This window comes from Schistocerca cancellata, chromosome 2 (genome assembly GCF_023864275.1).
Source record: "Schistocerca cancellata isolate TAMUIC-IGC-003103 chromosome 2, iqSchCanc2.1, whole genome shotgun sequence".
Classification (NCBI taxonomy): domain Eukaryota; kingdom Metazoa; phylum Arthropoda; class Insecta; order Orthoptera; family Acrididae; genus Schistocerca; species Schistocerca cancellata.
In genome coordinates, this window is record NC_064627.1 from 869,237,817 (window position 1) to 869,381,995 (window position 144,179).

Here is a 144,179-nt window from a genome sequence, read left to right on the forward strand (position 1 = left end):
TACGCAAATTCATTCCCAGCGTCCATGGCGAGGTCCATCTTTGCAAACATGACACTATGCAGTGCGGTACACATGGGCCCAACAACATACCGAATGGACCGCTCAGAATTGGCATCACGTTCTCTTCACTAATGAGTATTGCATATGCCTTCAACCAGAAAATCGTCAGAGACGTGTTTGGAGGCAACCTGGTCAGGCTGAACGCCTTAGATGCACTGTCCAGTGAGTTCAGCAAGTTGGAGGTTCCCTGCTGTTTTGGGGTGGCATTATGTGGGGCCAATGTACGCCATTGGTGGTCATGGAAGGCGCCATAATGGCAGCACAATAGGTGAACGCCATCCTCCAAACGATAGTTCAACCATATCGGCGGCATATTGGTGAGGCATTCGTCTTCATGGACGACAAAACCCTGTCGAACATGCCTGAGATAGAGTGAAAAGGGTTGTTTATGGACAACATGACCCACCAACTGCTCTGAGGTATCTACGCCGAATCGCTGTTGAGGAGAGGGACAATCTGGACCAACAGTGCCTTGATGAACTTGTGGATAGTATGCCATGAGGAATACAGGCTTGCATCAATTCAAGAGGATGTGCTACTGGGTATTAGCGGTACCGGTGTGTACAGCAATCTGGAGCACCACCTCTGAAGTCTCGCTGTATGGTGGTACAACATGCAATGTGTGGTTTTCATGAGCAATAAAAAGATCAGAAATGATGTTTGTGTTGATCTCTGTTCCAATTTTCTGTACAGGTTCCGGAAATCTCGGAACTGATGTGATGCAAATTTTTTTTGATGTGTATATATTAACATAGAATCCCTCGGGACAGCATCTTAGGTCCTATGTTGTTTATGATGTACATAAATGACTTTGCAGATAATGTTAGACGTAAGGAAAAAATTCTTTTAGCTGATGTCAGAAACATTGGAATTACAGACAAAAAAACTTGAATTCCTAGTAAGGAAGGCAAATGAAATCCTAAAGGCTATTTATAAGTGGTCGTTGTACAACAAATCTATACTGAACATAAAGAAAACAAACGACATGAATTCCTGCTGAAAGAAAGAAAATAATTCTGTAAAATTAAATGTACATGAAAACTACATAGGTTGTATAAAAAACACAAAATTGCTAGGGACCAATATTGATTGTAACCTGAAGTGGAATGAACTCAAAAGTATGCTAACAATGAAAGTATTATCTGCCCTTAGAGTCATGGCATCAGTGTGTAACAGACGCTGCATTATTGCTACATACTATTCTTATATGGAACTACAAGCTGGATTTAGACACTGAAGAAGCTGCTGCGAGCAAGTGCTCACACAGAAACTGATTACCAGAAAAAAACAAGTTTTGGGTAGTTTTCGTTGACCTGTCAGTAATATCTGACATTATGTGGTGTGAGGGCTTTATACTCAAGTTTTTCAAAGCAGTACCTTGTAAGACTATACGTAAACTCTCAAGCAGCTCATAGAGCAATCGGTGATTTAAAGTGCACCATGGTGAAAAGAAGAGCAGATGGCATGCACTCGGTGTGGCTTTCCTCAAGGCTCCATTCTTTCTCTGGTGATGTTTAGTCTCTGTCACATCAGCCCTGCTGAACTTGACCAGGCAGAAATTTCAGTGTACAAATGACAAAGTAATGTCATGTCCAAGTGAAGATCTATGTGAATGTCAAGAACACCTAAACTCTATGGATATTTTAAGATTGGCACTTTATATATGATGTTTCTACATAAGAAGTACGTCTGTTCCACCTTTCTAATAGTATAGAATTAGCAAAGATCAACGCATGATAAGCCAAAATGTTTTGGTGTGACATCAGACAGTATACCGACACAGCAAAAATACCTTTCCAACACAGTTAAGGTTCAACTGTGAGTAAGCTTAGTGAGGAAGCTAGCAGGTAGTACCTGGTTAGGAAATACATCACTTTGTGAAGAATCCCTTCTGTTGGAGTACTCTGCATCCGGATATTTGCACACCTGTTTGGCTCTGCAGCTCTCATGTGAAGAGACCTGGTGTTCATTCAAATCTAGCTATGATAACTATTAGTGGCAGCATCAGAACCACACATACATGCTGGCTGCCAATAGTATGAAACATATATCCAGCTCACATTGGTCGAAATTTAGTCTTGTTGCCTAAGAAACTTTCTAAATCCATAATACCAGTGTGTGAAGAAGGAGTCCATATGCCCTCCAGTAGATTCAATTGGGATGCTGAATAGAAATGTGAGTGGCAAGCCACGAAAAACCAGAGCAACAAATTTATTGGCAGCCCAACTGTTGTATACTAGGGAGGTACAGGTACTGCTTAACAGATGATCGACTAAAGAATGTGTGTGCAAATACAATACTGACAAGTGGGGCTTTACATTTATAGTACCTGTGGCTGTTGTGATATTCAGACAATGAGCCACAATGAGCCCTGGTGATATTAAGAGTCTATATCAAGTATCCAGCAATGTACTCCATTGGTTCTTCCAGCAATTGTGTGTAGTTTCAGCCATTGAATGTTTATACAATGAAAATAGGTGCACATATTTATTTGTTATTGGTCTAATACACATGGAATTTGTTGTTGTAATTGATGTGTACTGTAACAATAATAGTTCTTGTGTGCACTCTATCGTTAGCTCCTGTATGAAATTATTTTGGTGGTCACATACGCAGAATATGGATGCAGTCTTTAAACTACAGGAAAGGACCATTAGAATATTAACTAAAAATAAATAGTAACTATGTTCACTCTACAGATCTGTTTGAACAGTTGGGGGTTCTAACTGCGCCAATCTGTTATACACATATAGAAGAACATCACAGTTTTATAACAAACAACAGCATTCATGATGATAGTACAGTGTCAGACTAAACTTTAATTTAGCAAGAGTAAACAGACAAAAAGCGAAGCAACATTTTCTACAAAGGAAGAATAATGTACAATAAATTGCCCAAGGAGATGAAAGAGACAACAGAAATTCAAATATTTAAAAATACAGTTAAAGCTCATTTCTTAAATCATCCATACTACATAATCAAACATATGTTAGACAATACAGAGTAGAGAATGGTAAGAAATATCATTAATTAATAATAAAGAAATTGTTATTAAATGTCATCGATCAGTAGTTCTTAGTGTAAAATCATATGCCCAGGATCTGTGACAGAAACTTCTAGCTTCTTTCCATTTTCTTGAGCTCAGCATCTTGTGACAGTGATACATCTTTGTACTTGAAAAAGTCATAAGAATATCAAGATGTACATGTGAAGTCTCTGGCATGCTTAGTTTTGTTACCTTCCAGAAAATGTTGAAGTCTGGAATCATTCACCAGTCTGACAACCCTAGATTTTCGCCCTTACATGTTGTCTACAAGAAAGATGGCTTATGTGCCCATATGGCGATTACTGAGCCTTAAATGCAAGAACAATACCATACAGGTATCCGGTGCCCAATATACAGGATTGCACATGAGCAAAGGTTTTTAGCGCCCTCGTCTGTAAAAAAGCATATAAACAGATAGCAGTACCAACTAATGATATTCCGAAGATTGTGATAATCACTCCATTCGGTTTATTTGTATTTTATTCGTGTTCTTTGGCCTAAAAAGCACCACCTGGACAAATAAACTTTTGTGGATAGGATATTCAAAGGATTTTCATTTTGTTTCACTTGCTTTGACTACATCTTAATGTCCTCCTCCTGAGCTCAAATGTGTGAACACCACTTGTGCAAGATACACCAATGACTGTTTGACCACGAAATAGTGTTAAACGAAAACAAATGCGTAATTGGGAAGACTAAAGTCACCTACCTAGGCCATACTGTTTTGCCTGACGGCATTCACCAATTGGCAGAGAAGATTACAGCCTACAATATCTGCCAAAGCTAGCAGACGACAGCAACTGAGGTTATCCCTGGGTATGGTAAATGTTTACTGCCGTCACTTCCCAGCAATTGTTGCTGTATACAGAACACTCGTAGATACTCTCATTGGCCATGAGATCACTAAATACAGACCTGTTAAGTGAACACCCAAAATGAGCAAGGTATTTTCCGACCTGCTGGTGAGTTTACATGAATCAGCATTACTCACCCACCTGATATCTCACGCACACATGGCCTTAACCGTCGACACAAGTCAGTTGGAAATCATCAACAACTGTCCACCAGCTGTCAACATTGGTAGCCACACAAGTTTTGCTCTAAGAAGTTGTCGCCAGTCCAACAGAAGAGAAATGCATACAATACAGACTTGTTATTAATTAACAAGACTGTCAGATACTTCTGGCTACAAATAGAAACTCGACCAGTGACTATTTTTACAGGTCACAGACCCATTATTTTGGCATTCAAGAACATTAGTGACAAGTGCTCACATAGCTAGTTTTACATATTGAGTTTATAAGCCAGTGTATGGCAGACATTTGACATTTAAAAGGTGTTGAAAATTTAGTGGCTGACTAGATTTCTCATACACAGGGTGAAGGAAAAATGCCATACTTGGTGGCGAGCAAGCGATTAATCATCCCAATTCAAGACAAAAATATATTTAGCAAAATCTAGTCCCACCAATAAGTTTAATAGAAATTCGATCTGAAATAATGAGGCTGAGGCAATGCTGTAACTGCATACAGCATGGCCAAGAACAGGTAGCATAAACCGTGCACTATAGCCAGAGCTATCTCATTAGCTCAGTGAAACGAGGCAACACTGTGAGGTATGATATGCAGAGACTCACTGATGATCGAGTCTAGTTCGCATCAAAGATTTTTTTTTTCTCGGTTAACATATCAAATTGTATCCAAGTTACGCCTCCACAATGCAGTACCTTGTGTATTTATTTCCATTACTGTTACCTTTATTTAAATAATAAGACGTAACATAAACTTCTTAGAGATGTAAATGACCACTTTGTTTCGCCCATGAAACAAATAAAGCCAATAAAAAATAATAGTGGATTCAGTAACATGGTCTGTACCCAATGAGGTACAAAAACACAATAGGTAAGCTAAGCTAAATTGCACCTAACGCTATGCATAATAATTCCCTTCTGTATGCTTTACATCCAGGCTTATCTTCACAGAGCCTGTACATACACATACGAGCAACGTTCGCTTAAGAGAAGCTGTTGAAAGTGACCACATTGCATCTGTAAACACTTCAGCTCTCGCTGGATCATACTTTGCTGGACCCCAAGCCACACAGCTGCATCCATCATTGTTTAAGCGGCATGCACGTTAGCTATTAGGTCGTTTTCATCCATGGGTGAAGTTCTACAATCTTGTTTCTTTAATTGTTCCAAAATAAAAGTCTAATGGGTTAAGAACTGGGGAACATGGAGGCCAGAACATTGGACCTCCACAACCAATCCATTTACCTGGAAATGCTTCACTTAAATAGTTACACGCATTCATTCCAAAGTCTCGCAATGCATCATCATGCTGAAACCATAACCATCACCAAACACCAAGTGGAACGTTCCCTAGCGTTTCAAGTAAAATGTTGCAGAGAAACATACAATATAGGAGTGCATTCAATTTGTCCAGCGATAGGTAATGACCCGAAAGCACTCCTCCCACGATTCCAGCCCACAGCTCTATGCCAAAGCATCCCTGAAAGCCAAATTTACAGGTAACATGTGGATTGTGCTCAGACCAAGAACGGCTGATGTAGAGATTTAAAATATCTTCAGGAGTTAAGCTAGATTCGTCAGTACATGTCATGTTATTTACAGAATGTTTGTTATATTCCACTTGGTGCAAAAGACATTCACAAAACTGTACTTGTCAAATATGGTCCTCTGGCAGCTGGAATTGAGTTCATGTGCAATCAGATGGGTGCAGTTCTTCATCTCACAACACTTCAATAATCAGTCTCTGAGATATCTGAAACTGCCTTACAATATCAAGGGTACTTTGCCAAGGTGACTGGTGAATGGTTTCAAGAGTTGCGTCCTCTATTTGTGGAGTACATCTAGTCTTTGAGGACCTCTGTGCATTATTTGTGGACGAGGATTACTGGTTTCCCAAAGGCGTTGCTCCAGGTGGATGGGGCCTTTGAAGGTACCCTGTAGCATATGTACAAGCAGCAGCAGCAGCAGCTCGTTTATCGGATACACCAAGCACCAAAAGGACATCAACGTATTAACTGTTTATACTCCATGTAGAAGTCACCTTACATTAAGTTGACATGACCAATTATGGTCGTGCTCTGTGTGGTTAGTAGACACATGCATACAGTTTAATGGATCTAACTGACATGTGATAGGCTATTGTCATGTGACAAAATGATGTCCAGCTCATAAAAGACGAGAACTAGGGAACAGACGTCAAAAAGTAAAAATGGAACCTGAGGAGGATTTGAACAACAGCTCCATGGTGGATGTGGATTTGATGTCTCAGGCGTCAACTTATTGCGCTGCGATGGGTAGTACAACAGTGTGGGGTGATGAACGTTCCTTTGTACATTCCGATGCGCTCCACAGTGTGACAAAGTTGCCAGCTCCTCGTTTTCATATGGTTGTTTTCAAAATGCACCCAGTCTGATTTTGCTTGATAAACTTTTGTCTTGAATCTGGATGAGGAATCACATGCCAGCCTCTTCGTCCAGCATTTTTTTCTTCACCCTGTATGTGATGTGGCAGAGTTTATAGATTACAAAGGATTCACTTCAAAGCAGGCCACAGAACACTGCTATGACAGTTGTTGAACAACTGATTTATGGGGCTACACCAGACCAGACTCCTTTGCTCAACTCTAAGTTGTAACTGCTGTGTTACATCTCTCGGAATAAACCATGCCCATACATTTCACAGAACTTTTACAAATCAGCTTTCGACAGCATCAATGGCTTATCCCATCCAGTGGCCAACACTTTGGGCAGATTGCTTACAGACCATTTTGTGTGGCCTTCCATGGAGAAAGACATGCACACACGTGCACATTCTTGCAACCTGTGCCAAAAGAGTAAATTAGATTACCACATACTTGTTGACGCCAATAACTTCCAAGGCACACCAGACAGACTCGCACACATTCGCAATGACCTGGTCGTCCTCTTCCACTATCAGATAGGTACATATACATGTTCATAGCCGCAGACAGATGTACACAGTGAGCAGAGGCACCATGATCACTGAAATCTCTGCCGAAACTACCTCAAAGACTTTTATGGGTACTGTACATGGGTTGCTGCTCTCTCCATGTTATAGCTGATCAAGGCTGCCAGTTAGAATCCACCGTGTTCCAGGAATTGGTCAAACTGTGCAGCTTTAAGCCACACCACACAATCAGCTATCACCACACTAGTAATGATGTGGTAAAATCGAGGAACGGAACATTAAGGGCGTTGCTAATGTGTCACCAATAAAAATGGACAGAAGCATTTTCTTTACTCAGCTTAGACCTCTGAGTGTCATACAAACCTGGTATTGGTGCATAAATGGCTAAAATGGCGTATAGGGAGTCTCTATGCATTCCAGTGGAATACTTAGAGCTAGCATCACAATCTGACACAGCCGAACTTCCACAGTTGGTGCAGCAGTTACTAAACCCTTGCACCAATATCCACTGCCCGTACACTTCATACGACGGCAATCATTAGGTGTTTGTGTACAGACTTGCACAGCTGTTCACATCAGATTGCCACTATAGCCGCTGTACACTCACTCTTTTCCAGTGTTGGAGATCACACAGTGGATGGCCTATACAGCGGCACACGCTTGGAAGTATCCGTCGAACATGTCCTACCGATATCTATTTTACCCTTACAGCTCCTGGGTACCTCATTGACACGTCACATCACAAGCAGTTCAAATTCACCAGATCATACTTCCCAGACACCAATCAATCCTGCCTCACAAACTTGTCGACCTACATGTGAACTCTCTGTCAGGCTTAGTTTTGTTATCCTTACCACAATAATTTAAGCTCAGTACGACCCCTTTTAGTTTCTTCCGGAGATCGTTCTTGTATGCATTCATCAAGAATAAGAAGTTAATTCTGTATGTTCTAAACCTATATGCATTATTCGTCGGCGTAAACTAAGATACCACACTCAGCTTTTTCTCAAACGAACCAAGGGGACAACATAGAACTTCTATAGAACGGTGGAACTATCGTCAAGGTCCTGTAGCTAGCCGAAGGAGACAATGTGTGCGTGTGTATAAGAGAAAGATTTTGTAAAGGATCTATGGATAAATAAAGAACTAAAATATTGATCGATAATATCAAAGTTATAGTCTTACTGTTCTCCAATGGTTTTATCTACGTTTGAATATCTTTGGCAAGTTTGTGTTACTTTCGGCTTGTTTGACAGAAGAGTATGTCAGGCCAAGTAAACAAACGTCGTTGGAATATGTCACCGTAGTTTGATACATGGATATGTTAAGAAGTTTGAGGTCATACATCACACAGTACGACATAAATTCTATGTTTGTTGACCAGCAGAAATTAAATGCTATTATGATTTGAAGACCACTTGCCGAAATGATCAACGTCTACGTAGATTTTGTTGGTGAACCTCATGCCGTATAGTAATATTGTATTCACACTATTAAGAGTACCATTCAACACAGAAAACAGTTAACGCTACCAATGTCTTAATCAAATCTATATAGTTTGACAATAATTCGATCCCCGTAGCTGGTAAAATACAACGGTGCAGAATGCAAGTGAATGGTAGGAGTGATTACAACTGGAATTTGGCGAGGGAAGGAATTCAGTTGCTTCTAAATAATCGAATTACAGAAGCTGAACAGTTGTTTGGTGAAAGGAAAGACAATGTGCAGATGGCAGCGGGCTATTGTTTCGTTACTTTCATGGTGAGTACTGATCTGTAAAAGAAGCCTGCCTCTGGCCGGAATTTTTTTTTGATGTCATAGCAGCAGCGTTCCGTAGCGTAGTCGATGTTCATCGAATAATTAATAAACATCTGCTTTGGTGACACAGCCCATCCAGTCGTGACTGGCCAGTGACGTATCATTTGCCATAAACAGTAGCAATAGAGTTCAGGTACATGCATATACGTAGACTTTGATATTGTGACACTAGGGCAGTTACTTAAGTTATCACGTTTACAGTTGATTCATGATTGTCTTGGTTTCATTGGAAGAATTTTTGATAAGAAGAGGTTGAAATCTTAATCGAAGTTCATTCGAGCCATGAATATTAAGTCCCCACGCCAGTGCGAATTAAATAAGAGGTTGTGATAATAGAATGACAGAGATAAATATGCATTTAGGACGATTAAATGAACATTTGCATTATGTTGCTGTGGTGGATGATTTAGAAAAAAACAGACCTATAGAAACAATTAAAATAAATTACGTATATGTATTACGGTATATTGATAATTTTTACTTACGGGCCGTCTGACGGCAACTGAATAAAACACAATTTTAGTGCCATACACGTTTCGCCTTTATTTTCTGCAAGGCATCATCAGTGGCAGGTTGCGTTGTCAATTTTTTACATATTACGCTCCTGTTGCATTTTAGGTGTTGTTCTTCTTCTTATGGACGGCAATTTGCGGTTTTTTCCCCACATTCCACAGCACTGTGAACTGAACGCTTGCTTTAATGCAATGTCTTGGTTTTTGTTGCTGACTCGGCAACTGTAGATAAAAACTGAAGAAACTGCAAAAAGGTGGGAATTTAAGGAGATGGGACCTGGATAAACTGAAAGAACCAGAGGTTGTACAGAGTTTCAGGGAGAGCATAAGGGAACAATTGACAGGAATGGGGGAAAGAAGTACAGTAGAAGAAGAATGGGTAGCTCTGAGGGATGAAGTAGTGAAGGCAGCAGAGGATCAAGTAGGTAAAAAGACGAGGGCTAGTAGAACTCCTTGGGTAACAGAAGAAATACTGAATTTAATTGGTGAAAGGAGAAAATATAAAAATGCAGTAAATGAAGCAGGCAAAAAGGATTACAGACGTCTCAAAAATGAGATAGACAGGAAGTGCAAAATGGCTAAACAGGGATGGCTAGAGGACAAATGTAAGGATGTAGAGGCTTATCTCACTAGGGGTAAGATAGATACTGCCTACAGGAAAATTAAAGAGACCTTTGGAGAAAAGAGAACCACTTGTATGAATATCAGGAGCTCAGATGGAAACCCAGTTCTAAGCAAAGAAGGGGAAGCAGAAAGGTGGAAGGAGTATATAGAGGGTCTATACAAGAGCAATGTACTTGAGGACAATGTTATGGAAACGAAAGAGGATGTAGATGAAGATGAAATGGGAGATACGATACTGCGTGAAGAGTTTGACAGAGCACTGAAAGACTTGAGTCGAAACAAGGCCTCGGGAGTAGACAACATTCCATTAGAACTACTGACGGCCTTGGGAGAGCCAGTCCTGACAAAACTCTACCAACTGCTGAGCAAGATGTATGAGACAGGCGAAATACTCTCAGACTTCAAGAAGAATATAATAATTCCAACCCAAAGAAAGCAGGTGTTGACAGATGTGAAAATTACCGAACTATCAGTTTAATAAGCCACAGCTGCAAAATACTTACACGAATTCTTTACAGACGAATGGAAAAACTGGTGGAAGCCGACCTCGGGGAAGATCAGTTTGGATTCCACAGAAATGTTGGAATACGTGAGGAAATACTGACCTTACGACTTATCTTAGAAGAAAGATTAAGGAAAGGCAAACCTATGTTTCTAGCATTTGTAGACTTAGAGAAAACTTTTGACAATGTTGACTGGGGCTACTCTGGGAAGAAGGTAGAGCTGGCAGAGGCTGCAAATAAGATGGGGCTGGACGTTTTAGCTGTTAGTGACATTCGGGGGAGGGGTGAGAAAGAAGAGGAAGTGGGAGAATACAAGGTCTACCTGTCAGGAGTCAAAGCAGGAATAGCACAATGGGGTGGAGGGCTTTACATCAGGAAAGATATGGAACCCAGCGTAGTTGCAATAAGGTATGTAAACAACGACTGATGTGGATAGATTTGACAGTGTCTAGCAAGAAAATTAGGATTGTGTCAGTATATTCGCATTGTGAAGGGACAGATCAAGATAAGATGGATAGTTTTTATGAGGCACTCAGTGATGTAGTTGTTAGAGTAAAGGACAAGGACAGTGTTCTACTCATGGGTGATTTTAACGCCAGGATTGGAAATCGAACAGAAGGGTATGAAAAGGTTATGGGTAAATTTGGAGAGGATATGGAGGCCAACAGGAACGGGAAACAACTCTTGGATTTCTGTGCCAGTATGGGCTTAGTAACCACAAACTCCTTTTTTAAATATAAGAACATTCACCGGTATACTTGGGAAGGCAGGGGAACCAGATCTGTCATTGACTATATAACAACAGATCAGGAATTCAGGAAGGCTGTGAGGGACACACATGTATTCAGGGGATTCTTTGATGACACTGATCATTATTTAATCTGCAGTGAAATTGGGATTGTGAGGCCGAAAGTGCAGGAGGTCAGGTCCATATGTAGGAGGATAAGAGTGGAGAAACTTCAGGATAAGGAAATCAGGCACAAGTACATAACAGCGATCTCAGAAAGGTACCGTTTAGTTGAATGTAGTCAATTACAGTCATTGGAAAAGGAATGCACAAGGTACAGGGACACAGTACTAGAAGTGGCTAAAGAATGTCTTGGAACAGTAGTGTGTAAAAGTATGATGAAGCAAACAGCTTGGTGGAATGATACAGTCAAGGCAGCCTGTAAAAGGAAAAAGAAGACGTATCAAAAATGGCTACATACCAGAACCCAGGTACACAGAGAAAGTTATGTTGAAGAAAGAAACAAAACCAAACAGATAATTGCAGCATTCAAGAAGAAATCGTGGGAAGACTTTGGAAACAGGTTGGAGACTATGGGTCAAGCTGCTGGAAAACCATTCTGGAGTGTAATTAGCAGTCTTCGAAAGGGAGGTAAGAAGGAAATGACAAGTATTTTGGACAGGTCAGGAAAACTGCTGGTGAATCCTGTGGATGCCTTGGGCAGATGGAGGGAATATTTTGAAGAGTTGCTCAATGTGATCAGTAATGTTTCAGATTTCGAGGTAGAATGGGATAGGAATGATGATGGAAATACGATCACATTTGAGGAAGTGGAAAAAATGGTCAATAGATTGCAGTGCAATAAAGCGGCTGGGGTGGATGAAAAAAAGTCGGAACTCATCAAATACAGTGGAATGTCAGGTCTTAAATGGCTACACAGGATAATTGAAATGGCCTGGGAGTTGGGACAGGTTCCATCACACTGGACAAAAGCAGTAATCACACCAGTCTTTAAACATGGAAACAGAAAAGATTGTAACAACTACAGAGGTATCTCTTTAATCAGCGTTGTGGGTAAAATCTTCTCAGGTATTGTTGAAAGGAAAGTACGAGTATTAGTTGAGGACCAATTGGATGAAAATAAGTGTGGGTTTAGGCCTCTTAGAGGTTGTCAGGACCAGATCCTTAGCTTGCGGCAAATAATGGAGAAGTGTTATGAGTGGAACAGGGAATTGTATCTATGCTTTATAGATCTAGAAAAGGCATATGACCGGGTTCCTAGGAGGAAGTTATTGTCTGTTCTACAAGATTATGGAATAGGAGGCAAACTTTTGCAAGCAATTAAAGGTCTTTACATGGATAGTCAGGCAGCAGTTAGAGTTGACGGTAATTTGAGTTCATGGTTCAGAGTAGTTTCAGGGGTAAGACAAGGCTGCAACCTGTCTCCACTGTTGTTCATATTATTTATGGATCATATGTTGAAAACAATAGACTGGCTGGGTGAGATTAAGATATGTGAACACAAAATAAGCAGTCTTGCATATGCGGATGACTTAGTTGTGATGGCAGATTCGATTGAAAGTTTGCAAAGTAATATTTCAGAGCTAGATCAGAAATGTAAGGACTATGGTATGAAGATTAGCATCTCCAAAACGAAAGTAATGTCAGTGGGAAAGAAATATAAACAGATTGAGTGCCAAATAGGAGGAACAAAGTTAGAACAGGTGGACGGTTTCAAGTACTTAGGATGCATATTCTCACAGGATGGCAACATAGTGAAAGAACTGGAAGCGAGGTGTATCAAAGCTAATGCAGTGAGCACTCAGCTACGATCTACTCTCTTCTGCAAGAAGGAAGTCAGTACCAAGGCTAAGTTATCTGTGCACCATTCAATCTTTCAACCAACTTTGTTGTATGGGAGCGAAAGCTGGGTGGATTCAGGTTACCTTATCAGCAAGGTTGAGGTTACGGATATGAAAGTAGCTAGGATGATTGCAGGTTCTAGTAGATGGGAACAATGGCAGGAGGGTGTCCACAATGAGGAAATCAAAGAAAAACTGGGAGTGAACTCTATAGATGTAGCAGTCAGGGCGAACAGGCTTAGATGGTGGGGTCATGTTACACGCATGGGAGAAGCAAGGTTACCCAAGAGACTCATGGATTCAGCAGTAGAGGGTAGGAGGAGTCGGGGCAGACCGAGGAGAAGGTACCTGGATTCGGTTAAGAATGATTTTGAAGTAATAGGTTTAACATCGGAAGAGGCACCAATGTTAGCACTGAATAGGAGATCATGGAGGAACTGTATAAGGGGGGCTATGCTCCAGACTGAACGCTGAAAGGCATAATCAGTCTTAAATGATGATGATGATGATGATGATGATGATGATGATGATGATGATGATGATGACTGGAATACTCTCTTTCAAATTCTAAAGGTGGCAGGGGTAAAATACAGAGAGCGAAAGGCTATTTACAATTTGTACAGAAACCAGATGGCAGTTATAAGAGTCGAGGGACATGAAAGGGAAGCAGTGGTTGGGAAGGGAGTAAGACAGGGTTGTAGCATCTCCCTGATGTTATTCAATCTGTATATTGAGGAAGCAGTAAAGGAAACAAAAGAGAAATTCAGAGTAGGTATTAAAATCCATGGAGAAGAAATAAAAACTTTTAGGTTCGCCGATGACATTGTATTCTATCAGAGACAGCAAAGGACTTGGAAGAGCAGTTGAACGGAATGGACAGTGTCTTGAAAGGAGGATATAAGATGAACATCAACAAAAGCAAAATGAGGAGACTGGAATGTGGTCGAATTAAGTCGGGTGATGCTGAGGGAATTAGATTAGGAAATGAGACACTTAAAGTAGTAAAGGAGTTTTGCTATTTGGGGAGCAAAATAACTGATGATGGTCAAAGTAGAGAAGATATAAAATGTAGACTGGCAATGGCAAGGAAAGTGTTTCTGAAGAAAAGAAATTTGTTAACATCGAGTATAGATTTAAGTGTCGGGAAGTCGTTTCTGAAAGTATTTGTATGGAGTGTAGCCATGTATGGAAGTGAAACATGGACAATAAATAGTTTGGACAAGAAGAGAATAGAAGCTTTCGAAATGTGGTGCTACAGAAGAGTGCTGAAGATTAGATGGGTAGATCACATAACTAATGATGAAGTATTGAATAGAATTGGGGAGAAGAGGAGTATGTGGCACAACTTGACAAAAAGAAGGGACCGGTTGGTAGGACATGTTCTGAGGCATCAAGGGATCACAAATTTAGCATTGGAGGGCAGGGTGGAGGGTAAAAATCGTAGAGGGAGACCAAGAGATGAATACACTAAGCAGATTCAGAACGATGTGGGTTGCAGTAAGTACTGGGAGATGAAGAAGCTTGCACAGGGTAGGGTAGCATGGAGAGCTGCATCAAACCAGTCTCAGGACTGAAGACCACAACAACAACAAGAAGACACTTTTGCAGCCATCATCAGAGCTCTTTGGCGTTTTTCTGGATAATTTTGTTCCAATCCATGAATAGGAGATCATTATGACTGAATAACTACAATGAAAGCTGCTTAGAATAACACAATAGGAGATATATCAAAGTGTTAAATTGTGCCACGCTGTAAACCTATAACGTATTTAATTTAACTGCATACAAGGACACTTTTATATTATGAGGCAGTGTGGATAAAATTACGAAAACAGCACTGGGAAGATTTTATCAAATAGATGAAAAATAAAATTAGCATGGTAATTCCAACTTATAGATCCTGTAGGAAAGAATTTTAATTCCTGTAGCATTTTGAAAGAAAGATTTGCCTTAAGACAATTGAGTTTGTTTAAATATATGATGGGGATGGGTAGAAATGCAGGAAGCTTGTCACACATGATTACAATAGTGAATGGCAGGAGAAGAGAGACTGTGTTTAATAAAGATTAAGTTCTAAATTGTGTAATTAGACACAGACCAACATTATAAATAGCAGTGTAAAATCATAAATCTCTTTAGTTGAAGGGAAATAACACTTTCTTTTGATCTCATGTAAATACATCTAAATTTTATTTTTTCTCCTTGCATCAGTTACAGACATTACTGGTATTGTTAGGAAAGAAATAAAGGGTATGGATATTAATTTGGAAGGTAAGACAGTTTTCTTATTCAATTTTTGTTTTGTGCCACACTTAACAAAATGCAATGAAAGGTTTTATTATGAAGCCATTATTGATCACCAAGTTTCTCAAGTCTAAATATTCTTAGTTAATACCTGACCAAACTGTATTATAGGGAGAACTTTGCTAAGGTTCCTGTTGTTTATAAATTAAGATGTTTCAAAAATGTGTGGCAACCATAACACAGCAAATGACAGTGACTAATAATCCACAAAAATTACTTTATCATCATTGTGTTTGGTTTCTTCTTTGCTAAAATCAAATATATAACAATTCATTTTGATAATATTGGTAATAGATATTAATAAAATAATAATCTTTTCAAATTTAAAGATGAGTTCATCATCACATGTGGCTGCATACCAACCAACTGAAACAGATCCTGGGAGGTATCAAGAGTATCTAAAAAATGAAAAAGAGAGACATGCCGAAAAAAGACAACAATGAAAAATTAATCTTGGAAAGAATACCCCATAAAGCAAACAGCAAAAAGAAAAATTAAAATTGTGTGAAAGGAAAAAAAAAAAACGTAAATATCGGGAGAGGAAGAAACAATCCATGATTAAAGTCAATGGTAATGAATCTCCTAACAAAGCTTACCCATGTTGACAATCATTAGACAAACAGTGAAAAAAGCCAAGAAAGCATTACCTAAGAGCCTTAGTAAATGGGGAGCTGTGGCCAGACAGTTCAATTTAGAAATGGTATGAGATGCAAAGAAATTTTTAAAGAAAAAAGTAAATGTGACATCAAGTTGCAAAGAAATAGATGAGAAAATGATAATTTTGTATCAGAGAGATGACATTAGTCGTCAAGAACCAGTGAAACATGGTTTGTGTTCAGTCAAGGCTTCTGGATTCACATCAGTGAAGAAGCATTCTCCTTATGCCTATCTCAGAAGCACTCTCTCTTTTCATTGAAGATATCCCTGGAGTTACAAAGTGAAGAAATCCACATTCTTTACATGAAGTTCTAAGCATGTTTTACCATATTCAAAAATGCCTCACAGTGTCTCTGAAAATATCATCCAAACATGGAATTTTTGCTTTCAAGCATTTATGGTGCATTAACAGAAAAACATATTCCAAGAAGTTGCAATGAACTTATTAGTGCTGGAACATGTGATCCAGTGAATAAAGATTTTATTAATGATCATTGTGAATATTGTGATACACGTGTATTTCAAACAATTTTTGAAGAAAGCAACTTGGAAAAGCCTGCAACTTTATGCCAGTGGGAAGCAAATGACACAGGTTACCTGAAAAATCCTCAAATGTGAGGCAGCCAGTGCTAGAAGTCTCGAAACAACTTCCCTTCTTTAAAAGACATGTTATAAAAAGATAAATTAAATTTGATGAATAATTAAGTAGTTTTGCAAGTGGACTTTGCAGAAAATTATTAATTGATTTCTCAAGATGATATCCAGACTGCTCACTGGTCCCACAACCAACTTGCTGTTTTCACTGCAGTTGCTTGGCATAAGAAATTATCCTGTTGTATCTGATGATTTGGAACATGGTAAAGTAGCAATTTGGGTATATCTGCAAGTAATTCTTTCTTCCTTAAAAGAAGAGTATCCTTGTCTCAGAACAGTGAAAATTTTTTGAAGCAGTGCAGCTGTAGGGAAAGTGGTACCAGTGTCAGTGAATATGTTATAAATGGTACACAGAGCATGAAAGACAAACCCTTACTTTATTTGCTGGACAGAATTACATTGTGATCTACACCGGTCAGAGGTTTGATGATACTAAAAGGTCACAGATATTATAATTCACTCTACTGCACAGGGCAGCGATGTCTTTTTCTTCAATCAGAGATGACGTATAGTCACCACATTGCCATAGAGCCCCCCTTTGACCATAGTGCAGAGCACAGGAGAGGTGAGGTGTCGGTGTTGATCTGTTGTGGGGCAATGACTGCAATGATGCCAGAGACCTTGTAATCTCTGAGGCAGACAGGAGGCCTCCTGGGGAAGGGATCATCAGACAGGTTGTGCAAAATGTTAGCCAGGGGGCAATGATCCATGTAAATAGTAAGGGGTGTATGCACTGTACTCATCTTGAAATTAGTGGACGAACTCGTACATGGCAAGTAGCTCACAATCAAAGGTTGATCACTTATCCTGTGTGTCTGAAAGTTTACAAGAGAAAACCGCAGACGTTGAGAAATGCTGGTTATTTCCTGTTGTAATGTGGCACTGATAGTGAGGTCACTCGCATCCACTGTTACAGCAAGGTGGGCATTGGGGGACAGATGAGTCAGTGTAATAGTGTGTAGTAAGTCATCCTTGATTTTCTCAAAGGTGGATTGCATAGGAAATGTTTACTCGAGGCGGAGTCTGGCATTGAGGGGTTCATCCTTGTGTGATAGTAATATGGTCTGGGCGTATGTGGGAAGTTTCAATGGCCACAGTGTCCAGAATATGCAGTCAGGCATCAGCGTAGGATCAATCTGTATTTGTAGGCATCACCAGAGTGAGGCTGGCGGGTTTTCTCTGAAGGTTTCTTAGTGCATAATTACATGTTGCTGCTGTTCTGGGGAGCATGAGAGGCACTGGAGCAGCAAAGCCTTAGTCATCTCGTATTTGTTGTGAATGGGCGCTGCCAGGAATAGGTCGCTGTTGAGGTGGCCAAGTAAGGTCATAAATCTTACATCATTGCCATCAATCCCATGGGCAGACATCAAGCACTTGCGTAGAGCAAACCATACTGCCTGACAGTTGGTATAGAACGGGAGCAATTAAAAATGAGGCAATGAGGCTGAATGGTGTGGAGATTGTCCGTGGGCTGTACAAGCAGGACTGGCCAGAGCATGGTGCTGATTAACACGGCCAGCCTAGGAGTGATAGAGCATCTAATATGCGGTTGCTGCATCTTGTTGAAGTGCCTGTTTGGTGGCGACGTGGATGGCACGGACGTCACATCATATGGAGCGTAGACCTTGGGCAATGTGCCATACTGATGAATCGGTCGTTGAAGCACTGCTTCCATTTCATGCATGCCCCTCAACTATGTATGTAACTATGAATACAGAGAGAGAGAGAGAGAGAGAGAGAGAGAGAGAGAGAGAGAGAGATTCGGATGGCACATTTTTTGCATTGGAACTCCAACCAAAACTATCAACTTCCAATCTAACCCAGGCAGTAGCTTATGCTACAGGACAGTATGCCAATAAAAATATTTTTTAACAACAAAAGCTTTTTGCTGTGATAAATGTGATGGTTTTACCAACCATCAAACTTAGTTTTAGCTTACATTGTTTCTCTCAATGACCACTATCTCCACAAAACCTCTTTAGGTGTAATAAACAATGACACCATTTTGCCAACTCACAACCAAATTGTCACCTTTAAACCTTAATTAGTTCTCGGTTACAATACAGATTAGTACAGTGTGACAACAGAGATTATGTATTCACATTCTTTGGTGATTTTCTAATCGAATTCATTGGCTTTGTACTAATGAATTCATTGGCTTCACCAAATTGTAGCCTATCAACCTAACTTAGATCTTGGGCTACAGACTGCTAGATTGCTCTGTTACCCCAACCAACTGTTCTGTTCTTTACCTGTGTGCACTTTTATGATGTCACACACCACATCATCATTATGTCACAGAATGAAGCCAACACCCACTATTGGTAGTTTCAGTTCACCCAATATTTTTGTGAGTAAATAGACACTGTAGTGACCTTACATATAATATACATATAATAAAATATATTGTACATAGAGAGTTTAACTATTAATATTAGTCTTACCTGATGTGAGGATAAAATCAGCTTGAGGCATGTTGAAATATGTATTCTATCATCATGCTTATGAGTGTATAGAGAAGTCTCCCCCCCCCCTCCCCCACTCCTCCCTGTCCCCACTTATGAAGCAAAACTGAAAATGATTGCCATTGCAAAAGCATGCAGTGCTACCACTTACATCTATGACTTTCATTAACTTGTAAATTAATGTGTAGTGCAAAGAAATAATTTAGTTTGTTGTGTTTCTTCCTGGTTTCTCATGTGATTATTGTTATTTGTGGGAGATTTTAGTTAAATGCATACAACTTGTTAGAAATACAAAAATGTCTGATACTAGCCATCAGCTTTGATTTTTGGTCTAGCCATCAGCTTTGATTTTTGGTCTATCAAGATGGTGGATACAGCCATATCACCTCTATCCAATTAGGCACCCATAATGTCACAAATTCATTGCAATTAACAAAAGAGAAACAAATTCAAAATTTAATCATAATAATTTCAAGACAAGCATGAGACTAACAGGACATTCACAGAAATTGGGAGGGCGGGAAATTGGATGGGGAGAAACAAAACAAATGACATTACATAACCTGGCAAAAAGAAATCATTAATGCCAATATTACGTAAAGGTCGCATAAAAACCTCACAATTCAGTATTGTCACCTTCAATTAATCTGATTATGTGAACTGAACTATACTCAACTGGATAACCACAATAGGCATCGAAAAAATGTCCCACCTAAATAGCCACAGATGTTAGCGTGCCACTTCTGCAATTCAGGTGGTGCACCAGCTCAAGGTCAAATCAGCCCACCAAAAAAAAATTCCATTCCGGGGGGGGGGGGGGGGGGGGGGTTACAGGGATGGTGACAGGAAGGGCATCCAGTCCCCCAATAAAATTAAGAACATCAAATCTGATAATAACCCTGCTGACCCCATGTGGGTATGGAATAAAGGCAAATAAAGAATTAGGAGGGAAATTGAACTTTACAGTCCCAGTGAACAAGTGAATCTGCAAAAGTGGTATTGAAAAAGTTGGTAGAGAAATAGCCAGACCTTGCTGTAAATGCTGGTATCAAAATCTTCACTTGACCTATATAGCTGGAACAAATTTCACAATACCCTTATTCCTAAGTAAATATTATTGACTGCCACACCCAAGCCACAAATTCATATGTTGATTCATTAATGTTAATTACATATAAAACCAAATCACAAGCTGCTACACCAAATAAAAGTATGTGAAACACTTTGAAACAAACCAAAAAAATCAAAAATATGTACTTGCCAACCAAAATCTGCCATCACACACAAAAAATCCAGACTATCGAGAAAAAAAAACTTAAGAAAACATCTGGACCCTGTTAAGGGATTGACATATACTACAATCATTTGTAAGGTAGTGAAATGTGGGTAAGAAATACATCTACTGGTATAAATCATAAAAATTGCTATACAGTGTGCTTAAAATTATATTTCAAGAGAAACATACAAAATATGTAATAGTTGTTGGCAATGGAGGTGTTGACTGATGAGACATCATTGCAGAACAAAAGAGAAAATAGCATTTGATTAACATTGTCATGACAAGAAAGTAAATAAATGCAGTGGCAAAATGAAATATAGTTAAGAATTCTGTAATATAAAATGGGATGTTCTGTGAAATGTAAGTTGTACTCTTAGTTCTTGGCTAACCACCACCTCTGAAATCTGATCATTCTATAGCGCCCCACCAAATATTGTGATTCCTGCTTGTGAACCACCAAACTGTCACATCTGAACCTTATAGTTAGACTTTGCGCTATGTTACAGACCGATCCATCGCCACTCTGTTTTCTTCCATTCACATTGATTGGCTTCACCACCTCAGCTAGGCTATAGGGTGTGCTACAGATCAACCGGGCACCATGTCCAATTTTTTTCTATGCTAGTTCATGCATTACTGAAAGAGGCACCACTTCCATCAGTTTGTGACACTAGTTCTTACGTAATCTGCAAGAATTGCTTCTACAGTCCCCATTCAGCATTGGCAAATTTTCTTTGACCCTGATTTATACTTAAGTTTAGCCAAAAAGCCACTACTCATTAATGAACAGAACACTGAAACACAAAACAAAAAGACCCTCTATCCTAACCTCTCTGTATCACAATCTGCCCATCAAAAAATCACTCACCCATCAATGCCCAACATAAAATACAAATAAAAAATAAAATTAACATAAATTAAATCATACACTCCTTCAAAATAAGCAAGAATAAAACAAAATCAAGCAGCAACTTTTGTCAGCTTCATGTATTTACCACATTTGTGGCACTATACAAATTCATCCACAAGCCATATAGTTGCAGAATGTCAATGGTACTGGTCATATCTTCACCCATAGCAACATTCAGTGAATTTATTTGTCATATCCATGACAGCTACTAACAGTTCCAAACCACAAAACAAAGTATTCACCACTATCTAGCTTCAATTGCAATCAGTCACTAATAACAACACGATGAACAAGTTTTGAAAGATCGTAGTTGTGATTGGTCTTTTCATTTCAAGTGACCAATCACAATTACAATCTTCCAAAATTATAATGTCATTCTCAGTGAGTGGCAATGATAAAATATAAGTGATTCCTCACAGCTAAAGCACACCGTTATACCTAGAAGGAGGCCATTGTTAACAGTGGCCGAAATGTTGCTTTCTCCATTTTTATACATTATGATGTGGTACAATACTCAGAAAACATTTATGGCAACCAATTCTGAGTGCAGAAGTACACATAATTATGTCTATATATTTTGAAACATTGAAATTCAATAGTAGAGTGCCATGATGTACTACCAGATGCCATCTTCATGTACACACCCTATCCATAATGTCACAGAACACAACATTGTTACATCATGAGTCAAAGTTGATGCCTGTATTGTATGTATCTGTTGAACCATGTTTGTAAACATATTTAGGTAACTAATTTGTTATGTTCTTTTATCTCTTGGTGTAGAATGCACTGATGACATTTGAAGAGGAAAAACTGCAAGAGTCCTTACAAACTTTGCGTGATATGGAGAAACGCTGTGCTCAGGACATTGGGTGGCTGAAGACTGTAAAGAATAAAGTTTTTGGCAGTGATACAGGAATGGTAAGCTTATGTAATATCCCTTTACAATTTTGAGCCTTGGAAACAAGTACAATGCTGGGTGAATGTAACATAAATTAAACTCTATCAATTTACTTAGATGGACACTGCTATGTACACAGCAAATGTATTGCAAACATTTGATGACACGATTGAGGAATAAGATGTATGTACATTATTATTTAATTACAAAGAGTGCATAAGAATCTAAATGCTATTTGTTAGTGCTGTTGTTTTGTTAATACAGGCACACTTATTCAATTTAAATATGTGAATCGGCAAATTATCCTAATTATGTCAAGGGAAGTCTTTGTAGATAGAAGTGAAACAAAATAAAAATTGAAATAATTAAGAGCGTCAAAACTGTATGAAAGTTAACAGTGATTATTACATAGTTACACGTGGTGTTCCACAGGGAATGGTCAGTATTCAAGAATACGACAGGAATCGTCATTCAAACTGAAAAAGCCTAGAAAACATGGGCTGTAAAGTGCATAACTTAGAGCTATGAGCTCTTGTTCGTTTTTGCTACTGTGAAAAACATTTCTTCTACTAAACAAGTGCTTGTAGCTCTTAAGGTATGCATTTTAGAGACCATGTTCACTAGACTGTTTTGTTTCAAATTATAATTCCAGTCATATCCCTGAATATTGACCATTTCTCCTGGTACAGCCTCTATATTTCAGTGGTGAATTTTGAAAATGTTTACTACTTCAGCAGTGTCTGGTCATTGAGAACAGAACAGCACTAGGCAGAAGTTACTTACAGAATGGAAGAGTGAAGAGGCCATTGTGAATCTGAGCCTGAGAAAGTGTTGGAGGATGTAATGTAGAATCATAATTTTATTGTCTCATAACATACATAATTGACTTAGTGTACAGGAGACTCACCAGCTTATAATCATAATACACTACTGGCCATTAAAATTACTACACCAAGAAGAAATGAAGATGATAAACGGGTATTCATTGGACAAATATATTATACTAGAACTGACAGCTGTGTGTTTGTAATATTGGGTTGGTGCATAAGTTCTTAGTGTTTTTCTGCAAGATTAATAAACACAGCAGATACACATAACAGAGTCTTTAGTCACCAATAATATATTCTCCTTCACTCTTTACAGCCATCTGCTAATACTGGGGCACCTTCTTGTGATTTTGGCTTAGAGCATGTAGTACCTATATATCCAATTATTGAACCTCCCCCATTGCATGCAAATGTTGCACGATGGTGGAATGATCACAGTGTGTCACATTTGTGAATACTGATGTAGATTGTGGATTAATGTCTTTAAAAAATCTTAAAGAAACCCTGAAGGTCTTCGTGAATGTGATGAGTCACTAATGTCAAAACACCTCTGTACAATGAGCAAATCATTTCTTTTAATGCTATGTACTGTGGTATTAACCTCATACACAGCACAAAAGTTTCTGGCTGCCTCTGCTGCTTTTACCCCTGTATTGAACTCAAACAGGAGAATATGTTGGAAATGTTTTGATTTCTCCAATTGGCACTCAGTTTTCTAGCAACCACAGCTCCACTGTCTCCAAATGACAATATGTAAACTCAAATAGTAACAGTGAACTACAAATTAAACAATGACAATCAGTAAATGAACCCATAGCAAGCAGAATACCAATGTGCAAAACAAAAATGCTACAAACTTATGCACCAACTTGATATTTAGCTTTATACCATTTAGATGGAACCAGGCAGATAGGTTTTGTAGAGTGTTAATGACATTTTCAGGCATTTCTTCTGTGTTTTTATTTTCTGTCAGTACTGATGTATCATCAGCAAATAATACTTAATGATAATGTATGTTTGTGGGTAAGTCACTTATGTAAAAACAGAAAAGGGATTGGGCCTAAGTTTGAACCTTATAGTAACCCTTTTGAAATACTTCTCCATTTCAAGAAGTACTTTCCTTTGCTGGATATTGTGATAATCCTTTGCTTTCTCTTTGTCAGAAATGACTTACACTGCTGCAAGGAACTATGCGTAATTCTGTATTTTCATTTTATGTAATAGTAAAGACTGGTTGATACAGTTGAACACTTTGGATAACTCAGATGATTCCCACTGGCTTTTTTTTTAGTTGTCTAAAGTGAAATTAATCTTATTCATGAATTAATTGATTGCATAAATTATACTTTTGGCATTTTGGGAGATAAATTGAATTTTTGAGATCACACTAAAATATCTTAGCACTCAAAAAGCATTGTCAAACAATGGAAAGTCCAGGGTGGAATGATGATGACACTGAAGGGATAAATTGCTACTCGTGCTGCAGTTCCCTCTTCTAACCTGCAATATATGATCAAAAGTATCTGGAAACCTGGCTGAATATGACTTTAAAAGTTCGTGGTGCCCTCCATCGGTAATGCTCGATTTCAGTATGGTGTTGACCCACCCTTAGCCTTGATGACATCTTCCACTCTTGCAGGCATATGTTCAATCAGGTGCTGGAAGGTTTCTTGGGGAATGGCAACCCATTCTTCACAGAGTGCTGCACTTAGGAGAGGCATCAATGTATGTCAGTGAGGCCCGGCACGAAGTCGGCATTCCAAAACATCCCAAAGGTGTTCTATAGGATTCAGATCAGGACTCGGTGCAGGTCAGTCCATTACAGGGATGTTACTGTCGTGTAAACATTCTGCCACAGGCAGTGCATTATGAACAGGTGCTTGATTGTGTCGAAAGGTGCAATCGCCATCGAAGTATTTAGTGGATTGTGAAGTACATTTGTGATGTGAGTAGTTTTTCTCAGAATTTGCTTGGATTACAAGTGATTCATAAAGGATTTCTGCACCAAGGCATATCCCTTACAAGATCGAATCTAGGGAGACACCAAATTATCCTTTACTGAGGCACAAGAGAGATCTTCCATTGTCCTTAAAGAGACACTAATATCACCTTCAGTTCTAGCATTGTACAGCGATAATGCTGAAACAGAACTTCACACCAACAGTAGCGGTTTTGGGATGAGGCCTTTTAGAACATATTAAGGACCGTGTCGAAAAGATGATAGATTATGCTTCCAGAGAACTCTCCAAGTCCAAAATGAACTCCTATACAATCGAGAAAGAGTGGCATGCTGTTTTTTGAGTCCTCAACAAAATTCCAGCCATATTTATTCAGCAAATCATTCATTGTTGTGACGGATTGCCATCCTATACACTGGCTGACTAGCCTCAGTTGTACACAAAAGCAGACCTGAACCCAAGAGTGTTGACTACCTTTCAAGGTATTCTTTGGCAGAACACAGCACCATGGATGAAATCTCTGTCATTGCTGCATTAAATGACATTGCTGCTGAATAGAGGGTAGGTGTAGCAATGCTGAAAACCATACAAGCCTTGAAGAATGAGAAACCAACCAGAGGAGGATTTGAGCTAATAAATAGACCATTGTGTAAGAGTAACTATGATCCAGTGGGCTGGACACAGGTGCTCCTCATGCCGGCTCATTTGTAGCCAGTGCCAGCTCATCTGTAGCCAGCTGTCTTGAAGCATTTCCATGACACTCCAACAACTGGTCACCTGGTATTTGTGAAAACTATACAGAATCAGATGCAGGTCACTAGCCAGATCTCTGTTTATCATTAGACTTTATGTAAGTCATTGTAAGGAATCCCAAAGACAGAAGCACGTGCTTTGGACTTAATTCTAGCATCTGTTACTAATGTTGCTTGTCGCATCATCATCTCTGCATCAAATCAGAATCAACCGCTTGAGAAAGTTTCTGAACTCAACAAACAGGCATTAGTGGATAATAATCTGCACTGACTACTTCTCCTCTACAGTGTTACCTAAGCTGTGCTGACTGGTGAAGCTCCAGAAATTGCGAAGTTCCTTTGTAGAAAACATCATTTTGAAGCATGGCGCAGTCAGTGTGCTGATCTCTTACCGTGGAAAAATTTTTCAGACGAGAATAGTACCAGATATAATTTCGTGTTGCGACATCATATACAGGATGATGACTACCTACAATCTGCAGATGAAAGGTCTTGCAGAACACGCCAGTAAAACATTTGCAGATATGCTCTGTCATATTGATCTTGAACAGAGAGATTGGGATATAATACAAGCTGTTGTGACATTCGCATACAAGACAGAGAAGCCAGGCTCTATAGACTTCACACTGCGCGATGGTCACGAGGCTGAAATGACAATGGATGTACTGTTCCAGTTTCAACCAGATGATGTTCAGGATGACTACATGAAACACCTCATCACCAAGACCAAAGAAGCGATGCAGCTGGCTTTGTATACAGATCCTGGATACCCAGGACAAAGACTCAGAGTGCTGTAATGGCAAACACCATCCAGTGAGATGGAGCCAAGGGGACTTGGTATGGACTTTTATGCCTGTGCATAAGTTATTAAAGCACTACTTTGAGCCTGATCATGCACTTCATTGCTTTTGGGTGTCACATATAAAGTTAAGGATTATGACCCTTCATCAAGAAGCCAAAAGCACAGAGACATCATCAATACAATCCATACGAAGCCCTACTACAGCCCAGATCAATGATGTGAGGTTCATGGAAACTTAAGACCTGCTCAACAAATGCGAAACTTTGACGAAGGGGCTACATTTGATGATCATCATAGTGAAAAGCATGTAACAACACAACCAGAGCAAGAGGATCCACCAGTAGTGCCATACAGAGGGCCATTGTAAAATCTAGATCCAGGGTGCTGTAGTTGGGTCCAGTGAGAAGAGGACTACTGAAACAGTGGGTTGCTGCTACTCCAGGACCAGGAGCAATGCTGCAAGCTGTGATGCATGTAGTGCGATGCGGTGTAGCATAGTGTAGTGGTTAGCATTGCCGCCTAGCGCACTAAGGCGTGTCGGCAGTTCAAACCTGACCACCAGCAATTATTTATTATTAAGTATTTATCACATCTGGAAGATTCATTAAATATCTTACGTTTGTAATGTTCTTATATTCCGTAATGTTTTATGTTGGTATAAATACCAGCATTCTGGGGTATTCGATGTTTGTATAAACAGTTGCATTCTCTGTCCAGGGGGTCAGTTCTATTCTGGCTGTGCATTAGTGTTCATAATAAATGTGCTTTCAGTGTTAAGTGTTGTACTTCATTGACAAACCTGCTTTCAGATATTGACTTGATTCTGGTTATAATGTGACAATATCAGTAAATTGCTGTCTCAGATTTATAAGATTTGTGTGCAGGAATGGGGAAAATTTCGCAATATTTTGTAAAAATGATTGACTTTCCATTGATAGCAAAAATCACTGAGTTCACATTATTTGGCACATTATAATTTACACAAAACTTGCCTGTCCCTAGCTGAAGAGCTATGGAGATAGTGTGTTTGTTGAATAGAGCAGAAACTCATAGTCCTCTGAGATTGAAACTGATGGTGCATGTGAGATTGTTTGGACAAGACTCAGTATCAACAGTAGACATAAACATTTGGATCTTTCTAATGGCGATCAGGCTTGCCCCAGATCTAACGGAAAACTTGAGATGAAACCTCAATTTTCTCGTATGTGTGTTCCCCAATCATACTGTCGACACTGGAGAAGACATCCTGTGAATGATACTAAATGCTTTCTCTGAAAACAATGTGAAACAGATAGTACAGAGGTCTGTATCCTGTGGCAATTAATAGACCAAATGTCATTGATGATCTTGTACATTGAACTGGAATCAGTGGCAGTCATAGTAACAATGATAATTAAAATAGTAGTTTTGCTCAACCATGTTGTAATTAGGCTTGTTGAAGTAAGATTAAACTGTATTGAGCCCACATAAACTGACATGCTTCATTCCCACTGAATTGTGACCTGTTTTTCTCCTCTCTTTTTGACTCATATCCTTAAACTATTGTCATTGCTGAGCTTCACAATGAAGACTTATTAAGACTTTCAAAAATATTCTGCAAGGTAAAATAAAATTACAGTTAGTGTTTTCTATGGTCAGATCTAGCTACAAGTGCTGTTATGTTTAAAATAGCAGTCTGTTTTAATAGTTACACCTCAAAAAGTCCCTTGTGAATTATGTAGTAGCCTACAGGTGTCATTAGTGTGAAACAGCCGAAAAATAAACTCTGAGGAAATCACACCAACTGCAAGATACTGCTTAGAAATTCCATTCCATTCTCACCTAGAGTAACCTCTTCTTGTTACTTTGATTTCTTTCTTACTTACATTGTCTGAAAACTGCGAAGCTCATTCATCACGCGCTTTTTGCTATTATTGATGAAGCATCACCAGCAGTTACATTGTAATCATTATGAGTAGATGATACTTTTCATCTCTCTGGTTTTTATAGAATGAATGGCAGAAAGTGCAGCTTATTTTACCATTTACATTGTAAAATCTCTTTCTTAGCCATCATTGGGACAAGCGAGCACTATTTGATGCAGTTTTATGCTACCTTAGTATTACAGTGTGTACCGATGCCTCTTCTTGTAGTCGTCTTCTTTTTTGTCCCGGCTTTTTGAGATCTGTTGATGAAGAGACACAATATAAAAAGTTCCTTAGTGATACAATGAAGTTACACAACAGTTGATGATTTAACTTTTGAAACTGCCAGTTTATTGGCATTTACGGAAAGAAAAACACTTTCATGCTCTCATGCGGTCATGTGTAACATTTTGTGTGTGAAGTGGGACTTATTAATTAAGCTACATTCAAGTGTTGCTAGGCAACGTAATCAACACAGTGATATGTGTCTCAATTTAAACTGAAGCTCAATATTTTAAATAAACTTTCAGTTCATTTTTGTCAAAATCAGTACTTGTCTCAAAAAAACTTCGAACTTAATGCATTAAGTCCGCGCATTGGAAAATATTGTATGCGATTTACAGGACAGCTCGATTACGCACTGGCATGTAACATATTTGAAATCGAGCATGCAAGTTTGTTTTTCCTATTGGCCCTGCGGGTCCAGGAGTTATAATAGGCCCAAGGTATTCTTGCCTGTCGTACAAGGTGACTAAAAAGAGTTTCACGCATTTTGGCCTTTATGTGATGGTCTCCTGTAGGGTTTGACCCCCATTCTTCAAAATTTTTCCCGAAGAGCTTGCCAATTGGGGAAGGGTGCCTTACAAGGTGCATTGTGTCCATCGTGCATTGAGATCTTTAGCCCAGTTTCTCATTGTCGCATTGCAGTCCTACCCATTCTTCATCTCTTGGGCAAGGACACCTTCCTGGGTACGTTTTCCACCATGCACTATGTATGCAGTGTCGATTTCTGCATCGACGATGGCCATGGACTTCTTTGCACCTGATACCCAGCATGGTAGCCAGTCCGTTGTGATAGGGCCACCATGTACCCTTTTGGTTGTAGCCCCCTAACCACGCAGGGATCACTCTGCTTATGCCTGCACTGTTAATTCCCCATGTATGCCAAGGGCAGATGCCCATCCCCCTGGGGCATCGGGGCTCATGGGAATGGCCATCCTGGCAGGTGGCCTTTGCTGCAGCTGGGTGGTGCCCGTGTGGAGGGCCCCTGGTCGAAGTGGGTGGCATCAGGGTGGATGACACGCGATGAAGCATAGTCTATCATCTCTTGCTGGTGGTGAAACACCAGCAGTCTCTAAGCGATCACGAGCTCAATTCAACGCACAGAAGTATGACTCCAAATCGTTCCCCTCCCTGGCCACACCATGGAAGGAATGTGAGGCTAAGAATGGCAGCGGATCTTATTCACCCTAGCACCTTGTATGTTCGAGAGCTGATGGGGAATCATTCATGATGATGAAGCCTCAGTTTTTTGTTGAGCACTTAGAGGACAAGTTTGGGGAGGTGGAGCGCTTGTCCAAAATGAAATCCGGGTCAGTCTTGATCAATACGGCATCCTCTGCCCAGTCATGGGAGTTACTCTCTTTTAACAAGCTGGGGATGTTTCTGTAACCATCGCGCCCCATAAGAGCGTGAATATGGTCCAGGGTATCACATTTCACAGAGACCTTCTTTTGCAGTCCGACGATGAGCTGCGTGCCAATTTAGAGCAGTGAGGTGTACATTTCATCCAGCATGTCCACCTGGGTCCGAAGGATAAACAGGTTGCCGCCGGTGCCTTCACCTTGGCCTTTGAGGGTGATACATTGCCCAAGAAGGTCAAGGTGATGGTCTACCGGTGTGATGTAAAGCCCTATATCCCTCCCCCAATGCGGTGCTGTAAGTGCTGGTAGTTTGGCCATATGTCTTCCTGCTGTACTTCCAGCATCACATGCCGAGATTGCGGATGCCCATCACATCCCAGTACTCCATGTGGCTTGCCTCCTATCTGTGTCAGCTGTGGTGAGTATCATTTGCCATGCTCGCCTGACAGCAGGATTCTCCAGAAAGAAAGGAAAATCGTGGAGTACACGACCCTGGATAGACTGACCTACACTGAGGCTAAGAGAAAGTTTGAACGCCTGCATCCTGTGCATATGACATAGTCTTATCCCACCGCTACAACAGTTCTGGCACCATCAGCTCCGCCAACCCAGATCACCTCTCAGAGCCGGAAGGCTGCACCTGCCCTCTTGATGGTGGGGGGCATTTCCCTCCCTGTTGCTCCTACACCATCCACTTCAGGAGCAAACCCCCCCAACCATCAGGGATATCTGTCCCCACTTCTAAGCCAGAGAAGCGTAAGTCTTCTTCGGCTTCTCTTGCTAGGAAGGGGTCCCTTGGGTCACTCCCTTCCCAGGTTTCTGCTAGTGGGAAAGATGACACCCGCCAGTGGCTGAAGAGCCCAAAAGCAGCTGGTCATAGGGCTTCACGCTCATCCTCAGTCCTGGAGACTGAGCCATTGAAGTCCTCCCAGCCAGGGAAACCCAAGGAGCAGCGAGAGAAATCCATAAAGAAAACCCCTAAGACCACGGAAATTGCGGTGGCACCCACACCACCGCTACCTACAAGCTCTGCAGCTGAGGATGGGGTGGAGATTTTGGCATCTGCTGAGGGCCTAGATCTTGCCGGCCCCTCAGACACAATGGATATAGACTGCTCAGGCAATAAATCAGTGACAGCAGGTGACTCTGAAGCATAAACTGCCTCATTGAATGTTCCATGCCTTCCCAGTCTCACGATGTCATCCTCCAGTGGAACTGCGGCAGTTTTCTCCACTGCCTGGCAGAACTACGGCAACTGTTAAGCTTTACATCTGCTATCTGCATTGCCCTCCAGGAAACCTGGTTCCCAGCAATGCAGACCCCTGCCATCCATGGCTGTAAGGGATATTACAGGAACCGTAGTGACTATAATCGAGTGTCAGGTGTAGTTTGCGTTTATGTCCTAAACTTGGTCTGTAGTGAAACTGTGCAACTTCAAATCCCTCTTGAATCTGTGGCTGTCAGAATAGGGACGACGCAGGAAATAACTGTCTGCAGTTTGTATCTTCCATCAGATGGTGTAGTACCCCTGAATGTATTAGCTGCACTGATTGATCAACTCCCTAAATCTTTCCTACTTTTGGGAGATTTTAATTCCCATAACTCCTTGTGGGGTGGCGCTGTGCTTACTGGCCAAGGTAGAGATGTCAAAACTTTACTGGCCCAATTCGACCTGTGCCTCTCAAATACTGGAGCCACCACACAATCCAGTGTGGCTCATGGTAGTTACTTGGCCATTGATTTATCAATTTGCAGCCCAGGACTTCTCCCATCTATCCACTAGAGAGCACATGACGACCTGTGTGGTAGTGACCACTTCCCCATCTTCCTGTCACTGCCCCAGCATCAGACCCATGGACGCCTGCCCAGATGGGCTTTGAACAAGGTGGACTGGGGAACTCCTCTGCTGTCACCGCTGAATCTCCCTTACATGGTAACATCGATGTGATGGTTGAGCAGGTGACTAGCACAATTGTTTCCGTGGCAGAAAACACGATCCTTCACTCTTTAGGGTGCCCAAGGTGTAAGGCAGTCCCTTGGTGGTCACCGAAAGTTGCTGAAGTAATTAAGGAATGTCGGCGAGCTCTACAGCGGCACTCTTCCCTGGAGCACCTCATAGCCTTTAAACAGCTCTGTGCCCGTGTTCGCCACCTTATCAAACAAGAGAAGGAGTGTTGGGAGAGATACGTCTCCACCGTTGGGTGCCACACGTCACCTTCCCAAGTCTGGGCAAAGATCGTCTTTTTGGATACCAGGCCCCAACAGCTGTCCCCATTACCATAAAGGCGAGTTATGTACCGACGCAAACACAATTGCCGAGCACTTTGCTCGAGCCTCTGCATCAGAGTATTACCCCCCAGCCTTTTGCACACTCAAACGGCAGCTGAAAGGGAATGTCCTCTCATTCACTACACGCTGCAGTGAATCCTATAACGCCCCATTTACATAGTGGGAGCTCCTCAGTGCCCTTGCACACTGCCCTGACACAGTTCCTGGGGCTGATCACATTCACAGCCAAATGATTAAACATCTCTCATCTGACTACGAGCGACATTTTCTCGTCATCTTCAACCGGATCTGGTGCGATGGCATCTTTCCATCCCAGTGGCGGAGAGCACCATCATTCCAGTGCTCAAACCCAGTAAAAACCCGCTTGATGTGGATAGCTATTGGCCCATCAGCCTTACCAATGTTCTTTGTAAACTGCTTGAACGTATGGCATGTCAGCGGTTGGGTTGGGTCACATGGCTTGCTGGCTCCATGTAAGGGCGGCTTCCACCAGGGTTGCTCTACCACTGATAATCTTGTGTCCATCGAGTCTGCCATCCAAACAGCCTTTTCCAGAGCAACACCAGGTTGCCGTCTTTTTTGACTTACGTAAAGCATGCGACATGACTTAACGACCTCATATCCTTGCCACATTGTATGAGTGGTGTCCCCGGGGACCACACCTGATTTTTATCCAAAACTTCCTGTTGCTCCATACTTTCCATGTCCAAGTTGGTGACTCCCTTAGTTCCATTCATATCCAGGAGAATGGAGTCCCGCAGGGCTCTGTATTGAATCTCTCTCTCTTTTTAGTGGCCATTAACGGTCTAGCAGCAGCTGTCGGGTCCTCTGTCTCACCTTCTCTGTATGCAGACGACTTGTGCATTTTGTACTGCCGTTCCAGCACTGTTGTTGCTGAGTGGCACCTCCAGGGGGCCATCCACAAGGTGCAGTCATGGGCTCTGGCCCACAGCTTCCAGTTTTCAGCCGCAAAATCGTGTGTCGTGCACTTCTGTCGGCGTCGTAACGTTCATCCGTAACCCGCACTTTACCTTAATGACGATCCACTCACTGTAGTCGAGACATATCAGTTCGTAGGACTGGTATTCGATGCTCGAATGACTTGGCTCCCTGATCTTAGTTAGCTTAAGCAAAAGTGCTGGCAGCACCTCAATGCCCTCCGTTGCCTGAGCAACACCAAATGGGGTGCAGATCACTGTAAGCTGCTGCAGCTCTACAGAGTCCTTGTCCAATTCCGAACTGACTATGGGAGTGTGGTTTATGGTTCGACAGTGCCTTCAGAATTGCATTTACTCGACCCTGTGCACCACTGTGGGGTTCGATTAGTGACAGGAGCTTCTAGGACGAGTCTGGTGACCAGCGTACTGGTGGAGGCTGGTGTCCCTCTGCTGCAGATCAGATGTGTGCAACTGCTTGCCACTTATGCAGCACACATTCATAGTTCCCCTGAGCATCCGAATTACTGTCTCCTTTTCTCACCTGTGGCAGTCCATCTCCTGCATCGGTGGCCCAGATCGGGGCTAACGATTGCGGTTCGCATGATTGCGGTTTGCATGCAGTCCCTTCTCTCCGAACTGGAGTCCTTCCCTTTACTACCTCTATTTGTGGTCCGTTCACTTATGCCTCCATGGTGTACGCCTTGGCTGCAGCTTCGTCTGGACCTTTTGCATGGCCCTAAGGACTCCGTTAACCCCGCCGCTCTCCGCTGTTACTTCCTCTCGATTCTTGACGTGTTCCGGGGCTCTGAAGTGGTTTACACCAACAGCTCAGTGGCTGATGGTCATGTAAGCTTAGCATATGTACACGGAGGACATATTGAGCAGTACTTTTTGCCAGTTGATTGCAGTGTTTTCACTGCAGAGCTGGCGGCCATATCTCGTGCTCTTGAGTACATCTGCTCATGCCCTGGCGTGTCATTTCTCCTGTGTACTGACTCATTGAGCAGCCTATGAGCTATCGACCAGTGCTACCCTCGCCACCCTCTGGTAGTGTCCATTCAGAAGTCCATATATGCCCTGGAACAGTCCCACCATTCCGTGGTGTTTGTGTGGACCCCAGGACACATTGGAGTCCCTGGTAATGAACTTGCCGACAGGCTGACCAAACAGGCGACGCGGAAACCACTTTTCCGGAGATAGGCATCTCCAAAGCTGACCTGCGTTCTGTCTTATGCCGCAGGGTTTTCCGGCTTTGAGAGACAGAATGGCATAACAGCATGCACAACAAACTGTGTATCATTAAGGAGACTATGAATGTGTGGAAGTCTCCATGCAGGCCTCACACAGGGAATCAGTTGTCCTCTGCCGGCTCCACATTGGCCATATGTGGCTAACGCATGGTTACCTACTCCATCGCGAGGACCCACCTTGGTGTCACTGTGGCTCCCAAATGACAGTCGTCCACCTCTTGCTGGACTGCCCACTTTTAGCCGCTCTGCGGCAGACTTTTAACTTTCCCAGCACCCTGCCTTTGGTGTTGGGCAACAATTCCTCCACAGCAGGTTTGGTTTTACGTTTTATCTGTGAGAGTGGGTTTTATACTTCTACGTAGGTTTTAGTGCATGTCCTTTGTCCCTCTGTGTCCTCTACCCTAGTGCTTTGAGGATGGAGGTTTTAATGTATTGCGGAGTGGCTGGCTTTCCCTTTTTGTTCTCGTGGGTGGCCAGCCACTGTGATCTGCTTTTATGTTTTACTCTCTTCTGTTTCTAGTGTCTCTCTGTTGTTTTCTTGTCCGCTTTTGTTCCCTTTAGTGTTCATTGCCTTCCCTTCATTCTTGTGGCTTTTCCTTTCTTTCCATTTTATGTTATATGTTTTGTCTGTTTTATTCTCAAACTTGTGGCATTGTTTCATTAGGAACAAGGGATCCATGACCTCATAGTCTGGTCCCTTCTCCCACCTTTAAACGAACCAACCAATGTAACTGGAACTGGATTTGTGTCCATCCAAGTCAAAATTAAAAAAAAAAATAAAATTCACATAGGTCAACGAACTGCACACATGCACTTTTTCACTCTAAGTGATAAATCGCCTCAGAGTAAAAGCCACACATAAATTCACACTTTTTTTATGAATACAAAAATCAAAACACTTTTATCTTAAATAGATAAATTATGGCATGCAATTACTAATTAAACATTTCCAATTCTGAATAAACTCCAAGAACTTTTATTTCATAATCAATAAAATTTATCTCGAGATAAACTATTAGTCTGCTAGAACGGATTCGGATTACAGTCAACTTGTGTCTGGATGACGATGTCACGAATTGACACTTGTTTGGAATAAACGAAATACCTGTACTGAAAAATACTGTCCGTTGAGTGATTTACTGACTTTTATAAAAAAAAATTGGGTATCCCTTGCATTGCTACATGTGTTCACCCTTCAAGTGAATAGTGTGGTAGTTTTCGGTTCTAATCAAGCTGGAGACAAGACTTTCGCCCATTCTGAGAAAGGGCCACTAGCGGGCAGATCAACAAACAGTTAAGAAATTCTAAGACAATTTCTCTTCCGTAAGTTTTGTTGCTACCTTTTTTCTGTACTCTGTTGATCTAAAGGCGAAAAAGTTTGTGAATTACACACTTGTTAGCACCTGCTTTCTATGTTTCTGTTATTTGTATTGACTTAATGTGGCACTGAATGATTTGTTATGACTTTCTTATGTGTCTACCCCTAACACTGCATTTGCATACTTTCATGGTAGTCCTTCCTGTAATGCTGTTTCATAAAGACTGTGGATTTCATCTGTACACAAACCATTTTGAAGCCAAAAGTGCATATTATCCTGCTAAATTATAACAATTTGGAATACTTTGTTTTATTAAAAAAACTGTTTTGTAACATTATGAAAAGTTGTAATTCATTTGTATTAGTAAGGTGCATACTAAATAGAGTTTTCTCATTAGTTTATTGAACATAGCATAGATAAGGTAGAAACCAGTGCCCCACATGATCTAAAACAGTTTCACAATTTTCAGATAGTTTTTTGATACCACACCTATAGTAAATATGTTGGTAGGACTCTGTTGCCTTGTCTGTTATGCTGTATTAACAGACAGTAAAGCTGTGCAATTCGGAATAACAATGAGGTGAAGGGCCTAACGAATACTGTCACCCACTGACATAAAAAAGTAAAAGTGACACACAACCTAGCTTTTGGAACTGACAGTTCCTTCCTTGGGGAGGAGAGAGAAATAGCTTGATGCTGGCCCCCCCCCCTTTTTTAATTATGACCAGCATTTTTGCTTAAGGTGCTTCTGGTGAAACTCTAGAGGTATCTGCTAATAGCTGTCTTGGTGTAAGATCGATTATCACCATATTTTCTGTATTGCTTTCTGATGGGATATATTAAAAATATCTCAAATTGATTAGTTTCAACTGCACTTGATGATGTGTCCTAAAAGTAAATTGAAAGTAGGCCTGTGATAGACATTGTTTTATTTCCAGCAGTATGGAAGGGAAAAATCAACCATAAAATCATGGTGTACTACTGCTCTCGCCTTATAATTTTAATCTTCAGTTACATTTAAAATAATTGTTGAAATGGTGGCATGAGTTTCGAATCTCAGGCAGTTCATTTGCAATGATGAATAGTTACTTTTTGTATTGAAATCAATTATTATTATTATTGTTATTATTAATAATAATAATGTTAAATTTTTGCATTGCAGGAAAATACAGCTGACAAGCTGGAAGAACAAATTATTCTCGCAGACTCTCAAGTGTGTGTGGCTTTACTGACATTCTTACAGCAAGATATTACAGGTTATGTGAAAGGAGGCTGGGTATTGCGCAAAGCCTGGAAGGTATATCAGCATACATACAGTCAAATTTTGCAACTGTATCGAAGAACATTTGGTAATGATGATGTACCAGGTAAGAAATTTTTTACAAACTTTTTGTTCTGTTAATGTGTAGAATTGTTTTGTGCTTGGTAGATATAAGTGTGTACCAATCCACAACTATTGTAGGTGTAACAAGTTTAAGGTTAAAGCAAAGAACAGATTGCATGTTTTTTTAGATATAAAGGTGAAATAGTTATTAACATAAAAACTTTTATTCGTTTACCTGCTTTAGTATGGAAACACACACAAACATTTCGCTTAGCTTTGTGTTCAATATTATTATAGGTTCGCAGTTTCCTTCGTGGAAAGTTATTACACGTGGATGCAGCAATCCAAACTTGCAAAGTCCCGGGTCAGAATGGTCCGTGCCATCATACAGCAGCTCCTCCTGTTCACCAAATGGTCGCAATGGCTTTAGAAATTCATTTCTTGCTCTTTCTTCAGTTGCATCACATGCTAATTGTAAACCTACGTAAGTTGTTACATTTATGATAAATTTAGAAAAAAATGTATTTTTTAATTAGTATTGTAAATGAGACTGATTTTACTGTAAGCAATTTGTTGTATTACTAAATTTGAGGTGGTATGAGAAGACATAATTAAATGCAGAAATGGAATAAAATCCGTGTATTGTTTATGCCATGACAAGCTGTGTAGCAGGATTGTAACATATTTTAACATAAATGTTTTTGTTCCAGAAATATTGTTCCTCCAGATGTAGTATCTCGTTTGATGTCTGCAGTAAGCTTTGGCTATGGAATATTTCAGTTATGTATTTCATTGCTCCCTCCTTCATTGTTGAAGCTGATACATTTTTTGGGATTTGAAGGTGATCGTCAAGTGGGCATCTCTGCACTTATGTTTGCTAGACAAGGCCATGACATGAGGGCTCCACTTGCATCGTAAGTCTAAGCACTGTAAAATTTGTACTTGATATTACTTTATTGCGAAGTTGGGTTATTAAATATGTAATGATCTGCATTCAGCTGTGTCTTTATTTGTAACTTCTAACAACTTCTCTAACCCAGAATTGCAAGGGAATTTTGTGACAGATGTGAAGTAGATGTCTGTCTGGACTGAACAGCATAGCTGGTGGAGCCACTGTCATATCTGTTAGTTCGTATCCATGCTGTATTATTTTTTATCTGTCTATTCTTCTTCACACTTCTAACCACAAAACTACTTGTAATGTGATGGGTTATTCCAGTCTCCATACTTTATGGGAGAGATATTAATTAATAATACTGGAGACAGGTCAACAATCTAGAGTTATTCACTGAGAGAGTGCTGTGAACAAATACGCTCATGAATGTGCTGATATATGCTACTCGCAGAATCAGTGTTATCATTTTCTGAATCATACATAAATTTTTCCTTTCTATTAAAATGTCTGTTTCCTATGTACAGGGCTATTACAAATGATTGAAGCGATTTCATAAATTCACTGTAGCTCCATTCATTGACATATGGTCACGATACAGTACAGATACGTAGAAAAACTCATAAAGTTTTGTTTGGCTGAAGCCGCACTTCAGGTTTCTGCCGTCAGAGCGCTCGAGAGCGCAGTGAGACAAAATGGCGACAGGAGCCGAGAAAGCGTATGTTGTGCTTGAAATGCACTCACATCAGTCAGTCATAACAGTGCAACGACACTTCAGGACGAAGTTCAACAAAGATCCACCAACTGCTAACTCCATTCGGCGATGGTATGCGCAGTTTAAAGCTTCTGGATGCCTCTGTAAGGGGAAATCAATGGGTCGGCCTGCAGTAAGCGAAGAAACGGTTGAACGCGTGCGGGCAAGTTTCACGGGTAGCGCGCGGAAAATTGGCTCATGCCACAACTGGAGACCGACAGTGCCGACTTCATCTTTCAACAGGATGGTGCTCCACCGCACTTCCATCATGATGTTCGGCATTTCTTAAACAGGAGATTGGAAAACCGATGGATCGGTCGTGGTGGAGATCATGATCAGCAATTCATGTCATGGCCTCCACGCTCTCCCGACTTAACCCCATGCGATTTCTTTCTGTTGGGTTATGTGAAAAATTCAGTGTTTAAACCTCCTCTACCAAGAAACGTGCCAGAACTGCGAGCTCGCATCAACGATGCTTTCGAACTCATTGATGGGGACATGCTGCGCCGAGTTTGGGAGGAAGTTGATTATCAGCTTGATGTCTGCCGAATCACTAAAGGGGCACATATCGAACATTTGTGAATGGCTAAAAAAACTTTTTGAGTTTTTGTATGTGTGTGCAAAGCATTGTGAAAATATCTCAAATAATAAAGTTATTGTAGAGCTGTGAAATCGCTTCAATCATTTGTAATAACCCTGTAGTATGATGCTCCATAAACATGCATGACTACAGATGCTCCATAAACATGCGTGACTACATACACTACTTTACCTGCTATGTTACAGACTTGCTCTTCTCTGGTATCACACAATAGTCCGTCCATTTTTCGCACTTGATGGCTCAAATGTACAAGCTGGTGTAGAAGCTGCTCAGTGTTTAATCATGGAGTCACAGGATGACTACGGAGAATCTGCATTATTTCTTTTTTTCAAAGGGAGAGTAGAGAGGCTAAAGGTAAAATTAACTATCTTCTCCACAGTATTGAATTGTTTCAGCGCTTGCTGTTACATTTTGTATTTCTTTATTAATTTTTTTAGTTATGATGTTTGCATATGTCTTATTCAGTGTTAAAGTCCTATTTATGTGCACAGCCTCTGATTGGCACTTCATTTACTTTTGCAAATGCTCTGATTAAGTCTGAGAAGCAGGCTGATACTCTTTCACAGTGTAATTGTATTCTAACTGAGGGATAATGGAACCACCTTTATAATGTATCTTACACTGTCAATATTTTTCATAGTGTCCTTCATACCTACAGATGAAGAATGTCACAGGTGAAAAATGTATGAATGGCATATAATACACTGACGGAAAAAAATTGCAACACGAAGAAAGAGTTCTGTGGCACAAGCAAAAGTTGGTAGGTGTGTTTCTACATCTGAAAGATGATGTCTGGTTAAATTTCACACAGGTCGCATATGAGTGGTGTTAGTACACTGTAATAGTCGTGAACATTAGTTACCTTTGAGACTGGACACAGTGAATTGAAATTAGTCAAGAATGCCTTTAAGGTGACAAAGATGCCATTATCAGCACCTCACTGAGTTTGAATGAAGTCGTGTGAATAGGCTACAAAAAGCTGGATGTTCCTTCGGTGATACTGCAGAAAGACTTGGCAGAAATGTAGCAACTGTACATGATTGGTGGCAGTGATGGTCATGAGAATGTATGGTCACAAGATGACTGGGCTCTGGATGGCCATGTGGCATTACTGAGAGGAAAGACCATCGTGTTTGACTCACAGCTCTGGTGCATTGTACTGCATCTGCAGCAGCAATTTGAGCAGCAGTTGCCACCACAGTGACACAACAATCTGTTACAAATCAGTTACTTCAAGGAGAGCTCCAAGCCAGACTCTGTAGGGTGCATTGCAATGATGCCAAACGACTGCCATTTGCAACTTCAATGCCAGCTGCAGTGGCCTAGCAGTTCTAGGTGCTTCAGTCTGGAACTGTGCGACCGCTATGGTGCAGGTCTGAATCCTGCCTTGGCATGGGTGTGTGTGATGTCCTTAGGTTAGTTAGGTTTAAGTAGTTATAAGTTCTAGGGGACTGATGACCTCAGAATGAAAGTTGTTTCTGCCTTGGTGCCAGCGATGGCAGTTAGGGGGAGGCCAGTTGAGGACCTGCAACCAGCCTGTCTGTGTGCTAGACACACTGGACCTACATCTGGAGTTATGGTCTGGGATGCAATTTTGTATGATGAGGAGTGCTCTCATGGTTATCCCATGCACCTTGGCTGCAAATCTATATGTCAGTCTGGTGATTCGACCTGTTTCGCCTGCCATTCATGAACAGCATTCGAGAGGCTGTTTTCTAATAGGGTAACACTCATCCACATCCACTGTTGTAAACCAATGTGCTCTATAGAGTGTTGACATGTTGCCTTGGCCTGCTTGATCACCAGCTCTGTCTGCAATTGACCACACGCGAGGACATCATAAGGTGATAACTCCAGTGTCCACAACCAGCATTAACTGTCCCTGTATTGATCGACCAAGTGCAACAGGCATGGAACTCTGCCCCACAAAGTGACATCTGGCACCTGTACAATGAGAGGCAAAAAGATTGCTCAGCCCGAATAATTTAGACTCTAAGAACAGAGCACTGTGCATGCCCAAGTTCAGAAGATCCACTTTTCATGGCTCTTGGGATCTGTGGAGCTTTTGCTTAGTGTTACATCATCAGATAGAAGCAATATAATAGTCTAAATACAGTATGTGTCAAGGTTCATTGCAATTTAACTCGTCACATCATTTCTTTTGAAAATCATTATTTGAGCATTTAGAAACGGTAGAAATATAAGAACTCAACATTGGTAGAATTACTACAACGATGAGTGTTTGACATCTGTGTCAATGGCTGAGTAGATAGGCTGATGTTTTGCAAATGTAAAGGAGTTTTGCAGTTTTCTAGGTTCCACATTCTTTCAAAAGATTACATTTTATAGTTGTCTAATCTTTAAACAAACAGACAAATAGTCATAGTAAAAATGTTAAAATGGATGTATTTATTTTTAAATGCTTCGACTGCCAACTGGTGTGTGTATAGTTTTCAGCTAAGAGCAACATATCAGCTGTTTGGCATATGTTATAGGTCTGCTTCAAAATTGCTGATGTGTGTTCATGAGCGAATAATTGCTCTCTTTGAAAATATCAGAAAATGGTGTTAGTGCATCTGAGGCAGGATATTGTTATGGTGTTGACTGTCAATTCTATGCCCCGAAGGACTCCAAGCTATTCTTGCTGATGGCATGTGGGCAAAATACTGAAGCTATACGTAGCCTACTCTTCATTTTAGTTTATTTCATTTTTCTGTGAAAGGCATGCATAATTATTAGGCCAACAATATTAATTTCGAAACACAAATCTACTTGCTACTATATTATTTGTACATTTTATGGGATGTCAAACGAATATCTTCCTCCAAAGAAGATTACTTTTATAGTTATGGGAGGTCAGATAAATATTACCTTCCAAGGATGATTATTTTTAGACATCAAGTTCATAAACCATAATTAGTTATTTACTGAAGAGAATACTGAAAAAAGTAAAAAAAGAAAATATAATTTAATAACAAAACAAATAAAGCATGAAACATTTGGGATGCAATAAAAAGGGCTGTGGTGTGATTCAATCTGACATGTTCTACAGGTACCAGTACAGCTACCAGTACAGGAAGCTGACACACTTAATCATGAAATAACCCTACCATAGTTGAAGAGCTAGTATTAAACTGCAAACAACAGATACTGGAAGGCAAATCCACTTGCTTGTGTAAACCGCATTTAAGGACTTAGAAAAATATACCAGTAAGCTGATACATTACTCTTAGCTGAAAACTGTACACACACCAGGTGGCAGTCAAAGTAATTAGAAATAAATACATTCATTTTCAATATTTTTACTATGACCACTTATCTGTTTGTTAAAAGAATAGACAATTGACCCCAGTTAGATTCGAACGCTCGTCCTTGATGTTCATAACTGTCACACTATCCACTCAGCCATTGAAACAGATGTTAACAAATTGTGATGAATCTTGACATATAATGTGTCCTAACTATTGTATTGCTTCTATTTGATGATGTAAACACCAAGCTGAAGTCCACAGACAGCTGGAGTTGTGAATACTGACCCTTCTGAACTTGGTTATGTGCAATGCTCTGTTCTTAGAGTCTAAATTATTTGGGCTGGGCAGTCTTTTTGCATCTCAGTCTAAAAACAATGCATGCACATTTGCATGCTTGCATTCAACCTTCTGGCAGTTACACTGGTTATTAATGTACCAGCATTTCACATATGCAATGGCTTATCTCATGATTGCATTAACCTGTGATCTTGCATTAGTCACTTAAATATGTTCCCATAATGTCATTATTCTACATTAATAATATTTGGTGTTGCGATTTTTGTCTGGCCGTGTATTAATAGGACAAAGATTTTCAGATCTGCATCATTCTTGATATGAAAACAGGAGCACACCAGAAACTTAATAATCATTTACATTGCTACTCCAAGAATATCTGTTACTGTGATGACTGACTCAGCAGCTAACTAGTGCTGTCTTTGGAACAAACTGAAGAAAAACTCGTGTTCTTGATTAATTATTGATAAAAATTGTCATAATGGCAGATTAAATTACATTTCAAGAGAATTTTCACTGTTTTCTTTACCACTGAGACTTAGAAGGACGTCACTGATTCTTGAATTTTCATGATGGGAAGGTTCAAAAGGAAGTACAGGTCATGCAGACTCCAGGATGAGAGGGACCTACCTGCTTTAGAGGGACCCATCTGCTTTATGCAGAAAGGATGTGTTATTTTTAACAGACATGAAGTGGTTGTTAAATATACTGTATAGATTGATGTAAAACAAATACGATAGCAATGAAATGGGGGAACTTTTTTTTGTGCCAGATACAGAAATGCAATAGCCAAATAGGAAAAATGATCGTGAACCAAAGAAGGGAGGTCCCGAACAGTGAGGTGAGGTTGGCAAACAGAGAAAGTGTAATGTTCACCTACTTTATTTCCTCGTTGATTGTCCTCGGTGTTGACATACTGCATTCCTATACTGGCTGAAAAATGATGGTGGTGAGAGTTAGACCAAATTATTTGTTTAAATGATGAAATTAGCAGATATTATGCAAACAATACTATTGACAAAACTGTTAATTACGTTGCAATTAATTGAGAGCTGGCTTTGCTAACATGTTTTTGAATAGAGCCAAATAGATCCTTTAAGAATGCTATTAGTTGTTCCTCCAAATGTTCATAATTAGTACAGAATTTATATTTGTTTATAAGTCAACAATAAAATTTAAGTTACGAAACAATTACTGATTTCACACTATAATGAAAGATATTAACTATGAATAGTGAAAATAAATTAGAAAATCCATTATTTACATAAAACTAAGCACAGAATTAGATCTGGTGTTATATTCTTTAAAACTGAGGGCCAACCTTTCTCTTTTATGAAAATGCAGATTTATACTCACATATGTTAATGATAAATAGTTAAGATTGAAAAAAAAAAAAAAAAAAACGAATTTAAGGAGGCAGATGGCAAAACAAGAGGGGAAGTAAAAATATCCCACCTTGGTTCATCACATCACCCCCTCATTTGATTGACCAGATATATATTGCAAGTAGGTAACTGGTCAGTTCAGTGACTACAAGTGACTCCAGAAAGTGGGTTCAAATTCTACACACAAAAGAATATTACATAAGAAATCTTATCAAAACTACAGTACATTTATTTTTTCAAATTTATACTCTTATGAACTGGCCATATTAAAATCCCCATACAAAATATTTACATACAGTGTATTGTACAATTGCACAAAATATCTACAATTGGGCATCTTCATCATAATTGATCTCCTTTTTAGGTAAACAGAGACTACATTTTAAAATACATATCACTTTATAGAAGTCCTCTCTTGCTTAAAAGAATAAATCCTACATGGGTTGCAAAAAGTTAAATTACACTGCACATTGCAGTTCACTTTTTAGACAGAAAATTTCACTTGCTCAATGTTTAGTATTTTTCACAAGCACTTTCACCCTTTTTCAATGAGCTTTTACACATTTTCTCACCAAGTTGTCCATGCCTTCAACAGGTCCAAGTGTCAATTAGTAAGGAAATGCACTGCTATCAGTTCCCTTGGAGGTGGTTCTCCTGCACCACAGAACATGAAAAAATTAGACAAAATATCGTAGTTTAGTACACTTACTTTTTCTTCTAACTTAACTCTAAGAAAAAATGTTTCACATTAAAAATGATAGTCATTACTTCATAAATATATATATAGCTTACATAGTCCTCATAACATTGCAATAATTAGCACTGAAATTGACTATAGTACAAAAAGTATGGACTAGTAAAAGTTTAAAATCAAGTGCACATTACACTACCAAACATTACTCTAAGTCATAACTCTCTCCAAAACTGGTTAAACTTGAAAGACTTTTGTTTCTTTACCATTTACAAAATATCACCTTAGTGTCTAAAATATGTACATTACCTCTAGTAATAAATCAAGATGTGTAGTAGCATAGATTTACTAATCATTACATTATTTTTTAAAAATTAGTCACCATCACATAACTTAATTACTACTTAAATCAAAATTGAGGGGCTGGAAGTTGTACCAAATCATTGCCCCACTTCTCTATTCAACTCTGAGCACTACTCTCATTCAACCAGAAAATTAAATACTCACAAAATGTTACCAAATAGTTGACTTGTCATAATATTCACACCAGTCTAGCACCACAGTTGTCAATCAGCAAAATTATTGTTCATCATCCCAGTATTACAACATCAAGCTCATAATTCCTCGGAACACAAATAGAAATTTACAGCCATCCAATAATGCAGCATTATGTGACTTGTACCTCACTAAAGTATTGCTCTTTCTGTTAAGCTATCCCAGCTGCAGTGTCATGAATTGCACAACATACACAGTACCGAATTTTGCCTAGTTCAAAATTAGATCAGCAATACAGTTGCACCACATTTGTTTGTATACAGTTATCTTTTTCCTTAATCATGTCTATCAGCTCCATTATTTTACTTACATTTCTTACCTTGTTAGCTAGTGGAGTGCAATCTCAAAAAATATCCCTACTGCAGAGACAGGCTCCCTAACCATTAACACCCTAAACATTATTCATTGTTTTATTATTTCATTATTACTTCATTAATTAATAAACATCTGCTCTGCTTATCCAGTGCAAAATTGATTCTACTGAAAAACATCCACAATAACAGATCCTTACGCTAAGGCAAATTTAACCCTAATTACTGACCAGACAAAATTTTCACTTAGAAATACTATTATTTAACTGTAGTCCATCAAATTTCTTAATATTCTAGCCTGAAGGGTGATACACATACAAATCTTGCCTATTCTTTCCACACATTACTCCAGGCAACTATGTCTAAAGTTTGAATTCCTTAATGTTAGAAAAGACTGTACCATGACACACTTCTAAAGGTAGATAGTTATCTTCATATATTGACTACACTGAACAGAAACACTTCTATTAAACCACAATTAATATTAAGACATAATATCGAAGATGGTTTTTACTGCATATTGCCTTTTCCGCTGCACCAAATTCTACTAATTTCACACATGAGCTGATTACTTCACATATTAATTATAGTTTTCAGATAATCTCCAACTTCTCCTCCACACATGCTGACACCTTTCATTTTCTGTTTACCTTACCTCATTGTCTGATATAAATTCTTTAACCATGGTACCACATTACTTTCTTCCGTCCTCTTACTCCCTTACTTATCACTAACATAACATAACATAATATAATATATACAACACTGGAGAAACATTTTCTAACATATCCCTATACTAAAGTATCCTACTGTACAAAATCACATGAAAGTAGAAGATAGAATATTTGTGATTCACTTATAAACTACAGATAGGATAGGGTAAGAGTTTGACTGCCTCAGGAAACACGAAAAATGAGACAGACAGCTGGGGTAAGCATTATCACCACATAATGAATCCTACAAAGAATGTTGAACCCCCTACTTGCTATGTAAACATGAAATTAGTCCCAAATATTACGTCAATGCTGAGATTTTGAATAACCAAGAAATCACCCTCCAACAGCTGTCCTGCCAATTTCACAGTTAATAGTACCTCTCGTTTCACACTCTGTGATAGCATACCAGTAGCATCAATATTTTTTATTCCAGTAATGAGCATCACCACTATACCCTCTGTGTTCTTAATTGATTCAAAAAATGCCTATGAAATGCCATTCAAATCACTACCACTGTCCAGTAAACACTTAACATGTATACCTTGTACATTTGCTGTTATTACAGGGTGCCACACTTCCGTTTTACTTACCACATTGCCATTATTATCGATAATAAATTCAAATACCCCATCCTCATCACTACTGGGTTCGTTGTTGGTATCATCATTGCAACTACTGTCAGAATCAGACCCACTGTCACTAACCTTAAGGATTTCACCCATTTCAGTACTGTTTTCATTCATTTTGCTCACATCACCACACAATGTAGATGATACTTTTATCATTTCATCTAATAGGACTTTCGTTCTCTTCCTTCAAAGTTACATTCATGTGTGATTTATAACACCGTCCACAGAACCAATCCCACTTGGTCTTTCTGCTCACTTAAAAACTTTACCTTTACAGCTTGGTTCTCAGTCACACTGTTTTGTTCATTAAGGCCACTCATTATGTATCACTTAAAATGGCTTTTGCTGTGAAATTACCTTACTCTTATTCACCATCCTCCTGCTGCTCTGCTGCTGTATTCATCATCTCAATTTGTCGTCTGCTGCAAGTTGTAATTCTCTCGGCGAGGCATCTTGCTTATCCAGGTCAGATGTGTCCACCTGCGTGCTGATTGGCTGTCCGTGTACTTCCATAGAACTCACTCGCTGATTGAATGCTGACCTACTGTGACCACGGAACCCATGTGCTGATTAGCTGTTGCGTCGTCTTTATTAAAACTGTACTGTAAACCACTCGAGTTCACTGTACAAAGTTCATGAGTCCTAGTTTATTGTGCCCAATTACAATAGTCCTCACCCAGGGCACCATATGTGACGTACACCTGCTTTATTTCCTAGTTGATTGTCCTCGGTGTTGACATACTGCGTTGCTATAGTGGCTGAAAACTGGAAGTTCAACATTGACTAATTTAAATGATGTAGCCAAGAGGTGCACATTTGCGTTTCACAGTTCTTTACTTTCACTGTTCACAACCCCCCCCCCCCCCCTCCCCTCCCCCAATATACACATTTAATATGGCCAGTTAACTGCTGTTTAACTTTCGATAAGCCTCATTAATAGGTTGCAGGAAAACATCCACATACTGCTACAATAGTTTACTGTTGAACATCTGCGAGCAGTAAAAACCTAACTCACATTTCACAGTCTTTCAAATAAATTGAATTGAACAGACACTGTCATTGCTTTAACACACGGCATACTTAACAGTTAAGTTGATGCATTTTTGTTGTTCTAACCAATATGGGTTCCACGTCTGAAACTCAGCCATGAACTGACTGTGTCAGACCAAAAATCAGGCCCCAATACATCCTCACAATAATAGGCACTGAAACTGTTGTTGTTGTTGTTGTCTTCAGTCCTGAGACTGGTTTGATGCAGCTCTCCGTGCTAATCGATCCTGTGCAAGCTCCTTCATCTCCCAGTACCTACTGCAACCTACATCCTTCTGAATCTGCTTAGTGTATTCATCTCTTGGTCTCCCTTGATGCCTCAGGACATGGTCCTACCAACCAATCCCTTCTTCTAGTCAGGTTGTGCCACAAACTTCTCTTCTCCCCAATCCTATTCAATACCTCCTCATTAGTTACGTGATCTACCCACCTAATCTTCAACGTTCTTCTGTAGCACCACATTTCGAAAGCTTCTATTCTCTTCTCATCCAAACTATTTATTGTCCATGTTTCACTTCCATACATGGCTACACTCCATACAAATACTTTCAGAAACAACTTCCTGACACTTAAATCTATACTCGATGTTAACAAATTTCTCTTCTTCAGAAACGCTTTCCTTGCCGTTGCCAGTCTACACTTTATATCCTTTCTACTTCGACCATCATCAGTTATTTTGCTCCCCAAATAGCAAAGCCCCTTTACTACTTTAAGTGTCTCATTTCCTAATCTAATTCCCTCAGCATCACCCATCTTAATTCGACTACATTTCATTATCCTCATTTTGCTTTTGTTGATGTTCATCTTATACCCTCCTTTCAAGACACTGTCCATTCCGTTCAACTGCTCTTCCAAGTCCTTTGCTGTCTCTGACAGAATTACAATGTCATCGGTGAACCTCAAAGTTGTTATTTCTTCTCCCTAGATTTTAATACCTACTCCAAATTTTTCCTTTGTTTCATTTACTGCTTGCTCAATATACAGATTGAATAACATCAGGGAGAGGCAACAACCCTGTCTTACTCCCTTCCCAACCACTGCTTCCCTTTCATGTCCCTCGACTTTTATAACTGCCATCTGGTTTCTGTACAAATTGTAAATAGCCTTTCGCTCCCTGCATTTTACCCCTGCCACCTTCAGAATTTGAAAGAGAGTATTCCAGTCAATATTGTCAAAAGCTTTCTCTAAGTCTACAAATGCTGGAAACGTAGGTTTGCCTTTCCTTAATTTTTCTTCTAAGATAAGCCGTAAGGTCAGTATTGCCTCACGTGTTCCAACATTTCTACGGAATCCAAACTGATCTTCCCCGAGGTCGGCTTCTACCAGTTTTTCCATTCTGCTAGTATTTTGCATCTGTGACTTATTTTTTTGCATTTCCTGTTGATCTCATTTTTGAGACGTTTGTATTCCTTTTTCCCTGCTTCATTTACTGCATTTTTATATTTACTCCTTTCATCAATTAAATTCAATATTTCTTCTGTTACCTAAGGATTTCTACTAGCCCTCGTCATTTTACCTACTTGATCCTCTGCTGCCTTCACTACTTCATCCCTCAGAGCTACCCATTCGTCTTCTACTGTATTTCTTTCCTCCATTCCTGTCAATTGTTCCCTTATGCTGTCCCTGAAACTCTTTACAACCTCTGGTTTACTCAGTTTATCCAGGTCCCATCTCCTTAAATTCCTACCTTTTTGCAATTTCTTCAGTTTTAATCTACAGTTCATAACCGACAGATTGTGGTCAGAGTCCACATCTGCCCCTGAAAATGTCCTACAATTTAAAGCCTGGTTCCTAAATCTCTGTCTTACCATTATATAATCTATCTGATACCTTTTAGTATCTCCCGGATCCTTCCATGTATACGACCTTCTTTTATGATTCTTGAACCAAGTGTTAGCTATGATTAAGTTATCCTCTGTGCAAAATTCTGCCAGGCGACTTCCTCTTTCATTTCTTACCCAATCCATATTCACCTACTATGTTTCCTTCTCTCCCTTTTCCTACTGTCAAATTCCAGTCACCCATGACTGTTAAATTTTCGTCTCCCTTCACTACCTGAATCATTTCTTTTATCTCATCATAAATTTCTTCGTCATCTGCAGAGCTAGTTGGCATATAAACTTGTACTACTGTAGTAGGCATGGGCTTCGTGTCTATCTTGGCCACTATAATACATTCACTATGCTGTTTGTAGTAGCTTACCCGCACTCCTATTTTTTTTATTCATTATTAAACCTACTCCTGCATTACCCCTATTTGTGTATTTATAACCCTGTATTCACCTGACCAGAAGTCTTGTTCCTCCTGCCACCAAACTTCACTAATTCCCACTATATCTAACTTTAACCTATCCCTATTAAGGGATCTGACATTCCACGCTCTGATCCGTAGAATGACAGTTTTCTTTCTCCTGATTACGACGTCCTCTTGAGTTGTCCCCGCCCGGAGATCCAAATGGGGGGACTATTTTACCTCCGGAATAATTTACCCAAGAGGATGCCGTCATCATTTAACCATGCAGTAAAGCTGCATGCCCTCGGGAAAAATTACGGCTTTAGTTTCCCCTTGCTTTCAGCCGTTCGCAGTACCACAACAGCAAGGCTGTTTTGGTTAGTGTTACAAGGCCAGATCAGTCAATCATCCAGACTGTTGCCCCTGCAACTACTGAAAAGGCTGCTGCCCCTCTTCAGGAACCACACGTTTGTCTGGCCTCTCAACAGATACCCCTCCGTTGTGGTTGCACCTACGGTACGGCTATTTGTATCGTTGAGGCACACAAGCCTCCCCACCAACGGCAAGGTCCATGGTTCATGAGGCGAGGGAACTGAAACTACACATTGCAATTAAAACTTAACTTATGTAATTAACTGAATACATTGAAAAACTGTGTCTTTTTAACACTTTCTTCTACTGCAAGAGTTAGGCCGAATTATTTGTTTAAATGATGAAATTAACAGATATTGTTAAGCAAACAACACTTTTGACAAAACTGTTAATTACTTCGGAATTAATTAAGGGCTGGCTTTGCTAACATGTTTTCAAATAGATCCTTTAAAAACACTATTAGTTGTTCCTCCAAATGTTTATAATTAATACAGAATTTATATTTGTTTATAAGTCAACAATAGAGTTTAACTTACAAAACAGTTACTGATTTCACCCTATAATGAAAAACATTAACTATGAATAGTGAAAATAAATTAGAAAATCAATTATAACTAAGCACAATATTAGATATGGTCTTATATTCTTTAATACTGAGAGCCAACCTTTCTCTTTTATGAAAATGCGCATTATACTCATGTATGTTAATGGTAATTAGATGAAACTGAAAAAAAAACGAATTTAAGGAGGCAGATGGCAAAACAAGAGGGGAAGTAAAAACATCTCAGCTTGCTTAGTCATAAAGGGAGGTCCCCGAACTGATTGAGAAGCTTGCCAGACACAAAAATGTCACCAAACAACCAAGAAAGTTTGTCAAAGAAAGAAGTTTTCTGAATGTAGAGGATGCCTAATTAAAGAATGAGGATGACTAAGTACACAGAAAGGTTACTGAATATGAAGCAAATCACTAAACATGTAAAGAAGTTTGTCAAACAATGAAATGAGATGCAGATCCTGCACATAGGTAAATTGTCCTCCGGAAGAACATGAGGCAAATAAATGGTCACTCTGATCCTGTGGTATGAGAGATCAACAAATGGTCTGGCTTTGGATTTATCATCTATTTTGAATGGCTATATACTGATGGAAAAGCCCCAGTTTTGATACAAAAAAATTTTGGAAGAAATAATTAGTTTGTCTGTCAAACTGATTTCACCGTTCCCAGTCTTTAACACCTTATGGCAGTTTTGCAGTTTTCTTTTTAGTGTTGTCAGTTATCACACATTTTATTGCTCCTCTTAATTAATTTTAATTTATTGTTACCCTGTATTTTCTGTGCTAGGTGATTGTCACTGATGTCATGCACATTAATTTTAAATGATGATAACCACAGACTTTTGTGAGGTTTGGAAGGTAGGAGATGAGGGGCTGGTGGAAGTAAAGCTTTGAGGGTAGATTGTGAGTCATGCTTGGCTAGCTCACTTGCTAAAGTATTTGCCTGTGAAAGGCAAAGTTCCTGGGTTCGAATCCCAGTGTGGCAAGCAGTTTCGATCTGCTAAGAAGTTTCATATCAGCATGCACTCCACTACAGAGTAAACAGCTCATTCCAGAAATAAGGTACTTTAAAAATTCAAATAATTTTCTCTTCTCGTGTGGAATGCTGCAATTTTGTCCTCATTGTGTGTCTGCAGAGGTTTTTGGAAGCTCCATCTAATGGCATTCTTAATAAAAGTAGGATACCTTCTTTTCCTAAACTGTCCCACAGCTGATGAAGTTGGAGGGGAGGGACTGTACCGTATTTACTCGAATCTAAGCCGCACTTGAAAAATGAGACTCAAAATAAAGGAAAAAAAATATTTCCCAAATCTAAGGCGCACCTGAAATTTGAGACTCGAAATTCAAGGGGAGAGAAAAGTTTTAGGCCGCACCTCCAAATCGAAACAAAGTTGGTCCATTGTAATATGAGACACAATTTAGGTCGAATGAAAGACAATACAGCTACAGTAGTTTGGTTCGAGTCGTAAGCTTAGCAGTTAAGCTTTACCAGGTAGCCATTGCTATGCGTCAGGCGCTCCGTCCGTATTTATAAGGGTACCCTTCCTTTTTCATGTGCTTCGTCTGGTTTGAATCGATTGCTTATTTTGCTTTGATCTGATAAGTGCCGTTTTCTCTGTTATAGGTGTTTACGTCACTCTAAGCTGAAAATGCATTACTGTACTGTGTCATGCATTGTTTGTCGCATTCTGATAGTGCGTGTTTACGGCCTGTCGCCGCTCGCGGCACGACTTGCTTTTGTGCGCGCTACCGCCGCTTAAAAAAAAAAAGAGGAATCGTCTCATTAGCGAAACAATGGCAAGAGACTGCAGTTTGTTGTTACTTACACTGCTGCTTTCTTTGATAATGATCAATAAGAACCAAATAATAGACTGTGTATGATAGAACATGTCCTGAACGAGAGTTAGGCGCAAATTTTTCTCCATTTGAAAATCTTTGCGGCCGCTTCTTTAGTACATCAAATTCTGCACAGAAATTAGTCATCTTACATTTAAAATCTAGTCAGTTGCCATGCTTCATTTCTGACTATATCACTATTAGGCATAAGAATAATACGAATATAAACATGACACGATACGTATATTCTTCCGCGTTTGCTGTTGTTTCACCCTAGTTTCGTAGTTTATTAGGCAGACAGGATTTAAATGAGATAGAAGCAAACACGAAAGAATGCATGGCAAAATGTTTATTTTTGTATTATTCTTATGGTGAAGAGAATACTGCATGTGATTCACATTTCATCAGGTTCCTATTAGCAAACATCTCTTCTCACAGGTAGGAAAAAACTCGGAACGTAGAGTTGGCCATATTGACAAACATCCCTAACAGTCTTGCCAGTTGGATTTTTGTAGTACATTGAAATTCTGCTACATTCGAAGATGAACAATACGGAATTTGTATTTACTTCGTTGGACAATGTATGAAAATGCAGCGGAGAAAAAAAAGGTTTTAGCGCCAGTATTTATCTTTGTGCCCACAAAGCATGCTTGTGTAGTGCTACATATATTCGACGGCAGAAGTTAGTTGTGGCGGCACCTACCAACATTTTTCAGAACTTCCGCTTGCTTTGCACTCGATTCTAAGCAGCAGGCGGTTTTTTGGATTACAAAAACCGGAAAAAAAGTGCGGCTTAGATTCGAGTAAATACGGTAAGTTCTAAATGATGTCCTTCAACTTTGTTCACTAGATGGGCACACAGCACCCCTCTCTCTCTCTCTCTCTCTCTCTCTCTCTCTCTCTCTCTCTCTCTCTCTCTCTCTCTCTCTCTCTCAGGTGTTTTCTTGATGAAGAGTTTGTTCTGAGATTCATTTTGTTTATTCCACAGAGATGAAGGGAACACAGACTGACTTGTGTTCATACCTCTACGTAAGTGACAAATACCCCAACTTCAATGTGATCTATAGAGATGTGTAAGACGAAATATAGAGTTAAGTGCATGTGCATACCAACAAATGAGAAAAGTGATGTTTTCAGTCATGTTGGTAGCTATCATGCAGACCATGAAACATTTATACTTCAGGTGCACCAGAGGAAGCCTCCGGCCAACAGATCACGGTTACATAATGGATGTGTATCACAGTGCTTACTAGTCATGTGACTATCCCACAAGGTAAACATAGAGACCAAAAGGGCGAAGAAGCCTCCACAAGGGTATTACAAGAACACAAAATCTTCAGTAATGATCTGTGCCTTCAGGAAGGCACTCCACTGTAAACCTGTCAGTGTGATGTGACTGAGCAACATCACACTAAACAAATTAAGAATGACTGAGGTAATCACAGTTACATGTACATGTAGATTTATTCTCTGAAAGTCAATATACAGCATATGTGGTGAATAGAGGGTACTTCAGTGTATACCACTCTTATTCATCCCCTGTTCCTCATTTGCAGATAAGATCCACTGCCAGCTTGGAACATCATTTGTTGCCAGAAACATGTAGTGGTTTTTACAGTGTACCTGATAACTGTCAACAGAGCTCTCCACTTTATAAAACAGGCCTCCCTTGAGTGTTTTTAATGTGTGGTGACTCAATGAACAGAGTTCAGGACATTGACTGATGTTACTCCTGTCACCTAGCTGTCACTTCTCACGGAACTTAGTCATACTGGCTGCTCGATTGTCTTTTTCTGGGCCCCAAGTCATATGGGTATTTCAGAGAATGAACTGGCCGACCATGTGGTGGTTACTCACATCCCCCGAATTCTCTTTGCCAATGCCAGAGGCAGAGTTGCGAGTGCAGATAACACCTCTGCTCACTCAGAGATGCAGTGGCATCTGGTTTGCTACTGCCTCCTGTAATGAACTCCGCACTGTCAAGTAGACTGCTGCTGTGTGATGCTCTTCCTTCTTTTCCTCCGGAAGGAATCTACCGTCCTATGTCATCTTTGCATTGGTCATCCAAGGCTAACACACAGTTTTGTTTTACATAATGAGCCACCCCAACATTGTAGTTTTGGGGCCTTGTAGACAACAGCTCATATCCTAGTGGAAGGTCACCTCCTTCTGGCCCTCCAAACTACGGTAAGTAAGGCTTTCCTTTCATGGGTGGTTGAACTGGTTCCCCATTTTCTCTGTGAAAGTGATTTTTATTTTCAGATGTAATATTTTAAGCTACCTCCGGGACAGGTCATGGTGGTTGGGGCATCTTCCACTGCTTGCTGGGTCTGGGGGACCCCCAACCCTAATTCATTGATGGGCACACTCTTTCATCCCTCTCATACTATTTTTTACTGCTTGTAGATTTGGTTTGTCTCCCTTTCTGTCACACCCTATTTTAGAGGTAGCACCTTGTTGAATAGTGGATTGTTCTTTAACACCTTGACTACACTGAATGATGGTTGGGATGCTGTGAATGGGATGATTGTTGTTATATGCAGAGTCTCAGCGATGTCTACATGCTTCCTAATGTATTTCTTTCTTCTTGTTTTTATTATTGGTGGTCCAACTGATATCCATCACATTTTTAGCCTTCTCACTTTCACTGTTCTGAATACGCCAATTAGAAGACATTCTTGCTCTGTAACAGCCTTTGCACTTCATCAGAATCAGGGAGGAGAGGCCTTTTCTCACCATTGGATGAGCCTCGGGAGACCTTTTGTCTGCTCCGACCTAAGTACCAGCCCGTACACTTACCAGGGTGTATACATGGACAAGGAAAAAAATTCCCGGATTTTTCCCGGTTAAAAATACAGTTTCTCCTGGGTGACAATATATTTTCCCTTATCAATTATTTGGATGGTTATGGTTTTATACACAATCGTACAATTTCCCAGGGAAAAAGACACGTTTTGGAAATATATTTGATGTGCAGCAACATGTATGCTGCGTACTTTCGTATTACGAAAGCATACATTGGAATTCCACCAAACACCGCATGTTACTTTCCGAATCATTGAAATCGAGATTTCGATGCGCTTTTGTAAGAATTTCGTAGCTCGTGTCACATGATCTCGCCAGCCGATGACAGCAAATATTCAGAGCATAGGACACGTGATGCAGTCAGCCAACAGCAACATCACTGTTACGTAACACGAACACACAAACAGGGAAAGTTAATAGTTTAAACTAATATACATAGTGTTGTTACAAGAAAGCAAAGCTCTCATATATAATGTTGGTCTCAAGCTGCAAGAGAAGCTAAGCTTTCGCATATACGTTGATATTTTTTGCGCGTGTTACGCTTTAAGATGTATCACACAAACGTGCCTGAAAATTTTTAATAATGACATAAATGTCTGATCTTCAGGGTTCGAAATTCTTCTAAATGGCTCGTCATCAAAGAGTTGATTTTTAAATGAGAGTCAAATGCTCTGTGATTTAATAAATTCATGGTACATTCGTGCACATAGCTCAACTTACGTAAAAGGATATTTACTTTGAAAGTAACACTTTTCAAACCAACATTCGCAATATTTTCCCGCGACCTGTTGGAAATAGGTTCATTTCAGGAGTTGTCAGAGAGCGCAGATAACAGGCGACACCGGGCTTGGGTAGCTATCATGATGTAGGAAGCCCGTATGTACATACGTGTAAAACATTGAAAGATCATAAATTATGTCATAAAAGAAAGAAGACATCACAGGATACTGCAAGAGCATCGGAATTTCATGAACCCTATTAAACTGTGCACATTTAAAGTGCATACTTATAGGGCACATTCATATGTCCAGATTCCCAATGAAGTAAACCTCGACCTGATATTAAGCTTTTCAGTGTGGTTTTCGGGATGTAAATTTTCTTGGAGCACCAGTACTGTATTATATCATGTTTGGTTCTTTATTATGGGATAATGGCGTATGTGCTAGAAAATGAAAACATGCACTTGAAATGCAGTGAACAGTTGAAACTAGCCAGTACTGTGGAATTAAACATTTCATTTCAAATACATTGACTGCCTCTGCGGAAAAGGTTAACAAAAGTCAAATTTCTTTAGCAAACAGACAAAAATAACTTCATTGTTCCGCAGGGCAAATAAAATCTGAAACTAATGACATATTTCAGCCTTCCGCAATTATGTGAATGTGTTTTAATTCACTTTATAGCTCCCGACCACAGATGTCCATTTTGTTTTCATTTGACGTGAGAGTAAACGAAGGGGAAACAGCAAAATCACTAAACGTAAACACAGGTCACGTGGAGACGACCCACTATAGCTCAGATTACTCTGTGGATCAGCCTCGGATCTACGACATTTGCGAACTGGGTCAATACTAAAAAAATTGGATTTTCAAAATATGTTCATCTTGTAGCGCACATCTTTCTGAAAAGTCTGAAACATAAAACATATGTATTCGAAGAAATATAAGACATATTATTTGGTCTTAAGTATGCCAAAGTGCAGTGCCATGCCTCTTCATAAAGCATTTTTCTACCACACGTCCAAACTATATTCAGGAGAGTGGAAATTGAAATGTCCTGTGGTGCCTCTCCTGCTCCCAGTCGGCCGGTTTGAGAGCCTGCTCCTCTTTTAAAAAAATCTCGCGATTAATAGCGGATGGGTTAATACAAATAATACCCAAGACTGGTGTGGTTTCTTGATCTGATTACGTCTATTTTGTCACTGTCTGCTAGATAAAACAAAATAGGCCTTTATAATATGACAGCAATTTTGTAACACACCAAATAAATGAGACTTTTGGCACAAATGGCCATTTTTATAACACGACAGAATATAATCCAATAAGTACCAATATCAAATGCCTATTAGGCCTGCTACAAGCAAAAAGCTTTATGTTAGGAAATAGTTTCACATTTCATTCATACGCACCAGCTTCTCAAGCATGAGGTCGAAAAGTAGTATTACGAAATTTTTATATAATTTTGGAATCGTCTTATTCTTCCATAATTTGTGTGATGTCCCCTCGTCCTAACAAACAATCTTGTCATCACCAATTCTGTAGCTATTGCTGCCACTGTCAAAATTTGTTCGCCGATTAACTTCACTAACCCTTCCAGAATCACAGGTTTACTTATCCCGCGATTATTTTCCGGTTAGGCGTTATTACGTGTTCGAACAACACATTTTCCACGTTGTTTCCAGAATAGAACTTAACGCGGCTGCTAGCCGGGGACTGTACTACTGATTCTTATTAGTGTAGCGATCTGGCCAAAAATTTTCTGTAGAAATTTCGTTTTCTTGGATACACCGAGAAGATAATACGTAATCTTTCTCACCTGTTATTCCTGTCAGTCGTTTATTTCCATTCTGGTAGACCGAATCTATGGATTTCGCTAGTAATTGTAACAACGCTGATCATTCGCAAACCCAATCAACCACATAATCAGACAGCGATTGGCATCCATCCGTTCGGCTTTACTCCTTCAGCTCGTATAGCCCCGTCCCCTGTTGTCTGCAGAAAGTTTATTTCTAGATGTGACGAGGATTCTCCTGACAGAGACATCACGTACACTATGCATGCATTCAAAAGTCAACTTACGATTCATTCATAAATCAACTTAAAATGTGTTCGAAAATGTTCAAAAACCAACAGGGAAGCGTTTCAAAATCATATGAATAATCGATAGGCAAATGTGCGCTGGATGCTAGGTGCTTTGTGAAACAAGTTTTTTTCCTCAAGAATATGAATTTGGCGCCCCCTTTTCCCGGTAGCATCTAGTTGCGACTGCTTGCACAGCCCACAGCCACATTCCTGTTGCCAGAAGCGGGAGGATCTACTACTAAAACGTGACTCAACTGCACATGCGCATGAGCCTGCACGTAACTGCTAAAACAAATCGAATGTAAACAGTTGTGACTTCACGCTCATTGGAGGCAATTTGTTGTTATGAAGCACTGCATAGTCTTCCTAAAGCCTTTGACACATTTTCAATTGGCAGACGGCTTGCATGAGCACTGTGTGTCATTGTTGTATGTGGCGTATTTCCTTTGCAATTTAAGTTATTTTCCTTTTTCCTCTCGTTTATGTTTTATTGTTGAAGTATTATTCTGCAGTAGCGGATAAGTAATATCCTTTGTTAGAGTATCATTTCTTACCAGTCAAAATTACAAAAATTTAACTGATAACTAAAACAATGAAAAATTCCCAGATTTCTAAAAATATCCCGGGTTCCTCCCGGTTTTCTCCCGGATGAAAAAGGGTTTTTCCCGGATCTCCCGGGTCGTATACACCCTGACTTATCCATAAATTCCTTTTTAGCTACGGCATTAGCATTGTCTTCAATGCCTTGATCTTACCCCTCCTTTCATCATTAGAATATGTACTACACAGATGTCACAAATTCCAGAGAAACTACCCTTGGATTGAGGTACTGATGAACTAGCTGTTTAGGACCTTAACCCCCAATCAACCAACCAACCAACCAACCAACCATTTGCAAAAGGTGCATAGCAGTATTGACTGTTTGGGGGCAACTGAAAATCCTCAATAATGACATTTATAATCAAACACAAATTGAGGTTGTTGTGGATATCATTAAATCTTGCTTCATTGTTCTTCTTGCTGTGGTCTTCAGTCCAGAGACTGATTGGATGCAGCTCTCCCTGCTACTCTATCCTGTACCAACTTCTTCATCTCCAAGTAACTACTGCAACCTAAATCCTTCTGAATCTGCTTAGTGTATTCATCTCCTGGTCTCCCCCAACGATTTTTACCCTCCACATTTCCGTCCAGTACTAACTTGGTGATCCCTGGATGTCTCAGAATGTGTCCTACAAACCGATCTCTTCTTCTAGTCAAATTGTGCCACAAATTCCTCTTCTCCCAGATTCTATTCAGTACCTCCTTATTATTTACGTGATCTAGCCGTCTAATCTTCGGCATTCTTCTGTTGCACCACATTTCGAAAACTTCTATTCTCTTCTTGTCTACACTGTTTCATTTCCATACATGGCTACACTCCATGCAGATACTTTCAGAAAGTAATTCCTGACACTTAAATCTATACTCAATGTTAACAAATTTCTCTTCTTCAGAAACACTTTCCTTGCCATAGCCAGTCTACATTTTGTATCCTCTCTACTTTGACCATCATCAGTTATTTTGCTCCCCAAGCAGCAAAACTCATCTGCTACTTTAAGTATCTCATGTCCTAATTTAATTCTTTTAGCATCACCTGATTTAATTTGACTGCATTCCACCCTCGTTATACTCTTGTCGATGTTCATCTTATATCCTCCTTTCGAGACACTGTCCATTCCATTCAACTGCTCTTACAAGTCCTTTGCTGTCTCTGGCAGAATTAGTGTCATCGGCAAACCTCAAAGTTTTTATTTCTTCTCCATGGGTTTTAATACCTACTCGAAATTTTTCTTTTATTTCCTTCATTGCTTGCTCAGTATCCAGATTGAATAACATCTGAGATACACTCCAACCCTGTCTCACTCCCTTGTCTACCACTGCTTCCCTTTCATGCCCCTTGACTCTTACAGCTGCCATCTGGTTTCTCTACAAATTGTAAATAACATTTCACTCCCTGTATTTTACCCCTGTTATCCTCAGAATTTGAAAGAAAGTATTTAAGTCACCATTGTCAAAAGCTTTCTCTAAGTCTACAAATGCTAGAAACATAAGTTTGCCTTTCCTTACTCTGTCTTTTAAGATGAGTTGTAGGATCAGTATAGCCTCGTGTGTTCCAACATTTCTATGGAATCCAAACTTACCTTCCTCAAGGTTAGCTTCTACGTTTTTCCATTCGTCTGTAAAGAATTCATGTCAGTATTTTGCAGCCCTGACTTATTAAACTGAAAGTTTGGTAATTTTCACACCTGTCAACACCTGCTTTCTTTGGGATTTGAATTATTATATTCTTCTTGAAGTCTGTGGGTATTTCACCTGTCCCATATGTCTTGCTCACCAGATGGTGGAGTATTGTCGTGGCTGGCTCCCGAGGCTACCATTAGTTATAATGGAATGTTGTCTACTCCTGGAGCCTTGTTTCGATGTAGGTCTTTCAGTGTTGTGTCAAATTCTTCTCACAATATTATATCTCCAATTTCATCTTCATCTACATCCTCTTCCATTTCCATAATATTGTCCTCAAGAACATCGCCCTTGTATAGACCGTCTATATACTCCTTCCACCTTTCTGCTTTCCCTTCTTTGCTTAGAACTGGGTTTCCATCTGAGCTCTTGATATTCTTTTCTCCAAAGGTCTCTTTAATTTTCCTGTAGGCAGTATCTATCTTACCCCTAGAGATATGCACCTCTAAATCCTTACATTTGTCCTCTAGCCATCCCTGCTTAGCCGTTTTGCATTTCCTGTCGATCTCATTTTTTTGTATTCCTTTTCGCCTGCTTCATTTGCTGCATTTTTATATTTTGTCCTATTGCCAATTAAATTCAATATCTCTTCTGCTACCCAAGGATTTCTACTAGCTCTCGCCTTTTTACCTTCGTTATTCTCTGCTGTCTTCACTAGTTTATCGTTATAAATGCATTGCTTCTTCATAAGGGCAAAAAGACTTTGGAAGCAAATTTGACAAGAGACTAATTAATTGGACACTGAATAATCATCTCTGAGTTAATGATTTGTGTGTGTGCGTGTGTGTGTGTGTGTGTGTGTGTGTGTGTGGTGTGGTGTGGTGTGTGAAAATATAATGACTTTTCTTAACAGCTGCCACCGATTTTTCTTCAAATATTTAACAGCTGTCCACTGTACAAGCTCAAATTTTCTGCCTAAAATACAAATAACAGAGGGAGGTAACTGTGGGTGGGTGTAAAGCATTGTGAAGTGTTTCTGTATTGTTCTTATTATTAGTGAGTGGTGGGAGAGTGTGATGTGTTACACACTGTGTGGGTCAACATTATGTTCTAGTAAGCAAGCGTCTGTAAACAATATTCTTTGTCTTGCTGTAATACAGTGTAAGTACATTTCAAATTGAACTTAGAATTTGTCACACTATCGAATGTACCATAGGATCTCTCCTTTCCCTGTTGGCTGCAGTCCACAACACTGTGCAGAAAATTATTTTATTATAATTATTATTTTTATTTGAAGAAATGGGGTTGCTTCATGGATACCGCAATAGTTCACGCACTGGGTTGACATACGGCTAGATGGATCACTTGTTGTATTCTAACCAGATTAGATTTTCATGTTTATTCATCATCATTGTGAATGGATTTTGAAATTACTCTACAATATATTGTCACAGAAGAGGCTGAGTGGTGCGGTCACTGTGGTGTGGTGGTTGTGATGCTGGACTGTTGCATGGGTTCAAAACTCACCTTGACTGTAAAATTTTAATTTCTATATTCGATTCGAGTACATTCTAGAAGTATCCACAAATGTCAAGAATCATTGTACTGGAATGTTCTGTAACTGTATATATATTGTATGTGTTCTGGCCAGAGGCAGTTCACTCCGCACTCTTGTATGTGCAAGTGCTGAATAAACCTTCGTTAAGTGAAGTTAGTGTGCGCCATTCATTGAATTACACCTTCTTCTATGTGAAATTATTCTGGTGGAGGCACTGGGTATTGGAACTTCTGATAGCGCACATTATCAATGGCACAGTGGCTCCCATCAGGCCGCGACAGAACCAATGTTTACATGGCGAGAAACCCAAGTTCGAGCCATATTCAACAGATTGCAATCTATCAGAGACAGAAGAAGATGACGACGTTATGATGAGAACTGTGTGCCACCACATGAGACATCCATTCGGGTTCCCTGGTAATGATGGCCATGATCCAAACAAGTGGCTGAAAGTATATGAGCGTATAGCCAAATTTAACAAATGGGAAGACACCGTGTGTTTGGCTAACGTATTTTTGTACTTGGAGGGCACTACCAAGCAATGGTATGAGAACAATGAGGAGAAGTTCACAAACTGGGAAGTATTCCAGGCAGAACTGCGCAAGTATTTTGGTGACACATGACAACAGAAGTGCAAGACTGAAGATAAATTAAAGTGCAAAGCACAGCATCCAGGAGAAACTACAGCATCCTACATTCAAGATGTCTTGGAGCTGTGTAAAATAGTGGATCCTAAAATGAAGGAGGAAGATAAGGTTGCACATCTCATGAAGGGTGTTGCTGAAGACATGTATCAAACCCTACTTCTGAAGGAGAGTACTTCATAAAATGGTGCCAGTATATCAGGACAATGCATCAAAAAAGAATTACACACAAGAAGTTTGAATGGCTTCCAACCATCATATCAATGTCTCTGATGGAGGAAGAAACTAATTTCACAAGTGTTCATCATCAGATGGTGAGAGAGGAAGTTCAGAAGGCACTTGGATTGCATGGCGAGCAAAAATCTGAGATGCTTCAAGAGGTCATAATGGAGGAAGTGGAACACACATTGAACCCAATCTCTCGTCCTTCATTTCCCTTTAACCCTTTTAGTGCCAAATACGATCTGATCGTGATCCAGATTTTCGGCGAAAAATGCCAGTAACGATCTGATCGTGATGCCTTTCTCATTCGCTAGGAAATACTAACAACTTTGCCTTCAAGCGCAGAAAAAATGAATGAGAAAGGCATCACGATCAGATCGTTACTGGCATTTTTCGCCGAAAATCTGGATCACGATCAGATCGTATTTGGCACTAAAAGGGTTAAAACAGTGAAAAAGTCAAAACCCAGGCAGAGTTACGTTCCTACAATACCGCATGAGTAACCTGTTTCGGCACCAAGGAAGACTGATGTCTAGAGGACCCAGAATAACCAACCAGTATGTTTCCACTGCGGACAACCGGGACATGTGGTGCATTATTGTCGAGAAAGGTGGCAGATATTTGATGATGCCCGCGCCAGAAGACAGCAGACCGATCTTAGCCGACACCAACTCCAGGACGACGAAGATGAACAAGAAGATGGTGCAGGACGACATAGGTAACCATCGACAAAAGCTTGCCCCAACATGGCGAACAAGGTCTCCATTGCCGTTTAGAAGCTCCAGCCGATCACCTAGCCCCCGCAACCTGGAAAACTAATGGGTGCGACCTTCCTTGGAGAGAGAAAAATCCTCTGCCGTTGATCACTACAAAAATGATAGGAAACTATGTCAATATCCTCATGGATGGCTGACCAGCCCAAGCTCTTGTGTACTCTGGAGCATCATATTCAGTTATTTTGGAGAAGTACCATCACCAGTTGCAGAAAACCGTATTCATCATCGACAACAAGACATGTCTACTGGAGGTGGCTAATGGGAAATACGTAAAACCCACAAGAAGATGTATCATTCGTGTTGGTATAAGTGGCCATACACAGCCCTTGGAATTCATCATCTTACAAGAGTGTAGTCATGACATCATTCTCAGATGGGACTTTTTGAAAGCTTATTAGGCAATTGTAGAGTGTGGTCGCTTGAAGATTATGCTAGACAAGACGAGTTGCTGTGGACAGGAAGATGCTCATCAGTGTGTGTGTAGACTGTGTGCTGGATGAAGTGATGATTCCTGCAGTCAGTGCCAGAAAGGTAACTGCCATGTGTCATGCCATGCATCAACCCATGGATCTTGTAGTGGAATGTAAGAGAACCATACCACTGCAGAATAACTTCGTTATCCCAGCCTCTGTCATCTCGTTTAAGAACGGATTTGGTGAATTGTGGATAGTTATGTCGCCGAGAACTCCAGATCCTTCCAAGATGCATGTGCATAGCAAACACTGAGCCATTAATTGAAGAACAGCTGCGCATCATAGAAACCTCCCATGCTGAGTCTGTGGGCAAAATTAGCACTACCACTATGAGACAAGATCTTCTAGCTCGACTATCACAGGATCTCACTAAGGAACAACAGAAGAAGCTACCTGCCATTCTTCAAAAGTTTTCTGAATGCTTCAATCCTGAATGCTTCAATCCATGGGTGAAGAGCAAATTAGACAAATCGACAGTGAAGCACCAGATTTGCACTGGAGACCATCAACCAATAAGCCAGAGAGCATACAGTGTGTCAGCAACAGAACGTCAAATAATTTGCGACGAGGTAGAGAAAATGATTAAGAATGACATCATTCAGCCTTCACAGAGCCCATTGGTCATCACCAGTGGTTCTCGTCAGGAAGAAGGATGGCAGTTGCCGCTTTTGTGTTGATTACAGGAAGCTTAATAAGATAACTAAAAAGAGCGTTTACCCTCTTCCACAAATTGACAATACAGTAGATTGTCTGAAGGGTGCTAAGTTTTTCTGAACCATGGACATGTACTCTGGTAGCAAATTGAAGTAGATGAGGCTGATCGTGAGAAAACTGCATTCATCACTCCTGAGGGCCTGTATGAGTTTAAGGTAATGTCGTTTGGTTTGTGTAATGCACCAATAACTTTTGAATGGATGATGGATAATCTTCTAAGTCACCTGAAGTGGACGATGTGTCTTTGTTATTTAGATGACATTATAGTGTTCTCAGAGACATTTGATGAGCATATAAAAAGACTAAGGGCTGTTCTTAAGTGTCTCCAACAAGGTGGACTGAAACTTAATCCAATAAACAGTCTCTTTGGAGCAAAAGAAATCAAAATTCCTGGACACTTTGTGTCAAACAAAGGTGTGCAGCCAGACCCAGAAAATGTGAGATCTATAATGGAATTTCCTATTCCTAAAAGTGTCAGAGATGTGAGAAGCTTCCTCAGATTATGTTCTCATTACCATTGTTTTATCAAAGACTTTTGTATCAAAGCCAGGCCACTCCAAGAGTTGTTAAAAGCTGATGCTAAGTTTATCTGGGGTGGTGCCCAACAAGATTCTTTAGCCGAAATGCCTTTCCAGCGTGTTGGGATTGACCTCCTCAGATGATTTCAAATGTCTACTAGTGGCAATAGATGGATTATTGTTTGCACTGATTATCTGACACACTATGCCATTACAAAAGTCATGAAAGTGGCCAAAGCATCCGAGGTAGCCAAATTCATCATAGAAGACATTGTATTAAAATACGGTGCCCCAAGGTCATTAATTACAGATCAAGAGAAAGTTTTTCAATCGAATTGTGACAGAGATAAACCATGGGTGCAACTTTACTCATCACATGACGACTGCCTAACATCCGCAAACTAAAGGGCTTACCAAACACCTTAATAAGACCTTGGCCGACATGTAATCAGTGTTCGTCAATGTTGAGCAGAGCAACTGGAATGAGGTGCTACCTTTCGTGATGTTTGCCTATAACACCGCCAAACAAAGCACCACAGGATACACCCTCTTTCCTTGTGCATGGACGTGAGGTGACTACAATCATGGACACTGTGTTTCCGTTACATCCTGATGACATGAATGACAACTACATCGCCAGATGTTAACCAGAGCTGAGGAAACTCGGCAATTACCTAGACTCCGCATGCTGTAGGCTCAAGAAAACAATAGCCGAAGGTATGATGCGAGTCACCACCCTGTTGTCTACCAGCCTGGTGACCTCGTCTGGCTCTTCACTCCTGTTCAGAAGGTTGGTCTCTCTGAGAAGCTCCTCAGGCGCTACTTTGGACCTTATAAAGTTGTAAGACAATTGTCTGATGTTACTTACGAAGTTGAAGATTTTGACCCAGACACAAGATGACAAAAGATCTGAGATACGGTCCACCCTTCGAATGAAGCCCTATAAGGATTCTGCAACCCAGCGTAAATTTGGAGCTCCAGCGACAGGCAACAAGTAGAAAGGTGATGAAGAGCGTAGCGGCAAAAGAAGTTCTAAGAAGATCACGACCAAGGGTGAGTATCAGTCATTGGGAGTTGGAGTATGCAGGACCGATGACTTGTTCCCGGACTAGGAGGATGTAACACCGAGACACTGTTCTCTTAAGAAGGGAGCAATGTCGTAGAAGAGGCTGAGTGGTGCTGTCACCGTGGTGTGGTGGTTGTGATGGACTGTTGCATGGAGGGTTGTGAGTTCAAAACTCACCTTGACTGTAAAATTTTAATTTCTGGAAGTATCCACGAATGTCAAGAATCATTGTACTGGAATGTTCTGTAACTGTATGTGCTCTGTCTGGAGGCAGTTCACTCCGCGCTCTTGTATGTGCCAAGTTCTGAATAAACCTTCGCTAAGTGAAGTTAGTGTTCGTCATTCATCGAATTACACCTTCCTCTACGTGACAATATATAGATATGCTTACAGAATACAAAATGGAAATACTTGAAATGTGGGTAGAAAAAGTAAGAAATAATTAATAGAATTGAATGGGAAAGCCAATAGACACTAATTATAGTGCAGTTACTTTAAATTATGAGTATATTTGTAGTAATAGACCTTTTAGGTATCCATTTGGCATTATCTATTTTAACTTCTTATTGGGGAATAATTATTATTTTTACTCACTACATTATTAAGTTACTGGATGCAATGAATGTGTCAGAAATCATGATTCTGAACATGATAACTTTGTGAATACATAATGGAAATGTCAATGCAAGACCCTTTTTCAGTCTTGATTGGGAAATACTCTCTAATAGCTATTTGGTAATCCAAAATCAAGCCCTATTTAAAGGTATGTGGCCTATTTTTCTTTCAACAGTCAAATATTGATGGAGCTCTTGAAGCCTATCAAGCTGCAGTTACGAGATCACCCCAGCGAGAAATACAGCTTCTCTGCCTGCATGAAGTGGGCTGGTGTCACCTGATACAGCTGGACTGGAATAATGCCCATCGCTGCTTCATGCAATTGAAAACACGGTCTCGCTGGTCTAAAAGCTTCTACACATACCTTGCAGCAGGTAACACACAGACCATAGAGTATGGGTATTTAGTAGCATTTTGTAAATGAATATTACATTAACATTTGTTTGAAGAACATATTTTTGTTAAATCTTGTATATTTGAGCATGAAATTTTCTGGAAAGACCTTAGAGCCAAAGCTGTGCCAGCCATTACAAAAGTCGCACATCAACTGCCTAATGTCACAAAAAATTGTCACCACCTCCACAAACTCTGTCATTTTGATTCAACTGAACTGAAGTAAAAGGCAGCAGACAATTGCTGTAATAAAAATCTTGTGTGGCTCAATGACCTTGTACAAGTTGTTCAGTTGGTTGCCACTTTGGAATCTTGTGTGTCCCTACCTACCCCAGTAATCCTAATAGGTAAAAGTGACCTATAGTTTCACATGGAATCCAAACCAAATGCCATTTCGGGTAAATCTTCATGTCACAAAAAGGTGAAGGCTAAGTTAAAGGCAAATTGGAAAATTTCCGTTGTTCACCTGGGATTCAATCCCGCAACCTCTTGGTTTCCATGTGCATGATTTATTGTTAGACCAACAGGCCTGACAACAGTTGTTGCCAGTTTAGTCTCTCAGTACAGTGCTGTGCACTTCCACAACTCTTCTGTAGGCGTCTGCCTGATACTGTTGTTGACTATAACAATTATCCACTTGAACTTATTAATATTAAATATTTTTCCATTGTCCTCACGTTTTTCCTTGCGTGTTTATCCATCTGTAGTCAACGGCATCTGGTGTAGTGTAATGTTATAGTGCTGCCTATTACAGTGATGTAGATTGGGATAATGCACCTTTTAATCCTATTTTATTCCTTGTATCTTTTTCTCCTCTCCTCTCTCTTATATATACATTTAGTGTAGTTTGTTGCTAATTCCCTCTATGGCTTTCTGATTTTGTTTTCCTGCTTGTGGTTTAAAACCCAATCATTCAAGTCACTTCAGAATGGTCTGGCCTTGGCAGCCAGAGACTGTGGTCATATGTGTGTGTGAGTTGCGTTTGCCTAAATGTGTTGTGTGTTCGTTGTCTAGTTTTGATGAAGGCCTTTTTAGCCAAAAGCTCACTTGTTTGTTGTGCCTATATGTGACTCAGCATCTCCACTATATGGTGATTGGCAGTCTATCCTCTCATAATATTGTCATTATTCCATTCTGGATTTTCCAATGTTTACATTGGAATAGGACTGATATAGAATTAGATTTTTATCTTTAGATAGGTGGCTCGGTAAATCTATGGGTAGTTTCTGGGCTAAAATACAAAGTTCCAGGACTGAACTCCCAGTTTGTAAAAGAATTTTTTCTGTTAACATTCCTTTCACCTCCTACAATGACTTGTGCATATGAAAAATGCCAAGCTGTATAACAGTTCAGTGCCTGTTAAGCCAGCTAGGTAAATTAGTTCAAAAGTCAGAAAAAGGTAAGGGCATACATCCTCCAAGAAAATCACAGCACTGCAGTGTTCTCACCATCCCTCAGTTTAAGGGCAGATTTACCTTCTTTTCAGGCACAAAAGTGAATTGCTCTCCAGACAAAATCCCACCCTTCTTGTCCAAGCGTTCTTTGTGATATCAGTTGTGAACTGCAATGTGTATCAGACGAAGTAGTTTTTATTCTTAGCTATAGTTAATCCTGTTAATTTCTAAGAGTTTTGCTTTTGTGATATTAATGTGTAGACCAGAATGCTTGCTTGCCAAGTTCCTCAATACGTTTTCTGCAGATATATGCGGCATCTGCATGTTTCAGATGATTTAGTTTGTTTCATCCTGTGGTGCGTTCATAATTATTTCAGTTACTCTCCTAAATGCATGTTCTAAAATGACTTTGATTAAGGTAACCTTGATTACTTGGGTGTGTTAAATTTTTTGCCTCATTTATTAAATTTAACTTTTGCCTTGCTATTTTAGATACCCTGTACTTTGTTAAGATAGTATACTTTGTCAATATTTGTGGTTATTTTTAGTATTTCTGTACAGTATTATGAAACTGAGAACTGAGGACCCTTCAGTAGTGTATATAAGGCATTTAAGAACAAAAAGTGATCAATAAATCACAGGTTATTGACCACTGTGGTCTGGTGTTGAATGTAATGTATGTTTATTTCTGCTCAAGAGAAGCAGCAGGAACCTCAGCTTTCCCTTATTGTTGATAAAATAAATGATCAAACCATGTTTGAGAGTAGAGCATTGGATTCTTTAATGTTGAAATAATGAACTTCTTTCTACCCAAGGTTAAGGTGAGGGAAGCCAGGCAGATAAAGACTTGGAAACATGAATCAACATAGGAGACCAACTGGCTATTGATAAAGTACATAACATTTTCATATGTCAAACGTAAACCTGATTTAATAGAAAAAAACAGTAAAACTATTTATGTGGACGGAAAACAAAAATACTGACTGTATTGATGACAAAAATGTCTCCTTCTCAAAAGAGCAACTACTAAATCAGGCCTGACAGACACTCTAAAGTACAGTTTAATCTTGAACTTTTCAGTTTTTGTTTGCATTGTTCACCTAAACAAAGGAAAGGGAAGAAGGGAAAGGAAGGAAATGCACTATTAACAAATTTTACAAAATGCCAAAAACTTCCGGTTTCAATCAAAATTGACATTTGGATTTGTCAGCCTTGCTGCAATAGTTCTTGCTTTGACGGCTTGTTAGTAGATGCTCATATTTTGATGACAGGTTAACAGTATAAAATATTTGCTTTGGTAATGGAAAGTCCTTGGTGGAATATAAATAATTTAGGAAGTGATGGTCACAACTCATTGAATAACTGAGGTCTGAGTAGTCAATAGGCTTAGGCACAAGACTGAGAACATTGCTAGTTTTAAGATGAATCCTTCTTTAGAGCTGTAGAGTACACATACACATTTGTAGAAACATCTGTGTGATTACATAGTACCAGCACTGCAGCTTGTCTAGGATAAGGGTTTCTCTAACATGAGTTGGATGAGGCGAGGAAGAAGTCAGGGATTAGGAGGCGGGTTGGGTAAGGGTGGCTGACAGCTGGAAGAAAGGCATCACGTCCATGGGACAAAAATGTGGCACTGGTGAGCTCATTCTGGCTACAGGCTGGGGAAAATATTGCATAGCAAAAAATGATGTGGCGGAGTGGATTGGGAGGAGATACACACACTTCGCCAAGACTTCAATTACATGTCATCACCCTTGAAAATGAGGAACACCTTACCCATGATCCTTCTCACCTCTCCCAATGTGGTATTCTGTGACCCTATCTAAGTAATATCCTAGTCCAGCCTTATACCAAACTTATTCCGATTCCCATGCCACATGGTTTGTATCTCTGTGGATGGCCGAGGTGCAAGACTAGTCTCATATACCCATCTAGCATGTCTTTCTCCAGTCCACCAGCTCTGTTGTAATATCTGCACAGCATTTCTTGTAGGCATGACCACCAACCAGCTCTCCGCCTGAATAAATGGCTACTCCCAAACTGTTTCCTTCATCAGAGTTGATTACTCAACCACAAAGCACATTGCTGAGCACAGTATGATCTGTTTCAATGGCTGTCTCAAATCCCCATCCCCTGCCAACACCAGCTTCAATAAATTGCATTGATGGGAATTGTCCTTGGAACAAATCCTTTGACCCTGTAATCCTCGTGACCTCAATCACCCCTACCCAACTCTTGCCCACTAATCATAACTTCACTCATCCTGCACTCCAACCATTCTTTCCACAGGCTGCCTCATTATCTGTTCTATCTCCACTTACCAGTCTACTACTCCATGTTATTGTGCACTGCACGTTACTCTCTTGGCACTGGACCAGAGCAAACTAACCAGTGCCACATCGCTGTTATGTGCACCTGTTGCCTTTCCTACCTAGCCATCAGCCACTATTCCCCAACTGTCTCTACCACTCCCTGCCTACTTTCTCCCCTTATTCACTCCACCCTGCCCTCACACCAGTCGAGCTGCACTGCAGGCACAGTGTAGTCAGCCATGATGTGGATATGTGTTTGGAAGGGGGAGGGGGGGGGGGAGGGGCACCCACCTTTTGACTTATGCAACTTAGTACCTAAACTGTTCAGTGAGTTTTTACCTTTACTCCTTATAAACATTTCATTTTCATTTTTCATTCCATTTCCTTACGTAGTTTTCTCATGTATTTTTCATATCTTTGAATGTCTGCATTACATGTGAGAAAAAGTCTCCATCTTTCAAGTTTTCTCTGTTTATAGTCTGTGCAGGTGCAGCAGGGCGTTTGGAAGAGGCTGCTCAGTTGACAGCAGAAGCTCCTTTGCTGGCTTCCTCTGGAAACCACCGTTCAAGCTCCCAACTTGAGATTTTCATCATACGACGGACGCATCATTTTAGTACAACTACGCCAGTATTTGATACTGCCTACTGCTGCCTGCTGGCATTTGAGCTGCTCTTCTTGTGGAATGCTTTGCCATCTTGTGATCAAACCCACATTCATCAGCTACTGGAAGGTAGTTATTTCTGAATGTCTCTCCAGCACAGTAGCATTTACATGCATGGAATTATGAGTAAAATTGGGATATCTGTAGCTAATTGTGGAACAATTATTATTGTGGGTGAATTTTGAAGCCATTTCTTCTGATACTCTTTTTTCCCCTGCTTTTGTAGTGAAAAATTGTTGCTTTTGTCTAGATAATTCTCTCTTCCATAGCCATTTATGCCATCTGAAATATCTGCTTGTGGCATTAGAAAAGAAATTTGTCTTTCAAAGCATTATTTAATTTATGGATTCTCGGGTATCCAAGGAGTATGGTTTATTTTAATTTCACTTGCATTTCTGTTGATAGTAATTCAAATGAAATATTTTAAAAAGATGACCCCCTAATGTAAGAAAATGAAAACTGAAGTATGTTGGTGAACCTGAATTAGTTGAAATTATGATACAGTTGCCGCGCGCGCACACACAGGCACACACGCGCACAGGCACGCGCGCGCGCGCACACACACACACACACACACACACACACACACACACACACACACACACACACACACACACACACACACACACACAAAACCACTATATCTGGCTGCCAAAGCCAGACTGTGAGCAACTGCACATAATTGGAGAAGCATCATCTGGGGGAGAGGGGGATGGGGGGGGGGGGGGGTAAGAACGAAGCTGGGATGAGGATAGCAGGGTAGTGGTGGGGGGGCAGTAAAATACCACTTGTGGGAGCATACAGGTGTGAGGTGGAAAGACATTAGGACAGCTAGGTGCATTCGGAAGATTACACAAAGTAAAAGGGGAGGAAGGGGAGAAGTGAAAAGAATGTGGCTGCATCGGTGGAATAGAAGGCTGTGTAGTGCTGGTGCTGGAATGGGAACAGGGAAGGGGATAGGTGGGTAAAGGACAATAGGTGAAGCCAAGAAGGGTTACAGGACCATAGGACGTATTGCAGGAAGAGTTCCCCAACTGCACATTCAGAAGAGCTCGTACTGGCACAATGGATCTATATGGCACAATCTGTGAAGCAGTCATTGAAATAAAGAACATTGTGTTGGGCAGTGTGCTCAGCAACTGGGTTGTCCACATGTTTCTTGGCATGCTGATGATCATTCATGTGGACAGACAGCTTGTTGGTTGTGATGCCCACATAGAACACAGCATAGTGGTTGCAGCTTAAATTGTAGGTCACAAGACTGTTTTCATAGGTAGCCCTGCCTTTGATGGGATAGGTGATTCTTGTAAATGGACTGGAGTAGCTGGTTGTGGAAGGATGTATGGGACAGGTCTTGCATCTAGGTCTATTGTAAGGATATGAACCATGAGGCAAGGAATTAGGAACAGGGGTTGTGTAGGTTCAGTGGGTGGCAGAATAGCACTGGGGTAGGGGTGGGAAGGATGGTGGGTAGGACATTCCTCATTTCAGGGCACGATGAGAGGTTGTTAAAATTCTGACGGAGAATGTGATTCAGCTGCTGCAGTCCTGGGTAGTACTGAGTGCAAGTATATAAATTATTGGTCATGCTGGCTGCTTCTGCCATACTGCTGCTGCCTGAAGTGTCAATGCTGATGAACTCAAAAGTTGCCACTAGTGGGCAGCACTGCCATGGATGCCACTGCTGCTATGCCACCGTCAAGATCTCTGCTGGAATAATGTATTAAAATCACAGCTGCAACTCTAAAGGGATTATACTCATATCCCAGATGAGAAAATTCCAATTGCAACTGCTGCTGAGTAGCTGCTCTTCCTAAAAGCATCCCACATCAACAAACCAGTCGGGACTTCACCTGATATTGCTCATTCCTTAGGTGTTTGGACAATCAATGGCTTTGTATGAAAAGAATAGCTCCATGCAGCCATAGGGTCAAGCCGCACATGTCTGCTTTCATGTCCCGCAACCAATTCATTGAAAATAATAACCTGTATCTGTGATCCTTCTGTCCAATAGTTTGTGCATTGGCTAGAATTGCAAGTTAATAAAATACACAAAAATACAAAATAAAAGTTAAATGAATAATTTAATAACAAGGGTTCTAGTCTAACATCTGTAATTGATGTAGACAACAGAGAATTACGTTGAATAATGTTTATTCAAGAAAGGACATCTGAGGTAAACAGGAAGTGGCCGTATGATATTCAGACAAAAAAATTTCCTTATCAAGTGCAGTAAAGCTATGTTGAAAGAGTTATGAGAATGGTAATAAAATCCCCAGACTAAACAGTCCTTGAAGATACACATACATTTCATAATCACAATATATGAAATATTCACCAGCTCAAAACATTCCAAAGTTTAACCTGATGATTTACAAATTATCACATATGATACAAAAAAATAGTAATTCATTTTCTGTCTATTATCAGTTCCATAAATCACATGGAAATAGATTAGAGTCCTACTCTGGAGCAGCACATTCAGACCTCTTGTGAGTTCAGAGTCTCTTCAAAAGTTAGAGATTTTGGGAGCCATTCACTACCCAGAATCAATCACTTATATGACTGAATCATGCATGTTACACTCAACACCAAGTGTTCAGAATTGTTCCCTTGAGTTCCTCCCTCAAAAAGTCACAGTCTCCTCTTGACTCTTGTAGCGTTCGGCTATTGTTTGCTTTTCCATTGGCTGAAGGCCATGCCCACATCATTCTTACACTCTACAACCATGATTTGGCTCATCATGACCACTTTCTCACATTAAACTAATATATTACAACAATATTCAAGTAAAAGAAATAAACATTTGATTACGCTCAGATCATTTACAGTAAATGTAAGTAATAGTTTGTGCATAAATAAATAACCCAGCATTCTTGCACAAGTGTGTTCATGTTAAATTGACAAATAATTGTAGTTAAATCGTGTTTAAACAATTATTTATGCCCCTCAACTGAAGCATCTTTTAGTTTTCTCTTCAGTTGTGGTGTCTGCTAACAAAAGCAATTTACCACTTTTAAACAGCACAGCTTTTTAATAGCACTTGCAAATAACATTTAAATCAAGTTACTGGCAAAATAATAAACTGTTCATTAAATAATGACATGATGATGATGATGATGATGATGATGATGATGATGAGGTCCCATACTCTGAGGAGTGTAGGGGACGATGGGAGACCCACACTGCTGTACTAGCCAAGGTCCTAGTGGAGGTGTTTCACCATTGCCTTCCTCTGACTGTAATGGGGATGAACGATGATGATGATGAAGACGACACAACAACACCCAGTCATCTTGAGGCAGGAAAAATCCGTGATCCCACTGGGAATCGAACCCGGGACCCCGTGCGCAGGAAGCGAGAATGCTACCGCAAGACCCCAAGCTGCAGACATGACGACATGAGTACGGCAAAATATGAGGTGTTGATGCAGTCTTCATTTGCTGTGTAAATGTGGATAATACGATGTTCTGACAAACATTTATGTAATGAAAAAGATATAAAAAGACAGTGTTAGTCAGTATATAAAATGGTTACAAATGAGTGGCTTTCAGGGATGGTAGCTATCTTGCAGTGCTGTTGTCTGAGATACCATTTGTTGAAATTGCTTGAAGCATTTAAAAGTTGTTAATGCAGAGGTTGATTGTGAAAATGTGTATAAGCTGTGAAATGTTAATTTCTGTCATTTTAAATATATTGAAAATATTGTTGTGTCATCAGACGTGCCTAATTTTTCTGAGATTGCAGATATATTCAGATGTGCATTAATATTTTACTGTGAGTTTTTGAATTTCAAAGAGCCCTGTAACTTAGCCACTTTTAAGATTCTCTGTATGTCCACCTTTCGACAGATGGTTTGCGGGACCTTTGCTTTTCAGTACTGAATGTCAGATCAAACCACTTTCTGCTGTCTAAATTTTCAAATTGTTGTTTTATGGGGCTACCAGTTTCTGCGATGTATTATGCCATCTTCAGACTCCCTGACCGACATGCAAGAAGATGCCATCATTTGATCCAGTCAGAATAGCGGCCAGCATTTAAAGACTGGTATCCGTGAATTTTTTTGTGATAGTGATCACTTCAAACATCACCTGCCTCATAGCCCAATGAAACAATTTGGAAATTTAGGTGGTTGAAAGGTGTTTGATTTGACATTCTATTTTTGAGATTGTCTGGCACTACACAGTTTCTTGGAGCATTGTCTCCTGCACAACGGCCATCCATGTGACAGCTGTGCCAATTCCCAACTCCCAGGATTTACCCATACCCAGTGATGCTAGCCGGAAACGGTCATCATGCTAACCAGAAACAGTCATCTAGCCAGGCTGGCTGCAGTGCACCCTGAGCTGTGGACCCACTGGTGTTCAACTGTGCAACAAGTTCATCTTACCTCATAGCACTACTGGGCAGCCGATTAGCTCCCCTAAATGCGCATAACATTACATGGTCCTTATGTGAGGTGTATGCTTCTTTCAGTAGTGTTTAACTTAAACAATGTCTTCTTCCCTCCAGGGATTCCCATTTGAGTTCATGAAGCATGTCTGCTACACTCAAGTGTTGATTAAGCCTACCAGTACAGTTCCAGTACCAGTACCAGATGTCTTCCTTTAATCTGAGTCTTTGAGGACCTGAAACACTTGCACAGTACTCAAAAATAGGTTGCCCAAGTGTTCTGTACGTATTCTCCTTTATAGATGACTTACACTTTTATAAAATTCTCCCAATAAACTGAAGTCATTTGACACGTCCTTCTTTTAACATTTTTTTTACTTTGCATACTTCCTGCTCATTTGCCTTCACAAATTCAAAATCAGTATATTGTGTGGGGTGAAATGGAGTCCTGGCATGAAGGTGTATTAATATAAGTTGGTTGGGCAAAAAAAGTGTAATTGTTGTGTTCATTGTTTTGACAGCTTTACATTCATCAATTACTTCCCAAGATACTTACTTAGATTATCAGATTGGTTTAACTCTTTGCTGTGCTTTCATTTCCCAATGTTTGATAGTCCTATTTTAAAGGTTTTCTTACCTTATTACATTTTTCATTAAAAATCTGCTGATTAATTACATTGTGGAGAAGGTTGATCATATGTACCTGCCTGGCTCCATTGATAATGAGTGGAAGTTTCAGCCAAGCATTATTTCAAGTTTTGCAGTATCTTAAAACCATCTTGATGTCTCTGACAGGACAACAGTTATTGTAGTGTCTCAGCAGGGTTGGATGGAACTTGTTCATTATTTGACGGACCTTTTCACCTAGTAAAAAGTATTCCTGTACTCTTGTGTTGGCTTACTTTTAAAGGTGGTGGTATTACAGCTAATCAGAATTTCTTTCTATTGAACAGTTTTATTATTTTTGGGTTAGCTAAATTTAGGGACTCTGTCATGTGACAAAAGTGGTCAGAAAATTTAAATCTGAGCTACTGTAATTTAATATTTCTCCTGAGTTTTGCAAAATCTGTTGTGATAGAGCTTGTCTCAATTATTTTGATACCTATGCTCATCATATTTATAAAATTATGAGAGCTTGATACATCAGTGAGGTTCATATTTATTGTACTAATATGTAACTTACCAAATATACTGTAGAATTCACAGTCACGGCTGTATTTCAATTTAGTTTAAAAGATTAAAAAAAAGACAACACATGGACACACAGTTTAGTACTGCATGTCCTTTGTGTTGATGCTTTTTTAAGATCTGACAATGACAATAAAAATGGAACCAGATGACTTTTCAAATGAACTGAAATGTTACCAAGAATGCAAATTCTACAGTTCATTTAGATAATTATAAAGATCAGTCTTCCTTAAAGGTCAAAGCAAATTCATTTCATCACAAATACAGTATAATATCATCAGAATCAATCTGACAAACTACACTATGGCTCCTTTTCAATTGTACCTACTTTGTAGTAATGTTAAAGAAATTATTTTTTTTTAAAATTACAGTATGTTCATAAACAAAGTTGGCATTGTTCTACCTTTAATAACTGGTAGTGAGTAACCTTTTAATCTATATTACATCATTTCAGGTCTTTAGTCCAAATTCAGCTATCACTAACATGTGTGGTTGAATGTTCTTCCACAAATAACTACAATAACTCAAGTTTGTTTCTACCATATTGTATATTTAAATGTATAATCTTAAATTATTTTATCCCTTCTTGTTGGTCTACCACTCCAGGAGTCATATGTATTTGAGTTATTGTTTTTCCAATAGTCTGTTGTATTACCAGGTCCTTCAAATCTGTGTTCCATAGATAGGTACTTATTTCTAAGAGTAATTAAAGGAAACTACAGAAGTTTTATTGTAATCTGTAGTAAGTGGATCCTCCACTTTACCAGGTTTATCATCTGGGTCTCTTAATATTGCCTTCTTTCCCTTTTTGTTCATGTTTACTACAGTCTGTATGTTCGCCATAGTTCATTTTAACAATATTATGAAAAGCATAGTTTCTACTTACCATATGGTAGAGGTGCTGTGTTGCATGTAGGCACAACAAAAAGACTGTTAGAAAGTCAGCTTTCAGCCAAAAGGGCTTCTTCCAAATTAGACATCACACACACACACACACACACACACACACACACACACACACACACACACACTCAACTTAGATGGGTAAGAACAATGATTAATGAAGTTTGATGTCAGGGGGGTAATGATAATGTAGGATATATTGCAGGGAGAGTTCCCACCTGTGCAATTTAGAAAATCTGTTGTTTGTGGGAAAGATCTAGATGGCTCAGACTGTGAAGCAGTCATTGAAATGAAGGAAAGTCATGTTGAGTGGTATGTTCAGCAACTGAGTGGTCCAGCTGTTTCTTGGCCACAGCTTGTTAGCAGCCATTCATGTGGCATACAGCTTAGTTTATAGATCACATAAGTGGTTTCACAGGTGGCCCTGCCTTTGATGGGATAGGTGGTGCGTGTGACTGGACTGGAGTAGGTGGTGGTGGGAGGATATACGGGATGTCTTGGATCTAGGTCTATTACAAGGATAGGAACCATGAAGCAAGTGGTTGGGACCAGGGGTTGTGTAGGGATGGTCGAGGATATTGTGTAGGTTCGGTGGGCAGCAGAATACCACTGTGGGAGGAGTGGAAAGGATAGTGGGTAGGACATTTCTCATTTCAGGGCATGACAAGAGGTAGTCCTGTGTAACCAATCATGTGATATACAAGCTAAACTGCAACCACTGTGCTGTATTCTACATTGACAAACTATGGCCAAGAGACAGCTGGACCACCCCATTGCTGATCATGGCACCCAACATAACGTTCTTCATTTCAGTGACTGCTTCGTAACCTCTGCTATCTGGATCCTTCCTACTAACACCAGCTTTTCTGAATTGTGCATGTGTGAACTCTCCCTGCAATGTATCCTACATTTTTGTATCCCTTCTGGCCTCAACTTCCATAAGTCATTGTCCTTACCATTCCAGCTCTACAAAGCCATCTATTCCACCAATCCACCCTCAGTATTTTTACTTCTCTCCTTTCCTCCTCACCCTCCACTCCCTGCCCTCTGTCTAACCTCCCAACTGCAACTAGCTCCCCTATCCTCTCTCCATCTCATCTTTTAATGCTCCCACAAGCAGCATTTTATCATTCCCCACCCCTAACCTGCTATCCCTCCCCCTCACCTGCTATCCCTCCCCCTCACCTCCGCGGCATCCTCCTCATCACCACCACCTGGTTGCCTGTCTCATATGCATAGCTGCTCGCAGTCTGGTCTCAGCAGCCAGAAACAGTGGTCACGTGTGTGTGAGTTGCACTTGCATGTGTGTATGTTGTGTAATTTGAAGGAGGCCTTTTGGCCAAAAGCTTACTTTCTGACAGTCTTTTTGTTGTGTCTGCCCAACACAGCATCTCTGCTGTATGGTGAAAAGCAACTATCCTTTTCATAATATTGTTACAGTGCGTCCTGAATTTTCCATTGTTTGATTTTGCCTGGCAGTTCATTTTTAGTTATATCGAGCAATCATATTTACAACACAGTTGTTTGGCGCTGACCTTTGGCTTTTTGTGTGTGTGTGTGTGTGTGTGTGTGTGTGTGTGTGTGTGTGTGTGGGTTTTTTTCCAATTAATACATGGTGATTGTTGTAAATCATGTCATTCTACCAAGTTTGCAACAATGCTTGTATTACACAGTTCAGGCAGTAAGTTGTTAGATTTTTGAAGTGTAGCCTTGCTGTTGTTTTTATAAACACTATTGCCATTGATTTCAACAAGATAATCTTTTTTCGGTTTACTTATTTCTACAGTGAAACTTTCTACTACTGCGTTTAACATGGCATTGGTAAACACAGTATGCTTTACACATATATTTTCACAGATGGTTGGAGATAGGTCTTTTTAGTGGCTGTTGGTATAAAGTAAGGATGTTTTTGTGCCTCTTGGTATCAGAATTTCTCATTTGAAGCTTTGTTACTGCAGAGACTAAAGTTAGAAATTTACTTTATAGTGGTATCTCTAGAACTATACTTACCCATTGTGTTTGCTCGCATGAAGTTCCAGGCATTTCTTTTCCAGATAATTGATATGTTCTCAAAATTCTTGATATTTGTAATAGATTGGCACTGTTTCTTTTAAGACACTTATTAATTTTCTTTTGATGGTAATATGTTTCATTTCTGGCTGCTCTGATATTGCACCGACAATCTCCACTGGTGACTGAGTGTGTTTCCTTAGCTCTAAGGCTGCACATAAATAAAGTGACCATTCTCAGGTAGACTGCCAGTACTTCATAGCACAACACTAGACGTTAACTTCCACATTAAGACAGTCTGAGCAACAAATGAAAGATCCCCTTGATCAGATATGAGTAACAGAATCAAATTCCAATATAACAAGAAGAAAAGTTGCTAATAGTGGAGATACTGAGTCTCAGGTAGGCACAACAAAAAGATTCCACAGTGACATCGGTCATGATGGTCACTAGGACAAGTAGACAGACAAATGTTCTGCTGTAGTAATACCAGTCCTATTGCGGAATATCACCCCTGATTGCTGCTGGAGTTATGTCCAAGGTGGCTGCTGGAGTGACGTCATAGTGTGGTTTGTTGTAGAGGGGCGAGCGAGACATCACAGGAACGGAGTCAAGGGATGCGAGGGATCAGAGTTAGCACAACTGGCATACTGAGCGAGAGCTCAATGGGTCATGGTGTGGCCAGCTTCAAGCGTGGAGCTGATCAATGAGCAAAGTTGCCTGCTCGAGGTCGTGTCACGATTTAATTAAGTAGCAGCTGGAGGAAAGCCACTCCATGAACGCACATTAGTCGCTGCACTATTATTGATGTGTGCATTGCTTGGTGAGCATGACAGATCATTTGTAATCATTATAGTGTCCAGAGCATTTGATGGACTTGAGATATTTGTAAACAATCTCTAGAGGAGGAGAGCCTGTGGTCCAAGGACAGGCTACCACAGGGCATGGACATTGAGCAGGAAAGCTGAAGTGGTCTACAATGGATGTGTGTATTATCCCTTCCCTGTTGGGGAAAAGAGAGAGAAGCCATCTTGATGGTAGATACAAGATCTTGCCTCCCCTTACCCCATGGAGGGAGACAGAAGTACCAAATTGACAGGGGTGATAGGTGTCCGCAAAGAAGGGGTGCGTTCCTCACTGCACCAACATGTGGGGAAGCACGGTGGCTGTGACCCAGGCAAGGAATCCAGTCCCAGAGGTTGTGAAGTGGTTCCCAAAGAGGCGTGGACAATTTGAGCTTGCCTACAAGAAGACTTGGCACTGAGTGTGCCTGAAAAGAAAACAAATGGCAGAATCATGGCTGCAGTGCTCAGGGCACAAGGTGCTGCGCCACATTCAGGAAAAGGGCTGGCTGTGGCTGCATTGCCCATTAAAAATCATGAAGCGGCGTGCAAGCGTCTGGCTCAGTAGGGGGAGGATGGCCAGAGGTGTGATGGTGCCAGCAAGGGAAGGGAAACATACTCAAATGGTGGCGATACACTCGAGGCAGCGGAAATGCCACACTAGTTGAAAACTGGTGTGCACTGGAGTACAAGAATTTGTGTGCATGGGGACGTGATCTACACCGCAGGAATGAAAACACAAGGAGACATGCATAGGAACATGAAATGATGGACACTGCAGGAAAATTAAAATAATGGAGGACAAAACATCAAGGGAAGTGAGGAAAACTATATAGAGACACAAGTTAACCAGAAGTAGATGTATGAAGTGTTTCACTATCCCTGTGAGGAAGGATGCATCTTCCTGAAGCGGCTGGGAGAGCAATGTGTGGGAAGGTCATGGCGGTAACCTGGTCTGGTTGCTCTGATGCCAGATGACTATGGGCCAGTGCCACTTTTGAGAAGAGAACCCGCCATGGCTGCAATAGTGTCAGCCACAGCTGGAGAAAGGCAATGGCAGATGGGTGGCAGATGAAACTCTAAGGTGATACTGGAGCCAGCGAACCATGAGCTGACTCATAAGGGTATAACAGTGACTATTTCCATGTAGTCTACCAGTACTTTATTAACAGAACACCAGGAGTTAAGTTACACTTAAGACAGAGTCTGAATAAAAACTGAAAGATCGTCCTTGATCATATATGAGTAACATAATCAAAGTCCATAGTGATGTTGGTCACTATCACAAGTAGAGTCAAAGAGTCACAGTAATAATACCAGTCCCATTGTGGAGTATTTCCCCTGGTGGCTGCTGTAGCAACATCATGCTTGCTGTGAAGTGTAGATGCGAGCCATGTATCAGAGAGATGGAGCCACTGGATGTGGCAGGACAAGGTTGGCACGAGTGAGCAGCGACCTGCATGTGCTCGACATCACATCCAGTTGATGAGTTGTGGTGTGGCTGGCATTGAGCTCAGAACAGAGGGATGAGCAGAGCTGCATTCTGGAGGTTGAGCCATGACCTAAATATGCAAGTAGAGAAATGTCACAGTGGTCCTCGGTGACCATGTGACGGCAGATGCAATGTAGTCTCTGTGGTGGCGGTGCCACTGTTAATGCTTTTGAGTGTGACATGCGTCCCTGGTGGACCCTGCTGACAGTTACCCTTTCAACAGATTTTTTGTGATCTGTACAGTGTCCACAACATATGATGTACTCAAGATACTTGTAAACAGTCTGCAGAGGAGGAGCACCTGAGGGCCAAGGTCAGGCAGCCCTAGGGCAATTGATTCATTCATTCATTCGTTCGTTTGAACTTGGTTTGTAATGCAGGGTGTTTCACAGTTCTTTTTACACACTTCTAAGAGGTTGTAGAGGGGACTTAGTAGATCTCAAGTTTTACGTATGAACTCATGTCTGGGAACATCATCCAACAAGGCTACAGAGTGTCAAAGTTATAGGCGTTTGCAAATGTGTTTGTGTACAGGGTGATTCTGCGATGATGTGACAAACTTCCTAGGATGATGGAGATGGATAAATGCATCAATTTGAGGCAAGGCCCCCTATACCAGAAATGAACGAGTTGAAAGTTATAAGCAAAAATCTATTCTGATTCTTCTGATAGTGGAATACATATACTGGTACTGTTGTTGCTAAGGTTGTCGGGTAGGCAACTTTCAGAGGTGGTAATATGGACCAAAACAAGAAAAAAGTCCAATAAACATGGGCTCTAAAATGCATACCTGAGGAACTATGAGTACTTTTTCATCTTCGCTGCTGTGAAACACATCTCCTCTATTGTGTGCTCATAGCACTTAAGGTATGCATTTTAGAGTCCATTTTATTGGACTTTTTACCTTGTTTCAGTCCATACTACCACCTCTGAAAGTTGCTCACCCTACATTCTTAGCAACACAGTACCAGTACATTATTACACTGTCAGAGGTATCAGAATGGTTTCTGCTTATAACTTTCGACTCATTTGTTTCCTGTACATGGACCCTTACTTCAAATTAATACATTTATCCTTCTCCATCATCCTAAAAAGTCTGTAACATCATCATGGAATCACCTGATAAATATGTACATTTACAGGTGCCGCCATCTACAACTCTGATGCTGTATAGCGTCACTGGATGATGTTTCCGGAATGGGTTCCTAAGTAAAACTTGAGCTACAAAGACCCCTCTACAGCCTCTAGAGGTGTGTAACATGAATTGTGAAACACCCTGTATTTCCTATCATATTCACAAGAGAACAGAAAATTTCAGCTTGACAAATTTTATTGTTTAGTTCTACCAGAACAGGTCATATATTGCTTTCTGCGTAGAAAAGTCATTATGGAAGCCAAACTGAACTGTTGTTATAAGGCTATCATCAGAAATGTGATGTACTACTCTGTTATAAGTTTTCTCCTAAAAAAAGAATTGAGGACCCAGGAAGGAGGGAGATGAGTCTCTAATTTGAGACTAATCAAAAATTTCCACTTTTATGAATATGTGTTACTATTGTGTAGTATTTTGGTTGAAATACCTTCATGACAAAAAGAGATAATGTTTTTTAATGACCTAATGGTTTTTACAATCTTAACAAGTTGATTTGTCATAATTGATGTTGGCAGATGGAGTATATAGTGTATTACAATGGAATTAGGAGCCAATTATTTGAACCCAACATCTGTCTCACTGCTATCATCACGAGGTTAAACATTTTCCCATTCTCAGTTTCATCATATCAAGCATATGCCAGATTGTCTCTACAATGATCTGGTCTTGAAATCTTGCATTTTTTGGCTTATTGCCTTGTATTTGAATTTTTATGATGTGGTAGACTACGCAAATTTGCAGTGTGCCTTTAAGTATTGATCTTCAGTAGCCCTGTGCATTAAATAAAGCTCCATCTTGCCATCACAAAATTCTTTGACCCTACATGCTTCCTTTTCTTCTTCCACTCTAATTATTCATGACCTTTTGTAAAAGAAAACTGGATTCATTTGTTGTAAGAATACTTTTAATAAAGAATTAAATTTCTCACTATGTGTCCTACATAACTTCTTCCTGTTATTTGTGTGTATGTGTCCATTTGAATTGCCCCATAAAGATTTTTGTTTTTATGAGGCTGTAGTTTGATTATGATTTTGTGTGTGTGTGTGTGTGTGTGTGTGTGTGTGTGTGTGTGTGTGTGTGTGTGGGCGCGCGCGCGCGCGCGTGTGTGTATAGTATTAATCACATTAATATTGAGGTATTCTCATTCTGTTAAAATTATGGTATAATTTTTTTCTCAGTTACAATTTGTTGTTTTCCCAGACTGCCAGTCAACTACAGGCCTGGAACCAATGACTGGTTTACGGCATCTGGTGATGGGTGCAGCACAGTGTTGTTTGGGACACACTGAGGAGGCTATAGCCAACTTCCGAACTTGCTTGGCCAGACGTAAGAATGTTGATGTTGACAATCTGGTGGGAGATCATCACATTTCTGCCTTTGCTCTCTATGAGCTGGGAGTGCTGCTGTGCAGGAATCCTGAGGTAGGTGTCTTATTATCCCTTAACTCTATGATACTGTTTTCTGGATCAGAAACTGTTTGAGAATTTGTAAAGACTGTGGCGCAGACTGCCATTGAACCTTTCTGATTTAGGAAAGCCATTGTTTTTTTTGTGTCACTTAAAATAAACATTAGGATGATGGTTATCAATGGATGGTTATAAATAAATATATAAATACCTAAGACACTGACAGAGTTCCTTTTCCTTTGTGCAAGTGATTTACTCATTAATGACTTTGATGTTGATAGGATGCTGGGACTATTTTCCTTCCTTCTTCGTTGAGGTAACATGCTGTTCATAAAACAATGGAATAGATGTAGTTGGCCAGAAGCAACATTTTTAACTTACTTTAAGTTGTTGCTTTGCAACCAACCAGTTAAGCTTAAAGCTCAAAAAATTTGGTAACTGCACTATTCACACCTTTTTGAACAAAAATCAGCTTTAATGAAGGTAATTTCTTACGCTAATGTTGTAATAATAGACATCTTTATTCCCTCAGCTTTTAATAGGTTATGTACACTGAAGAGCCAAAGACGCTGGTACACCTGCATGATATTGTGTAGGGCACCCACGAGCATGCAGAAATGCTGCAACACGACATGGCATGGACTATGCAGCTGAGATCAAACAGGATGCTTACAAACATGTCACTTGTCAGAGTTGTATCTAGACGTATCAGGGGTCCCATATGCACATGCCCCACACCATTACAGAGACTCCACCAGCTTCAACAGTCCCCTGCTGGGTTCCAGGGTCCATGGATTCATGATGTTGTCTCCATAGCTGTACACATCCATCTGCTCGATACAATTTGAAACAAAACTCATCCAACCAGGCAACATGTTTCCAGTCATCAACAGTCCAATTGTGATGAAGCAAGCTGGGATAATTTTAATTCCCCTCTTGTTTTGCCATCTGCCTCCTTAAATTTGTTTTGTTACTTTTAACTATTTACCATTACCATACGTGAATATAATCTGAATTTTCATAAAAGGAAAATATTGGCCCTCAGTTTTAAAGAATATAACGCCAGATCTAATTTTGTGCTTAGTTTTATGTATGTAATTGATGTTCTAATTTACTTTGATTAGTCCTAGTTAATATCGTTTGTTATAGGGTGAAATAAGTGATTGTTTCATAACTTAAATTTTATTGTTGACATATAACAAAGTATAAATTCTGTTATTTAATTGTAAACGTTTAGAAGACGAAGTACTAGTAATCTTTAAGTATCTATTTAGCTCCATTCAAAAACATGTTAGCAAAACCAGTCCTTCATTAATTCCAAAGTAATTAACAGTTCTGTCAAAAGTATTGTGTACATAATTATATATGTTAATTTCATGATTTAAACAAATAATTCGCCCTAACTCTCGCAGTAGAAGAGACTGTTAAAAAGACAAAATTTTTCAATGTATTCAGTTAATTAAGTGAGTTAAGTTTTAAATGTAATTTCTGTAAATTTCACTTCAAACAATGTATAGTTTCAGCACCTATCATTGTGATGATGTATAAGGGCCTGATTTTTGGTCATGAGACAGTCAGTCCAAGGCAGAGTTTCAGACGAGTAACCTGTGCTGGTTAGAACAAAAACAATGCCTCAAATTAACTGTGGAATAAGTGTTAAACAATTAGGCCATGTATAAAAACAGTGACAGTGTCTGCTCCATATGTACCTGTTTATTATTCAAGAACTGTGAATTTTTTGGTTAGGTTTTACTGTTGTTAGATGTTCAACAAGAAACTATTGTAGTAATATGTGGAGTTTTGCCTGCAAATTATTAATGGGGCTTATGGAAGGTTTAAACAATAGTGCACTGGCCATACACATATAACTGTGTATTATTAGAGGGTTGTGACAGTGAAATTAAAGTACTGTAAAATGTAACTGTGCCTCTGTTGGCTAAATCATTTAAAGTAGTCTGTGTCAGAATCCACAACCAATTTTTTCAGCCAGTGTAGCAACGCAGTAAGTCAACACCGAGAACAATCACCAACAAATGAAGAATTAAAAGCAGGTGGAACTGATACACATGTTGGTGTTGACGGGTCCAGGTGAGGCGTAAAGCTTTGTGTCAAGCTGTCATCAAGGGTACACCAGTGGGCCTTTGGCTCCAAAAGCCCATATAAATGACGTTTCATTGAATGGTTTGCACATTGAGACTTGTTGATGGCCCAGCTTTGAAATCTGCAGCAATTTGCGGAAGGGTTGCACTTCTGTCATGTTGAATGATTCTTTTCAGTCGTCATTGGTCCCATCCTTGCAGGACATTTCTCCGGCCGCAGCAATGTCAGAGATTTGATGTTTTACCAGACCTGATATTCACAGTACACTCATGAAACAGTCATAGGGGAAAATCCCCATTTCATCGCACCTTGGAGATGTTGTGCCCCCTCACTCGTTGACTACACCACCACTTTCAAACTCACTTAAATCTTGATACCCCCCAGGGGGTTCATGGTTCTCTCATGAGTTCGTACACGGCCCCAAACTGCTGCAAGCCAAAGCTTCCTTCCCTGGCTGCATTTCCTTTACGCTGCCCTCCCTCCCTCTCTCTCTCCTTGCTCCTTCTCTGTTGCCCCCTCTTTCCCCCCTCTCGGCATTCTGATTTATGTCGACCTGGCTACCCACCAGTTTTCCTGTATTGATTGCAGTTTTGTTCCTTTTTCCTGTTACATCCTGTCATCCTTTTTTGGCATGTAGGTCTCTGCTTGAGGTTTGACCTCCAAATCAAAATTTCCTATTTTTCGTGGGAGCCATTTGGGGAAAAACTCCCTCCCTAGCATCTACGGTGTGGATTCCTCTCCCCCTTCCTTCTCTTATATCTCCCCCACTGTAGCCCCCTTCCACCCTGCTAGGTCACCAGCACGTGTAGCCAGTCGGTGTGGTGGGGCTGTTATGTACTCATATGGCTGATTCCCCTGACAACTCGGGGATCACACTACTGATACCTAAGCTGTTCCCTACCCATGAATGCCAAGGAGTGGATGCTTATCTTCTTGGAACATTAGAATGCCCAGCAATGTCTGCCGTGCCAGGCAGCCCTTGCTGTGGCTGGATGACGCCCATGGGGAGAGCTCCGCTCAGAGTGGGTGGTATCAGGATGGATGCTTGACACATGAAGTGTATCAGGCTGCAAAAATCCGGCTGTTCTCACACAGCTGTATCTTCGAATGGTGAAGAATCATTGTATGCTGCTTCATATTACCGTGCAACCTTCCCTTCCCTGGTTACACCATGGGAGGAGGGCCAGGCTCACCATCTTGGGATGAAACACTTTCCCCGTTGCCTCATCTGTACTGGGACAGATGGCGACACATCCACTGCCACAAAGCCATTGTTTTTTGTGGAGAATGCCAAGGACAAGTTTGGTGAAATGGATTCTCTTAGTAAAATGCGGTTGGGCTCCATGTTGATCAAAGCTTCTTCTGCCACCGCATCCACAGCTCTTCGTGCCTGTGATTGTCTAATACACCTCACCAATCTCTGAGTACAGTTGAGGGAGTAGTTTTTCATAGGTACTTCATCCTGCAAACAGATGAGGAACTCTGGACTAATCAGGAGTGGTGTCGTGTTCATTTTGTTTGACGTGTGCAGAAGTGTCACAAAGACAACCGTGCCTATACTGGCACCTTCATTCTCGCTTTCGAGGGGGTACCCACCCAGAGAAGGTCAAGGTTATGTGCTACAGATGTGACATGAAGCTGTACGTCCGTTCACCTATGTGGTGCTTGTGTTTTGAACATATGTCTTCCCGCTGTATGGCAGACCCTCGTGTGTGGTAACTGTGGCCACCATTCCATGAGGGAGGCCCCTGTGTTCCACCACCTGTGACCGCCACTCCTCTTGTTTGCCAGATTGCCCGGCTTACAAGAGAGAAAAGAAGATCCAAGAATACAAGTCCTGGGTCACCTGTCTTTTGCTGAGGCTCGCCAAAAGTATGAGAGACTCAATCTTACACTTTTGCCTCTGTTACTTCGTTTCCTCCTCCTACCTCTTCCTTGCCCCAACCCCGTCCCCTTCTCCCCTCCCTCCAGTTCCCACTACTTCCAATCCGGGAGCCAATCCCATTCCCCGTTCAAAGAAGTGCCCCCTTCTTTGCCAGTGATGGGCTCCCTCCCGAGACCCCTCTCCCGAGCGTCTCTCAGGCTGGAAGACTGCCACCACTCGGCTGCAAGAAGCACCATCTGTGTGCTTCAAGGTCGCCTGCTCTCCTTCAGTTCCAGATCTTGCAGAAGCCTGTACTCTCCCTGTGCCTTGCTCTCCTCACATTGCACTGTCTACCTTAATCCAGCAACTCCACCTCCGTTTCTCCTCCTCGGTGACTTCAGTGCCCACCACCCACTGTGGGAATGTGTCACTTCAATGGGTAGGGTCATCCTAATTGACCAACATATTATGGACTTTGATTTGTGTCTCCTCACTGATGCTTCCCCTACCCACTTCAGTGCCGCTCATGGTCCCTTCTCTGTTATCGATCTCACAATCACCTCCACTGCCCTCATGGTTTCCCTACATTGGTCATCCCATGATGACCTTTGTGACAGTGACCACGTCCAGGTGATTCTGTCATTCCCCTGCTGCCGCCAGGCAGACAGGCCCCCATGTTGGGCATTCTGCAGGGCCAGTTCTACATCTACATCTATACTCCGCGAGCCACCTTACGGTGTGTGGCGGAGGGTACTTATTGTACCACTATCTGATCCCCCCTTCCCTGTTCCATTCACGAATTGTGCGTGGGAAGAACGACTGCTTGTAAGTCTCCGTATTTGCTCTAATTTCTCGGATCTTTTCGTTGTGATCATTACGCGAGATATATGTGGGCGGTAGTAATATGTTGCCCATCTCTTCCCGGAATGTGCTCTCTCGTAATTTTGATAATAAACCTCTCCGTATTGCGTAACGCCTTTCTTGAAGTGTCCGCCACTGGAGCTTGTTCAGCATCTCCGTAACGCTCTCGCGCTGACTAAATGTCCCCATGACGAATCGCGCTGCTTTTCGCTGGATCATGTCTATCTGTCCTGTATACTTCAACACACCCCTCTCAAATTCCATTGATGTAGTAGTGCAAGGTCAGATTCAAATTATGTTGGGTACTCAAATCTCAGCACCTTTTGTCCGTGTATCAGTGTGGCTTCCGAGCAGGACGATCTCCAACTGACCGTTTACTCAGATTCGAAATGGTCCTCACACAGGCTTTTACTCACCACCGGCACCTTGTCGCAGTCTTCTTTGACCTTCATAAGGCATACGACATGGCGTGGTGCCGTCACATTTTAACTACCTTCCATGACTGGGGCTTCCATGGTCCCCTTCAGATTTTTATCCACAAGTTTTAATCTCACTGGCTCTTCCAGGTTCGAGTTGGCACTTCACTCAGCACCCCTCAGATTCAGGAGAATGGTATCCCACAGGATTCTGTGCTAAGTGTCACACTCTTCCTTGTTACCTCTGTTGGGCCTCTGATCACCATGGCCTTGTACATCGCCGATTTTTACATCTGTTGCAGCTGTGCTCCACGGTGCCCTCACACGGGCCTCTGTGTGGGCCCTCCCCCTTGACTTCCAGTTTTCTCCCTCCAAAACACAGGTTATGCATTTTTGTCATCGACCTACAATACACTCCAATCCAAAACTTAATTTAAGTGACCACCTCAATGTTGTAGCACAGTCACATTTCTTGGGCCTTATTTTTGATAAGTTGATGTTGCTGCCCTACGTTCGTTACCTTATGACTACATGTATGCAGAAGCTTAATGCTCTCCGTCTCCTGGCCCACACACCTTGGGGTGCAGACAGTTCCACTCTTCTCCATCTTTACCGTGCTCTGGTCTTACTTTTTAAAATATTTAGCTTCACATTCACTATGTTGCACCCTTTTATTTTGCTGTGAAAATGTTCATGGCTGTGTACTGAGGAGTCTGAGCATACAACTTGAAGCACTGTGAGGTGAGCATCAAGTTTTCTTTATTTCATGTGTGTTCAAAATGATTTTCTTTGAATAGATCAGCTTCATTGTATACAAAATCACCTGAGAAGTATATAAAGAGATGGCAGAATGTTTATAGGTCTTTAAATAACAGTTGACATGATGCCCTTGGCTGTGCAGTTCACATTACGAATAATTCTTTCCTGCAGCTTCAAGATTTGTATAACATTTCCTGAGTTTTGCCAAAACGTTATGCCATATCTAATAATGGATTCAAAATAGCTATGGTATGCTAGTTTCCCGGTGTCTACATGAGTAGCATTGACTGAAATTTCCATGGCAAATGTAAGGCTGTTTAATTTATTTCCTAGATATTGTATATTTCTATCAAGTTTATTCCTATGAATTTGATGGAGTTAAGTTCTTCCATTTTTTATTATTCTGAATAATACAGATTTCTTCAGTCTTTTACTGTTTGGTTTTAAAACTCATCACATGGGTTTTTGAAATGTTTAACATTACTACATTTAGACTAAACCGTGTTTCCAAGTTACTGAATATATTCATGGCACTGTGTAGTATATTGTCAGCATTTTCATTCTCAATTTGGCAGATGCGAACAAGGTTAGATGAGTATTTATATTGAGAGGCAAGACATTTATATAGAACAGGAATAAAATTGACCCAAAGATTGACACTTGAAACACATTGTGATATAGTTCTCACCAATGAGAAGTAATCTGCTCCATTTTATGTGATTATTACACTTTGTTTCTCTCCATGAAATATGATTCAAACCATTTCAAAGCAATATTTTTTATTGTACACCTGTTGAGACTGAAAAGCAGCAGAGCATGATTTACAGAGTCGAATTCTTTTGTGAGATTGTGGAATATTCCTGCGACTTTAATTTTCCTACCTAAACATTAATTAACTTTTTCAGTAAACTTATTTAGGGCGTCTACTGTGATTTTACCTTGTTGGAAACCATATTGGCTACTTGAAATGATACTGTACTGTGTAATGAAACTTTATCCCTGTAAAGCAGCAATTTTTTCAAATATTTTTGATGTGATTAGGAGTAGAGAAATTGGGCAATAATTTTCTATATCTTCTTTTGAAACTTTTTAAAACCATGTTTATGTCTGCATACTTTAAAAGATTAGGGAAGTAATATTCATCAAACAATTTGTTTATTATGAGAGAGAGAGGTTGAGCCATTATGCTATAAACTTTTTAAATTGATTTGGTGGGTATTCCATCCCAACCTCCAGACGCCTTTGTTTTTAAGGGACAATATGAGATTTTCAACAACTTTTGTTGACTGTGTTGAATTTTTTAAGATATTCACTGATATTACTTTTCAACCCAAAACGGTTTTCTTTCTGCTCGTAATTGGCTACATCTAAATGAGATCTTGCTATGTTTACAAAGTACTCAAGATATTTGAGCTGCGGCTCTTGGTCTTGCGGTAGCGTTCTCGCACACGGGGTCCCGGGTTCGGTTCCCGGTGGGGTCAGGGATTTTCTCTGCCTCGAGATGACTGGTTGTTGTGTGTCTTTCATCATCATTTCATCCTTGTTCACTGGCAAGTCGCCGTAATGGCGTTAAAGAACTTGTGGAGCGGCGGCCGAACAGCCCCGCGTGGGGTCTCCCGGCCACCAATGCCATACGCTCATTAATTAATGGATTTATTTTCTTTATCCTGACACATTCCACATCATTATGAAGTATCGTCTTCATGATCTATGGAACAAGTACTAATCTAATCTAATCTAATCTAAACCTAACACATCTAATATTTTCAACACTTGCCTAGAAGAAAACTTTAGTGAAAACCACAAATTGTTCTTATTCCGCAGTTTTGTACAGTAGAAACTTACTTTCTTAAAGATGAGATATTTCTTAATATAATTCCATATAATTCAACAAATTCGAGTGATATTTATAGTGTTTAACCATAGCAGGCTGTTTAGTTGTTTTTACTAACACATCAACATCTCTCTCTCTTTTTACAATATAATCTTTCCCCACTTGCGGCCCATGGCTTTTTAGTGTTCTTCCTAATTGCCTTACCAGTAAAAGTTATTTTCAAATCATAACTTGAACTAGTAATGAAGTACATTAAATTGGACATGGGTATCTGATGTTTTTATGAATTTCAGCTCAGTCCATCTCTTTTAAATTGTTGTAAAACCATGTAAGTGCTGTAATAACAGCTGTTACATGCCAATAGTGTGGTACCTGTATGTCGAAACATCACTTTGTTGTTTTGACTTTGTGCATTGTTTTTATGTCCAACATGGATTTATTGAAGAATGAATGTTTAACTGTGTTCTATTTTTTCTTAGAAGAATGTTTAAAAATGTTTTCTTGTTTTGTTTCAGTCATTAGAGGAAGGCAAACTGTTGTTACATCGAGCACAGACACAGTACAAGTCGTATGATTTTGAGAACAGACTGAATGTTCGGATTCATGCAGCTCTCAGAAGCCTCGAATAATAAAGTTTTGATTGTATTGTAAAGAATGAATACGAGCACTGAATCTGTCCAAGTATTAGTCATTGTAATTTACCATACTGATTCACTCTCAATGTGCTTCCGGTTTTTATTTTGTGTTTTTTTCCACTAAATTGTGCACATGGGAACTAAATCACACTTACACATTACCAATCTTAAAGGAAACCTGTGTACTCAGTAGTTTCATGTTATCAATATGTCATGAATTTTAGTAATCTTAAATTTCAGTGTGAATGGTAAACTGTCTCATGTTAAACTGAACTCCGTGTTTGTATTTAGTAAAACTTTACATGAAAATGTGTTGGTCGCCTTTACATAAACAGTCTCATGACTATTGACAAATGAACTACATATGTTGTGGGTGCATGATATCAAAACTGCTACTGTTTATATATTATGGGCCTAAATGTGATTTTACATCAGAAAATTTTGACATATTTTCCTTTGGAGGTATTTATATTATCCAACTTTGTAATTCTTTTGCATTGTATTGTCAAATATTCACATTTCATGCCAACTATAACTTACTACAATGTTGACATGTAATTAAAAATTGTGCAGAATTCCAGACTTTGTGACATTTTAACTGAGGGAAGACTTGTTTTATTTATTTTTTACATAACTGTACTCTGTACTGTTGAATGCATTGTCACTTGATATGCGTTGTTTATAATATTTATCAGACAGTTTTACAGTGTTCTACGTAATTTGGTCCCTGTTATTGAAATTAAATGTTACATCAACTATTTATATCTTTTCAACAGTATTAGTTTTTTATTTATTTATATTAGTAAGATGATTGATAATCTCTATATTACATGTGACTTGTTATCCTCATTTACTATTTATAATACTGGTTATACAGTAACGTTTCTCTGTGCAAGAAGCAGAGTATATATACTACTTTATTCTGAAACATTTTCAGCAGCAAAGTACATAGCGCAAGCTCCACATGTCTTCTGTTTTCCGTCACTACATACAATTATTAGTACAGTACATGAAATGCATTTGCACTTTTCCACCATTAAAATAGTTCCAGCAACAGTAATGGGCACATGTAGTGCATAAGCAACACACTTTGCCACTGAAAATGTCCCTTAATAAAATGAGGTACATGCTTGTACAAGAATATAAATTGTTGTTCCTTGTTCAGTACCATGTAGACATACCTGCATATTACCGGTGTGTTGTCAATAATATTAACATCACAAATCTGTTACTGTTTACAACTGTGGTTGTTATTATATACAATTGTGATATGGTCTTTACCAAAACCATTGTTATTTAACATCTTTTTCTACAATTGACGTGTTTTTTGTATGATAAAAAATGTAGGCATCCATTTTTTTGCACATTTTATGTAATAGTCTAATCTCTAGTCATATCACGGTTTCTGAGAAGAAGTACGTGTCATTCCTGTCATATATTTGTGCGTGTTATTTATTATTTTTGCTATCCTAATTTTTATGATTTTACTTTATGAAACAAAAAAAGTGAAATGACATTTCCTTAACTTGATGTTCCCATTCATAACAGTCAATAAAAATTTGTCTGAATGTAGAAATTGAGATAACAGTGTTCATTTATTAAGAAAGTATAATCATATTAAGAATTAATACAAATCATAAAAATAAGTTTTTGACTTCTCCACTGCAGTTGCTCTTGGACTGGACTCTGGAAACTTTTGATACTTTCTGCTAAATAACAGAAAGTACTACTTCTAATAATATCGATATTGCATCTTCCATTACAGTTTGTGGATGTAAAAAAAAAAAAACACCTGCCAATACAGTTAAAGTGTGTATACTCACAATGGTATTGTACGAACTCTATACAACAGTAACAACTGACAGCTGAGGCTGATTTGTCAGATAATTTGACAGATAATGAGTCTTTCTTGTCTTTAATTGTGTCATCTCCATTGCCATGGCATGCTTTTGATCTAATGTCACACTGTGTCTCTCCAAGCCAAGACACCACAATATGGCCAAGATAGTAATTACCACAACGTGTAGTGAAGTGCCACTGTTGTCCCATCATAAAGATGTACTAGTTTACATGCCCAAATAATAACAAAACTTCTAAAGAATTTGCCGTTCCAAACTAATAAAATACTTTAACTGCTGAGATTATTATTCTTCAGTTAGATGGACATTGGTTAATATGCCAATTTACCAAAGTGATATATTAACACCACAATACAAATGCATCAAGAACAGCTTTAAAATAATTTCATTAACCTTTTTCTCCCTATAGATTTTGGGAAGCCACTGAGCATTGTCAAAACACAGGGTGTTCCACATACAGTTGCACATACTGCACCTGGCACTGCAAATGAACCAATAATAAGGAGGCAGGCACCGATCAGCACATATGCCTTAGCCCACTCCTCAGACATTGACGGCTGAGTTTTGAATGTGACTGAACTAGATGAGTTACAAGTAACCTTGGAAAGAAGCCTAAACTGTTGTGCCGCTTAGCATTTTGGGCTGATGTCAGTTGCATCTGCTCATAGAATTGTCAAAAAACTCAAACAGAAATCATAGAAAGTAACAGTACTGCATCAGCTTACCAATTCAGATACTGTTGCTCAATATTAGTGCTTTAGCTTGCTACTGAACTGCTCTTTTTTTCTGATGCATTGTTTCATTTATTGGCCTACATAAACCTGCAGTATAATCGATGCTGGAGTTCAGAAAATTCATATCATTGTGTGAAAATAGAAGAATAGTGCGAACACAAATTATTCCTTTTTCGACCAAACTAGTTCTTCTGATATCCCTTATTATCTTACTCTGTGTAGGTAGAAATGCAGTTTATGATTAGTCGCCCCGGTGGTAATGAGGAGACTGACAGAACACAGGCAGTTCTGGTGGTGATCACAAGGGGAATTAATAACCACACAAGTCCAGAGCATAACCGATTCATCTAACCATATATCACAATTCAGAGAAAACTCCAAATCGCAAAAAACATTAACCAGGCAAGATCAAAATACTCTATTATCCAATGGCACGTACATAAGGCTTCAATGGCTTGCAAGAGACTGGCTGCAATTGCCAGGCTGTGGTATACCGGTAAACAGTTGTCAGAGCGCATCAGCACCTCATGTGCTTACCGCAGTGGCTGCAGCTGCATGCATTGTGGCTTTTGCCTGGAGCCCGAGTATCCCTGACATTGTCTCTCTATTAATACTTGGGCTAGGCAGAGAAGCCAAATCATCCTCGGATACTATATCCCTTGCCCCCTTTCACCTGAACATAGGGTCAAAAGTGCCTACCTGTTGCAAACTTCATTGAGGAAAGGGAGAGAGGATTGTCGGAAAGCCTGCCAAAGGTAGCCTTGGAGGGTCCCTATCGTAACTGGCTGGGATGGGAGGCAATAATGCTCAACCCCCACTGATGGTGAGGTAAAGGAGCGACAGATGGCGGGAATGATGAATGAGAGCTGGAAGTAGCATGGAGGGGGGAGGGGGGGGGGGGTGACTTCCATCGGCTCCTAATTCTGATCATTATCGACTTCCTTCCAATGCCTAACACAAGGGTGGAGTTAGTAGTAGTAGTAGTAGTAGTAGTAGTAGTAGTAGTAGTAGTGGTGGTGGTGGTGGTGGTGGTGGTGGTGGTGGTAGTAGTAAGAGGTTGGGGCTGGTTCCTTGGGTGGTCACAGGCACCATGCCCACCTGGGAGTGGAGAATATGAGGGCGTGGTATGTCATTTTGCGGGCGGAGCTGATTCCAGTGCTGATCCAGCTGCCCCATCTGGCATCAACCTCATACATCTGCCTCCCCCCATTGCTATTAACAATGACTTGTGTTCACCTGAGGTTAAGTAAGTACCCCAGATTGGGGTACCTACATAGTAACATGGCTGCGTGCGTGCACAGGGGACATGCAGAATTGTGCACCACAGTTTGAACAAAGTGCGGGGTCTGTGCCCGTGTAAAATTTTAGCCTTGAAATATTTGGACCAATAGGAATCGAGAAAGCTGGTGAGTGTTTCCCAAGAGTCAGCTGTCATCAGTAGTTCAGGCGTCTGCATCTTGGGAAGGAACATTGTCGGTTGCTCAGTGCCAACAAAATTCCTGCAATGCCAATGCTGTGAATGAGGGCCACTATCGGAAACCAGGGTGGAAGAGTCCTCCTCTATCACAAGTATGATGGGCAGAGTGCAGACAGTAGCTGCCATAGTAGTTGTAGCCATCCGTGTGACATATGGAAAGTTAGAGGGGGCATCAACAACAAGCTATTGTATCACTCCCCAGAATGGACCAGAGAAATCAACGTGCCATGGCTGGTCACGGTTCTGCCGTGGGTTGAACTGCTGCAGTGGGGCAGACTGGGTGTGGGCGCAGAATGGCAATTCAGGACAGTGTGTTCAATGACCGTGTCAACACCAGTCAAGTACATGACACGGTGATACTGCCTTCATTCTGCATATTTTCCAACGCACAGTGTGGAGGAGCTTCATTATCCGGGACAGAGCATGAGAGGAACTACCGCCCAGAATTCACCACCATCCGTAGCCCGCAAAATGGCTCCCTGGGTGACTTTAAGCCTGTGCTGCAAGGGAAAATAGGTGTGCCATTCTCGGCAGCATCACTAGATGAGATTAATACTGAATATGAGACTTCTTCATGATGTGTAACAGGTCAGTTTAACAAAAGATTTCTTTACATGCCACACTTCAAGTTTTTTTATTTATTTCTTTATTTTAGTTGTAAGATTACTACTTCATATCTCAAATTTCATCTATTGAGTAGAAGGTGGTGTCATTCAGTAATTCTTTTAATCCGTTTTTAAATGTCGATTGGTTATCTGTCAACTTTTGATGCTATTGGTAAGTGACCAAAGAGTTTTGTGGCACCATAATTCATCCGTTTCTGGGCCAAAGTTACATTTAACCCCAAGTAGTGACAATAAGCCTTTCTCCTAGTGTTGAAGCAATGCACATTGCCATTGTTTTTAAATTGGGGTGGGTTATTAGTAACAAATTTCATAAGTGACTGTATATATTGCAAAGCCACTGTGAATATCCCTAGTTCCTTAAATAAATGTCTGCAAGATGATCTTGGCTGGGTTCCAGCTATTATTCTGACAATGCACTTTTGTGCAATGAATACCTTTTTCTTTAATGATGAATTACCACAAAATATGATGCAATATGAAAGCAGTGGATAAAAATAGCCCCAGTGAATAAAAATAGGACTGGAAAGCTAATTTGCTTATATGTTTATCCCCAAAATTTGCGATAACCCTAATAGCATAAGTAGCTGAACTCAAAAGCAGATAATCAAAGTGTTTCTTCCATTTCAATCCCTCATCAGTGCACACACCAATAAAAAGAGGAACATTCTGCCTTGCAACAGACTTTCTTTCAAACTTTATATTTATTAATGGTGTTATGTCATTTACTGCAAAAAACAGTATGTACAGTGTTTTATCAAAGTTTAACGTATTTGCAGAGAACCCCTTAACAATTTTCTAAAATAATTTTCTGAACCACATTATTTACAATTTCCTCAGCCAACTCTTGTTTGTTGGGTGTGCTTACTATACTTGTATCATTAGCAAAAAGAACTAGCTTAGCATCTTCATAAATGTAGAGTGGCAAGTCCTTAAAATATATTAAGAACAAAAATGAACCCAAGACTAAACCTTGTGGAACCCCATTCTTGGTACCAGAGGTTGAAAATATCACTACAGTTGTAAGGTTCTTTCATTTAATACATGATCGGTTTCCAGCTCTTATACGCCCATCTTCGTGTGTTGTAACGTGGTGCTGTGATCCCAAGTGCCACAGTGGACAAGTACAAGAAGCGTTGTGCTACCAATGGGCGCAAAGCATGCTCTGGGCTTGTTGGTAGCACACGGCATCTTGTACTCATCCACTGCGGTGCTCGGGGTCACAGTATCAAGTCATGACACCTGAAGATCGGTGTATAAGAGCCCATGTGTTAAATAAAAGAACCTTACAAATGTAGCAGTACTTTCAACCACTGGTATAATGCTCAGTTGCGGATGTTCCTCCAACAGGATTGTTTGCATTCTTGATACCTCGCCGATTTGAGGAACCAGCTGATATTTGTGCATCATGTGAACTGATTATTTCAACTTTCTGTACCCTTCCCGTTAAGTAAAAATTAAACCATTTGTGCACTGTTCAACTCTCACCAGAATACAAATCTTATCAAGAAGAATTCCATTATTTACACAGGCCTTTGGGAAATAACAGAAAATCACAACTGCTGACATTTGATTATTCACAGCATTTAATACTTGATCAGTGAAAGCATATATATATAACATTTTCTGTTGAAAAGCCTTCTCTGAAAACGAAATTGGTATTTTGTTACTACTTTATTTTTTCAAGTATGTGAAGCTACTCTTGAATACATTACTTTTTCACAAATCTGTCAGAAGCGAGATTGGGTGGTAGTTGTTGGCATCGGCCTTTCTCTCTTTTTATGCAATGCTTTAAAAATAGCATATTTCAATCTATCAGCAAAAATACCCTGTTTCAGTGGGCTATTACATAGGTAGCTGAGAATCTAACTTACCTGTTTGAAACAAGCTTTTAGTACTTTGCTAGAGATGCCAACAATTACAGCGAGCTTTTGTATTTGAATGAGTTTATTATTTACCTAATGTCAGGAGAGGTGGGTAGAATTTCAGTCTCATCAAATTGCTTAGGTATTTCCTCTTCCATATATAACTTTGCCTTTACTAATGAGCACGTGGATCCTGTTTTCTCCACAACATTTAAAAAATGATTATTAAAAATGTTTCAACCTCTGACTTTTTGTCAATGAATCTTTTATTCAGTTTGTCGGTAATACAGTTGTCCTGTGTCCTCGGTTGCTGTGTTTCCCTTCCAATGATATTCCAATTGTTTTAATCTTATTACCAGAGTTGCGAGTCTCAGACATAATACAGGGTGAGTCACTAACTATCGCCACCAACAATAACACTGAAAGTATGACAGAAGCTGAAAAGTTGCATGGGACAATGGGGACCACATTATGATGGTTTTTTGTTGCTAGGTGGGGTTGCTTCAGAGATATGAAGGTCAACTTTTCTTTAAGTTTGGTACTTATTTTCTGATAGAGGCTATTGAGACAAATCCAGTGATGTGTAACAGTAAAGTCTTTGAAGGTCAACAAAGGTGGCATGAACGTCCATTTACAGGTGGTGTTCGAAGTGATGACCACTGGTATCAATTCAGTGCTACAATCTTCTTATCATGGACTGAGTGGTAGTCCTTATCACATCACCACCTATCAAAGAACATGCTCTGACAATTTTCTCTTACATATCTTCAGGTGTAGTTGGAATGTCTTTATAAAACAATATCTTTTACAAATCCCCACAAGAAAACTCCAGAGGTGTCAAGTCTGACGAATGAGTCGGCCACGACACATCTCCTCTGCGTCCAATCCAACGATTTGAGAATTGTCTCTGCAACTCATTTCTAGCCATCAGCGAAAAATGTGCCGGACACCCATCATGCTGATACCACATTCTGTTCCTTGTTCCTAAAGGTATTTCTTCCAATAACAGACCTAATGTTTCTTGCAGGAATGTGGTGTACTTCCTACCATTAAGATTTCCTTCGATGAAATAGGGGCCTATAATTCTGTCCTCCAGAATCCCACACCATACATTTACAGACCATGGTTTTCGGTATGCAACTTGCTGCAGCCAACATGGATTTGCAGTTGCCCAGTATTGCATGTTACGCAAATTAACATTTCCATGGTTCGTGAATGTAGCCTCATCAGTAAATAAAATCAAATTAATAAATGTGTCATCCTCTGAATCTGAAGTTGAGCCCATCGGCAGAATTCAGTGCGACATGTGCAGTCCGTACCAGTAATTCTCAGTGGAGACTGATATAGTAAGAATGATATTTATGGTGATGCAGAGCACGGACAACACTACTCTGGATCATGCCAGATTCCCTTGCGATTTGATGTGAACTAACACAAGGATCTTAAACCACAGTGGCAAGAGTACCAATTTCTGTTTTCTCGTTAGTAACTTTCCTTTGGCCAGATATGTTCCCGATGTGTTACAGATCCAGTTGTTCTCAGTTTATCATACACATATTTAAATGTATGATGTGTAGGATGAGTATGTTGAAGATATTGTTCAGCGTATAAGTTTCTAGCCCTCACTGAATTTCATTGGCATTTTCCGTAAATGAGAAGCATATCGACTAGTTCTTTGAAGGAATACATCATTCACATTCACTTGATTCGATGATACTAGTCTTACCATTCCTATTAGTATTGTATTGTGAAACCAACGAATGGTGTTTACATGTCAATGGCACATTAGATGGATGTGCCATATTCGGTGAATATTTAATATTTGCACAATACACTAAAGAGAATTGTCAGAGCATGTGCTTCGATAAGTGCCGCAGTGATAAAGAATACCACTCAATCCATGATAAGAAGATTGCAGCACTACACTGATACCAATGGTCATCGCTTCGAACACCTTCTGTAAATGGACATTCATGGCCCCTTTGTGACCTATGGTGACCTTCAAAGACCTTACTATTACACATCACTGGATTCATCTCGATAGCCGCTATCAGAAAATAAGTACAAAACTATAGCATCCCATTAATAAAAAAAAAATAATAATAACAACAACAACAAATTTGACCTTCATATATCTGACGCAACACAGCCTAGCAACAAAAAACCAATGTTATATTATGGCCCCCATTGTCCCATGCAACATTTGTCCCACAAACTTTTCAGCTACTATCATACTATCAGAGTTATTCTAGGTGGCAATAGTTAGTGACTCACCCTGTATATATACTTCCGGACTTTTTTAACAACTTTCCTTCATAGAGCGCAGTAGTTTTCATGATATGTAAAGATTTTTTAATTAAATTATTGTTACCAGTCACAAACTTTGTCAGTTATTGCATTACTTATTTATTTAGCAACGTTGTTCAAGGGAATACCTCATCTTCAGGCTAAATGGCATTACAAAAACAACTTTACAATAAGGTCATACTTATGTTACTGGTAGCAGTAATTTAACTACAAACAAAAAAACAAAACAAAAAAACAAAAAAAAAACTAAACTTTAAATATTTCTTGAGTCAGTCACGGTCGAAAAATAGTCAAAACGGCATCAAATTTTCATAATGGTTGACTGTTTCTGGGTCATTACTCTTTCTTGCTGTTAGATACATTTTTCTTTACTGGTAACAAGGCATTTTTATCCCTTTAGTAAGCCACGGTTTTTTATGTGGTTTCTTACAATTATATTACACTACTTTCTTAGGGAAACTGCTTTCAAAAATTCTCACAAATTTATCATGAAATAACTTATATTTTATAAACTGCTACAAGCTTTCCCTAAAATTTGCAACTGTTAATTGAACACACTATTTTGGAGGACGTTTTCCATTACTTTATGGAGCTCCATCATATACTGTAACAAGATGTGCATTATGATCAGAAAGGCCATTCTCAAACAGGATAAACTTTTATTTAATTAAATTTATCTTGGTCTATGAAAATATTATCTATTAATATGCTGCTCCCCTGTACTACCCAAGTAGGAAAATCAATAACTGATGGCAAATTGAAACAACGAAGTAATACTTCAAGATCATTCTTCCTGTCAGACTCTATCAGAAAATCTAAATTGAAATCCCACAAATAGTAATTTGCTTCCCTCTGTCCAACAGATAGCACAACAAGGAATCAAAGTTTTTCAGAAATAGTTGAAAATTTCCCAATGGGGACGTATACACAGTTACGATTATAAAATTATGATTATATAGTTTAAAGCTCACAGGCACATATGTTGCTCTACACAATACTTTTTAGTTTCTAAATTTTTCACACCATCATAACTTTTAAGATATATGACAACTCCCCCTTTTCCATGTTGTCCCTACTTACCTACATTTACCTTTTCTATATTGGTGACTATACTATGTACAGACACAGTACATCTATTCCACCCTCTGTTTCTAAATCTCCTACGCAAAAAGAAGCTAATCTACTTTGTTTATTAATCCTCTGGTATTCTGATGCAATATCCTAACATTATTTTTCACTGTACTTTTATAAGAATCTTGTGATATTTTAAAATATTTATTACCTGCTTCTCATTATGCTTGATTCCTTTCAAAGTTGTATCACTAGAAACCGATCTTAGCCTAAAATAGAAAGCCTTCGGTGAATGCTCTGACCACCCCAACCATACAGCGGACAACACTGTAGGAGAAGTGGATCACAGGTCATTTCTGTCACTACTTCATGCTCCATAATCTGAAATCTGTCGAGGATGTGTCATTGGTTTATATGGAAGGCAAAACACACCACCACCTTCCTATTAGATGTGCCATCTGGGCCACACAGCAACCAGAAAACGTGTCTGCATTGGACTGCTGTATGGTGTGTCGATAATGGATCTCTTAGGTATAGTTACTGAGAAACAACATCCATTATTGCAACTGCTGCACCATTTTATCGAGAAGTTTCAGACGGAGGCCAAACAATGACAAAAGAGACTTGTTTTTGGTGATCAGGTGAAACTTGCACCACAGAGGAACACATGAAACTTCTAAATGCCATATCTGATAGCCAACACCTCCTCCTCAGTTTGTGAATAATTCCCCTAAACCACACTTAATGATTCTGATGCAAATACAATGGGCTGTTCTGTTCCACAGGCATACGTGTGGGACAGCGCAACATCCACACCATGATCTGACGTGCCAAAGGCACTCATGAAGGCCCTCTTGCATGCCTCTGACCACACAAATTTAACTCGCTTTTTCATGCATTCGATTGAAGGGACGAGAAATGGGGGTCGCACTTGGAATAAACTTGGCTTAATAATGTAAATTGCTGGGAAATGACTGTAGTGCTTTGAGGTTCTTAGGAGCCAGTAAAGTCAGCAATTGTGGCAATGTGATTCTGCATTGGGACAACCCCATGTCAACTTAATATACAACCCAAGTACATGACACACAGTGCAAAAGAACTATGTTTGTCAAGGTGACAGTGCAGACCAATTTCTTGGAGCAGCTCAACATCTCGAGATTTCACCGGTGTTGCTCCCACATGACCTCAATAAGTGATACATTGTCTTAACAACTGACACAGTTGTATGAGTTGCTTGAGATATCTCCAAAATATCGCAGAAGCACTTGCAAACCCAAATGGAATATTAAGCCCTAAAAACTGTTTTGTCTTATCATCTACTGGCAACTGAAAGTAGGCGTCAGTGAGATTGTCTTTGAAAAATATTGACGACCCCCCCCCCCCCCCCTGTCCAATTTAGTCAACAATTCATCCTGTGGATGAAAAGGTTACAAACTGATATTTGCTGGAGTGTCAACAGTAGACTACATCACCACAAATATGAAGTGATCCATAAGGTTGCTGAACTACAACTACAGGCTGTACCTGTGCCCAATTGGAAATCCACCATTATGACACAATGAGACACTGCATCTCATCGGTTGCTGCCCTGGGCATCGCCAACATAACATGACAGACAATGTTTCTGACATATGCCAGCTGAGCCAAACACACACACACACACACACACACACACACACACACAGAATGCCCAGCTTGGGGCAAGCAAGACAGGTGGTGTCACAGAAAGGGCAGTGACAATGTTGATGCTGTGGCCTATAATGTGAGCATGATTTGATGACACAAATGTTTTTGGGTCCATCGACAATACAGGGAATGAGCCTCTGCTATCTTGGGGACTTGCAGACGATGAACACAGCAATTTGATTTGTTCAGGTCTCTCAATGGCGAGGGCAAGGGATCACGAACTACTGAATCACGTATTGCTGGACTATCAGAGAAACAGGTCCACTGCTGCAGTTGCAGCTTTTGCTGCAACATTAGAAACTCGGGATCTGTGCTGCACTGGAATAATTACACAGTGAGAAAGTTCTCATACCGTAACTGTGCAGTGCAGTAGTGACAAAGACAAAAATGACTGTACTTCATATTCAGCGCACACAAAAAATGGCATATTTAATGTTTACAGCAGCTCTACTGATTTCGGATGTGGCTGTGTTTAGCATCACTTAATGCGCTTCAGTGTTTCATTTGAGTTGATCTGCCACAAACATGTGTAAAGATGAACTTATATAATTTTGAAATCAATCATGTGACTTACCTAGATTATTCAGTATTAAACGATGGAAATTCCAGGAAGGAATGTAACAATATTATAAAAAGGATAGTTGCTACTCACGATATAGCAGAGATGCTGAGTCGCAGATAAACACAACAAGTAGACTGTCACAATAGAACCTTTTGGCTTAAGCCAACAAGGCCTTTGTCAAAAAATGATCTCTCTCTCTCTCTCTCTCTCTCTCTCTCTCTCTCTCTCTCTCTCTCACACACACACACACACACACACACACACACACACACACAAATGGCTGCAGTCTCTAGCAGCTGAGGCCACACTGTGAGTGGCAGCAGCAGTGCATGATGGGAGAGGCAACTGGGTGGAGTAAGGAGCAGGTTGAGGTGGTGACAGGGAAGGATAGCAGGGGAGGGGTGAGGGATGGTGAAGTGCTGCTGAAGAGCATGCATGGACAAAGTGCAGAGAGGGTAGGGCAGCTAGCTGCATTTGGGAGGTTAGACGAAGGGCAAGGGAGAGGTTGGGAGGGGGGAGGGGGGGGGGGAGCAGAAAAACGAGAGACATAAAAAGACTGGGTGTGTTGGTGGAATAGAGAACTGTGGAATGCTGGAATGGGAACAGGGAAGGGGCTGGATGGGTGAGGACAATGACTAATGAAGATTGATGAAGGTTGAGGTCAGGAGGGTTACGGCAACTAGGATATTGTGCAGGGAGAGCTATTCAGAAAAGTTGGTTTTGGTGGGAAGGATCCATGTGGCACAGGGTGTGAAGCAGTCACTTAAATGAAGGATGTTGTGTTGGGCAGCTTGCTCAGCAACAGTTTCTTAGCCACAGTCTGTCAGTGGCCATTCATGCAGACAGCTTGTTGGTTGTCACACCCACAAAGACTGCTGCACATTTGTTGCAGATTAGCTTGTAGATCACACGACTAGTTTCATAGGTAGGCCTGCCTTTGATGGAACTGGTGATGTTTGTGACCGGACTGGAGTATGTGGTGGTGGGACGATGTATGGGACAGGTTTTGCATCAGGGCATTTCCCATTTTACGGCACAATGAGAGGTAGTCAAAACCCTGGCGGAGAATGTAATTCATTTGCTCCAGTCCTGGGTGGTACTGAGTTACTAGGGGAACGGTGAGACTTTGGGAGGTGGTGGAGATTGGAAAGATAAGGCATGGGAGACTAGTTTTTGTACAGGGTTGGAAGGATAATTACGGTCTGTGAAGGCCTCAATGAGACCCTTGGTATATTTCGAGAGGGACTGCTTTGTCACTGCAGATGTGACAACCATGGGTGGCTAGGCTGTATGGAAGGGACTTCTTGGTATGGAACGGGTGGCAGCTGTCAAAGTGGAGGTATTGCTGGTGATTAGTACATATTACATGGACAGAGGTACTGATGCAGCCATCTTTGACATGAAGGTCAACCTAGGAAGGTGGTTTGTTGGGTTTAGTAGGTTTGGTTTGAGTAGAACCAGGTGAAGCAAATGGAGGAGAAGCTGTTGAGCTTCTGGAGGAATGTGGATACACTGTCCTCATGCTCGATCCAGATTGCAAAGATGTCATCAATGAATCTGAACCAGTGACGGGTTTAGAAAGGATTCCTGTAGATGGCCCTTGAATAAATTGGCATAGGATGGTCCCATGTGGGTGCCCATAGCCGTATCACAGATTTGTTTGTAGATAATGCCTTCAAAGGAGAAGTAACTGAGGGTGAAGATATAGTTGGTCATGGCGACTAGGAAGGAGTTTGTTGGATTGGACTCCGTCGGGTGTTCGGAAAGGTAGTGTTCAATAGCAGTAAGGGCATGGGCATAAGGGATGTTAGTGTTAAGGGAGGTGGCATCAATATTGATGAGCAGGGCATTGTGTGGTAAAGGGACAGGAAGTGTGGACAGTCAGGGAAGGAAATGATTGCTATCTCTTACATACGAGGGTAGGTTCTGGGTATAGACTGAAGCTGTTGGCCTCCAAGACCAGAGATTCTCTCAGTGGGAGCACAGTAACTGACCACAATGGGGCGTCCTGGATGGTTTGGTTTAAGGACTTTAGGAAGCATGTAGAAGGTAGGAGTGGGTGGAGTGGTAGAAGTGAGCAGAGAGATGGACTCCAGGGAGAAGTTCTGTGATGGGCCTTGGGGTTTGAGGAGAGACTTGAGACTCTGCTGGATTTCTGGAATGGGATCACTGTGGCAAGGTTTGTAGATGTATGTATCTGACAGCTGGTGGAGTCCTTCTGCCAGGTAATCCTTGCGGTTCAAAACAACAGTAGTGGAGCCTTTGTCAACAGGTAGGATTGTAAGGTCAGGATCAGTTTTTCTTTCTGTGGATGTAAGGTTAGTATGCACTTTGAGGGATTTGGGGAATGGTGATGAGGCAAGGTTCAAGGTTAAGAAATTCTGGAAAGTTAACACGGGGTGATTTGGAGGCAGTGGGGGTCAATCACAGTTGGATGGAGGAGTGAACTGAGTCAGTCAGGGTTCAACATGGGTCTTTGGTTGAGTCTTATTGGTACAGTTGGTGGCAAAAAAGTGTTTCCACTGTAGGGACCAGGAGAAGGAGAGAAGTTCTTCAACAAGTCCTGCATGGCTGAATTTGGAAGTGGGGCAAAAGGTGAGGCCTTTGGAAAGAACTGATATTTCTGTGGGGATAAGGCTTCTGGAGGAAAGGTTCATGACTGTGTTTTGGGTCTGATTAGGTTCTGGATTCTGTGTGGTGGTGGGAGGGAGTTTTGGAGAGTGAGGTAAATGCAGTAAGTTTGCGAGACAGGGTTTGTCAGCTATGAGGGCTTATGGGGGTAGCTTGGAGGTGGTTTGTAGAGGTGGTGGACAGTGGTACTCTAAGGCAGAATAGGAAGTGAGCATGGTGGAGAGTTTGTTGAGGTGGCATAGTTATGTTGCTCTAGTTCCTGGACGGCAAAGGTTTCAATGTGTGTCTTGAGCTCCAGGAAATTTGGGATTATGTAGCAGGAGAATTTTATGGATGGAGAGAAGATGTTGCAAGGAGGTTTGGGCTTGGTTGACATGGTTTTGCAGGACTATGTTCTAGAGGGCTAAGGATTGGCAGAATCTGAACAGAAGGAGGTCATTGTGGAAGGAGGAGTGGCAGCCGGAGATAGGTAATTTGATGGTAAGGCCACTTGTGGGAATTCCATGAGCCAAGCAACCATTTCATGTGGTCCTACTCAACTCAACAAGCCACCTTCCTAGATGTTGACCTTCACCTCAAAGATGGCTACATCAGTACCTCTGTCCATGTCAAACATACTAACCATAAGCATTACCTCCACTTCGACAGCTGCCACCTGTTCCATACCAAGAAGTTCCTTTCATACAGCATAGTAGCATGTGGTCATTGCATCTGCAATGACAAGCAGTCCTTCTCAAAATATACTGAGGGTCTCACTGTGGTCTTCACAGACCATAATTATTCTCCCAACCTTGTACAAAAACAAATCTTCTGTGCCTTATATTTCCAGTCTCCACCACCTCCTAAAGTCTCATCATCTGGCCAAAGAGAAGCATTCCCCACCCGGGACTGGAACAACTGAATTACATTCTTGGCTAGGGTTTCGACTACCTCTCATTGTGCCCATGCATCCTCCCACCACCATCTACTCCAGTCCGGTCACAAACACCCTCTATTCCATCAAAGGTAGAGTTACCTGTAGAACCAGTCAAGTGATCTACAAGCTAAGCTGCAACCAATGTGCAGCATTCTAAGTGGGCATGACAACCAACAAGCTGTCTGTTGGATGAATAGCCACCAACAGACTGTGGCCAAGAAATAACTTGATCACCCTGTTGCTGAGCATGCCGCCCAAGCCCAACAAAACATTTCTTCGTTTCAGTGACTGCTTCACAACCTGTGCAATATGGATCCTTCCCACCAACACCAGCTTTTCTGAATAGTGCAGGTGGGAACTCTTCCTGCAATATATCCTTGTTCCCGTAACCCTCCTGGCCTCAACCTTCATTAGTCATTGTCCTCATCCATCCTGCCCCTTCCCTGTTCCCATTCCAGCACTACACAGCTGTCTATTCCACCAACGCACCCATTCTTTTTATGTCTCTCATTTTTCTGCTCCCCCGCCCCCCTCCCCCATCCCAACCTCTCCCTTGCCCTTCGTCTAACCTCCTAACTGCACCTAGCTGCCCTACCCTCTCTGCACTTCATTCATACATGCTCCTCAGCAGCACTTCACCATCCCCCACCCCTCCCCTGCTAACCTTCCCCTCCCCACCCCAGTCTCCTTTTTAGCCCCCCCCCCCCCTTAGTTGCTTAGTTGCCTCTCCCATCATGCACTGCTGCTGCTGCTCGCAGTGTGGCCTCAGCTGCCAGAGACTGCAGTCGTGTGTGTGAGCTATGTTTGCATGGTGTGTGTGTGTGTGTGTGTGTGTGTGTGTGTGTGTGTGTGTCTGTGTGTGTGTCATCTACTTCTTGACTAAAGCCTTGTTGGTCAAGTTTTTATTTTATTTACACGTCAAGTTCCATAGGACCAAATTGAGGAGCAAATCTCCAAGGTTATGGAACGTGTCAGTACATGAAATTACAACATAAAAGTAATAACTGATAAAAATAAATCTTTATGAACCCAAAAAAAGTCAGTCTATAAGTTTAAGTAAATGAAATCAACAATACAACAAGAATCAGCTTAATTTTTCAAGGAACTCCTCGACAGAATAGAAGATGTGACTAAAGAGGGAACGCTTCAGTTTTGATTTGAATTACTGCTAAGATTTTTGAATTTGAGTGGTAGCTTATTGAAAAAGGATGCAGCAGTATACTGCACACCTTTCTGCACAAGAGTTAAGGAAGTCCGATCCAAATGCAGGTTTGATTTCTACCGAGTATTAACTGAGCGAAGGCTGATTATTCTCGGGACTAAGCTAATATTGTTAAAACAAAATGACAGTAAGGAATATATATATTGAGAGGGCAATGTCAAAATACGCAGCCTCGTGAACAGGTTCGTGAACTTACACCACTTATTGCCTGAACTGCCCGTTTCTGAGACAAAAATATCCTTTTCGAATGGGAAGAGTTACCCCAAAATATAATACCATACGACATAAGAAAAGTAGACTAATTTTCATGTCGAACGATCACTCACTTCAGATACCATTCAAATAGTAAAAATGGCAGCATTAAGTCTTTGAACAAGATCCTGAATGTGGTCTTTCCATAACAGCTTGCTGTTTATCTGAACACCTAGAAATTTGAACTGTTCAGTTTCACTAATCATATGCCCTCTCTGTTAAATTAAAATGTCAGGTTTTGTTGATTTGTGCATTAGAAACTGTAAAAACTGAGTCTTACTGTGATTTAGCATTAGTTTATTTTCTACAAGCCATGAACTTACGTCATGAACTGCACTACTTGAAACCGAGCCAATGCTGCACACGTCTTTTACTACCCAGATAGTATCATCAGCAAACAGAAAAATTTTAGAGTTACGCGTAATAGTAGAGGGCATATCATTTATAGAAAGAAGGAACAGGAGTGGCCCCAACACTGATCCCTGGGGCACCCCCACTTCACTGTACCCCACTTAGACCCCACATCACTTATTTTGTGATCAACACAATCAAATGCCTTAGTTAAATCAAAAAATATGCCTAGCATTTGAAACTTTTTCTTTAACCCCTCCAGTACCTCACAGAGAAAACAGAATGCAGCATTTTCAGTTGTTAAACTTCTAAAGCCGAACTGCACATTTGATAGCAAATCATGTGATACAAAATGATCAATTATCTTTATGTACACAGCCTTTTCAATAACTGTAGCAAACACTGATGGCATAGAAATAGATCTAAAATTATCTACATTATCTCTTTCTCCTTTTTTATAAAGTGGCTTTACTACTGAGTACTTTAATCGCTCAGAAACTGACCATTCCTAAAGGAAAAATTACAAATATGGCTAAATACAGGGCTAACATGTGCAGCACAGTACTTTAATATTCTGCTAGGCACTCCATCATAACCGTGAGAGTCCTTTTAATTCACCGCCAATGCTCAGAAAATGATAGTTAAATACTGTACATGTATCTGATTTATCAGTAACAGAAATATTTTTACTGTGAACTGACTTTATATCGTTGACCTTGTGCTGCTGACCACACAATTCCTTCACACCTGACCATATGGTTTTAATTTTATCCTGTGAATTAGCTATTTTATTTTCATACCACATACTCTTTGCCTTCCTAATAACATTTTTAAGTGCCTTACAATACTGTTTGTAATGGGCTACTGTAGCTTGATTGTGACTACTTCTAACATTTCGATACAATTCCCACTTTGAAACTTCCTGGCAGATTAAAACTGTGTGCCCGACCGAGACTCGAACTCGGTCTCGGTCGGGCACACAGTTTTAATCTGCCAGGAAGTTTCATATCAGCGCACACTCCGCTGCAGAGTGAAAATCTCATTCTGGAAACATCCCCCAGGCTGTGGCTAAGCCATGTCTCCGCAATATCCTTTCTTTCAGGAGTGCTAGTTCTGCAAGGTTCGCAGGAGAGCTTCTGTAAAGTTTGGAAGGTAGGAGACGAGGTACTGGCAGAAGTAAGGCTGTGAGTACCGGGCGTGAGTCGTGCTTCGGTAGCTCAGTTGGTAGAGCACTTGCCCGCGAAAGGCAAAGGTCCCGAGTTCGAGTCTCGGTCGGGCACACAGTTTTAATCTGCCAGGAAGTTTCATATCAGCGCACACTCCGCTGCAGAGTGAAAATCTCATTCTGGAAATTCCCACTTTGTTTTAATGATATCCTTATCCCACTAGTCAGCCACCTGGGCTGCCTATTAATGCTAGTACCACATTTAGAACATTCTACTGGAATGCAACTCTCAAGAGCATGAGAAATGTGTTAAGGAAAGCATTATATTTATCATCTATGTTATTGGCACTATAAACATGCTGCGACTCTTCTTCCTTGACAAGGTTTAAAAAACTCTCTATTGCTGTTGGATTAAATTTCCTACATAGTTTGTAATTAAATGTGACATTTGTTTGAGTACTAAAGCCTTTTAGTGTTAAAATTTGTGCACCATAGTCTGAAAGGCCATTCATCCTTTTACTAACAAAATGCCCGTCTAGTAATGAAGAATGAATAAAAATATTGTCTATGGCTGCACTATTGTTCCCCTGCACCCTATTTGGAAAAAACACAGTCTGCATCAGATCATATGAATTTATGAGATCCACCAACATCCTTTCTCTTGCACCATCATACACAAAATTTATATTGAAGTCACCACATATAACTAATTTCTGTTACTTCCTACAAAATGAATCAAGAACCCTTTCTATCTTGAACAAAAATGCTCTGAATTCAGAGTTAGGGGACCTATAAAAACCAACAATTGGAAATTTAGTTTCACTAAATTCAACTGCCCCTGCACAACATTCAAATATCTGTTCAGTTCAGTGCCATGATATGTCTATGGACACAAACAGAATACTGTTTTTTGCATACATAGCCACTCCCCCAACCCACAAGGAACTCCTTGTAAATAGCCAGCTAATCTGTGTCCTGGTAAAGGAAGCCTCTGAATTGTCAAATTATTTAAGTGGTGCTCTGATATACCAATACTTTCAGAGGCAACATCTATAAGCAGTTCACTAACTTTATCTTTAATAACTCTTGTATTTTGATGAAATATGCTAATTCCTTCTCTACTTGGAAACATAACATCCTCTGAAGGTGAGCCCTTAGTCAGAGGAACATACTTTAAGCAAGTATACCATCAGCTGACTTCAATCTAAAAAAGGTGCAGCTCTAACACCAACTACTACAAGAATTTTTCCATGAGTGATCCCACCACCACCCTACTCACTACACTGTCACCTATAAGCTTTGCCAGCCTCCCCTTCCCATACCTATTGCTTATATTGTGTCAGTCTCTTTGTTGTGCTATCTGCAACTCAGCATCTCTGCTATATGGTGAGTAGCAACTATCTTTTCCATAATATTGTTATTCAGTATTGATTGGCACGTTTCTTATAACTTCTGCAAAGTAAAAGTTTGAAATGTGTGTCAATGGAAGTATGAACAGACTACAGTACGGTCTACTACACTAGAGGGTGTTCCTGCTTCCGATTGGTGGGGCTTTGCAGCAACTCTTGTTTTGGCTTGTGAGTACACTGGTGGGCATTGATAAGACAAAATGGGAGCACACAGGCATGGGCCATGGTGGACACTGTGGTTTCTCTGGACAGGAGTGATTGCTTCAGACATCAAAAGCCATAGGTGGGGAAACAGCACCAAGTTCCAGATCCATGTCTTGTTGGATTCAGAATTCAGAGGCAGCAGGGACTGTGCTGAAAAATGCAAAAGCACTGGGCGTCCAGCAACTGCACTCAAACCAAGCAATGCTCAGTGTGTCAATACTTGATAATCACTTTTGGCAAACTACAGAAGGCGAAAGGTCTATCACAAGGGATGCTTCACACCACCATCCTTGAGGATTTGTAGATGAAGAATGTGTGTGCACAATGGGTGTGCCATTCCCTCACCAATGTGAAGGAATGAAAGTGTATGGAGATATGCCAACAGTTGGTGCCATAATTAGTACAGTGCAGATCCAGCAGAATTCCTGGAGCATCTGGTCACTGTCAATGAGTTATGGTTCTTCTTTGAGGCTACAGAAAAGAAATCTCAGTCTGTGGAGTGGAAGCATACTGGGAGCCCTCATCCCAAGAAGTCAGGGCCTGGACTATTTGGGCAGAAACAAATAGCAACTGTGTTCTGGGTTCAGGAAGGAATACTGCTGGTGGATTGGCTCCCTCCCAGTATGACCCTCAACAGTGATCAGGACTGTAGTTCGCTGCACAGAGTCAGCCAATGGATTAACAACACTGCCATGGAAAATGGGAGCATGTCATTCTGATCAGACATGACAATATGTGGCCATATGAGTCACCAGGCCATTGCCACCATTTGTGAACTAGGGTTTTCTGTGTTGTATCATCCTCCACATTAACTGGATCTGGCTCCTAGTGACTATGCTCCATTTACTGCAATGAAAGAAGTCATACATGGTAAGAAGTTCACAACCTTTGATAACTTCAGGCAGTTGTCCACCAACGGTGCTGGGATACCCCAAAGAATGGTTTCCTACACAAATATGAGAGCTGCACGAAAGATGGAAAAAGCGCATACACATTAGTGGGGAATACCTTTAATATAATCTATATTTGTTAGTTCAGTAAATGTTTCCTGTGAGACAAAAAAAATGTTGCACCAGTCATTTTTGAATGCCCCAAGTAAATACCAACAATAAAACAGCTCAATGGATTATCCAATAATAATATATTGATGGGTGCAGCTAACGTTGCTAAGACTTCATCAATGAAGATGATCACACCAAAATGCTATCAAGTTAGTTACTCTCAGCAGGTGCCATATCCAAAAGTCTTTTTTAGCATGTGCAGCCATCACTTTCTGGCTTAGGTATTTGGTATATTTCTACCTGGCATTAGTTGGTTGTCCATTGTTTGCACTTGTGGTAGTTACTTAAGATCAGAGTTTCTGAGAAAATCAGTCATTTGATCAAAGTAGATGTTCTATATTGTAGTTATCATACTGAACTTCAGTGGCTTATGCAGTCTGATACTCAACAGGCCCCAGTCTGATGGTAACAACATGTAATGTTCAGTGAGTGTACATTTGTACAACAAAAGCAGCCAGCTGATGGATAGTGTCCTATACTCAAAGTTCATGGAAAAGCAAGACACTTGTACAGACCACAGTCGACTGGGTGGGATGTTCTTTTCATTCCAATAGATCCTTAGTGAGGAGACCCACCAGGATGTAGAATATGCCAGAAAACACAATAAACAGAACATATTTACAAAGAAAAAAATATGCTAACGTTCCTTATACAGATTCCAAGTGAAATTGTCCTCATAGATATAGGATAAGTCAAAAAAAACTTAAACATGTTTTCATTTATAAGTTATTATGTAACTTGTCACGAAACTTGTAAATGTTCAATAAACTGGGGTGCACAAGACAGTTCTTAGACATGCATCATCAAACAGAACACTTATTTACAATGATTGCATTACTATACTGAATTTGTATCAAAGTTAGATTGTACTAATGCTTGCATTATTTGATATTATTGAAATTAAGAAATTCATCAACTGAAGTGTCCGATTTCACCTGTGGCATTGATAGGTCACATCGACCACGTAAAGCATGATCTGCTCTGACAAGCAGCCACCTTAATGTTCCAGTCAGCCTTTGTACCTTGTACAGTGTACATGTGTATCTTTCTTTGTGCTGAAATATATGTATGTATAGGGAACAATTAGTTGCATATACAGTTATCCGTATTCCTGTGTCCCATATTGGTGACCTCGAAGTTTCTACGTCTTCCGCGCCGGCTGTGTGGAGTCAATAGGTTTTACGTTCGACACCACGGCTGCCTCACCCAACGTATAATACGAGGATTTGGAGGCTCAGCTACTACTACCAGACCACTCCAATCCCCTGCCCACAGTTGTTTCACCATTAACGGACAGTGATATGCATTCTCCAACGAAGTTAACCTCAAACTTTGCAGCTCTACAATGGACCAGTGTTAAACTGTTACCTCAAACAATGGACTCAGGTTTTGTGTTGCCGGACTGTGCATGACAATATGTGAAAGGTGAAGTGGACGATTTCCAGAATCGTGTAACGATCGATCGCGCATGTAGTGATCAACGGGACTCAAATTCGCACACGTGCTTTGATCCTCTACGTGCCGCAATGTTGATTACAGTAATGCCATGTGCAATGCCGCCATTTGTGCAAAACGCACACGCGGTCAACTGCTATCAAGCTATGCCAGGTTTGCCTTCCTCACAATTTAATAACGGACATTTTTATACATCAAGTTCGCCAGGCTCCACCACCAGATCTGTCAACCATCAGATCTGGGTTTGAGAACACCCAACAGCACTTCACCATCCAGGAATGTTGTACCACAACATAGTGACCAACACCAGGTTTCACCAGTGATTTATGGTCCTACCACACGGGGTGCATTTCCGATGTTCACAGAAAACTCTCGCTGTTGCCATGCCAAGTACCAACCCCCCCCCCCCCCCCCCCCACCTCACTCACTGGGGGCCCCGATTCCGACCATACAGCTGCTCGCTCCTTCCACAGTACCATCTGCACCTGCCGTGCCGGCCTTCCGCGTCATTTCCGAGGTGGACAATTTAAGTACTGTCTCTTTAACATCCGGTCCAGTTTACGGGCCTACCTCACGTGGCGCTCATCCGTTCATTCCCACGGTACCGACCATGCCTGGCGTGTCGTGCTTCCATGACTCATCAGGGACATTGCAACCGGCCGTTGTTCGGGATGTGTTTGCGAGTAACACGCCCACGCCAGTAGTGCCAGTTTACAAGACAGCCTGTCCTACCACGGGACAGCAGGCCTTCCAAGATAAGCCGAAGCCACCCCCTCCTGGCCGTCGGCCGAAGCTACCTCCTTTATACGAGGACAACCCCATTTCATGGTTCGCGCTTGTGGAGCACCTTTCCGAGTTACATCAGGTGACCAATGACAGCTCTAAATTTCTATGTCTCATCACGCACCTCCATGACCACTCAGATTTAATTTGTGACCACCTCCTTTCGCCACTGCCACCGCCAAAATACTAGTTCACCAAGAGGACAATATTGGACCGACTCGCCTGCTCGCCACAGGAATTAATAACCAAGATCCTGTACAAGGAACACCTGGTGGACCGCACTTCGTCACAACTCTGGCGCCCCCTTCGGCTACTTGTGAGTGAACACACGATGCCACACGTTACCCTGTGGGCGGTATGGTTTGCCAAGTTACCTACTGACCTGCAGATACACCTGCTACCGCACTCCTTCGAGTCTATCGGGTCTTGCCTTCACATCGCAGATCAGCTGTATGCACTACTGTGACAAAGACAACCAGCACGCCTCTCACCACTGGTTGGCACTACGCCGCCTGTTTACCGGACATCTGCAGGCAGAGGCAGGGCTTGTTCCACCTCCACGCCATCTACACCACCGGGCAGTACTCTTTTGCTCACTCCTCTTTCCGAGCACTCAAGAATCGCACATGCACCATACGTCCTGGTTTACATTCCAGAACAGATCAACGAGGACAAACCTCCTCTGCTGTCACAATCACTGCCACCGCCACATCCGGCTCATCCATACTGTTGGTACCACAAGATTGTCAGGGATGAGGCCAAGAAGTGCAGATTACCTTTCCAACACCCAAACGCTGACCGCAGGATCTAAATGACGCTGAGTCCTGCAGGGAACTTAACAGGCGTCCTCAAACATGGCACTCTGTCCACTCGTCCTCTCGACCGAGCGGTTGTTTATACGTGACCGACATTTTGTCACGGCTTGTATTCCTAGTCGACACAGGCGCTGACGTGTCCATCATACCTACATTGTTGGCTCCTCCCGTTTTTTCACCGACGAAGTCGCTTCTACTCGCTGTCAACAAATCAACATTACAAACTGTTGGCTCTGCTAAAGTTATGGTGCATCTGACGTGTCCATCATACCTACATTGTTGGCTCCTCCCGTTTTTTCACCAACCAAGTTGCTTCTACTCGCTGTCAACAAATCAACATTACAATCTGTTGGCTCTGCTAAAGTTATGGTGCATCTATCTTCTTCTCTACATTTCCCGTGGACTTTTTACATCACCTACCTCTTACTATAGCAACGGTGAACCATCCATTTCCATGTGAGAAAGTGTCATTTATATCCAAGCTAAAATTAAGAGAACACCCAAGAAATACACAAGGTGCATCGACAAGGGCGTGGACTGCAACACTCTTCATTGGAATGTGATTTTTCTTGTCTCCTGATGTTGTTGTAAGTTCGATGTTTTCTATGGTTTTGTAGACTGTTGTGCGGGTACGACGATACCTCCTGTAGGGCATGTTGGTGGCATTCAAAGCAGTTGCCTGTGCAGCAGCAAGACACAGACTGAGCGTAGCGCAAGAGCGCACTCGCTTATATAGTGTGCAAGGTCATTGACCTTAGATAAGGACTTAGAGTTTTCGCAGTGGCCAGCAGAACTTTATAATGGACGCGCACACTAGCCGTACTAGGTGTGCGTGTCCCCGCTGGCGCGCCGCCAACAGCAAGCAATAAGAGTGTTTACATAACAAAACTGTTGCATCCTTGAGCCTCCAGTTCTAGATGTACCCTTGTCCGGTATGGATTTCTTGTCCCATTACAAACTCTTCTCAAACATAGTCCAAGGTTCAGTGTTACACCACCCTTCTGACAATCAGATACCGTGCTCAGGCACTTATGCTTGTCATTCTGTTTCCATCGCGAATGTGATTTGGTTCATGAGTGCTCCATCCTCGCCTACAAAATTGTGACCTGAGTCACTAATCTAGTGTCAGAGTACGACGTAGCAGCGCAACTCCGTCGGCAAAACGATGAGTTGCAACAACGCATTGCTCACACTTTCGACGAGCTCACCGCAGCTCGTACCTCACTGCGGCAACTGCAATCCACAGTTCATTCACTTGATCGACCCTCATCAGCAGATACCAGCACGGACACTAATCAGGTTAGTTCAAAGACATTGATTGCATGTGACGTTTCGGATTCAGTGATCTCTGCATCTGCCACACGCCCGCTACGTGCAGTGCTATGTGTTTCAAACAGTGCTTCTAATGATAGTCATGCACACGATGCAAACACGCGCACCGTGCAGGCAGCCGCCCCGCATGTTGGTAAACATTCGCCCTTTCTCGCGCATCAACCACATGATTTGGCAGCCATCGCCGTTCCCCGCGCAATGCCAACTCCTCTCTCGCCCGTGCTGGTTACTCAAGGCAAAGGTAACAACACAGTCACCGCACGCCCTGAGCCGCTCCGTGCTGCACGCGCAGCCGACCTCTCCAAACACGCGCACGCCGCGGTCACATAATAAGCATGTGACTTTCATGCTGCCTTTTCCCACTTGTGCTAAGGACTACGCCTCATTGTGCCCAACTTGTCCCAAAACTTCACGTCAGGACATTACTCAGCCTCGTGTGCAGTTGTCAGTCTCTTCCGTCACTGACAGAATGACACACAAGATAATTACCACTGCTGGCCCTCCTATTAGGCACAACGTTAGACACCTCGACCCCATTGAGTTGCAAAAAATGGTTCAAATGGCTCTGAGCACTATGGGACTTAACATCTTATGGTCATCAGTCCCCTAGAACTTAGAACTACTTAAACCTAACTAACCTAAGGACAGCACACAACACCCAGTCATCACAAGGCAGAGAAAATCCCTGACCCCACCGGGAATCAAACCCGGGAACCCGGGCGTGGGAAGCGAGAACGCTACCGCATGACCACGAGCTGCACACTCATTGAGTTGTATGCGGACCGGCAGCAAATTAACGAACTTCCGGAGGCTGGCATTCTACAGCCATCAGACAGCAACTGGTCTTCACTGATTTACATTGTCACCAAACATGACGGTTCTTTTCAAATGTGTGGCGATTACAGACGCTTAAATGCTCGTACCATCATGGACAATTACCCAGTACTGAACAGAAACGATTTCACCCATATGTTATCAGGTGCCACAATCTTCAGTGTGATTGACTGTAAATGTGCCTATCACCAGATTCTCGTAGCGCCAAAAGGCATTCCAAAGACTGCTATCACTACGCCGTTCGGTTTGTTCCACTACAACTTCATGCCATTTGGCTTAAAGAATGTGGCACAAACGTGGCAATGTTTCATTGATTCAGACTTACGACAGTTTGAAATCTGCTTTGCATAACTGAATGAGATCCTCATTTTCAGCAAGTCGACTGAAGACCACGAAGATCATTTATCCCAGGTCCTCCAGACCTTGAACTCTTAACGGTGTCGAGGTCAACAAAGCTAAATTCCAATCGCACCAGTCCTCTGTGACATTTTTGGTTTACACTGTCTCCGCGGACAGAATACAGCCTCCCAAATCCTGCGTGCAGGCTATCATGTCATTGCCACCCCCGGCTACATACAAAGAACTCCGACGTTTCCTGGGCACTATAAATTACTACTGCCAACATCTACTTTCTGCCGCTGCTGTGCAGGCCCCGCTGACGGACTGGCTGTCCGGCAAACAGACTTCGGGCCTTAAGCCAGTCCATTGGACTGAACTTATGCTAAAGGCCTTCAGGGCTCTAAAGACAGCGTTAGCTCACGCCGTTGTACTCGCCCACCCAATCTGTCTGCCGAGTTGTTCATCACTACGGACGCCAGCGACATCGCGGTCAGGGCAGTATTACAGCAACGCAAAGGGGACACGGTTTCACCCCTTCATTTCTTCTCTAAAAAACTGTCTACAGCACAGAAGAAATATTCCGCCTTCGATAGAGAACCTCTGGCAGTCTATGAAGCCGTCAAACACTTTCGCCCTGACATCGAGGGCCATTCTTTCTTCAATCTTGCTGACCACAAACCACTGGTGGACAGCTTCTGCAGCCCTCCCGAGGACCCACCCCCTCAGCGTTTCCGCCACTTCGACCTGGTCTCTCAATTTACTACAGACATACGCTAAATCAAAGGCAAGGAAAACATTCCCACTGATTTCTTTTCGCAGATCAATACTGTCTCACGCATTGTCAATTTATCAGACCTCGCCTCTCTCCAGGCCTCTGATGAGGAATTTCAAGTTCTCCTCACAGATACACAGACATTGTTTGTGTTTACCATAGCCAAGTTCCCTGGCATTTCGAACGAAGTGTGATGTGACTCTTCTACCGGCACTCTGCGGCCGTTGCTCCCTCCCATGTTGTGCCGACAAGCCTTCGATACCTTGCATAACCTCGCCCACCCTGGCATCCGCGCCACCACATGCCTCGTCACCAAGTGTTTTGTTTGGAAAAATGTTAAGCATGACTGTCAAACCTGGACACGCAACTGCATTTCCTGCAAATGCAACAAAATCGGACGCCACACCTCCCCCCCCCCCCCAACCTTGGCAAGTTTGACATTCCGCAAGGACGTTTTCGTCATGTACACTCTTTGACATAAAACTCGACCGGCGGCCAGCCGCTTCAGAGGCTAAGTCCGCGCCGATCGCGACATGGGACAAAAAAACTGGCCAACTCGCTAATTCTCTAAGTCCGGTTATCTGCACAATCTGGCAACACTGTAGACTGCGGCACTTCCTGGAGGAAAACTTGTCCCAAGATAGAGAGACTCTAGGCTGATTACGCCTGTGGTCTTGCGGTAGCGTGTGTTGTTTCTGTTCATAATGTCAGTGGATCGAGAGCAGCTGGCATAAAATATTTTTATAGCCTCTTCTGTCTGAATGCTGAAGACGTGAATGTAATGGTAGCGCAGATTCAATCTATTTCGCTTTGTGACACACCGATATCAAAATTTTATCTAGTAACGATTTTGCGGCACATTTCCTGCAGACTGTCCTCCTCTGGGCGCCGTATGCGGCAAAGCTCCGGGATCCATTTGCTGGCTACTGGCAGCGGCCGTGGCGACAGCAGCGGCGCTGCACTCCCCCGTTCTTTATCGAAAGCGCCTGCTACCGCTCATCGCTTTTGATGATTTAAAACGCTTTATTATTAAATGTTGCTCCACAGAAAATTTCTACAATTTCCATTCACGCTCAAAAGCAACGGAGACAGACGCCCTGATTAGTAGGCGGGTAATCGGCAAGAGCTGAGTATGGCCCGAAATTAATTTTATAGACTGGGACGAAATTAAACCACCTCACTACATTCGATGAATTTATAAATGCTTCATACCTCGTTTCTTTTCCTTTCAAACTTAATTATTTGTGCAACTTTTGGTCAATGTTTGGATGTTTTCGTCAAGCCAGAGTGAGCGTCTGTGGTGTAAAGTGTATTACAGCTCTTGTTTCATTCCTTATGGTAAGTCTATGCGATAAACTGTGTGAATACCTTGCAATGCATGCTCTGTAGCAGTGCAGGCACACTGCACATTTGAAGTTCCATGTACGGGTTCATGAAGTATTTATTGTTGATCGGAAGTGATAGTTAAGGTCATCAGATTTCAACCAGAAAAATTTGTCGTTTTGAAGGTTTCAGAGAACGGAAAGGAATTGCTAACGCCGGTGTTAGAAAACGTCTACAGTTAAATGCTATTGCAAAAATTTAGAAGATGGGAACTATATTAATGAACAGGTGCACTTCATAAACAACCTTCCGACATGTTAGACCTATATGACGAACAAAGCTCAAATTTATATCGTTGACAGTCGGTTTGAATCTTTTCAGGACCTATTTTACAGTGAAGCACCTTGGAATTTGCAAAGCAGAAATCCATGATATTAACTTAATTTACTAAGTCGAAATCGGACGAAGATTGATGTTTAAAGGCATTCTTCAGATTTCGCATAAGAAATTTTTACTAGCAGTTTGCAACTCCATTAATTAAAATGGAAAATAAAAGGTTGTAGTCAGCGGCTTCTACCGTGATTCGAACTTATAGTACAAGCACTGCAACGCACAAGGGAACCTCTGAGCTAACGACACACTGGCGGCCAGAGGCGGACTATAGTCACTGCGATGTTGCCTGAGCCTCAAAACGCAACCTTAAACACACAAACAGAGGAGGTGGAGATTACTGTTTTAACATCCCATCGACCACGATGTCATTAGAGACGGAGCACAAGCTCGGATTAGGGAAGGATGGGGAAGGAAATCGGCCGTGCCCTTCCTAAGGAACCATCCCGGCATTTTCCTGAAGCGATTTAGGGAAATCATTGAAAACCTAAATCAGGATGGCCGGGCGCGGGATTGCACCGTCGTCCTCCCGAATGCACACACAAACAGGTGTTACTTATGTGAAGAACGCCGTTCTTGGAGTCCAGAAATTAAATATACCTTCTAATTGTGTCATCTTGCAGTGGATTATATCGTACGAGTCTTCGATGTGGAAAACGAATGTCAAGTGAATTTAGCGAGGTAACGCCGACCAACACCCGGAAGTAAATTCACTATCAGAGTGTTGACAAATACTTGCTACGACGCTGCCATTTCTCGGCTCTCTGACGAGGCAGCTCTTCAGCGAAATGCTTGCCGTGATTCTCCGATACGGTTCTTCAGAGTGGAGACGCGCGCGCACGTTTGGTTTTTATGCGGCGTTCTCCCCTGATGGTTTCTGACGTCGCCTTGTGGGCTATGTATACATATGAGACATTCAATTATCATTAATCCAGAATGATACAAGTTTCAGCTTCCGGCGTGGAAGAAGGCTGTTGACGCCGACATTATATCATTTCAACGTAGGGAAAGCAAAACGGATCATTCAATGTTTCTCATTCAACATAAAGCATGTGAGATAAATTTCCGTAACGTTCATAATCATCTAAAAATACAAACGAAGTAAAAATACACCGGAAGCTTATTCGAATTGAATATAATGTAAGATACCAAACGCTTTGCACCTCGATGTCGAATTTGTCCACTTGCAATCGTTTGCAGCATGCACATAGAATGTCATGATTACCACGAGAATGAAGAAATATGTTGGTAAGGATGGAAGCAAGAAGAGACGCAGTCAACAAATATTCTATTCCTCATGGCATTCATTTCATTTGACACGTAACAAGAGGTAAAGCTGGAATTTACTTTCGTTAACACGAAAGATATGCGGCACATATTGATAACGAGGAAGTCTGCGTCTTCATACGTTTCCTCCTTGAAATCTGTATGCTCTATTATATACTAAGTAGCCCGATCATTGTTTCAGTAATGTTACCCTCTTGTTTGACCCCGTAACGATGAACAGATTCCAAATGCATGTCTCTGCGTGAAAATAGCTGTTCGAACCCTTCCTGGGTTGTTTTTTGTGTTTTATTGCTTGGAATTCCTGAAGCAGACCACTGTGCCTTCCCCCCTCGTGGGTTAGGTCTCAAAACTAAACCGCTTTGTATAGAATGGCATAATTTATTCATACAGCATGAGCATAAGACTCTTCCGAGTGAGAGAATGACAATAACAATCGTAACAAGAACAAGCAAATAATGAATGATGTTTATTCCAACGCAGAACGAGAATGGCTTTAAATATAAAAATCTATATCTATATCCATATCTATTGATCTTTGAGTTGGCACAATGCAAATATATTCTTAGCATTTAGTTACTGAATTTAGTTCTGGATGTTTGCAGAGAAAAGGAAAAGTCGGTACTTCTCGCTAGTGTAATATAATGTGTACACGACTCAAGCAGGTCCTCAAGTAGGCACTGCTGCATTCCGTTCCCTGACATTGCTCTGATGACGGTTAATGCAGATAGTTCCGATTATGAAATACAAAACGTATTGTAGGTTAGTTCCTAGGATAGTAACATTGAATTTGCGTTGTAGATGGCACATGAACGTGATGACTATCCATATTACTCATCAATATAAAAAGACAATATTTTGAGAATTTAGTAGGATTACTCAAAATGAATTCTGAAATTGGGTGACTGACCGCACAGGTGCTAAACGTCGTCAAGAGTATACGATGTCCTAATCGCATTAGGAATATGAAGATCGTCTTCGACAGCTCGCCACTTTCACATTGCTATCTCCACCCTACTCCAGACAGCTCTCGGTGGAGTTGCACTACGTTGCCGATGTTATGGAAGGCCTTCAAACCGACAACAGACCACATATTGAAAAATACAAGCGAATTCTCTTGCAGCGTAAGCTTATCGTAACTAATCTAAAAATTATTGGAGAGGAACATTGTCCTATTCAAAAAAAGTAAAATGTTACACACTGTTGACGTCAAACGGACATTATCTATGTCCTGTCTTGTGTCCTACTCATCTATAATATCAAGTGTACTATGAAAATGATTATATATAATGGATTATAAGGTAATGCATTGATACCAGATGGTGGGGGCCGGCCGATGTGGCCGTGCGGTTCTAGGCGCTTCAGTCTGGAACCGCGTGACCGCTACGGTCGCAGGTTCGAATCCTGCCTCGGGCATGGATGTGTGTGATGTCCTTAGGTTAGTTAGGTTTAAGTAGTTCTAAGTTCTAGGGGACTGATGACCTTAGAAGTTAAGTCCCATAGTGCTCAGAACCATTTGAACTATTTAACACAAAATGACATTAAAAATTTAAGTTATTCACGAGCAGCTAGTTGAGTATATGTATGAACATTAAATGACACAACTAACCGTCTTGTTCTGCATATGGATTCAAACCCAGCTCATGCAGACTAAGCAAAGATTTCGTGATTAGGCATACAGAGAGCGATATACCTCGATTTTAGACAGTATCAGTTAGCAAATATCAACTCTAAATTGCATAACGCAAACACTTTTAACAGACGTGAATTCCTACCCAGCATCTATTGTCCCTGTTAACGAACTACGAGAGATGTTAAATATTGCTTCTTCACAAGTAACTTACTTGAAATGCCGTGAGGTAAAGCTGTGTGTTGGACACGGATTCGAACCCGGAACCTAATCGGATTGCCATCGAAGCACAGTCAAATGTGACATATCGGAATTTCGCGGCAGTAACTAGATGTTTTAACTGAAATGACGAGACGAAACATTAATTTTTTCCTTCCAGGACTCCAACCCGGCACCTATCGCTGTTATATTCTAGAGAAAACTAACGTTAAATATGGGTTTGTTGCACCAGCAGTGACATGTGAGCATGTTTGAACTGAAATAATATGACGAAGAGTTCAGCGCTCACTGGGAATAGAGCCCCACACATATCGTTGTTGACTACACACAAAGAGACGTCAGCTACCAAATTTTTCTCCACCAGCTGCTCAGAATAGCATCTTGAACTTACAGTCATCTCGCAAATAATTCTGTGTCTCACCGGGAGTTAAAAACGTCGGATATCGTTAGTGTTGACAGCGAATGAAAATACATTAAAAATCAAAATTATTATCCACCAGCAGATAGGTGTTCTCATGCTAGAGCTTGATAATACATAATTAAATCTTTAGTGCCGGGCCAGGATTCGATCCCATTCACGCATAATATGTGAAGGTGTTGAGGAATCTGCAGTTTTGAACAAACAACAAATTGTAGTCGAGCTGTATTGCCACGAAGGGATCAAATATCGCGTTAAGGGCGGTCTGAGTTGCATTCCCAGTTCAGAACCAATTTTATCGACATACAGAAGCTCAAATAAAAGATGGAATAAGTGTCCTGTGACCATACATAGCGTTTGTGTCGTCACTTGAAATAAATAACTAGTATAAGAAAGGTTACTGGTGATAGAGTTTCTACATGTCGCCACTCCAGACTTTATTGTGGTTCAACCTACCGTCTACTTGGTAAAGAAGGAATATCATCTTTAATGTGAATTTTCAGACCACGCAGCCATTATATCTCCTTCACTTGGTGTAGCCAGGAGAGAATGGAATCTGTCTCTCCCTATCTAAAATCATTGACAGAAGTGGGAATCGAACCCAGACCATAGGTATAACAACCTACCATCCGTCCAACAGACCACGAAATCCTCTTCTCTGCGAGTCATTTTTCTATCGTAACGCAGTTGCGCCACACTGGATGAGAATTCTGACACACAGGCTCCCTGTAGTAATTTGCAGCATGTTCAGTAAATTCATTTACTTGGTTGACCGAATCACCATGAACTAGCTGCCTCGGCTACCCAGTGCATACATTCGACTATTTTGTAATCACAGAAATAAAATCACGTTACTGCCACCTACACACAACTGCCAACATTGTAGGATGCAGAAGTTTAAATAGGAAGTGTTCCTTTCCACTTCAGCTATTCTATTGCGCTATCTGTTACTAGAAAACGTCGTTCAGTCCAAAAGAAAAGCTGTATCTGTTTGTCTCTCAGAAGTCAAGACCTGGCCATATGCATAATCTCACAGTGCTGTGGAATCCAAAAGTTCTGGAGGAATAGTTGCCGAGCTCTGGAGCTGTTGTAGCTACGTGTCAGCTTGTAGCATAGATAAGATGTCGCGAGTTCGAATACATTCAGTGCTACATTTTTTAAAACGCAATTCTGCTCTCTGCTGAAGTTATCAATCTAATGGAACTTTGAACATAATTCCCTTCACTTCTCAACCCAAAGTAGTCGCATGTGGAAAAAGGACTAACTACTGTGACATTTTGTTCTATTCAGGTTTAATAGACAGCAGGCAGCAGATGCATCTCAAAGATGTGCAGGGAGAGCGCATCGTGCCATAATATGTCAGAAAAGTATTTTCTACATTAGCCGTCGTGTGGTAGTGATATTTGATTCTTCTTCAAACTTTGATTGACAGCTTTAACTCAGAACAAATTTTCTACATGCATGTAATCAATAAACTGCATGTGCATTGTCAGACTGTCATAGGTAACATCAGAGAATTCGCATATATCGTTGATGATTAATTTCTCTCTCATATTTACTATTGTTTTAACAACACTAAAGGAAACCTTACGAAAATTGTGCACTGTATTATAAGAAATGAAATAAAACTAACCATGATAACCTTACGACGAAAGTATCTGTACACAAGCATGCCTCTATCGACACGAATTAATAAAATTCTACTCACTTAGATTTTGATTGGGTCTGTGTTTAATTGGTATGCTGTGTCATACTCAAGAGGTATGCAAATGTGGCATTTCATAAATATAGTTACGTATTCCTAGAAACCCAAAATTCGCTTGTCAGCAGCGGAAAGAGGCGTTACCTGTTGTGCAGCATTGTAAGTTTTTCAACATTGCACTATGAGCTGAAAGCATTTTCTTGCGATTTCCTTATTGATGTTTGATCTGACTGCTTGTAGCTCTTTCACAGAAGGGATAAAAACGTTTCAGTCAGTGAGACTGGAACCGCAACAGACACTGTTTCACAGGTCAGCACGTTACCACAGAGCTGGCGAGGAGGTATGGGTCTCAGCTTCCTATTACGACGGCAATAGTAACTAGAACTCGTAAACCGCTATTTAAAGGTCGAGATTAGTTGCGATTTCCACCTGCAACGACTTTCCTGGGCTGAAAACCGTAAATTTTCAATCTTTTGTTACCCTTCAAGCTATAATAACTCAGATTATTCAATGGAAATGACAGGTAAAATCAAGTGAACTTTGAGGCTTAATTCCATGCACACCAGGAAGTAACTCGTCGATCACAGAGTTGCCAAACATACGTTGCCTTGTTGCCAAATCTCAGTTACAGTACCAGCAGGAAGAAGACGAACCGATGTGATCCTACAGCGGTCTGGGAAGTGACCATAGCTGGTGTCTCCAAGTCGCGGCTGCTACGGCCTGGAATACGTAATGCGTCTGATTCGCTTTCTGTAACTAGGTTTAGGGACTGGAGCGTAGTTACTAATAATACTCAGAACTGACTGCAAACTGAGCATCATAAATCAATAACTCTCATTATTGTTTTTATATTTCTTTCGTAAGTGCACTCAAAATTAAGAAAGTCATTCACAGGCGTTTTCGTGCCTCGCCGATAGTCGAGCACAACATACAAATAAAAATAAAAAAGAATGTGTGTGTGTGTGTGTGTGTGTGAGAGAGAGAGAGAGAGAGAGAGAGAGAGAGAGAGAAATAAAAAGCAATAAGAGAGAGTGTAAAAAATTGTTGTAAAGAAATTGAATCATGGTATTTAAAAAAATCTTTCATTAAAATGACACGTTCCACATCATTACGAAATGTCGTATTCATGATCTATGGAACAAGAGTTAATCTAATGTAATCTAATCTAATCTAATCACATCATATTGATGATTAGCCATGAAGAGTCATGAATTACCGAAAGTTTTGCCAATACCAGTAATCAAATCTAAACTTGAAAATAAAATACGACAATTTTTGTAATAAACCGTGACTCCTATCAAGACCCTTTCATCCCTGTTATCTAACCACGAAAGATGTCTGATATACCTCCATTCTGAAGTAACAAAGTGTGCATGCATTTAAAGATGAAGTGCATGATGTGAAGTTCTGTGACGGAGATACGAACCCAACACGTAATCCGATTGTTAACTAAGAAAAATCAAATGTTACTTATCGGTTTTTTTTACGAGCCGCTAGGTGTCTGAATCTAAAATAAGGATACAAACTTTTGTGCCTAAGCGACAATCGAACTGCACACCTACCGTGTATCCACGAATATAGCTTAAGTATCAGTTGCTTACTCATGAACAGTAAGATGTGTGCGTGTTTGACCAGAAATAACGACACCTGTTGCGATTGTTGGCAACACATGAACAGACATTGAAATTGCGCGTTAATTTTCACTAGCAGGTGGGTGTGCACTTGATAAAGCTAGAAATGAAATTATGAATATTTTTGTACTGGATCAGGTTTCAGACCCACATACTTACCTTTGGAGGAGACCTAGAGAAGATTGCAGTCTTGGGAAAAGGAACGAAATGACTGAACTATACTGTTCCGAGAGATTCAGATCCTCGAAAGAGGAGATACGAATTCGAATCACAGTCCAGCACCAAATTTTTAAACGTCTCTAGTTCAATCAAGTACAAGTAAAATAAGAGCCCTGTCCCTTTAAATGGCTATCGGTTCATCAAATAAAATAAAATTTTCTAATGTAAGTAAGCTTACTGGCGACTGTATTTCTTTTTACCATGACTTCCGCTGTGTCATTTCCCAACGTAAACCGGCTCTGCCCAGTTGGTAATGAAGGAACGTGATGTTTAATGCGGATTCTGGATTATAACGTCTTTCTCTTGAAGTTACCAGAGGTAAAATAAATCTGTTTGTGCCTCTTAAAAGTAAATGCCTGAACCCACGCATTGCACCTGTGATAGCTCGTTCCACCAGACCATTGTGGCCACATTACCCAGCCCCAGGAGTGTGCTGTAACGGATGATGTGCTTAGCTTACAAAATTAGTCACGGTGGAAAAAATGCGAGTCTATTAAATGGTCAAGTAGAAGCAAGCTTCTGACGCAGAGATTATGCTATTCTCATGTCAGCAGGATGTAAAGACTCTTCTAGGCATCATAGGCTGGATGTGAAGCCAATTTGATTTTTCACAAATTCAGCAAATTTCTTAGTTCGAGAAAATCCACTGTGAAGTGTGAAGTTGCCGGATAATTCGATTATAATATCATTTTATTCATACCGCTGATGGAACACGACCGTAGTCTTGAGGTAAAACGCGAGACCAGCTAATATGACGTCTGGCGACCGAAAGCACATATCGACAACATTTTTATCGCCCCTTTCCTCTCGGTGCTGAAGCTATGAGTGTAATTCAAGCGAATCTACAATATCATATTAGCTGGTCTCGCGTTTAACCTCAAGACTATGGTCGTAGTCAAGAGTAATGTACTAAGACTGGAGTCAAGACTTCCTCTGGGAAGTGCCGCAGTCTACATGTTGCTAGATCGAGCATATTGCCAGACATAGAATTCTGAGAGGAGCATGACTGTATTGTCCACCTTACGTGAACGACTCGGCGGTCAAGTTTTTGGTCTGAGACTGTATCTACAACACATATTGCACGCTTAAGACCCAGAAGAATTTTAAAAAAAAAAGTAGTTTATGAGAGCAACGTTAACCATAGCGTTCGAAGTATTCATAGTATTGTATACGTGTGTGTAAACGCCTTCCAATGACCACTCAAGAAAGACAAGGATACACAGTCTAGCTTCAATATTATAAATACGCCTCAGTTTGTGGATGAACTCAGACTTAGGTTAATAATAATTTTGAAAATATAGCAGCACTGTACCCATTGGTGTTAAACTCGTTTTCAACCAATGATTCCCACAGCTACAGGGATACTACTTGTGATACCTCCTAGACAAAATACTTAAGCAGTGTTATCAGACGAAAAGATCAACCTGACACAAACTGTGGGAAGTTTGTTTTACAACCTTCGTACCTGGATATTCAGCTTTTTCCTATTTGAGATATCTGTGAACGTTGCTGCTTAAGACGATTTAAGCATAAACTAGTTTCCCTCAGCTTCGACAATGTTTAAAGAAATCGTCTTATCGGCACTAAATCGTGGTTTGTGAATTGTTTACCGGCCGTACTCTTCCGTATTTTGCCGGTTGGAAGGCGAAAGCTTACTGACAAATTTCACACAGAAATTACTGTTACAGTGTACTTATGGAGCCAAATGAGTCAATTGCGTATTTTCTGGTGAGAAAGAGCACTGGCAAACAGTCTTCGCTACATTAGGTTATTTAAACTGGTGTCACTCTAAGCTAGAATTTATGGTCAGCGACTAAGTGTAAGGTCAACGTTTCGAATGCGAGTTTTGCGACTGTGAAATACTTTTATACATTATAGAAGCGAATATTAAATTTGCACTAATATTGCGAAAATTTTGTACTTGGACAGCTTAGAATGAAAATACTTCTGTTTATTGCAAAGGGAAACAATAGATTTTCTAAAACACTGTCTGTCATACACTACTTGAAACAGGTCATGTCGACCAAATCATGTGGAAGAACTAACAGCAACGTATATCGGAAGGCAGTAAGATCTCTTGCCTTTTGGTTTGTCAGTACTCGATAGCCATTTCTAGGCGAAAGTAAATGAAAAAAGGCAGTGCGTTTTTTTTTTACCAAGTAACGTCTTCGTCAATTACTTTAGTTTTAATGTAATCTACGAGTAATTGCTGGTGTTTGATATTAACATGAAAAGGATTCCGTAGACAGGGAAAGGACCTGTACTTGAAAAACTACTTCTATAGTGACCAAAAGGCACTAAATGATGTTCAAGCACTTGTGTTACAGCAGCAGTATGAATAAAATGATATTAATAATAATAGTAATAATCGAATTATCCGGCAACTTCACACTTCACAGTGGATTTTCTCGAACTAAGAAATTTGCTGAATTTGTGAAAAATCAAATTGGCTTCACATCCAGCCTATGATGCCTAGAAGAGTCTTTACATCCTGCTGACATGATAATAGCATAATCCCTGCGTCAGAAGCTTGCTTCTACTTGACCATTTAATAGACTCGCATTTTTTCCACCGTGACTAATTTTGTAAGCTACGCACATCATCCGTTACAGCACACTCCTGGGGCTGGGTAATGTGGCCACAATGGTCTGGTGGAACGAGCTATCACAGGTGCAATGCGTGGGTTCAGGCATTTACTTTTAAGAGGCACAAACAGATTTATTTTACCTCTGGTAACTTCAAGAGAAAGACGTTATAATCCAGAATCCGCATTAAACATCACGTTCCTTCATTACCAACTGGGCAGAGCCGGTTTACGTTGGGAAATGACACAGCGGAAGTCATGGTAAAAAGAAATACAGTCGCCAGTAAGCTTACTTACATTAGAAAATTTTATTTTATTTGATGAACCGATAGCCATTTAAAGGGACAGGGCTCTTATTTTACTTGTACTTGATTGAACTAGAGACGTTTAAAAATTTGGTGCTGGACTGTGATTCGAATTCGTATCTCCTCTTTCGAGGATCTGAATCTCTCGGAACAGTATAGTTCAGTCATTTCGTTCCTTTTCCCAAGACTGCAATCTTCTCTAGGTCTCCTCCAAAGGTAAGTATGTGGGTCTGAAACCTGATCCAGTACAAAAATATTCATAATTTCATTTCTAGCTTTATCAAGTGCACACCCACCTGCTAGTGAAAATTAACGCGCAATTTCAATGTCTGTTCATGTGTTGCCAACAATCGCAACAGGTGTCGTTATTTCTGGTCAAACACGCACACATCTTACTGTTCATGAGTAAGCAACTGATACTTAAGCTATATTCGTGGATACACGGTAGGTGTGCAGTTCGATTGTCGCTTAGGCACAAAAGTTTGTATCCTTATTTTAGATTCAGACACCTAGCGGCTCGTAAAAAAAACCGATACGTAACATTTGATTTTTCTTAGTTAACAATCGGATTACGTGTTGGGTTCGTATCTCCGTCACAGAACTTCACATCATGCACTTCATCTTTAAATGCATGCACACTTTGTTACTTCAGAATGGAGGTATATCAGACATCTTTCGTGGTTAGATAACAGGGATGAAAGGGTCTTGATAGGAGTCACGGTTTATTACAAAAATTGTCGTCTTTTATTTTCAAGTTTAGATTTGATTACTGGTATTGGCAAAACTTTCGGTAATTCATGACTCTTCATGGCTAATCATCAATATGATGTGATTAGATTAGATTAGATTACATTAGATTAACTCTTGTTCCATAGATCATGAATACGACATTTCGTAATGATGTGGAACGTGTCATTTTAATGAAAGATTTTTTTAAATACCATGATTCAATTTCTTTACAACAATTTTTTACACTCTCTCTTATTGCTTTTTATTTCTCTCTCTCTCTCTCTCTCTCTCTCTCTCTCACACACACACACACACACACACACACACACATTCTTTTTTATTTTTATTTGTATGTTGTGCTCGACTATCGGCGAGGCACGAAAACGCCTGTGAATGACTTTCTTAATTTTGAGTGCACTTACGAAAGAAATATAAAAACAATAATGAGAGTTATTGATTTATGATGCTCAGTTTGCAGTCAGTTCTGAGTATTATTAGTAACTACGCTCCAGTCCCTAAACCTAGTTACAGAAAGCGAATCAGACGCATTACGTATTCCAGGCCGTAGCAGCCGCGACTTGGAGACACCAGCTATGGTCACTTCCCAGACCGCTGTAGGATCACATCGGTTCGTCTTCTTCCTGCTGGTACTGTAACTGAGATTTGGCAACAAGGCAACGTATGTTTGGCAACTCTGTGATCGACGAGTTACTTCCTGGTGTGCATGGAATTAAGCCTCAAAGTTCACTTGATTTTACCTGTCATTTCCATTGAATAATCTGAGTTATTATAGCTTGAAGGGTAACAAAAGATTGAAAATTTACGGTTTTCAGCCCAGGAAAGTCGTTGCAGGTGGAAATCGCAACTAATCTCGACCTTTAAATAGCGGTTTACGAGTTCTAGTTACTATTGCCGTCGTAATAGGAAGCTGAGACCCATACCTCCTCGCCAGCTCTGTGGTAACGTGCTGACCTGTGAAACAGTGTCTGTTGCGGTTCCAGTCTCACTGACTGAAACGTTTTTATCCCTTCTGTGAAAGAGCTACAAGCAGTCAGATCAAACATCAATAAGGAAATCGCAAGAAAATGCTTTCAGCTCATAGTGCAATGTTGAAAAACTTACAATGCTGCACAACAGGTAACGCCTCTTTCCGCTGCTGACAAGCGAATTTTGGGTTTCTAGGAATACGTAACTATATTTATGAAATGCCACATTTGCATACCTCTTGAGTATGACACAGCATACCAATTAAACACAGACCCAATCAAAATCTAAGTGAGTAGAATTTTATTAATTCGTGTCGATAGAGGCATGCTTGTGTACAGATACTTTCGTCGTAAGGTTATCATGGTTAGTTTTATTTCATTTCTTATAATACAGTGCACAATTTTCGTAAGGTTTCCTTTAGTGTTGTTAAAACAATAGTAAATATGAGAGAGAAATTAATCATCAACGATATATGCGAATTCTCTGATGTTACCTATGACAGTCTGACAATGCACATGCAGTTTATTGATTACATGCATGTAGAAAATTTGTTCTGAGTTAAAGCTGTCAATCAAAGTTTGAAGAAGAATCAAATATCACTACCACACGACGGCTAATGTAGAAAATACTTTTCTGACATATTATGGCACGATGCGCTCTCCCTGCACATCTTTGAGATGCATCTGCTGCCTGCTGTCTATTAAACCTGAATAGAACAAAATGTCACAGTAGTTAGTCCTTTTTCCACATGCGACTACTTTGGGTTGAGAAGTGAAGGGAATTATGTTCAAAGTTCCATTAGATTGATAACTTCAGCAGAGAGCAGAATTGCGTTTTAAAAAATGTAGCACTGAATGTATTCGAACTCGCGACATCTTATCTATGCTACAAGCTGACACGTAGCTACAACAGCTCCAGAGCTCGGCAACTATTCCTCCAGAACTTTTGGATTCCACAGCACTGTGAGATTATGCATATGGCCAGGTCTTGACTTCTGAGAGACAAACAGATACAGCTTTTCTTTTGGACTGAACGACGTTTTCTAGTAACAGATAGCGCAATAGAATAGCTGAAGTGGAAAGGAACACTTCCTATTTAAACTTCTGCATCCTACAATGTTGGCAGTTGTGTGTAGGTGGCAGTAACGTGATTTTATTTCTGTGATTACAAAATAGTCGAATGTATGCACTGGGTAGCCGAGGCAGCTAGTTCATGGTGATTCGGTCAACCAAGTAAATGAATTTACTGAACATGCTGCAAATTACTACAGGGAGCCTGTGTGTCAGAATTCTCATCCAGTGTGGCGCAACTGCGTTACGATAGAAAAATGACTCGCAGAGAAGAGGATTTCGTGGTCTGTTGGACGGATGGTAGGTTGTTATACCTATGGTCTGGGTTCGATTCCCACTTCTGTCAATGATTTTAGATAGGGAGAGACAGATTCCATTCTCTCCTGGCTACACCAAGTGAAGGAGATATAATGGCTGCGTGGTCTGAAAATTCACATTAAAGATGATATTCCTTCTTTACCAAGTAGACGGTAGGTTGAACCACAATAAAGTCTGGAGTGGCGACATGTAGAAACTCTATCACCAGTAACCTTTCTTATACTAGTTATTTATTTCAAGTGACGACACAAACGCTATGTATGGTCACAGGACACTTATTCCATCTTTTATTTGAGCTTCTGTATGTCGATAAAATTGGTTCTGAACTGGGAATGCAACTCAGACCGCCCTTAACGCGATATTTGATCCCTTCGTGGCAATACAGCTCGACTACAATTTGTTGTTTGTTCAAAACTGCAGATTCCTCAACACCTTCACATATTATGCGTGAATGGGATCGAATCCTGGCCCGGCACTAAAGATTTAATTATGTATTATCAAGCTCTAGCATGAGAACACCTATCTGCTGGTGGATAATAATTTTGATTTTTAATGTATTTTCATTCGCTGTCAACACTAACGATATCCGACGTTTTTAACTCCCGGTGAGACACAGAATTATTTGCGAGATGACTGTAAGTTCAAGATGCTATTCTGAGCAGCTGGTGGAGAAAAATTTGGTAGCTGACGTCTCTTTGTGTGTAGTCAACAACGATATGTGTGGGGCTCTATTCCCAGTGAGCGCTGAACTCTTCGTCATATTATTTCAGTTCAAACATGCTCACATGTCACTGCTGGTGCAACAAACCCATATTTAACGTTAGTTTTCTCTAGAATATAACAGCGATAGGTGCCGGGTTGGAGTCCTGGAAGGAAAAAATTAATGTTTCGTCTCGTCATTTCAGTTAAAACATCTAGTTACTGCCGCGAAATTCCGATATGTCACATTTGACTGTGCTTCGATGGCAATCCGATTAGGTTCCGGGTTCGAATCCGTGTCCAACACACAGCTTTACCTCACGGCATTTCAAGTAAGTTACTTGTGAAGAAGCAATATTTAACATCTCTCGTAGTTCGTTAACAGGGACAATAGATGCTGGGTAGGAATTCACGTCTGTTAAAAGTGTTTGCGTTATGCAATTTAGAGTTGATATTTGCTAACTGATACTGTCTAAAATCGAGGTATATCGCTCTCTGTATGCCTAATCACGAAATCTTTGCTTAGTCTGCATGAGCTGGGTTTGAATCCATATGCAGAACAAGACGGTTAGTTGTGTCATTTAATGTTCATACATATACTCAACTAGCTGCTCGTGAATAACTTAAATTTTTAATGTCATTTTGTGTTAAATAGTTCAAATGGTTCTGAGCACTATGGGACTTAACTTCTAAGGTCATCAGTCCCCTAGAACTTAGAACTACTTAAACCTAACTAACCTAAGGACATCACACACATCCATGCCCGAGGCAGGATTCGAACCTGCGACCGTAGCGGTCACGCGGTTCCAGACTGAAGCGCCTAGAACCGCACGGCCACATCGGCCGGCCCCCACCATCTGGTATCAATGCATTACCTTATAATCCATTATATATAATCATTTTCATAGTACACTTGATATTATAGATGAGTAGGACACAAGACAGGACATAGATAATGTCCGTTTGACGTCAACAGTGTGTAACATTTTACTTTTTTTGAATAGGACAATGTTCCTCTCCAATAATTTTTAGATTAGTTACGATAAGCTTACGCTGCAAGAGAATTCGCTTGTATTTTTCAATATGTGGTCTGTTGTCGGTTTGAAGGCCTTCCATAACATCGGCAACGTAGTGCAACTCCACCGAGAGCTGTCTGGAGTAGGGTGGAGATAGCAATGTGAAAGTGGCGAGCTGTCGAAGACGATCTTCATATTCCTAATGCGATTAGGACATCGTATACTCTTGACGACGTTTAGCACCTGTGCGGTCAGTCACCCAATTTCAGAATTCATTTTGAGTAATCCTACTAAATTCTCAAAATATTGTCTTTTTATATTGATGAGTAATATGGATAGTCATCACGTTCATGTGCCATCTACAACGCAAATTCAATGTTACTATCCTAGGAACTAACCTAAAATACGTTTTGTATTTCATAATCGGAACTATCTGCATTAACCGTCATCAGAGCAATGTCAGGGAACAGAATGCAGCAGTGCCTACTTGAGGACCTGCTTGAGTCGTGTACACATTATACACTCCTGGAAATTGAAATAAGAACACCGTGAATTCATTGTCCCAGGAAGGGGAAACTTTATTGACACATTCCTGGGGTCAGATACATCACATGATCATACTGACAGAACCACAGGCACATAGACACAGGCAACAGAGCATGCACAATGTCGGCACTAGTACAGTGTATATCCACCTTTCGCAGCAATGCAGGCTGCTATTCTCCCATGGAGACGATCGTAGAGATGCTGGATGTAGTCCTGTGGAACGGCTTGCCATGCCATTTCCACCTGGCGCCTCAGTTGGACCAGCGTTCGTGCTGGACGTGCAGACCGCGTGAGACGACGCTTCATCCAGTCCCAAACATGCTCAATGGGGACAGATCCGGAGATCTTGCTGGCCAGGGTAGTTGACTTACACCTTCTAGAGCACGTTGGGTGGCACAGGATACATGCGGACGTGCATTGTCCTGTTGGAACAGCAAGTTCCCTTGCCGGTCTAGGAATGGTAGAACGATGGGTTCGATGACGGTTTGGATGTACCGTGCACTATTCAGTGTCCCCTCGACGATCACCAGTGGTGTACGGCCAGTGTAGGAGATCGCTCCCCACACCATGATACCGGGTGTTGGCCCTGTGTGCCTCGGTCGTATGCAGTCCTGATTGTGGCGCTCACCTGAACGGCGCCAAACACGCATACGATCATCATTGGCACCAAGGCAGAAGCGACTCTCATCGCTGAAGACGACACGTCTCCATTCGTCCCTCCATTCACGCCTGTCGCGACACCACTGGAGGCGGGCTGCACGATGTTGGGGCGTGAGCGGAAGACGGCCTAACGGTGTGCGGGACCGTAGCCCAGCTTCATGGAGACGGTTGCGAATGGTCCTCGCCGATACCCCAGGAGCAACAGTGTCCCTAATTTGCTGGGAAGTGGCGGTGCGGTCCCCTACGGCACTGCGTAGGATCCTACGGTCTTGGCGTGCATCCGTGCGTCGCTGCGGTCCGGTCCCAGGTCGACGGGCACGTGCACCTTCCGCCGACCACTGGCGACAACATCGATGTACTATGGAGACCTCACGCCCCACGTGTTGAGCAATTCGGCGGTACGTCCACCCGGCCTCCCGCATGCCCACTATACGCCCTCGCTCAAAGTCCGTCAACTGCACTTACGGTTCACGTCCACGCTGTCGCGGCATGCTACCAGTGTTAAAGACTGCGATGGACCTCCGTATGCCACGGCAAACTGGCTGACACTGACGGCGGCGGTGCACAAATGCTGCGCAGCTAGCGCCATTCGACGGCCAACACCGCGGTTCCTGGTGTGTCCGCTGTGCAGTGCGTGTGATCATTGCTTGTACAGCCCTCTCGCAGTGTCCGGAGCAAGTATGGTGGGTCTGACACACCGGTGTCAATGTGTTCTTTTTTCCATTTCCAGGAGTGTATTACACTAGCGAGAAGTACCGACTTTTCCTTTTCTCTGCAAACATCCAGAACTAAATTCAGTAACTAAATGCTAAGAATATATTTGCATTGTGCCAACTCAAAGATCAATAGATATGGATATAGATATAGATTTTTATATTTAAAGCCATTCTCGTTCTGCGTTGGAATAAACATCATTCATTATTTGCTTGTTCTTGTTACGATTGTTATTGTCATTCTCTCACTCGGAAGGGTCTTATGCTCATGCTGTATGAATAAATTATGCCATTGGATACAAAGCGGTTTAGTTTTGAGACCTAACCCACGAGGGGGGAAGGCACAGTGGTCTGCTTCAGGAATTCCAAGCAATAAAACACAAAAAACAACCCAGGAAGGGTTCGAACAGCTATTTTCACGCAGAGACATGCATTTGGAATCTGTTCATCGTTACGGGGTCAAACAAGAGGGTAACATTACTGAAACAATGATCGGGCTACTTAGTATATAATAGAGCATACAGATTTCAAGGAGGAAACGTATGAAGACGCAGACTTCCTCGTTATCAATATGTGCCGCATATCTTTCGTGTTAACGAAAGTAAATTCCAGCTTTACCTCTTGTTACGTGTCAAATGAAATGAATGCCATGAGGAATAGAATATTTGTTGACTGCGTCTCTTCTTGCTTCCATCCTTACCAACATATTTCTTCATTCTCGTGGTAATCATGACATTCTATGTGCATGCTGCAAACGATTGCAAGTGGACAAATTCGACATCGAGGTGCAAAGCGTTTGGTATCTTACATTATATTCAATTCGAATAAGCTTCCGGTGTATTTTTACTTCGTTTGTATTTTTAGATGATTATGAACGTTACGGAAATTTATCTCACATGCTTTATGTTGAATGAGAAACATTGAATGATCCGTTTTGCTTTCCCTACGTTGAAATGATATAATGTCGGCGTCAACAGCCTTCTTCCACGCCGGAAGCTGAAACTTGTATCATTCTGGATTAATGATAATTGAATGTCTCATATGTATACATAGCCCACAAGGCGACGTCAGAAACCATCAGGGGAGAACGCCGCATAAAAACCAAACGTGCGCGCGCGTCTCCACTCTGAAGAACCGTATCGGAGAATCACGGCAAGCATTTCGCTGAAGAGCTGCCTCGTCAGAGAGCCGAGAAATGGCAGCGTCGTAGCAAGTATTTGTCAACACTCTGATAGTGAATTTACTTCCGGGTGTTGGTCGGCGTTACCTCGCTAAATTCACTTGACATTCGTTTTCCACATCGAAGACTCGTACGATATAATCCACTGCAAGATGACACAATTAGAAGGTATATTTAATTTCTGGACTCCAAGAACGGCGTTCTTCACATAAGTAACACCTGTTTGTGTGTGCATTCGGGAGGACGACGGTGCAATCCCGCGCCCGGCCATCCTGATTTAGGTTTTCAATGATTTCCCTAAATCGCTTCAGGAAAATGCCGGGATGGTTCCTTAGGAAGGGCACGGCCGATTTCCTTCCCCATCCTTCCCTAATCCGAGCTTGTGCTCCGTCTCTAATGACATCGTGGTCGATGGGATGTTAAAACAGTAATCTCCACCTCCTCTGTTTGTGTGTTTAAGGTTGCGTTTTGAGGCTCAGGCAACATCGCAGTGACTATAGTCCGCCTCTGGCCGCCAGTGTGTCGTTAGCTCAGAGGTTCCCTTGTGCGTTGCAGTGCTTGTACTATAAGTTCGAATCACGGTAGAAGCCGCTGACTACAACCTTTTATTTTCCATTTTAATTAATGGAGTTGCAAACTGCTAGTAAAAATTTCTTATGCGAAATCTGAAGAATGCCTTTAAACATCAATCTTCGTCCGATTTCGACTTAGTAAATTAAGTTAATATCATGGATTTCTGCTTTGCAAATTCCAAGGTGCTTCACTGTAAAATAGGTCCTGAAAAGATTCAAACCGACTGTCAACGATATAAATTTGAGCTTTGTTCGTCATATAGGTCTAACATGTCGGAAGGTTGTTTATGAAGTGCACCTGTTCATTAATATAGTTCCCATCTTCTAAATTTTTGCAATAGCATTTAACTGTAGACGTTTTCTAACACCGGCGTTAGCAATTCCTTTCCGTTCTCTGAAACCTTCAAAACGACAAATTTTTCTGGTTGAAATCTGATGACCTTAACTATCACTTCCGATCAACAATAAATACTTCATGAACCCGTACATGGAACTCCAAATGTGCAGTGTGCCTGCACTGCTACAGAGCATGCATTGCAAGGTATTCACACAGTTTATCGCATAGACTTACCATAAGGAATGAAACAAGAGCTGTAATACACTTTACACCACAGACGCTCACTCTGGCTTGACGAAAACATCCAAACATTGACCAAAAGTTGCACAAATAATTAAGTTTGAAAGGAAAAGAAACGAGGTATGAAGCATTTATAAATTCATCGAACGTAGTGAGGTGGTTTAATTTCGTCCCAGTCTATAAAATTAATTTCGGGCCATACTCAGCTCTTGCCGATTACCCGCCTACTAATCAGGGCGTCTGTCTCCGTTGCTTTTGAGCGTGAATGGAAATTGTAGAAATTTTCTGTGGAGCAACATTTAATAATAAAGCGTTTTAAATCATCAAAAGCGATGAGCGGTAGCAGGCGCTTTCGATAAAGAACGGGGGAGTGCAGCGCCGCTGCTGTCGCCACGGCCGCTGCCAGTAGCCAGCAAATGGATCCCGGAGCTTTGCCGCATACGGCGCCCAGAGGAGGACAGTCTGCAGGAAATGTGCCGCAAAATCGTTACTAGATAAAATTTTGATATCGGTGTGTCACAAAGCGAAATACACTCCTGGAAATGGAAAAAAGAACACATTGACACCGGTGTGTCAGACCCACCATACTTGCTCCGGACACTGCGAGAGGGCTGTACAAGCAATGATCACACGCACGGCACAGCGGACACACCAGGAACCGCGGTGTTGGCCGTCGAATGGCGCTAGCTGCGCAGCATTTGTGCACCGCCGCCGTCAGTGTCAGCCAGTTAGTCGTGGCATACGGAGCTCCATCGCAGTCTTTAACACTGGTAGCATGCCGCGACAGCGTGGACGTGAACCGTATGTGCAGTTGACGGACTTCGAGCGAGGGCGTATAGTGGGCATGCGGGAGGCCGGGTGGACGTACCGCCGAATTGCTCAACACGTGGGGCGTGAGGTCTCCACAGTACATCGATGTTGTCGCCAGTGGTCGGCGGAGGGTGCACGTGCCCGTCGACCTCGGACCGGACCGCAGCGACGCACGGATGCACGCCAAGACCGTAGGATCCTACGCAGTGCCGTAGGGGACCGCACCGCCACTTCCCAGCAAATTAGGGACACTGTTGCTCCTGGGGTATCGGCGAGGACCATTCGCAACCGTCTCCATGAAGCTGGGCTACGGTCCCGCACACCGTTAGGCCGTCTTCCGCTCACGCCCCAACATCGTGCAGCCCGCCTCCAGTGGTGTCGCGACAGGCGTGAATGAAGGGACGAATGGACACGTGTCGTCTTCAGCGATGA

At 40.9% G+C, this 144,179-nt stretch overlaps 1 protein-coding gene across 1 annotated transcript; it reads left to right on the forward strand.

Annotated features, from left to right (window-relative positions):
• Window positions 1-8,303: 8,303 nt before the first annotated feature.
• LOC126162820 (tetratricopeptide repeat protein 39C-like) lies at window positions 8,304-95,982 on the forward strand. Its single transcript, XM_049919567.1, has 10 exons — window positions 8,304-8,825; window positions 22,163-22,300; window positions 37,125-37,329; window positions 37,584-37,770; window positions 37,997-38,200; window positions 39,719-39,887; window positions 67,998-68,196; window positions 72,403-72,654; window positions 85,766-85,986; window positions 94,321-95,982. The coding sequence occupies exons 1-10, from the start codon at window positions 8,670-8,672 to the stop codon at window positions 94,432-94,434; spliced, it is 1,845 nt and encodes a 614-aa protein (XP_049775524.1). The 5' UTR covers window positions 8,304-8,669; the 3' UTR covers window positions 94,435-95,982.
• The last annotated feature ends 48,197 nt before the right edge of the window (window positions 95,983-144,179 follow it).

What these genes read in the sequence shown, in the direction of transcription:
- LOC126162820 (XM_049919567.1), top strand. Translation starts at nt 8,670, where the DNA reads ATGCAAGTGAATGGTAGGAGTGATTACAACTGGAATTTGGCGAGGGAA. An exon ending in TGGTAATGATGATGTACCAG is followed by an intron (nt 37,330 to 37,583) that starts GTAAGAAATTTT and finishes ATATTATTATAG; the next exon opens with GTTCGCAGTTTCCTTCGTGG. An exon ending in ATGAGGGCTCCACTTGCATC is followed by an intron (nt 38,201 to 39,718) that starts GTAAGTCTAAGC and finishes GCTATGTTACAG; the next exon opens with ACTTGCTCTTCTCTGGTATC.